The sequence below is a fragment of the Manacus candei genome, unplaced genomic scaffold (genome assembly GCF_025592945.1).
Source record: "Manacus candei isolate 608988 ecotype Guabito, Panama unplaced genomic scaffold, ASM2559294v1 h1tg000062l, whole genome shotgun sequence".
Classification (NCBI taxonomy): Eukaryota; Metazoa; Chordata; class Aves; order Passeriformes; family Pipridae; genus Manacus; species Manacus candei.
In genome coordinates, this window is record NW_026138110.1 from 827,921 (window position 1) to 972,099 (window position 144,179).

At 43.1% G+C, this 144,179-nt stretch overlaps 1 protein-coding gene across 2 annotated transcripts; it reads right to left on the reverse strand.

Moving 5' to 3' along the window:
- Positions 1–13,907: 13,907 nt before the first annotated feature.
- Positions 13,908–80,959, reverse strand: NDST4 (N-deacetylase and N-sulfotransferase 4). Of its 2 annotated transcripts, XR_007907339.1 has the most exons (15): positions 80,824–80,959; positions 66,665–67,911; positions 47,642–47,729; positions 43,020–43,174; positions 37,967–38,152; positions 36,970–37,098; positions 25,779–25,961; positions 25,184–25,280; positions 24,667–24,790; positions 23,666–23,840; positions 22,485–22,655; positions 21,083–21,192; positions 18,204–18,306; positions 17,428–17,950; positions 13,908–14,856 (listed from the first exon to the last, which is right to left on the reverse strand). XR_007907339.1 is itself a non-coding variant. In XM_051804898.1 (14 exons), the coding sequence occupies exons 2-14, from the start codon at positions 67,643–67,645 to the stop codon at positions 17,831–17,833; spliced, it is 2,622 nt and encodes an 873-aa protein (XP_051660858.1). In that variant the 5' UTR covers positions 67,646–67,911; positions 80,824–80,959; the 3' UTR covers positions 15,675–17,830. The 2 variants fall into 2 exon arrangements, 1 of the variants encoding a protein (XP_051660858.1); XM_051804898.1 differs by lacking the exon at positions 13,908–14,856 and having other exon boundaries at positions 15,675–17,950.
- Between the last annotated feature and the right edge of the window lie 63,220 nt (positions 80,960–144,179).

The window sequence follows — 144,179 nt, forward strand, 5'->3', positions numbered from 1 at the left end:
GAGCTGACACGTCTGATGTTTGGAGGGTAAACATTTACAGAACAAAGTATTATAGCTCCCGAAATAATTCAAGGATTGGCCTCGCCGCAAATGGCGCTGAGTGATGATCATCTGCGGGCCCGAGGGGAGGCAATTAGGATCCGGCCGAGTCAGCGGAGCTGGGGGAGAGCGGGAGAGGGGGCTGGGGTGGGCCTGGGCCTGCAGGGGAGGAAGGAAGAGGAGGAAAGCCAGAGGTCCGGCTGTATCCTGGGATGCATCACTTCACTCCTCCCTGTGAGGGTGGGGAGGCCCTGGCACAGGTTGCCCGGAGAAGCTGTGGCTGCCCCATCCCTGGAAGTGCCCAAGGCCAGGCTGGACGGGGCTTGGAGCAACCCGGGCTAGTGGGAGGTGTCCCTGCCCGTGTCAGGTGGTCGGACTAGGTGTTTTTTAAGGTCTTCTCCAACCCAAGCCATTCCAGGAATCTGTGATCTGGCATCAGCCCAGCTCGTGTCACCCAGAACTGGCCCTCTCCAAGGCTGAGGGAACTGGTTTTGTCCAAGGGACAACTGACCCATCTCTAACAGTGCCTGCACATCCAGCAGCATTCCTGCCTGGATGTGAGGGACCCCACTGTTACCTGCAGGAGGTGGTGGTTGGCTGCTGTCTGTCACAAGTTACCTCTGCCCCTCCTCGGGAGCTTGGCTCTTTGTTTTAGCCGTGGGTGGGCTGGATAACAACCCGCTCACGTTCGGACCTTCCTCGCTTTTCCCTGCCGAAGCCTTACCGTGGAATGTGGGTGGTGCTTTCCTCGATGGAGAATCTGGGGCCAAAAGGAGCTCTGGATAACACAAATCAGTGTTATGAAACACCCCCCCTCCTCCAAACTAAGGAAGCTTGCTTAGAAATTCAAACCCCTCTGTTTAAGGCGTGTTTTATGAGATGGCAGGATGCCGACGAACGCAGCCGATGATGCAAAGTCGTTCTCCCGAGCACTGGCAAAGGCAGATGGTGTTTGGATCAGGGTGGAAAACAGGAGCCCCAGGGCTGCACGGATGGTTCTGTTCCAGCTGTAAATCTCTCCGTGCTTGTCTTCATCCTACTGCTCTTATAATTCAGCTAAGCTGTCAGCACGTCGCTTCCTCTTAATGAGGAGTCTAAAATGGGGTTTATTGTTTCGTTTCTGAGGGCAGAAGGTCTCGGATGATGCTAAAAAACCAAGTTGTGACATTTTTTTATTATTACAAAGACATACATAAAGGAAGAGAGATAATTAATTAGAGGGAAAATAAATGTGCAAGCCCCATTTTTTTTTTTTTTTTAAATTTTTTTTCCCCTCCCCCAGAAAATCATCTTTATTTTCCAGAAGGGCTCACGATTCGGGCAGGCATTAAACCTGCCCCAGTTTTATGGTCAGGGATATTCCACTGCCAGACCAGAGTCAAGCTGCTCAGGTCGAAAACCCTCCAGGGAAAACGTTCCCGTGGAAAACTTTTCTCCCGGTGAAGTGCGGAGGGGAGGAAGATCCGATGGAATCTCGTGGCCTGAAGGCAATCAGCCCTGGGCACAGCGGGGGATGAGGGAGACGTGGCTCTCCCCAGCTCCTCGTGTTTGCTCCGTGGGCACAGGCAGGAATCAATAGTGGGAATTGTGAGGGATGTGAGACGAACAGAGGAAAGGGAAAAGAAGGAACAGTCCGAGTTCTTTGCTGGTGTGGAGTCTGTTGATCACCTATTGAATTACACCCATTGTGTGATTTGAAAGAACTCCTCCGTTTATCTCGACGGCCATCGGGATCCGAACAGTAATAAAACTCTGCTGACAGGTGCCACAAAGGTGACTTTGTTTCCAGAGCCCCTCTTAAATTTCTGCTGGATCAGAGAGCAAACAAACCCCAGGAAGTTCTCACTGGGCCAGCGTAGGAAGAGCAGGAGTGTTGCAAATGCTCGTTTTGGTTTTGGCTGACGCTGCTGGAGGACGGAAGAGGTGATTTAGTGGCACATTCTGTGGATGCTCAGCCTGCAGGAGCCAGGAGCTGAGGCGGGCAGGGGCTTGGGATGACGGCAGCTCCGTAGGGATGACTCAGAGCCTCGGTCTGTTCCACCAGCCCTGCTCAAAGCCCCTGGGATTTATGAGGATTTGGGCAAAACCTCTTGCCAGTGCGAGGCAGGAGCAGTCACGGCCCTGTCCAATCTCACCTTACTGCTGACGTCTAAGGGCAGTGCAATATCCCAATAAAAAAATGCAATTCCGTGGATATTCTTGGGTGTGAACAGGATTTCAGGGAGCTGTGTGAGGCAGAGCCTTGTTTTCCTCCCACCTTGCTGGAATACAGCAAACTTAGGCAGGCAGCATGGAGAGGGCATCTGACAATTTGGGAATCACTGAGGATGGTGTCGGATTAAAATGCTCATACTGATAAACTGCCACTCACTGCCTGTCAGGGGGTGAGTGAGCAGAGCAGAACAAGGATCACCACACCCTGACACTGGCTGAGTAAACACTCCCTCTGTACCTGTATGGAGTCTCTGGATTGTTTATCACGTGTTCTGACTCGGTACGAGACATTTTATAAGGAGAGGAGCAGGTGGCCCTACAAGAGCAGAGCCTCCTACCTGGCAGCACGTGATTAATCCATAAAAAAAAAAATAAAGCCGGGTCCTCTCTTTGGCAGCTTGTAGGTATTCCAGGCTTTGGGATGTCATAGGCTTTGTGACAGCTCTGAGCTTAAGGATTAAAAAAAGAAATATCTGTATTCAAGGGTTTAATTCTAAGCTTTCAGAGGTGATAAACTCCGAGGGGGGGGGGGATTTTCCGGGGCCATGCACCCTGTGAGGTGTCTGAAGTGAGTCTCGGGCTCTGCGTGTCCAAACCAAGGGTTTGGTACCCGTGTAGGGAAACGCCGAGCCCTAAAATGGGGCCTGATTCCGATTTCGACTCGTTCCAAGTGCAAAGCAGCTCCCGCAAGATTGATGGAGCCGGGTCAGGGAAGGAGCCGAGCGCGGCACGGTGGGATGTGCCGGCGGGAGGAGCCAGCGGGCTCCTCACTGCTCTGCTCCCAGCAATGATCTGAGCACCAGCACATTTCCCGGCTCAGTGACTTCCTGAACTGCTGCTGGAGCTCCCAGGAGAAGCCCCGCAGTGACCTTGTTCCGTCCTTTTTTTTGCCAGGGAAGAGGGTCCGTCGGTCTCCTGCTCTTCCAGCGGTGACAGGCCAGGGATCAAGGCTCCCACGTGGAGTCTGTTGTGAGTCAGCAGATCAGAACAGCTTGCATTTCACTTTTATTTATGCCCGAAGCATTCGGTGACCATTTATTCGTCTCCTCGTGTTCTCAGAGCAGAAATTTGGCAGCGACTTTTTTTTTTTTTTTTTTTGTTCTTCTAAATTTATTCTTAATTTTGCTTTTATGTCTCAGCTGATCACATCTGAGCCACGTGCCTGGATCCAGGAGCGCTCCTGTCCCTGGCTGTCCTTGGCACTGGGAGGTGTGTGGGGAGAGGAGAGGCAGTGCTGTGTATTATCACAGAATCCCACAATGGTTTGGGTTGGAAGGAACCTTAAAACCCATCTCATCCTACCCCCTGCCACGGGCAGGGACACCTTCCACTATCCCAGGTTGCTCCAACCAGGCCTTGGGCACTTTCAGGGATGGGGCACTACTCAAGATTCTTTGGATTGCAGCTCATATCCACAATAATTCTCCAGATTCCTTCCAGATTTTTCCTCCCTCAAGCTTTTCTGCTTTTATTCGTGGGCAGATAAGGAGTAAATAGAGACATTTGTAGTCCTCAGGATGTATTTTAAGATTCCTTAACTATCTTCAAGTTCACCAGTTTAATGCCATGTCACCCAGGAATAGCCTTTTGTTAAGCAAGTCTCAAGATTTTATGGCCTTCCAGCTTGTGGGATCTTTTTTTTTTTTAAAGGGCATTAAAGAGATCTGTGTCTTCTCCAGCACCACCCTGGAGAACTGACCTTCCTACTAAGAGAACAATCTTTCAGTAGGAAACGTTTGGGTGCATCTTTTGTGCCCTTCAAGTTGATTTTTTACCGGGCACATCCACACGGTCTCCGGGCAGGAACAGATTGCTGCTATTAACCTCATGATGGAACTTGCCATTAACATATGTATAAGTGGGATATCAGTGATTAACAGATGTTGTGAGTTCGTCCCCAGTGTGGGGGTTGGCTGGGAAATTTCCAGCTTGGAAATTGCGACGAGGGGAAGGTTGGAGAAAACCGATCGATTTTTATCCGGGAAGGAGCAAAGGGCAGGGAGGGAGAGAGAGAGAGGAAAGGTGGAAGGGGTGATGTTATGGAAAAGGGTGTAAGAAAACGGACAAAAATCAACTGTTTTCCCTGGACACCTGGAGAAAAGGGAGGAGTGCCTTTTTGGGGCATTGGGGTGGGGTTTGGTTGGTTGTTTTAGGTTGTTTAAATGTGTTTGCATATTATGGAGAGGGAAATGGTCCAGCTCTCCATTGCCTTTGGCTGCTGCGAAATAAATGAGCAAGGTGGCACTGTGGGGCTTCTTACCCTGGATGCCTGGCCGTGTTAGGGAGGGGAGAAGGTGTATGTGGCTTTTTAGCTCTGCTTTTCTGCTTTACTTACAGCTCATCTTACTCGAAATAGGTATAAAATACTCGGTTCGTTAAATGAAAAAAATTAAAAGAAAAAAAGGAAGGAAATTCATTTGAACCTGAATAAATTCAGTCAGGAGAGAAGAGTAAATGCTGAGAGTATTTAAGCTGTGAAAGGGGGAGACAGAAAAGTTACAGCCCTTCTGGCATCAGAAGATGAACACCTCGCTGGAGAACTGAACTGGCCCTTACTGAGAGAGAAGCCCAGGAGAGGGGAGGGGAGGAAAAGTCCTCTCCTGAGGGCATTTTTTGCCCTCTTTTTTACTGATAGTCTTGGGGGAATTCCTGCTGGTTTCTCATTTCTAAGGGAAGGGGCTCTGGCCAGCCCAGAGGAGGGAGGGGAGCTGGAAATCCCTGAATTCATGGGTAGGGCCTTCCTTGCTCACACCCCTGTGTCCGTGCAGCCATGGGGTTTTCTCCATGTTTATTTAATGGGGATGCAGTGACATTGGACTGTCACCCTGTGCCCATCCAAGTGCTCCAGCCCAATCCTGCTGGTGTGGTGTTGCAGGGAGCAGAGATCTCCTCCCATGGGAGACAGATCCTATCTCACGCTCCAAACAAAGCTGACGAAGGGAAAACCCGTTCGATGGCTCAGTCAGGCAGAATGAGCCACAGTAATCATTCCCAGGGCTCTGTCTTCCCAAAACACCAGATCTCTGGAAGTATCAAAGGTGCCTCCAGCCCAAGCAGCGTGCCTTTGACAGCAATAAAAGACAGGCACCCACGGATAACTCTTCCACAATGGTTTTATAGCCAGTTAATCAATATATCACAGCAGACATACTGCCTTTTATTTGCTGTTTATACACCACCCAGGACCCTTGTATATAGAGTTGACGCCAGCACAAGGATGCAGGGGCTCGGAGATCAATAGGAAACGCTTCTTCAGGTGTATTGATTACCCAGGAAGGGACGAGGATAAATTTTTGTGTATTATCCCTCCATCTCCGAACCCGTTAAAAGGAAAGAAATGTGCCCTCTTTTCCTTCTCTATTTCTGTCTTCCAAGAAGATAATAAAAAAAGGTGGCAGGAGCATGGGGATGTTGGGTCTTTCTTTTTTTTGTTTTGAGTGGGCAAATCTAATATATTTCTTTTTTGACCTTTTGTCCTCTTTCCCTGTCTTGGGAGGAGAGAAAACAAGGATGACAGCTAAAAGAGAGAGAATACCAGGAGAGGGGGGGAAAAAAGCAACCCCCAACCCTGAAAAGACAACTCCTGACATTCTTTTATTAATCTAATCAGTATTTGGCTTGGCACTGAATTATTGAAAAAGCGAATTGAATTACTTTTCATTGGTATGGAAAGCGGGAGCCGCATTCCGCAGGCTTCCGGAGCGCCGGGATCTAACCTCATTCCTGCAGGCACTAGAGACCTGGCTTTGGCACAACTTTTCCCACTCAAAATGCAGCGGCTCCGGGTGTGCTCAGCATTTTTGGGAATTAGGAGAGCAGGAAGGCCACCCCTCAAGGACACTCGTCCCGGGTTTGTCTCCTGAATTCCGCTGCAGGAGCTGGAATTGTTTCCATCAGCAGGCGCCTCTCGTGTTTCGGGGAGGCTCTGGGAGGAGTGAAGGACACGAATGACACAAGTGGAATATTCCAGCTCTGTATCTTAAGTGTAGTTATTATAGTTAACTTTGGGGATGGGGTTGGTGGTGCTAAAGAGTTCCCAGTTTGAGTTGCCTTGAGCGTGGCCTGGATCCTTTTCCTGCCTTTCCAGTGCACATGGTGGAGGATGAAAACCACGTGTAGGCATGGGGAGGTTTGGTTGTTTTGTTCATGTTTCTTCTGGCATTTTGTTACATTGAGCTTTTGTCTGTTCGTTTTTGTTTTAAATAACGGCTGGGGAGAAGTAAAAAAAGCTGGACTTTATTCCCTTGGCTTCCCTGTGCTGCCCTGGGTGTGCAGGCAGGCTGGTCCATGCATCCCCAAATGGAGAGGCCAGGTTCCAGGTGCTCTGTGGAAAAGAGGCCATCCCTCTTGGCTGGGACTTTGCCTGTCAAAAAGGAGTTGGGATCGTAGCTCTGCACCAACCCCAGCAGTAAATCAGGCCAGAGAGGAGATGAGGCCCAGCCACTGCACCTCCTGGACACCCCCATCCTGCAGGGATGTGAATTCCTGCTGGGAGGGTGGCGTGGGACTGGAGAGGCATCACTAAAAGAGCTGTCTGCTGGGGGATAAAAAAGGTTTCTCCCTTTCCACAGGTTGTGAACTGGGGCTCCAGTGGTGCTGTCTCTGAGTTTCCAAACCTGTCCGTCACTGCATGCTCTGCTAATTCCTGGTGAAGCGACCCCATCCTGGCTTTTCCATGCATATGCTGGAAACAGTGAAGGATTAAGAGGGATTTGGGAACCTGGGTGAATGACATGAGTTCATTTTAATCCCCCCCACCTTTTAATTTTTCATACTCTTAAGGGCAAAATAAAAAAAGGGTGGCTGCTTTTTCCCCCTGCAGATGAGGCAGGATGAGTCAGCACAGCCCCCCCCCCCTGCTCCCTGCCTGTGTCCCTGGCACTTGGCAACCATCCCCACCAGCACACCCGGGCTCCGGGAGCAGACATCCAATTCATCACAGTCTAATCACGCCAGGACAAGGCTCTGGCTGCTCCAACAACAGCGAGAGGGGTGTAAATTACGCCGCCCAATCTCGGGAAGGCGGCGGGAAGGGCAGTCCATCAAAGCGGCGTTCCGTGGCACAGCACGGCTCGCTGCTGCTGCTGCTGCTGCTGCCTGGGCAGGCAGGTCAGTGCCAGCCCTGCTGGGTGACAGATTTAGCGGCAGAGCCCTGAGGAATTACTGCTGATTACTGTCCTCACATCCCTCTCTCCCCACGGGCACAGGCGGGGCTCGGCAGCCCTGGGTTAAATCCCCCCCCCCCCGAGGGTGGTGAGACCACTCGCAGCAGCAGCTGGAAATCCTCAGGTGTGGCTTCGCAGGGAGTCCCAAAGGAGACAAATACCTAATTTAAGACCATTCTGCCCCCAGAAAAACCCCCAAACCAACAAAACCAAACCCCTGAAAATAAAAGTTGGAGCTCAGGCACAAAATGGATCTGCAAGTTGACTGTTTATGCCCCAACTTCCCTGTTTCCCAGGCAATCCCTGGAATCATCTTTGCAGGAGGCAAAGGCTTGCTGCTTTCCTTCTGGTATCTAATACTGATCCTTTGAAAGGTTATTATTGAGACACAACTGGGAGCAAAGATTTCAAAATAATGTCATCATCAGTGCTGCTGGGCTGTTCTGGGCTTTGTTTTGTTGGGTTTTTTGAGGAACACTCTTCTGCTGTCACGTTGTTTTGTGCTGGTTTAGCTTATTTCTCCTTTTTTCCAAGTGATTCCTGAACGTCTCTGTCATCCTTTCATTCCTTCTGAAAAAGCTCTGTCTGTTTGAAGAAGCTGCAGCGTGTCAGAATAAAGTGCAAATACCCACTTCAAGGCTCTGACAAGTTCTGTGCCACTAAGAGCCTTTGATTCCTGCATTTCATTGTGTCTCATTGGATTATAATAATCCTGTCTCTCCCTGTTTCTCGGGCTCAGTTTTCCATACGTGCCTTGCACTTAATTAAAAGTGCCTCCTTTGCTGCTGGGCTGGTGAAACAAAGGCTGACACGTGGGGGAACTTTTGCATCTCGAGGAATCTTATTTTTAACCTCCCAAACTCAGCAGCTATGTACATATATTTATCCCACTTCCCATTCTTCAATTGAGTAAAGAAATACTCATCACCAGCCCAAAAAAAAGTGAAAGGTTACTTTGTGAATCTGCTGTTAAACATTTGCAAGATATTTAGAGATGGAAGGAAAGGAAAGGTTGAATGCTGTGCTGGTTTCTAGCTAAATTTGGATAAACTTTAACTAATGTCTTGCCAAAGCTTTCCCCACCTCCCCTTTCTCTTTTAATAGTAGCATTTGGACTTGATCATCTTAAAGATCTTTTCCAACCTCGATGATTCCCTGATTTTGTCCTTAGTGATGAGTTTGGTTTTTTACCCACCAACACAAGATGCTGTGAGGAGACAAAGCAAAGAAAATGTACTTCTGGCACCATATCTGTGATTACATTTTGAGTTGGCAGCTGCTTTGAGGCACAGTCTCTGATTTCGAGGTCTGTGTTATTTATATTTAACTTTTCTGGGAACTTTCAGCTGCTGCAGTTGAGAAAACTCCTTCAAACGTTGCGAGTACCTGCAGTTATTTCCAGCCCTAATCGCCTTATTTCAGCTCTGCTCCATTCAGCTCCATTCAGTGGAGTGTATTTTCCTGCGTGGTCTATGACTCAAGACCCTTGAGTCATCCTGGCTTCTTGGGATCAGCCAGAGGATTTTAGGGCATTATGCTCCTTATTCCTGAAGCGGTGATTTGGGATTTTTGAGATTAGCGCGGCTTTTTCCTTTGATTCCTACTTTCTCCTTTGATCCCTATTTTCTGTTTCCCATGGTGCTAAAAGTGTAGATCTGGACATGGTCCTCCTGTGCCCTGGCTGTACCCAGCCACATGGCTGGGTTTTCCAGGGGCTCCTCCCAAGTTTTCCAGAGGTTCCTCCTAAGCATTTCCAGCCCGGTCTAACCGCTGCGGGTATCCGGTCGTTCCGCTGGCTGTCATCTCTGCTCCAGCGGATAAGGGAAAGCTTTTAAACTCTGCCACCATAATAGGATTACTCTTTTAAACCCTGAATGATTCCAGCTTCAGAGAAGCATTTTTGAAATCAGATTTGGATTCCCACAGCTTTTGATTATTTTGGGAAGCTGGAGAGCGACGGTGCGATTCCTCGAGCTAATTACGGCGAGGCACACGCAGCGTGGGCTCCGTGCTGCAAGGAGCAGGGCTTTGGCTTTCCCAGGCACTTCTGCAACCAAAGGAAGCCCTCTGCTGTCAGAGGGGGCAGGACCTCCAGGGGTGACCCTGTCCATGGAGCCCAGGGGCTCCCACAGCAATGGGAATTCCTGGTGAAGCTCTGCTGGTTCCCGGTTTGGCTTCCAGCGGTCTGGCTCGTGTCTGAAACCAGCTCCCTCCTCCAGCACTCCTAAAACATTCAGTAACACAGAGTATTTAAAGGTGGCAATTGCTCCTCTGAACCTGTCCCCGTGGAAGTGCCTCTCCAGGTAGGATATCCAATCCATCCACCACTGAATTCCCTTTGTTGAGGCCTCGCACTTCACGCTGCTGCCAATTCTCTGCTCCTCTCACTCGCTAAAATAATACATTGCAGTTGCCTCTTAAATTAGACTCAAGCTTAACCCTCTGGCAAAGTTCACGAAAGCTGTTCCCTGTGAGGGTGAACTGAACATGCTTTTTAATGTGGGAAATGCCACAGGTCTGTCAGCTGGCTTTTTCATGGCAGTTCAGAGGATCATGGACTGGCTTGGGTTGGAAAGGACCTTAAAGATCATTTAAGGGTCTTGGTTTTCCTGAGATGGTTTGCTAGGGCTCCAGACTTCCTTTACTGTAGGCAAAACCCTGTCTCCAAGAAGGGCTTTCCCCTTCAGGATGTGTTAGTCACTCCCTATTTATTGCTGTGTTTTCCTGTGCACTTTTATTACATAGAAGGATGGGAGGTATGAAGGAATAAATTCCTAAGACAATTAATCAACAGGTGGCCAGTGGAGAAGGCAGCCAAAATGTGATGGAATTATCTGTGGGCAAAAGAGTCATTTCAAGTGGGTGCTAAGCTCTGTAATTGGAGGCGCAGGAGTGCAACACTTAATGTTGGAAGGAAACCAGAAAATGGATGTACTTAAGGTTGGGCACCTAGGAAAGTAGTTTTACTGCACATTAGCAAATTTTATAATGCCTTCCTTGGGTCACTGTTAAATGTCCAGAATTATTCTTCTTTAATGTGTCAAATAAAAACCTGTTTAATGTGCCAGTATTAAACAGGTCCACAGGAAAGAAGGGTCTGCAAAGGACACTTCTGCTTTAGCACCCAAGATTTGTCAAACAATGTTCTGTGGAAGACATAGGAAAAGCATCCTTCTTTTAAGGATTTCCCTATAAATGAGCATTCTAATTTCACAAAATCACCTTCAGGTTTCTGTCCTGAGCTCGTTCATAGGCTCGCCCTGCACGATTCACCTCGTCGCCTGATTAGTGGTTGGCTCTGCTACGTGAACGTGCCGAGCCTTGAGCGAGAGCACTTGGGGTTTATGAAAATATAGAGCTATTTGGGGGGGAAAAAAAAATCTGCAGCACTACAGAAGTGGTGATTTAGGATCTGCACTAAAACCTTCAGCTGCTGAGCAGGCCGTAAAAATTCTCCCTTGTACAGATGTTTTCCACGGCAGAGCCCAAACGCTGCTGCGAGATGTCCACCAGTATAAAACACCCCCGTCAAAATTTTGTCTCTCAGCTTGTCCCACATGGGAAGGGAGAAAAAAAAAAATTGCTTGTCACGGAATGGGCTTCAGAAAGACCCTGACAACGTGGTCGGTGTGAAAGCACCGACACAAAACCTTCCTACAGCCACCCAGGGAAGCCCCGAAATGCGGCTTCTTCTGCCACGTTCTCTAACGTGGAGGGAAAGAAAAGAAGGGGCTTCCTGGGGGTGTGTGTGTCTGACCTTTGGAAAAATGGGGTTTGGTGTTGTGCCGAGCTGCCTGTCCGCTCCGATTGTCCTGGCTGCTTTGGGATTGCCTCCCTGGACATTCCTAAGCTTTTATCCTCAGGTATCGGATCATATCTTTTAAGAAGATTGAAGGGAATTAGGTCCCCGGGCTCAGCTCTCTCCTCTTCCAGGCAGCTGACAGATTGGAGTGTGTTCTGTGTGGCAGCCACTGGAAAGGGCTGAAGTCTGCAGAGGGTGAACCAGGATCCATAAAAATGTTCCTCCTGCTTGAGATGACAATTTATAATTGAACTGCAGCTCCCAACTTAATGAGGGCAGATTTACACGTGGTGCCATCCCGCTCTGCCTTGCTTTACAAATGGGTTCTGGGCACTGGGAACAGTGGGAAAAAGTGTGGGAATAATGCAGGAAAGCTGGTGACATCAAAGAGATCCTCAACACACTCCTAGAATGTGTCTTAATTAACTAGGCTATTTAAAAGTAATTAAAACCAGTATGGTCTAGGAAATGAAAGATGATGCTCACTAGGGAGATTTGCGTTCTTCCTCTCTGGAGGCTGGGAGCAGAAGTTAGTCAGGGAAGAAATTCAGTTGGGATTGAGATTTACAGGTAAATTAATAGAAGTAGCCCCAAGGAGGGCGGGTAAGTAGGAAAAAATGGAGGGGAAGCAGGCAAGGAAGATGGCCTTGTGGGAAGGGAGAAAACAAGAATATCTAAGACAGAAAACTTTCTCCTAAAATAAAAAGGTACCTGAAAGGTGATTTTTGCCTTTTTTTTTTTTTTTTTCCTTTTTAAATCAGATTGCTTTATGAAATTTTAAACGCTCCACGTTGCAGAACAATTTCTCTTTGCTTACTCGGTGTGATTACACAAAGCTCTGCAGGAGGATGTGCTGCGGCTACAATGTCATTAAATAACATTTTCTGTGGGTGGGTTCATTCTCTCCTTCCTGAGCATATTTAATTGTCACCGATGCTGATGGGAATTGTGTGCCTTTGGAGGGCGTGCAGATTAATACGGGGATGATTCCCCGGCCGAGGCAAACGCGGGGAAACACACGCAGGAAAAAAAAATTAGAGGAAAAACTCTGCAAATAAATATCTGCCTCAGAGCAAGTGCTGTGAAAACTCATCCCCTTGTATATCCAGCTCTTTCTTGGATCTGCTATGAGGGGAAGTTAAATTACCCAACAGGGAATGTGTGTTGCAGATAAGTTCTGCAAGACGGCAGAGCTAGAGAAGCAGCGAGTGCAAAATCAATTGAATGGCAGGCAATTATCTCCCAAATTATAAACCGCATTTTTCAGCCCCCGTAGCAGTTTATGGAATTGCAGCTTAGATGGAGGAATCCCACTCCACCCACTGCTGACCTTCCCCTGGCTGAAAATAACCTCTGACAAAAAGCCCGAGGTGATTCCGACTCCCAGCTCATCAGCCGCGCTGACCTCCTGCGGTGGAGGCAGATTTGTGTATGAACACGTCCCATTCCCATTCCCAAAGAAATATAGGAGCGCTGGAAAGCTGGCCTGTGTTTGGTTAGGCTTGGCTGCAGCAGGACAAACAGCTTTGTAAACCCAAAGTGGCGTTTATTTGGATGTTTGGGATGTTTTCCTCCCCACGCAGCAGCTGCAGCTGACCGAAATGCAAACACCGATCTGCTTTCCCTTGGGAAGCCTTTAATTCTTCATGAGCGGAAATGGGAGTATAAATCATATGCAGAATTCATTTCTGCAACTCTATAAATCAGTTTCTAACTGGAATTTGGATATTTACGTGCCTGACAAAGTGGTTCTCTCCTCTCCTCTTGCAAACTGCACACGGAAAAAGCCCTTTTCACAAACAGATCAGCTCAGAAGTTTATTTAGTGCTTTCAGGTTTCCAGGTTCTGGGAGGGAATAATCTGGTTCTAGGAGGGGAGAATACAAACCTTAATGAATTTTATAGAAATAGTAAATTTTTGACAGAACTCTGCTATCGTTTCACTAAATAAGACTCAGGCAGGAAACTCAGCTGAGCCTGGAAAGGTTTCTGGTTCAGGCCAAAACCTTTCAGGTTCAGCTGCAATTTCCACATGGTTTCCTTTGCCACCCAGGGAATATGAAGGGAATACAAGTGGTGGCCAAGAAAAGACAGGGATCTGTGAGTGACAGGAAAACAACCTGGCTCTCTTCTTTTTATTCTTTTATTATTTTTTTCCAGTAATCACTTCATTTAGCTCTATAAAGGCACTCGGGGTCCAAAGTAGCAGGGATGTGAATGTCTGTGAGGGCTTTTAAAAGACATGATAGAAAGCTGGTTAATTTTTAGTTGCTGAGGACCAACAAGTAGTTTTTATCTTTTTTTTTTTTTTTTTTTTTTTTTTTTTTTTTTACAAAGAGATCTAAAGTCCTGAAATACTTTGAATATTTCACTTAGCGTGTCTCCCTTGTCTGCAAGGACCAAGCAGATCTGGGGAAAAAAAAAAAAAAGCCAAAACTGGTGTTCAGATTACTGTAGTGTCACTTGTAATTTGTGTGATGATAAAAGATCTAGAGAGGCGTAATTTGCTATTCTGTAAGGTTTGTACTAAGAATCCTCGACTCTGAGATGATTTAACCTCACCCTGACATAGATCTGTAAAACAAATGAATATTTTATAATAAAAAGTAGAAGCATTCTGAGATTTTTGGAGGAGGGGCAATTCTGAGTGCAGGGTTTGGGCGATTTGCATCAGCTGAAACCAGAGCCTCTTAAAGTTCCTCGAACAGAGCAAGGGGAAATTATTATTAATTATTATTAATTAGAGCAAGAGCTTGGGTGGGGCTGCCTGTGTGTCCCCCACCTCCCACTGGGTGCAGGGAGGCAGAACTTTGGGAAGGCGGGCCCAGAAATGCACGTTGTGCAGCGTGACAAATATTGGAGTGTCAGACTTGCCTTGCATTCATGTTGCCTGCCTGGAGAAGGAGGAGGAGAAGGAAGAGGAGAAGGAAGAGGAGGAGGAGGAGGAGGAGGAGAAGGAAGAGAAGTTGAGTGGCACTCCCCGTACTGGCGTAAATCCCACGTTGCTGTGTCGCCTCGAGGAGATGCTGAGGCGGGAGAAGCTGAGACAGAGCGCTCGAAATACGTGGCAGAGGTTATTGAAGAGCAGATTTGGGCTCAGAAAACGGGAAGGGGGATTTAAGGACAGAAGAAAAGCGCTCTGTAATACACCCTCAGAAGTGTTTATTCTGCGGCAGTGAGAAGAACCGGCAATCAGGTGTGTGCACGTCAATTATTTAAAACCATTCCAACAAATACAGCCTTTGACCTCCCCCCCCCCCCACCACCCCCCCAACAAAAATACTTTGAGGGATCAAAATTTATTTTGATTCCCTTTGCTTCAACACCAAGTACTCGTTCAACTGGACTTGCTGTTGTCACGTAGGAGGGGCAAGAAAAATTTTTTAAAAAAAGAGCTTGGGCAAGGCAGTGAAGTGTTTCCTTCAGTTCTATCAACAGGATGTCTCTTGTTCTGAAATACTACAGAAATGGTCATAAGTCTTATAAAAGTTATCCAGTCACTGGAGCACTGAACACTTGGGAATCTGTGTTGCTTGCAAATCCTTATTTTTTTGGTAGCTTTTCTGGAAAGGAGAGGGATGGAGGAGTCGAATCCATAGGCAGGTCCACACCTTTGCAGTCACGCTAAAAGGATGAACTGGAAGGACAAAAAGAGACAATAAGGACAATGTGAGAGATGTTGTCTGGTGGAAATTCCTGTCCCATGAACATACACTCAGGTAAAAGAAAAAGCAAAATGGATCTTACTTAACTACAGTAGAATTGGACACTCGGCCACTGCTGAGTTCTGTACCTGTGTTGGACCCGTTTTACATGGCTGTCACACGCTCACACACCTTTCATAAACATCAATTTTAACTCATTATAAAGAAAATTAGCTACTGGTGGATACTAAGTGGCTGGTTTGGACTTGATGTCTCACCCTAGGGTGGCCCAGCTGAGGGGAAACGAGCACCCCGCATCCAATTTATTCTTGGCTGACCATTCAGGGGCTGCATGTTCCCCCATTTCACTGGCTCAAACTTTAGAAGGAATGGGAAGGGAAAGGAGGAGAGGGAAGAGGAGAAAACACTCAGCTCCTGCTTTTGTATTGAGGGCACGTCCTGCTGCCTCATTATCACATCAGAGAGCCCGGATCCATCAGCACTTGTTTCCCTCCTTCCAGAGTTTATAATTCCACCTGTCTGAGGGGACACTCAGCAGCCTGATCCCCTATCAGAGAGGAAATTTGTTTTATTAGAAACCATCCACGAGCAGTTAATCCCACAACTTTATTTTAGACCTTGAGAGGTCAGTGCATAATTTAGGAGGGTCTGGGTTCCGTTCTGATTGCTCCGCGCTCGAAGACAACCTCAGTTATGGGAGTTGGGTTTTCCCCAAGCGCTGAGGTCCTGCTTTAATCATCAAATATGCTGCCACAGGCCCTGATGTCTGTGTCTGGCCTGTAGGGTCAGATCCTCAGTGTGGCAAAGCTCCCAGAATCCCTGTTTCCAGGGGAATGGGAGCAAACTGCAGCTGCAGCCCTCCAGTGTGTAAAACTCTTACGGATTTGCAGCCTGCACCATGTGAAGGACGTGAATCCTGTGCCTTATAAACAGGAAAGAAGGACCAGCACTGTCTTTCCCAGCTACAACCCCCTTGCCATGAATAAATGTTTCATTTTTTATTGTGTTTTGTGTTGCTGGTCTTTAAGAATCCCGACAATTACGTGGTCAGGGATATGAAAGGCATGAAAGAAATGGAGATCATTTACTGGTAGTTCACAAAGGCTCCTCTATCCTAGGCCGGTCCAGAGACATTCCATGTTGATGGGTCCCATTACAAGTGGAAGGAATGAAACTTTGAACTGCTGTTGTTTCATCTTTATGACACATAATGGAATCAATTCAAATGTCGGTTTTCAACGGGACACGAGATCTCTCGGAAATGCGATGCCCATTCAAACTGGAAAAAGTACCAGTGGGGTATAAAAATATCTGGTGTGTTTTAAGGACATGATGCTGTCACAGAGCTGAGGGTTGGGAGAGACAGGCTTCCTTCCTTTCCAAATGAAAAGCTAAGAATGAGAACTAATTTTTTTAGATTTTTATGGTATTGGTCTCATGTCCTTGAAAAACTCCTGAAACCAATGTCATGTTTATTTAGCTTTTAATCAAGGAGTTGGGAAGTCCTCTTTTAATTAATGATGAGCCAATTCTAATGCATTTTAACAGCTAAAATTCTACCAAATGGTTGATTTAGATCTTCTTCACTGAGCAAGCCTTCCTTACCTGAAGCTCTCATCACACTAAGTGACCTTTGGCATTATCAGTGCTAAAGATAAGGGATTTGTGTGGTACATACAAAGTATGTAAATGACTCCTCTGCCCAAAAATCCCACATAAAGTTCCTTTTGTTTGGCATTTATTTTGCCCTGGCTCGTTTTGTAGAGTCCTCCTGGTCAAAATATAAGAACAGTTCTGTCTCCTAAGCTGGGAGGTAAGGATCAAATCCACGGGGAGAGGAACTCATAAGGCCTCTGCAGCACCTGAAATTATTTGTGCCTAAGAAAGACAGAGAAGTTTGAAAATGAAAACCCGCTGCATTTGGGGCTGCATAAAGGATGTATAGCAAAGTTTTGCCAGGTTTTTCTTTCCTGAGGAAAAGTGTTACAAGGCTAAAATGCCTAAAGGGTCTTTGCTCCCTCAGTTTAAATTTCCCAGTGAGTCTCTGCCCAGCCTCGCTGACCTTGGCCCTACATGTCTGAGTCCCAAGCACAGTTCATATAATGGTTTTGGTAAACCACCCTGTCATTTCTCTATGGGCACAAAAAGCAGATAAAGCTAAGGACGTGTCTGATCTAGATGCACAGCAGGTAGATACCGAGGCATTAAAATATATACATCATGCATGTATATGTGCTATATACTGCCTGTGTTTGTCCTTTCAACTCCACAACAGCCCACGGAGAGAATTTTGCTTCAACAGACTGTAGTTTGGGTTCAAACCCTTAAAAAGGGTCATTGGAGTTATTTTTCTGTGACAGTTTACAGACCAGGACCCTAAACGACTCACCCCATCCCTGAAGGCTTCAGAGCATAAACATTGCTCCCCAGAGAGAGGCAAAATGTCTGGTGTTGGGTTATGGGCAGGGCACTGCTTGCATGGCCTGCTCGGAGTGTAAAAGGACTGAAAAACAGATGTGGGAAAAGCCCAGGGGATGACCAACCTCAGGGTCCAGAGAGAGATGTTCCCATCCTTTTGCTCGTGTCCTGACAGACTGCAATTTGTCCTACACACAGTTTCTGGTACTTCCTGGTGGAGAGAGGAACTGGGCTATGCACGAATCCCGGCCTGGGTAAGGGGTAATGCCACGGAGCTCCGGGTTATTTCCTGGAAGCCGACGGAAGGGGTCGATGCTGCGAACTGTCAGCGCGTGCATATGAACGGCTGTCGGGTCTGGGGGGGATTATTTTTTATTTTTTTTCAATCATTCTTCGGTGACCTGTTGTTTTGTTTTTGCTGGGAAGAGCGTTGTCCATGAGGTCCGGCACTGACGATCACGAGTGAGTCGGAGAAGCGGGGGTCTGGCGGTGAAGGGAATGGTCCTGCTCTCGGGGTGCCCCTGGCTGCTACCTGACCTTCTGCAGCTCCTGTCGCAGCCAGGAGGGCAGGGGCTGCCCCAGCCTGTGCAGCAGCTTGGACAGCTCCACGTTGTGGTCTCTGTAGTAGCTGGACAGAAACGCTCGAGACTGGAGGAGGGCGGGGAAAAAAAAACAAAACACAGCAAGGGTTAGAGAAAGAAAGATTTCAGCCCCTGCTTCCTGCATCCCTGCACTGCTCCCAGAGAGGGGCTCTTACAGGAGGCAGCTCATCTCCTGCTCCTGATCTTTTAAAGTGGAAATATAACAAATTAATAAAATAAAAATAAATCAGCGCGTCTCTATTTTGGGAGCCAAACACAGGCTCTATGTTAAAAGCTGTAAATCTCTGGGAAGCCCTTACCTCTTGGTCCATTGGCGGGTATTTCCGACCTTTGCTTTTTCCCAGGCACTTTGTTTTCCCTCCTTCCAGTAACTGGCACCAGAAGCCTTTCTGAGGGTCAAACCTATAGAGGATTATATATTTTAGAAGACCTCACCACAGAAGAATCTCTCAGCTACTGAGACATCAGTGTTAGCCCACAAATATCGCTGCACACCTCTCTCTAGATGAGTGGAATTCTGAGGACAGAGTGGGAAACAGCTTTCCTCTCTTGTGAAAACTCTGGGGATCCATTTTTTTCCTGCAAATTTGCCTTGGAAGTGGCTCAAGGCAGGGAGTTTTTTCCCACTGTGATTTACCTACTCTGAGTAGATGTTTATTCTGCTTGTCAGCACACAGGGTACAAGTTTGAAGGGTTGATCTACAGGTCTCCTGAATGAATTACTGGTTGGGTGTTCAACCTCACCTGGGCAGTTGCTGTTCCCTATCACTAGATCCAAATACCATTTTCATTCCAAAGATGGCATTGAGCATAAACACTGTCTCAGTAGCCTTATCTGAAATACACCATTTGATTGTGATGTCTGAAATCCGGAGACAGAGGAATTTTAGATTAAGGCTCTAAAGCACTCACCCACTAAGGAATGAGCAGCACGTGGCGTTAAGTTTGGAATTCATGGCCGTGGGACTTGCAGCATTGCATAAAACACTGGAATGCTCTGCATTCCTGCTGTTCAGCAGATGTTTGAAGAGCATGAAGTGTAATTGGCTGGCACAGGGAGGTAATTAGTTACAGAGCACCTTCTTGCCCTGGCTCTGTCTGTGCGGCACGAGCGCACCCACAATTCGCCGCTGTGCAGAACTGAACTTATTTCAGCAGAAGGGTGAACCTTCTTCATGGGTTTTTTTCCTTTCCTAGCCTATTACTGCAGGCCTGACCTTTGTTTCCTAAATTGTCTCGGTGGCTGTATCAATTAAAAACAAATAAATCATTGATTAAATGGGTACATTGATGACGGATTCATTTCTGCTGTGGCCTTTCCCATCTGCTGGTTGCCGGTGAAGTGCTTTGCTGCCTTGCACTAATTTCCCAAGAGGAGCAGCAATACAGTGTGCTGGGTAAAAGGAAAACTGCAAAACTATGCCCCAAACCATATTTCTGCCCCAGAAGAAGCATACTGAACATTATGAAGAGGATGTGCAAATTTGGGTAGGGGAAAAGAGGGCGAGACAGCTCAGGCTGAATTCAACCCGCTGTGTTCGGGTCTCACAAAACTCTCGGGTCTTCTGTAAACATAATTGGGCACAGTGGAAGTATTTATTTAAAAATAGTGATAGCCCTGAGGCTAAGGTTACAAGGGAGCTTTTTAAGGCAGTCAGCAGAAACCTTCCCAGGCCTGGTTACCTTCTCTTCCTGCAGAGTAAACCCATGGGAGAGGCAGGATTCGGGGATGGGCGGGTGCAGGGGTGAGCGATGCTGCCACCAGGAGCTTCCTCTTAGCCTGACAAAATGTAGCAGCACTCCAAGAGAGATTTCCTTAAGCACACTCCCCTAATCCTGTATTTTCCTGCAGCCCTGCCTCTGTGTGCCCCCTGCTCTCCTTCCACGGCTCTGGTAGCACCTCCCCTCTGCCTGGGCTGGTTTCACCCTCCTCTGAGACTTTCCCCTCATTACTCAGGGTGATGGACTTGTTGCTCACTGGTGTTGCAGGACTGGGTCCTCGGGCTGCTTCCTGACAACTTTAAAGATGTGTGGTGTGCACTTGTTAGGCAGTAATGACTAGGAACAATCCTGTGCAATCTTTTTCACTTTGACAAGTCCTGCCATAAAGAGACTCCAGGGTTTAACGCATTTTTCTCCTCCATCCCAAACCCGTGCGTGCTTCCGAGGTACATTTGCATTCTTGATGCCTCGAAACAGTGAGTGCATAATTTTATAGATCTGTTTACAATCCATTTTTTCCTGTCCAAACCAGCAGGAGAGGCCAAATTTTTCCCCGCTGTGTGACTCCACTGACTTTAATTTAGTTCCAGAAAGGAAGATCTATGTCTGTGGGTGTGTATTTTAAAAACCTAGCAGAAGGCACTGCAGATGTGCAGCAGCAGTTGTTCAAACATCAGTAGCTCAGCTCTGAACTCAAACTCCTCCTCCCTTTCATCCGCTTCGGAAGCCAGTGACTTAAAAAATTACATCCTGAAATCCAAATTTTTTTCCCTCTGGAGAAAGCTTTTGGCAGAGCAACTCTCTTAAGCGCTGAACTCCCGCTCCGTGCCCGCGACATAAATAGCACTGAACGGTAATTGTGAGCGGAGAGGAGCGGTGTGGGGCACCTGCAAAGTCCAAAGGCCTGCTTTTCCCACAGTGTTCCTGCTACCTGCCTGCAGGGAAGGCGAGTGGAGGCTTCTCTGCTCCCCACCCCACGTGCAGGCTGGTGCTCTCTGCTCGCACAGTGACTCGGAGAGGCCTCCCCTGCCATGCCAGGCTTCCCAGCCCACGGATGGCCCAGGCCCACGGGCTGTGGGAAGATGCTGCTGCTCATGTGGGGAGGCTCCATGCTAAAGCTTCTTATGACTTTCTGCTGGATTAAGAGGGGAGAGGGAAATTCAGCCCACTCCCACCCCTGCAGGAGTCTCAGCCACACGTGAAAATGGGATCAGGGAGTGAGAGCTTCTAAGCCAGCCTCTGCCATTGGGGCTCCTGTCTGAACGGGGTAAAAACATGTAGTTGAACTTTCCACAGCTGCCAGCTCCTGCAGACTGACATAGGAAAACCCTGAGCTTTGCAAAATTATCGTTGTCATAATGTGTTGGTTGTTTGTAACTCATGATCCCGGGATCTGGGTGGGAGGGGATGTACCTCCTGCTCCCATGGGGCAGGTAAAAAAAGGGAGTAGACTCACGTTAGGGCTTCAGAGTAATTATAATGAGGAGAGACTCCAAGGAACTTCTGCACTTCGTCCATCACAGTGGCCGGGTCGCTCCTCAGCTGCTGTCCATCAATAATGAGCAACTGCAGGGGTAAATGGGGCAGATTTTTAGAAACAGGACTAAAGCTTCACAAAATGATGGCATTGTTTCCCTCCTGTGACAGCCTGGGTTTAAGTTAGCACGTGACTTTGGACAGTGCTAACAACATTCATGTGGGTGGACTTCTCTTTAGGTATGCTTTTTATTTTATTGGCTTGAATTTTTATAAGTGGGCGCCTTTGTAACTCTGTGTGTGCCTCTTGTTCAAATGCAAGAGTTAAACCTCCCAAGCCACACCTGAGTCTCAGAGAATTCTGAGAAAAAGAGATAAGGAAAGAATGTAAAATATTATTGAGGCTTATGATGTGTCTGTGGAAGATCTGGCACGGAATATGAAAAACAACAAAAGGTCATATATATATATTGTAGAATTAAATGCTCAGAACAAGATAATTACATGTTCAAAAGCGATATGGTGGCAATTTATTTGGAACTTCCCACCAGCCTATCAACCGTAAAGGCTTGCAAAATTGTTGGCAGTGGGCTGGGTATTTTGTTTTTTAATTAAAGATTACTGCGATGTAAAGGTGCATTGACCCCCATAAGCAAACAGTAAGACAATATGCCCGCAGACTGCTGGAATACCAAGCAGCAATGCAGATAACTATTCTGGGCAGGCTTGTTTTGTATTTATTGTGAGGGCTTATTATGAATTATTAAGTTTTTGAGTGCCCAGGCGGGGCGAATGCACGTTACTGAGCGCCCATTAGCAGGCACTGGGAGTGCACTCCGTGTGTGCCACCTGATCAGCAACGGGAGCATTTTGTCGTGTGTCTTGTAAAATTAATCACCATCACTGTGAAACACAAGTGGTTTGACAAGAAATGTGTCGCCGTGCCCCTGAATGTTTAATGAGAGGGTGCAGTAGGCAGACGTACGGACTGGCGTGTGACCATGTCCGTGGAGAAAGAGTGCCCATGTCTGCATTTTGTGGTACTAAAAGGTTTGCCTTAGGTTATTTTATTGGTGTTATTAGCTTAGGTAAATTTTTCCATGGGAAAGATTACAAAAGACAGCACAATAAAATACCCGAAGGGAGATGAGGCAAAAGAAGGAAATTTCTGCTGCAACCCCAAGAAAAGCCAATCCCATACCAGGATCAAAGATTTTTTTTTTTTTTTTTTTTTAATGAAAGGGAGCGAGTGGGAAGCAGGGTGAAATTTCTGTTTGGGAAAAAGCCCTGGTGTTTTCCAAATGAATTGACCAAAGCTTCCTGCTGTTTCTTGGGAGCCAGCAGCCTTGGCTGGTGCCGGAAGGGAACCCCGAGGGCGTTACCTGGGAGGCGGGGTAGTGGGACAGCCACCTCTCGATGTGCACAGCGTACCACCCCGGGGTCAGGCACCTCTTCTGCAGGGCCCTGATCTCCGAGGGCGCCCGGGGGCCGGACGTGATCACTTCGTAAAAGTTGAATTTCAGGGCGGCGGGGTCCTCGTGGGAGCGCTGGTGCTGCCGGGAGATATTTGGGGACGCGTCACAAGGATGCTGAAGGTTGAGCCTTAAATCTTGCAAGACCTGCCCCTCGGTGCCACTTGTGCCAGGTAGGAGCGGGGGGGGGGGGGCTTCAAGGCACCAGAACCCCCGTTCAGTCAGGGGTTCCCCTGGGAGCCCAGGAGTCAAATCCTGCCAAAGCAGGCGGGATTCCTTTACTGCTCTGCACTGGCAGTTGTGAAGGTGCAAATGAGAGAGTAACAGGGTGCAAATGAGATGTTAAAAGGGTGCAAACTGCAGCCTTAGGCCCTGTTTTGTTCCTTGCGGAACTTTCTAGCCACCAGAAATGGTGTATTTCACGCTTATTGCAACATTATTAATTTGTGTCTGTTCTGACGTTGCTTTAGTCTTTCCTATATCTGTATTTCACGTGGAGGGTTAAACATGTCTCTTAAAGGAGCTCTTTTTAAACAGTGCAGATTTTGTTAGGGAAAGGTGTGGGCTCAGTAAAAGGCAAGAGAAGGAGCATCCTAGAGATTTCACAGGAGAACAGCGGGCTTGCTTTTGTTTCCAAAGGGAAAAGAAGCCAGCCTCTCTAGACACAGCTCTTTTGAACTCCTTGGAAACTTTGGAAGGTGCCGTGTACGTGTGTACCCAGCCACGTGTTGCTGAGCTCACAGCAGGGAGGGACGAGGTGCCAGATCCTCAGCAGCAAGAGCTGTGATTTCCTGGTTGGGCCACTCTCCTCCTCCCCGTGTCCCTCCCTGGGTGTGCAGCCCAGCTTTCCCTCCGGGCGCTGTCAGCTGTGATGGAGACAAAGCTGTTTTTTCACTGCCGGTGGCAGCTCCGTGCCGGGAAGGTCGATCGTGTGTGACACCGGTGTCACAGGTGCCACCTGCCAGAGCTGGCACTCAGCACCCTCCTGCTTCCCCAGGCTGCAGAGGCTTGGCAAGAAATCCTGCTCCTTGCTCAAGGCCACGAATCCCAACCGATGCCGACCGTCATCCCCTGCCCCGTCATCCCCGTACCTGGTACCAGGAATACGCCCGGTCGGACGGGTCGATGAGGATGGTGATGATCTTGGCCTTGGGGATGAGGGAAGCAGCTCTCTTGGGAGCTTCCTCAGAGTGGAAATAGTTGGCACTTTTCTCGAAGAGGAGGTCGGTGGTCACGTTGGAAGGAGTGGGGAAGAAACCCATGTACCTGGGAGGGGAGGAGACCTGTTAGAATCAGCAGCAGCACAAAAAGGGCCGTGTCCCCGCGCTTCCCATTTCGTGGCAGGTGAAAAGGTGGGTTTTCAGACCTAATCCTGCAGAAGCAAAATTGAATTTCTCCACTCACTCCAGGCTGGAATAAGGGGAATGAATTTTGGCTCTTAGGTGGTGCTGGTAATAGCTAAAGCCACCCCGAAGTCAGGTAATTAGGTCTTTCCTTTGACGGATGGGATTTCTGCTAATAAGTCCGGTGTCAAAGGGATATCTTTCACCAGTCTGGAGTGAGTTCAGTTTTAGCTGCAGGATAAAAAAAATGGGAAAAGCTTCAAAGTGTCAACCATTTAATTTTAACATCGCTGAAGTACTTCATTTTGGAGCTGACAAATCTTTGCTTTTGGACGCTTTTGGAATGTGAGATTTGAATTTTGGCTTCGAATTCTGTTTAAAATTGATTGGATGGATTCTCATGGAGAGATGAATCAAACCTTACTTCATGAAAAGCCACTTTTGAAGGAAAAGGGTGTAACTCAGTGCAGATACAGAGATGCTCTTCAGCATGAAGACAGAAATGATGCCTGAGCTGGCTCTTGTATGGAAAATCTTGGTGTGAAAAATCGGGAAATTGTTACTGCAGTATCTAAACAAAATTAAGGACTTGATTAAATGTCCCATCATAACCAATTAGACTCTCCCTCTGTCTGATAATGCCAAGCATAACAAATTCATCAAGTAATTATGGTGGTGTCATACATGCTTCTGGAATTGTTCCATTGTCATTTTCCATGTATTAATAATGAATTTGTTCTTCTCCTTACCAGTCAATTCCCTTGTGGTAGTTGTTGCCATTGAAGAACTGAACTTCCTCAAAAGTTTTTGGGCTGGGGAGGTTACTGATAATGGAAGGATGCATCAGAAGGAATAAGTAAAGGGCTGTTGTTCCTAAGGTAACAAAAAGGGATGCCATTAGAAATAGGAGAAAAAAGCACCTTTGACTTTATTCATTCCAGAAAGTTTCTAAAAGCTCTGACTGTGGGATGATGCTCTTGGGGCTCCCAGAACTGCACTTTTGTCCTCGGTGTGTTTTTCCTGGGAGTCTGTTCTTAGGAATGAATGGCCTGTCTCAGGGCTACCCATCCTGTGTGCAATAAGCACACTTTAAAATCCCAGGAATGTTTTGGGGTTTTTTTGGTGAACGAAGCAATTTTACTGCACAAACTATAGAACTCCACAGGGATCAGAAGAGCACCATCTCCACGGCAGGGAGCTGTCTTCTGTTTACAGGACACAAACCCACGGGTACAAAACTTGGCTTACCAATTTATGGCTTCTTACCTGTCTTCTGGGGTCCTATCACCAGGAATTTGGGCAGGTGGTCGCAGGTTTTGTCTCTGGACCAAATGTCCCTGTGCCGTTTGTCGTCACACGGGTTCTGAGGGAGGAAAGGGGTTTGGGTTCATCGCACCACCCTAAATTTTTGCTTGAACAATCTTTGCAGGGTCTAAATGCACAGCATTAGTTACACCGAGGAGTAAAACCCCACAGCGTGTGTCTGATGGTTTTGCATGGCTGAGGGTTAATTTCGGTCGTTAGGAGAAAAGAGAAGGAAAAGAGGGGGGGAAAAGAAAGATTAAAACTTTGATTTAATCGAGCTTTTTTAAAACATTGATTTAATCAAGTTTCCATTCGAAGTTAAAAAGGAAACCTCCGAAGGCATTACTTTCTGGGGTGTCAAGATGCTTTTGGTTGACATGAGGATGCAAAAAGGAAGGACGAAATAGAAATATGGGATATTATTCCTCCCCTTATCTTTCTACCACCTGTGAAGGCAAAATAAAACCCGGCGAGCGAAAGACCCCTTTTTACCTGAAGAAATTCTCATTCCGAGAGGCGGATTGCGATGGGAGGAGGGAGGGGATGTGGCATTTACCTGCCAGAGAGGGTCTGTCTGCTCCGGGAAGAGCTGGAAGTACTTGTGGGCCAGCTGGAGCGGGGGCAGCGTCTGCAGGTTGAGGTTGGTGGAGCTCTTGACGAAGCTGGCCAGGTTGGCAAAGGTGTAGAGGCCCAGGCGGTCGTTGCCGTAGTTGGACAGGTGGGTCATGAAGATGCTGATCTGGGAGGCAAGAGGGGAGGGGGCTTCCAGTCATGGGACTCCTGGCAGCTTTGCCAGACCCTCTCCCCTCCCACCCGAACCCGAAAGAAGAGAGTGGAAAAGTTAAACTGGTCACGCTTCTCCTCCTCCTCTTTCCTCCCCTGTTCCTCGCCCCTGGGCAGGTGAGGTGCTGGCATATTGGGACCCCTCTGTGAGGAGTCCCCAGCACCTCTGAGGGAGCTCTGCTCCTTGCATGTGCAGCCAAAGCTTCATTTCAGGGCTGAGGTGGTTAAACTCTGGCTGCAGGGCCTGGTTTCATAGAATCATAGAGTCAGCTGGGTTGGAAGGGACCTCTGAGATCATCAAGTCCAACCCTTGATCCAACCCCGCTGTGGTTCCCAGCCCATGGCACTGATGCCACATCCAGTCTCATCTTAAAACCTCCAGGGACAGAGAATCCACCACTTCCCTGGGCAGCCCATTCCAATGTCTCATTACCCTTTCTGTAAAGAATTTCTTCCTGATATCTAACCTAAACCTCCCCTGGCACAGCCCAAGACCATGCCCTCTTGTCTTACTGATTTTTGAAAAGAGCAACTGTTCATTAGATTGCCACTATTTAGGTTTATGAAGGTGCCATAAACTGGGTGTTGTTACTTGGCTGTTTTTCTCAGCACGTCGGCCTGGGATAGGATGGAATGGCAGTGGAATCTGATTCCAGCTGCAGGCAGGGGTTGGGGGTATGAGCCAAGAGTATTTAAGGGTCTGAGGACAGCTGATTCACAGGTAAATGGTTTTTGATTTGCAGAGACATATCTGTGTGCAGGTGAGCCCTGGTTTGGATGATGAGGAATGGGAAGTGTGAGCTTACAAAGTGATGTGCAGGCAGAAGGGGAGAGGCTGCAGGGCAGCATGTGCCCCTTCCTCTTTGGAAAGCTGCAGCAGGAGACACGTCCAGGTCAGTGAGTTGTGGTTTCTTTTCCTCTCTAATGTCCTGGGGGGAGCTGGATGTAGTTTGAGGCAATCCTTGGAATATCAAGGTGTGTGCTGTTGTTGCTGAGGGTAGTTTATGGCTGGAAACCAGGCGGGCTGTCCTGGCACCCTGGTCCTTGAGTTAGAGCTCTGGAAACACGTGTCTCAGCTGGGTGGCACCCAGGCTTCCCAGCAGCTAAATTGGTGGGAAGGGCTGAGTCTCAAAATTTGGGACCTTCATGCCTAAAATGTCTGCAAAATACTCAGATGTGTCTCGTGAAGGTTGTTACCACTGATCCACCCGGAGATGAAGTTTTCCCTTTGTTGTTTTTTTGCAATCCCAAGCTTGTCCAGAGCACACTGTGCTCTCCTGACTTTCATAATCCCTGTGGGATAAAAAGCCACAAGCTTCCCACTCTCCCCATCTCGCTCTGCCAACGTGGTGCTTCTCTAAATGAGAGTCCACAAGCTTTAAAAACACGTCCATTAGTTTGTTAAATTATTAACAAGGCTTTTAGTACTTCTATAAGGTGGAGACTGATGGAGCTTAGGAGAGTGTCCCTCATGGCCCCTCTGCAGTGGGTTTGCAGTGTGCACACTTTATCCCACTGAAAGTAATTTATCCCTCACTTTTATTCTGTTCTGAGCCTCTGTTGAGCCAAGGTTGGCAACTGTGCAAGTTCTTTTTGCTGCTGGCTTGACTTGGTGGATTCCAGAGCCAGTGCATTTTATGACCAAAAGTATTTGACACAGAATGAACATGAAAAATTACCCTAAACCTGGTGCATGTTTCTATGTAGTACCTCAGAAACTTATAGGGAAGGTAATGAATCACCCTCTTCTCCCCCAGAAAACCCAGCACAAACTTATCCTTCCCAGTTTAGAGTTCAGCTCCTCAAAACGTGACAAGTGCTTCCTGCAAACTAAGTGATGAAAACACTTGTAGGAAATGTTAATGGGGGATATAATCCTGTCTCTGAAGTGGTTTTTGATGAGTGCTCACAGGTCTGCCAATGACATTTAATATGATTTGCAGCAAATGGAGTTCTGCAAGTAAATCTGTGTGCTCCTCATGCTTTGTTTACCCTTGAAAATGGAGGAGACTTTCTTTCAGTGTTAAGTTAATACCTATTTCCTACAAGTACCTTTATTTCAGGAGTTTCATTGGGCTGCCAACCCATTTAAAAGATCCAATTGATCGGTTTTTATGGAGTCAAAAGATCTTGGACCTCTCTCCTGTCTTCTTTTGCTCCGTTGATCTTTTTTGGAGTGAGAAACCCCCAGATCTGATGCATTATTCATGGCATAAAAACAGGGCTAATTCTTTGCTATCTGCCTCCAAATCACTTGAGACAAAGGAGGGGGGTTTTTACTGTATGGATGGGCACTAAAGTCTGCTTCCATGCACATGCACCAATCCATGGAAAATGCAATGGGCTGGGGCTGGGGCTGGGGAATTACATGGATCTGAATGGAGACCTGTGGCCCTCAGACCACGGAAATCTGGATTTTTACAGTTGTAATGAGCTTTTCCCTCCTGTTTTCTGCTGCCTGCTCTGTACTAACGTTTCAGAGGTGCCCTCAGTGGTCTGCAGTAGCTGTGTTCTCAAGAAAGAGGTGACAGGAGAACAGAGGTCCTAAATTTCTGAGAGCACCTGTGAAGTTAATGTGCCATTCTGGCTGCTAAACCATATTATTTCCACTAGGCTGGGTGGGTAGAGGGAAAGAAAGGTATTTTACACAGCCTTCACTTGACAGACCCCAACAGAAACCACATTCTGCCTTGGGCTGTTTGCCAGCTCCTCTGCTCCTAAACCATAATATTTGGTGAGTGACTGATTGACAAACCTGAACTGGTCACACCTATGACATGAGATTAATTTACAAACAATGGCAGCACCACCACACCATTTCACTCTCTGGTTCCTGTTTCCAGAGCTCTTTAAAATCAGTTCTATCCAGAAATTATGCATCTATAGTGTATTCTCTACCTGCAATTTTTGCATATGCGTGCTTGTGTTATATATAAAATGAAATGTAGATTAGGTAGCAGAGAAAAACAAGGGGCTTGTTTTGAAATTATTGGACTATAAACCAATATTGGAGTGCCCTGAAACTGCCTTCTGTGCTCACACTTGATGCACAGCTATTGATGCAGAGTGTAGGGGTTTGTTTCCTCCTGTAATCGCCAAACTTAGTATAGTCTTGGCCAAAAGCACATAGTTTTGGACAAAGATTATCCACCTGCCTCTGGAGGGCACTAGGATGTTAGTCTACTTTGAGACTGGAAAAACATGTTTGGATTTTTTTGGGAGGTTCACCCTGGAGAACTGCCAACTGCTGTAGGTCCTGGAGTGTGGACAGGGCTTTAAAGAGGAGTTTGTGAGAAGTGTTGAACTCAGTGGGGTTTTCAAACTGCTCCACCCCTGTTAGTGCTCCAGCTTCCAGCTGAAATGGCACCCAGTCTCAAGGATGGCAATCCCACGTGGGGAAATAAAACATTGGATGATTTCTTGATGTCGATGCTTGATTTCTTATCTGTCAATCAAGCACTTGCCATGGAGAAGTCAACAACAAAACTTATGTGTAAATGTGCTCCACCTCATTCTCTCAGCCATTCCAGAATTAAATAGGATCAGTGTTCCCTTTAAGGTCCTTTCCTCCTGCTCGTCCTTTGGCCCCGACCCATTGCTGGACAGCCCATGATCCAGGGATAGGGCCCATGTGGGAATCCTGCTCCTCTAAGAGGAACTTGTTGCTCACCGTCTTTAAGAACATTTTCCCTTGCTTTTGCACCTCCTCAGTAAGATTTGCAAGGGAGGGAGGGATTGATGCATGCCAAACAAACCGGGGGTACAGCTCAGCCTCGTGCGTGACAGAGACACGCTGGGAAATCCATGGGAGCGCTTTTCCTGCCCAGCTCCTCTCCCGCGTGCACATTTCCCAGAAAAATGAAGTTTGCTGGTCCACCTTTCCCCGTCGTGCTCAGAAAACGCCGCCTGGCTGCTCCAGGAGCGAACTCTCCTGACGGGGATCGTGCTGCCGTCCGTCTGGATGCGCGACGGGATGTCCCAGCTGAGGAATGCCCGACTGCCAAGCGCTCCCTTGCTAACCCGGAGCAGCTCCGGGCCAGGCTGGACGTGCCTCCTTCCCTTTGGAGCGTTTCAGCCATTTCCCAGCCCGAGCAGCCTCCCGTTGGGGGTCACAGACTTGGTACCTCGTGAGCCAGAGCCCCGTTCCCGGGGATGAATCCCGGGATGCTCCGGTCCTTAACACGCAGCTGTTTGGGCGGCAGCGCCCAGAGGAACCGGGGAAGGGAGAGAGTTTTGTGTTGATAAAGCACTAATTTGAATAATGACAACTCTGGAATTCGGCGCTGTTCATATTCATGACCCTTCTGCCGCCGAAGCGAAATCGTTTATACGCCTGAAAATCACCGCCTGGTTTGTTTGTTTGTTTGTTTGTTTGTTTTAACTTTTACTCTATTTCCTCTCTGCACATCTTTTTCTATTTGAACCTTCTCGACAGGATAATCAAATATTTTCCGAACATGATATCTCTAAAGAAAGCAACAAAGGCGGTGTCTGGAAAGAAACGTTTTTGCCTTTGATTGAAGGGGAAACAAAAAGCTGTTGAATGATGTTTTATTTCCCGTGCCCGTATTCATTACTGGGTCTGTTTTCCAGCCCAAGCGTTCCCAGGGATGGGAGGGGAAGCTGCTGTCCATCAGTGGTGGGACGTGGCCTTGGGACAGCTGTACAAAAGAGCATCTATGTTGTGTTAAAATTCCCTATTCAAAGAGCAAAATTGTTTCTCATTTACCCGGGAACGCTTTCTACTTTTCCATTATTTAGTTGCTATGCTTTAAATGAATTCTTTATTATTGACAGAAAAATGCTGTGCGTTGTTCCTTTCCCTGTGAGAATAAAGCTGCTAGGTTTGCTTTTTTTATTTTTATTTTCTAATATTTATCCAAGTTCTGCTTCTGAAATAAAGGCCGAGTCATGACCATATTCCAACCCAGCAGCTGTTTCCCAGGTTATACACATTTTTGACACCATGGATGTGCAGGGTCCAAGATGAAGGAAACTTGTTAGGAAGTTCCAATCCATCAGTTCCATCTATTAGTTATATATTTATTTTTTTAAAAAAAGTTTACAGTTAAATAAAATGGCTTTCTTTTTTTTTACTATGAGGGCATGTGAAATTCATGATATAGGCATTTGTTTTCTTGCCATCTATGTTTTCTCATTGAAAAGACTTCCTTAGACTGTAAACTCTCTCAGAAAAAAATAAATCTATTCAGTTCAGGCTCAAGAATAAACCCAAGTTCAAATTAAAGAAGTAGAGCAGATTAAACTGGTTTTGGGTACGATTGGCTTAGTTCACACTCAACATGAAGCAGGGCTATAGAGGCCAAAAAGAAAAAAAGGTCAAAATGATTTTTAGTTTGGATAAGACATTTCTCTTTCATGTGGTTAAACAAGGCCTGGCTCTAACTGTGCTTGGGATGATGGGATGGATTGTGCCTGTTATCCTTGACATGGCCCTTCATAGTCTACAGGCAGAGGAAGGAAAAGTCTCTTCTTATAAACTCTAAGGAAGAGTTTGCACCGGGATATTTGCTTCAGAACTGCAAGAAAGTGCCAGGCAGGTTGATATAGATTGGAGATGCAGGAAATTTATCACTTTGTTTTTATAACTCTTCTCCTGTCATGTTGCTATTCCAGCAGTTTTCTGAAGAGCTGACGGCTCTGCGTTATGGAGTGTTCATAAATGATGATTAATTAATCCATTTTGGTGGCCTACCCTGAGCAAACAAACCTCAGAGTTAATTTAATTCTCCACTCTTGGTTTCAGAGGAAAAAAAAAAAACCCAACCAAAACCCCAGCATTTTCAGTTCACTAGAGGATATAATATTCTCCAATCAGCCACTTCCCAATTAATTTTGACTGGCGAACGCAGCGAGGAGATTGTGCTCTTGTCCATTTGCCTCTATTAAGGATTCATTTTCAATAATCAGGGAATTCTGGGTCAGCTGGTTTTTTTACCTTAAAGGCTTGCTCCTGACACTTTAATAAATTCGTGGGTGGTGTGGGCTCGAAGGTAACAGATTCCCTCCCTCTCCCTTTGCCCAGTAACCCCCTTGCTGGATGCAGTTGTTTGTTGCTATTTTCTGCCATCACCCAGCTTGCTGGGGAGTAATTCTACTAAAATAAGTGTGGTGGGGAGCATCAGCCTGCACAAAGCAGGGAAATGTCAGGAAAGAAGGAAAGAGGGGATGTGTTATCCTTCAGATATTTTCTTCATGCTCCGAGTTTCGAGCTAATTAGTTTCTAAATCTGCTCCTGGAGGCTCGAGTTTCCACGGGATAATATTTTTCCTATGCCAGCTCTGTGCAGCTGGGGTAGCCATGTGGGATGAGGGGGGAAAATAAGGATTTACAAAGAGCAGAAAAGAAGAGTCAAAAGCCTGAGGAAGGTTGGAGTTGGTTCGGTGCGTTTGTGACCACTAAGATAAATTCTGATGAACTCGCTAACAAAACTCCCTTTTAATTTGGTAGATTGAACATTTCCCTCTTGTCAGGTTGGAGAGGGACACATCTGTCCCTGTAGGCAATACCTTGCTAATTGCAGCTCAAGAAATATTGACTTTTTTTAGTGGGGAGGTTGCTTCCTTTTTTTTTTTTTTTCCCTGTCTCCAAATTATGCTGAGATGCTCAATTCACAGGGCCCTTAGTAGAGCTGCATTATGAATTACTTTTGGATTGCAGCACATTTCCTCCAATGCCCAAGGTTATTTTTTATTCTTTCTGCAGCTCTGCTCAGAGAAACAAAGCAAATAATAAGAAAAATATTATTAACACTCAAGATGTTTCATAATAACACTCCCAAATCTCTTGTGGAAGGTATAAATTAACCCCTCTCTGCATTTACTTTTAATATGCCGAAGCAATAACGTGTGATTCTCATCTGTTTCTGTGATGAGGGAGAGCAGGAAACAAGAAGAAAATCTTCCAAGTATGGCCCACGTGGGACATGGAGAACCCAGCTCCAAGGGGCTGGGAACGAGCAATAACCCTTTAGTTACGGCCAGAGTTTAAAAATGTAAATGCATCTAAGTGGCCTTCGAAATTAAAAGCATCCCGTGCCACTTCCAGGGGAGTTGCAATAATAATGAACATTATTATTCTGGGCTGCCTGTAGCTTCTGCTGAGTGGAGTTCAAAGTTACCTTTCAATCACCAGCCTGGTTTCGCTCTCGCCAGCCAAATTCCAGCAAAAGGAGCTAATCTTCCTGAAATTCATCTGCCTCACTTCACCTCCAGCTAAAGCTTCTTAGGGATGTTTGATTGAAGGGGGAAGAGGAGTCTGGAGAAGTGTTTAACTTTTCCCTCTTTCTGCTGCTCTTCTGTTTTTATGAACTTTAGAAGTGGGCTGAGCTCTCGGTGTTTTGTGTGCCTGACTCTAGATCCTCTGTGGTGAGGCAGGAGTAGATCTAGAGGAGAGAGATTTATATATATATATATACACACAAAAAAAATGCAATAATGGCCTGTGCATATTGTCATAGTGGAACTATGGAAAGGAGTTAGAGGGAGATGGAATAAAAACAGACCGTGTTTGACAGAGGTGCCTTTCGTGCTATCACTTACTGGCTTAATAAAAAGCTCTCTGGATTAAAGAGGTGGGTTTTCTTTAGGAGAAATGACTCTCTGGCTGTTGTTTGCAGGGGCAATAATATTTAAGGCTGTATTTATTAGCTTATCTTGGCTGTTAAATGTTTATGGCTGTTGTTTATGGCCTGTGGAGCAGGGGAGTAAAGGAGACGAGCCAGCAGACAGATAGTGGGAGACCCTGTGGCTGCTGGAGAGGTGATAAATGGAACAATTTGTAAAAGCACCCTTTAAATATGTCAGGGCTTTCCCCAGGAGGCTGAATGAAGGGCAACAGTCAGGGAACATGGGCTGAACCCACTTAGTTTTGAGCCTGACATGTGGAGGTGGAAAATCCCCCTTAAAACTTCGACTCCAGTGGAGATTTTTTTGCTTTTTGCAGCTGGAAGTATTTCAGTTTGGAAAGTGTATGTTACCAGAGGGTTGATTTTAGTGCTGCTTAACTTGTCTTTCTCTATGGAGTGTGTCAAAATCAGAAGTGCCTGGAAAGTTGATGGGAATGTGTTTAAACAGAAAGGGGAGGCCGAGAAAAGGAACTGCTGGCACAGAACTGCTGAGCTGAGCAGAGAGGAAGGGGGCTTTGGATATATTCTGTGAGAAGAAAAAGTCATTCTAAAGGACAATTAAGCTAAGTAAATAATGAGAAGTAGAATTTAAAAAAAAAAAAAAAAAGCTGAAAATGAATGTAATGCCATAAAAAAATTAATTTTAATTATAATTAGATTAGGCACAAAACCAGTTTTTTCAGCTTTGACTGACTGAAGTTTTAGATGTCATATTTTCCCTTCCCTTTCTTTCCACTGATTGTGGTGGGTTTGCTGCTCTGCTTTCACTGCTGATGTGGAAGTGCTGATGCTACGACTTTTGGGAGGTCTGTCCTAATTAAGCTGTAGTGAATAACTGGGGTTTGATGTTTGTCAGACCACATAGTAAATAACATCAGAGATGATAAAACTTATCACTGATTAAACATCCAGCTTTTGCCTGGCAAGGGAGAGAGAGAAAAACATTTCAGCTGAACCTTTCATTGCTTGTGAAGGAAAACCCCAAGAAGGCAATAATATCTCATTTTCTACCCCAAAGTGTACCTGTATTTCTTATTTGTGCATCCAGCTGAAGCTCCTTGTTATTGTTCTGAGCCTCCAAATGAAGGAGACCCTTCGGAGGGGAGCTGGATTGATACCTTGTGGAAGAGTTTCGCTGTTTGGGTTTGTTTCAAGCCCAGTCTGGTCTCTGAGACTTTCCCACTGCCTTTAATGAGCTTTGCTTTGAAGTGTTTATGCAAAGAATAAGTCCCCCCCAAACTGCAGACTCCCTGCATTAGCTGGAGCCTGGAAAGATCTGGCTGGGATTCCTGTCACCCTCATTAAAACTCAAAGGAAAGTTGGTTTGATTTCTGTCGGTCTTGGTGGAATTTATCCCTCCTCTGCCTGCTACTAAATCATCTCTGCCAGACATGACTCATCTTCAGGATTCATAAATTAGGAAGTGAAAATATCTCTCTGAGCCACGGAGTGCTCAGTAGCAGCCATTTAAAAAAATAAAAAAATCCCTTCGGAAGATCCCCTTGACAGTCTCTCTGCAAAGTCTTTGTTCCAATGCACTGTCACTTGGGCACTTTCTAATTTAACCAGCTGCATGGAAGTGCAAACAGTTTTGGTGTTTGAGCTTAATATTTGTTTGTGATGTATTTGCTGGATTTGCTAATGATGACCCAAGTAAGGGACAAGATTCCTGTAAAACCCTCTTGGAAAAAAATGTTTCCTCTCAAACTGTAATCCACAGCCAAAGGAGGTGGTGTGCTGATTTTAGTCAAGGCACTGGGATTATTCCTAAAGTTTGAAACAGTCTGAGAAAGTCTGTCTTGAACTGTGTGTGTGGGAAATACATGTAATAATCCTATTTACTGGAGTGTAAATTGTGGCTTTTCACTTCTGGAAGCCTAGTCTGTAAATAATGTGGAGCTGAACTGAACTACAATCAGGTGTGCTCTTATTCTCCCTGACCAGTGAATATATTTGGTACTGGTTATCCAAGCTGATATCCAAACACTAAGGAAGCTTATTAGTGAGGGGAGGTGTGTGAAAAGCTTCCAGGGTGTAAGATGGGAAGTGTCCTGCTGCTGTTCCAGCGTGTGCTGCTGCCAGTTTGGAGAACACATCCCATTCAAAGCATACCTTTTTAATCCAGCTGAATTTGCACCTGGCCAGTGGAATAGGCACTGTATTGATTCTTTTCAGGCCCTGGATTTTGGGTACTAACTTGTGAGCTTTTGCAAGCTAACCACTGAAACACTACACTTTTACACTGAATAAAAGAAGTCTTCCCTTCCATAAAAGTGGGAGAGGGGATTTAAACATCAAGAGTAAAGAGAAGCTGTTCTTTTCAAATGCCACACGACAATATATATTGCACTCCCAAGTTATTGGGACATAGATTGGCTGAGGAATTTGGGCTGTTGTAAGGAGCACTCATGGAGTGGAAACATGCTTTGTGGGGAGAAAAGTCATCCTGAGAGAACTGCAAGAGATAGGATAAAGAACAGGGATGTATTTTATTCTCAAATTAGGTGTCACGTGGGTGGTACAGGCAAATTCCTGATAGAAATGTCCCATTTCTTTAAGCCCACTGAATCTGGCTCAGATGCCAGCTTAGCTCCCCAGCCAAAATTTTCACCCCCAAGCATCTAATTATATAATACAAAAAAAAAAAAATAATCTATATTTAGGTGTCTAAATAAAGGTGACCTGGATTTGAGAGTCAGCTCCACCTGAAGTTTCTTTAGCTCTGCAGAGGAGTCAATGAGTGCTGCAATTTAAACCCACTGAAAATGAGGCCACCTGGCAAGACAAGGGACATTTATCTTGTGACTAGCGCAGCTTCTTTGGGTGGAGCAGGACCAAGGGAGGACAAAATAACTGATATGTGGCTTTTTTGTTTTGTTGTCCTTGCTCCTTGCACCTTTAGGCTGCTGTCTTAAATGGCATCAGACTTTTTAGCTGCTCAGAACCTGTTTTTAAGAGCCAGTGGTGGAGGAATGATATGAGGCCTGAGCCCTGAGGTTTCCACCGGGCTGTATCAGGAGTGCCTGAGGAGCCAAGCTTGTGGAAGAAAGGAAAAGAGGGATAAGATCACAGGTTTTTCTACCCTTGCTGTCTCAAACAAGTTTCTTCCCAGTTTCACATTTTCCAGGAACTTGTTGCATACAGCTGTAGTTCAAAATAGGCAAAAGACATTGTTCTCCTTTCTTCTCAAACTGCTTGTTACCCCTGAGCAACTGGTCCTGCTTTTTATTTCCCAAACAAGGTCCAGGAAAACTGATCTCCCTCTCTCCCTCTTCCCTGTTAGTCCAAAAAAAAAATAGCAAAAGAAGGTACCTACGGGATTCAGGAGAATGGTGAGGAACAGTTCACCTCCTCGGATACTTTTGTCCAGCTCCTGAGGACCCCCAGGATATTCCTTGTAAAAAATGGTGTGAGTGAAAAGGCCACAGGTCTGTCGAGGGAGCACCTGAGAACAAAAGAACAGCACCTTATAGGGATTGCCTAATCCATGCAGAGACGTAACTGACCTGGGAAAGGACTTTTGTCTCCCTTAATTCAATATTTTGATGTTTTTACTCGGTGAAAACAAAAAACTAAACCCACATTCAGCAGAGCATTTGGATACATGTGTAAACACACTGCTGATTTTGAGTCTATTCCAGTAGGAATTGGACTCTGTGCAAGGAGCTTGGGGTTAGGACATTCCTACAGCCTTGTTTAGGGGATCCCAGTTTTGCCTTGATGTGCACGGGGAATATTCAGGTCAGCTGGGAATTGAAACCATCCCGAGACCTGCCCTTGAAATATGGGACAGGCCAAATAATTTTACACATTTTCCTGCCCTCTGTGCACTTTGAAGTGCGTGTGAGGAACCTTCTCTCTCCTCACACACGTGCAGGGCCCGGAGCAGTCAGGCAGGCGTCCCAATCCCTGGCTCGGGGAATTTCCGAAGCAAAGCCGACACCGGGGCCTCGGAGAAGTGTCCTCCTCGCAGGAGGAGATTACTTACACCTGCTCACCTTCCCAGGTGATGGATTTCTAATCCTTTCATGCATAAAGATGAAGCAGAGCTGGAAACACAGGTCTTAGGCAGTTTAATGACTTTCCCAGAGTTGATAGCTGATGGCACCACAAGCACGTTTGCAGTTGCCTGAGTTCCTACGACTATTTCTTTTTTTCCCCCTCTGCTAAACTGGCTGCACTGTTTTGGCAATCCTTACAAATCCTGGATCACTGGGAATTTTAGTGGCTGCTGGGAAAGCTGAAGGCCAGCAAGCCCAGCCCCGTTGGGAGGCCCCGCAGTACAAGTGTCTGAACATGGAAATGCAGTGTACCATGATGCCATTGTGGATGAAGCCCCGTCTGTACCGTGCGGGCTTCAGGTGTGGATACTCTTCCGTGCTGGTCACTCGGATGTGCCAGACCTTCTTCCAGGCCTCGTAGAGCTGGATGTGCACGGGATAGACCCCGGAGTGGTGCGGGGCCACCGCGTAGCCCATGCCGGTCGGGATGCCGTGCTCCTGCAAGGCAGCACAGGAGGAACGTGTTTTAGGGATGAAAAAACCCCCCCCAGGGAATGATTCAAAGCTTTGTTTTTCCTGCCCACGGTGCCATTGGAGTGTCCTTAGACTGACTTGTGCCTGTTGTACGTAACAGAAGCTGAAAATGAACTACAGGTTGGTAACTCCAGAGGAATAAATCATCCTCCTGGATTATGTTGCGTCACTGTTGCACGGAATAGATTTGCCATGTACTTGAATACCCATCCTGCCTGTTTAGCCCTGTTTAAAGGTCATCCAGTAAACCAGTGCTAAGGCATCAGACAGCATTAGAGCAGCAAACAGATGGAAAAAAAATTGTTGCAGTGACATACGTGGAATAAGAGCAAGATTCCTTCCCCGTTTAATAAGTAAATAAATATTCCTCGTAGCTTCTGAACTGCTTATTTTTTAACATGGTATTAAGGTAGAAGCAAAAAAAAAAAAAAAAAGCCAGACTCCTTTTTCATTTCATAAATATTTATATTTGGCTCAATCTCTATGTGGAAATATGTGCACTTTCGTGAATATAATCTATAGGTTATCTTGGAAATATCTTCTGAGGGCACAAATTCATTTTACTCCCAGTACTGCAGGATACATCAGCTCTTTTCCATTCCTATAAAATTGATGTGCAGAGGGAAATGGCCAAAATATGAGAAGATTATATGAGGTTTTTTGTCCTTCCTCTTGCCCACATTATCCATTGATTACTTTAATTCCAGGAACAGCAGGTTCTGCTGGGCATCTCCAAGTACTTAACAAAGAAAGGGTTTTGATTCACTGGCAAAAATTAAGTTAAATCTGTAGGGAACACTTGTTCCAACATCACATAATGCAACCACTTAAAATTATCCATTCCTTACTAGTAAAGATCTTGAGTTACTGGCTGATCTTGTAAAAGAGAAACCCAAACTCTCCCTTTCACAATTTGCTGAGAACAAAATGTAATTTCAGCCTATTAATGCTATTACCTACTCGAGAGGCACGAGTCAGTTTAGGGGGGAAATGAGGGATAGCTCTACAATGAGAAATGTTAAATCACCCTGTTCCCTATTTTTTTTTTTTTTTTGGCCACGAATGTGTATAAAGGAAAAAAAAAATCTGTACCTAAAGGTTTCATAAAGTCTGGCCATTTATTACCCTGCCCGAGTGCTCTGTGACGCTCATGCTGTTAAACTGATAACTTAAATATCCTGGGTCAACTTGGGTCTGCAAACCTGCAGCAGGCCTGTGCTGGGGAGAGCACAGAACCAGAAATGGGAGGCAGACGTGTCCCGAGGCAGATAATGAACACCCTGCCCTGAAGGGCAGATCCAAAGGGAGGGATCTGGCTGGATCTGCGTAAGATACTGTTTATCTGCTTACTACTTGATGCTGGTGTTGCCATGGCAGCGGGATGGTGACATGGTAATCTGCCATTCACAAGCAAAATGAGACAGCTTTTCGTGAGTTCTCGACATGAAAAGGAAATGAGCCTCTGAATACAAACCTGCTCGCTCCAGAGCTCATCCCACAAATACATGGCAGGCACTCGGATACCCGGCATGGCTCTAAGGAGGAGCAACTAACAGATAATCACATTTCCTTTGGTCAGTTCTATTTTCAGTTTGCTCGGGAAAATGAAATGTTGTGTGTCCTGACTGCCCAGGGCGGTGTTATCCTGTATATGCAGACCATTTACAGGCCATTTTTAGAGGCAGTCTCTTGTGGGCATCTCTCCTTCCCAACACTGAGTACAGATATTAATAGTGAGACAAATTAGACACTTTTCATCACGTGTAGATACTTTGCCTTTGATGTGTGGTCACTGGGCTTCACGTTCTGGGTATTTAATTGGTGTATTAAAAGCCCATGGTTTCCTTGTGGTTTGAGCAGCTCTGAAGTTTCGGGCCGAGGAAGTGCTAATGTGCATCTGTAGTTGGTTTATAAGAGGAGATGGAAGCCAAGGAGTGTTTCTGCAAAGGTTCTGAATTGATTTGTTTTGTATCTGTTTCTTTCTCCATATCAGATCACAGCTCCCTTGACAGTCAGTGAGAGTTTTTTTCGCCCGGTCTCTCCTGTGCTTTGGGCACGTGCACTCACAAATGAGCCCAGAAAATAATCACTGAGCAAACAAATCAAGGGATGAAATAAAGAGCTACAGGCTTTGGATTAAATATATTCTACTTGGTTTTGTCAGATAGGGATGTACGAAAAGGAGAAGGAAGAATATCTCGTTATTGATGGCCGTGCAAACTCGGTTTGGTTTATTTTTGGAATATGTACTATCAGAGACAGGAATTTGTTTACCTATTTGTGTATCCATTGCATTGCCTACAAACAAAGACAATAATACTTGAGGTATTAGCAGTTTGCACAATTTAATCCAAGGCTCAGTGTCTTTAAAGGGCTTTGGGATCCTCTGAAACAAATGTGCGTGGAAGGGAGTCCTTTGAAGGCTGTTGATTTTACTAAGCCCCAGATACACAGAGGTGGCCATATCTGCACTGGAATCAAGGCAATTAGTTACCTAATTAGCAATTAGTTCTGTGTGTACAAAACTGTTCAGGTGTCCAATTCCTACATGTGTTCTACATGTGCTTTGGCAGTCCCAAGCCTGATATTCTCTTGCACGGAGAAATGGCTGTGATGGGATTTGGGTGCAGATTTCCTGACAGCGTGATCTGGTTTAGTTTTCTTGTAAAAAGATAAAGGCAGGAGGAGCCAACAGGTCTTAACAAACAGAATTTTTGTGTCTTATTTGGGATCTTAAGCCACCTTGACTGTTGTTCTTGGATGTAAAGATGTGCACTCCCTTCCTGAAGACCCTGTTACCTTCTTAGTCATGTTTGAAACAAAATGAGCAGAGAAATACCACACTAGGAGAGGAATTAATGTGATCACACTTCCACAGAATTACTGCAGCTTTCCTTGCAGAAACTCACACAAAGTGTCATCTCTACCTGCAGCTAAAACAGGAGGTGGGGAAATATGGTGGATAAATGAGAAACGCAAGAGGAAATGGCATCAGCATCAAGCTGTGTCCCCCGAGTGTAATACTAAATGAAAATATCAGAAAACAAACAAAACATGTGTAACATCAAGCAGATTTCATAGGTATTGTTCCAGATCTCTAATTTAAATTTGGATCCACGTTGTGAAGTCAAAGGATAATGAGAAGAGGTTTGCTTTGACTTGGAGGACTTGGAGAAGTGCAGCTGTGGAACGGGGAGTTCCTTTCCCAAGTAATACATGATGCTGAGGATGTGAAATCCAGGGAGGAATCGAACCCACTCCAAAGTCGTGGCTGGGACCTCTCTGATAGCCATCAGGAAGGCTGTCATAGCGGGAAGATGAATTTCTCCCACAAGAGAGACTTTCACAGGAAGCCTTTCGAAAAGAAATGTTCTCGTAAGTAAATTGTACAGCTCATATAGATTCAAGGTCAAGGGGCTGGTACAACCCCTGCCCAAATGTTAGCAGGAAATAAAAGTGTAATAACAGCAGCCTTTCACTCACATCAGCTCCTTATTTATAGGCACCCTAAGGAGTCCCTACCCTTCAGGAGACGGGCTTTATCTTTCTGGAGTTGAAGTTAAAAACAGACTCGATTACCAGCTCTGTTTTCAGGCTGTGCTATAGATTTTACTCCTAGAGGTGGTTTGACCTAGAGGACTCTATGTTTCCTGAAAGCATGAGGAGAATTTCCCCATAGGTTTAAAGATGAAGGGACTGTGTATTTTTGAGATATGGATTATTTAAAAAATGACTCTTGCATTTAAATTCTCGACTCTGTTTGGGTCTATGGGCCAGGCTACACAAAAGGCCATGCCAGGAATGAGGCTGACAGCAACTGTAGGAAGGAAGAGAAGTCATCCAAAATGCCTCTATACTAACAGGAGACGGGAAAGGGGGAAGTCTGGCAAGAAGACTAAACAGTTAAGCCATTTTTAATTAATTTTCTTTAAAGGTTGTTAGGAAAACATTTTCATAAACAAGGCAATAAATTGCTTCCAACTGCTCGTTCAGGCATCTGCCTCTGCCTTTTTCCCCATGTGCCTTGGCTCATGTGAGGGGTGGGAGGAGGGGGCCTGGCCTCTGGGAGATGGGAAGGGCTGAGATTTCTGTTCCCAGAGCATCTGGGAAAGCCCCACTGTGTCACTCTGCTCCTCTGAGTGGCTCTGGTTGCTTGGCATTCCTTGGCCTCCTCACAGACCACACAGTGTCTCTACCAAAGCCAGCATTTGTAGATTCCAGGTTTTCTTTGTCAGCCAGTAGAATTACCCTGAAAGGGCTGTAAACAGTACAAGTGCTCTGAGCTCTGGGCCATGTGGGGAGGATGGAACAGCAGCACAAACGAGGAAAAGGGAAAGAAACAGTGTTATCTGTCGTGATTAGCAACAGGTTAGCTATGTAAAAAGCATATTTTCAAGCAGCTCATTTTAAAAAAGCACAGTGAAATCCAGCAGCTTCCCTCATTTGCTTTGTCAGGATTTCTCCCAAACCATAGACATTTAGGGTTCACTGCAGCTTTCTCCCTCCCCTAGTGAGGATGTTTGTGCCAGACTTCAGGGAACTGATAACCTGTGTACAAACCCCTTCCTAAAGCTTAAAACGTCAGCTGGTACCTGCTGAGTTCCCACTGCTTCTGTTCCCTGTGATCTCACAAGGGTGCTTGGATGAGGGGCTGCTCCCTCCCCAGAAAACCTGTGGCAGTAGAAAAAGCTAAGACAAAATTCAGCCCAAGTTTGAGTCACAGAAAAGCTCTTTTTGGGTTTCTAACCTTTCTGCCTTAGCTTATCTGTGTAGATGCACAGGTGTCATATACAAAGGTGTCCTGGTGAATCTTTTGGGAACTTTTACTCACTATTGCAAATTCTTTGTTGAGGATCATCTGCTCCACCAGCGAGGACTCGTTGTGGAAGAGGTGGGGCTGCATGTGACTCCACATGTGGGGAAACCACCAGAACTCATCCACTGATCTCAACAGCAGGTCATCACCTTCATCCTCCTCCTCAGTCCCTGCAAGAGAAAGAAAGGGAGGGGGAAAAATGGTAATAGAAAAGCAACAGCAAAAAAAAAAGGCCCGTGATTGGTTTTTAGAGACAGAAGAAGCTGCCATAAAACCTGGTGTCCTTGCCCTGTCTCACTGTGCTCGGGGTGTATCACACAAGGCTAAAAAAAAAAACAGCAGGGTTTGTTGTTTGTTTTTTTTTTAGTGTATGTGATCTTAAAAGCCCAACCTCCCCCTTTTCTCTGTTGGCCTAATTTTAATGCCACACTATCTTTACATCACCATAACCTGACGACTTGGATTTAGTGGGACAAAACAGTGTCAGGAATATTACTGCTGGTTGCCAGGTCTTTTGAAAGCTGGACAAAGGATGACGCTGGATCAGTATTAAAGCAGGACAGGTTCAGCATATGTCTGCTGTTTTCCATTTTGTCCTGATAATAATGTCACTGTTAAATACAAAATACTCTTAATAAAAGACAACATATGGGTGATAATGAAATCTTATCAATGCCACCCCTCCATCCCCCTTGTAACTGCCTCTTTATTAGCCTTGGTTAATTGAAATCTGATAATTTTTGGTGAAGTGTGAAACAAGTTTGCAATAGTTTCAGAATATAATTAGGTGGAAAGCATGCAGCAGCAATGGCAAAGGGCTCCCAAATGTTTCCTAGGGCTCAGTATTCAGTTTTTGCCAGATTTAATCTTGAAGTCAAACCAATCAAACCTCCTGTGCTAGTGAGGAGGATCTGCTTCAGGCAGAAGAGAGGATGTGTGGTTATATCCCAGGAAACCTTCCATCTGGGGAAGGGTACCATGCTTCTCCCACCCTCTGCACATGTGTGTGCTGTGCTTTTTAAACTGGAAAGGCACAGTGACATTCCAGTAACTTCACCCTCAGATAACTCCATGATGTTTGGTTTATTAGCAGCTTTCCTCTGTGTTCCTTTACCGTTTAAATGCTTTCATTTTGCTCCAGTGGAAGGAATAATTGCCAAAATCAGGGCAGTGAGGCAAACACGGAGGTCTTGTCTTCTCACAAGCCTTTTTAATGTGTTGCAAAAATCATTGGGAGAAAATGCTGCACGGATGTCAGTGTTTAGTTGGCAGGAACACGCAGAGATGCCTGTTCAGAGCATGCACTTGAGCTCTTTGCTTTTATTATTCCCTTCTGCAGTGGTTTTTGAAGAATGCCACCACACAAGGAGAGCATTCCTTTGAAACTTTCTTCCCAAGTCCCTGAATCCCTTTTCTCCCCTCGCTCTGCCAGTTCTAAGGAAGTTGCTCCCACTGACGGAAGTGTTGCTGGAAAAAAGAAAACAACCTTGTTTACCAGGTGATTCCTTACTGGAAAGAAAGGAGGGGTGGCTGCTCCCTCTGTATCCTGCATTTGTTGAGTGACTGCCAACTTGTTTTCTGGGATGTGTGGTTCACCTGCAGTCACTCAGGCACGTGCAAGGGAAGAAACTTAACACAGGCTTTCAAAATAGGACAGAGGAGAGAGAAAATGGGGCTTGTGAAGCAAGTGAAGATATTTTTGATAAGCCAAAGGCAGGGATGAAGAGGGAAAAAAAGTGGCTATTTGAAATATATAAAGAACTACAATCATCTCACAGAAGATTTAGGTCAGAGTATAATTTAGTGCCTTGCTAGCTTTTGAAGCAGAGTGTGGTTCTTGAAATAACGTCATTATTAAAACCTATGCTTTAAAATCCTATTTCTTCCCACTCATTACTTTGTAAATTTAGATATACAACTAGTCAAATTTTTACACTTTTTTACTGTAACAAAAATCAAACAAAATGAATCATAACACTTTCCAGTGTGAAGAGGAACAGCCCCATCCTGTAATGGCAGAGCTGAAGCGGAGAGGTTGGAAGTTTAACAGTTGGTGTTGGTGTTGCTTTTGAGGACAAATTTATTTGCAAACCTTGGGAAAGGGTATTGTTTGAGTTTATGAATTCTTAAGTAGTGGTATTTCAAAAATAATCTCATGTCAAGTTTTAATGGAGCATTTGGTGGGTGCTTATATTGTTTAAATATTTTTTCCCAATCCCTTACTCAGAGTACTGGAGGCAAAACCTGGGATTTTGAGGTTTAATTTCTTGTACAGTCAACACTGTTTATGTGACTTTCTTCATTTTAACCTGAAATCATACACCTGCTTTGAGATGTGGAGTGCCCTTTACACAAGTCATAATTCTGAGTTTGTTTGTGCATCGTAAGTAATCCCAATATTTTAAAACCTTTTCGTTAGTGGTGTTAAATCTGCAGTGTGGAGTTTTCCAGTGCCACAGAGGGGATGGTGGTGGGGAGATGAGCAGCGTTGCTGATGTGTCAGCTGTTGTGGTACAGATGTCAGCAACGTCTTTGGATGAAAACGTATGACTGTTAAATCTGCCAACACATCCCCACACTCATCTCCCTCCTGCAGTTTTAAAATGATCCAAGTCTTGGAAAGGAGAACAAACTCACACATTAAGGAAGTCAATAAGGCACAGCAGTTGCAGCCTGCTAATAAAACACGTTGAATATCTGATGCTAAAAGCGCCTCCGGGTAAACAAGCCACATTTCCAGTAATTAAAGAACACCTTTCCATGCTTTATTTATAACGAGTCAATAAAGTGGATATTGCATGGAGAATACTTTGAAACCTTTCCACTCAGCTGATATGACAAAACACCCTCTCCAACCTGTAAATGAAGTGTTCAGTTAAAAACCCAGCTGCACCACTGAGTCCGGGTCCCCTCACGGAGGCGACGACATCCTTCAGCTTGGAAGTGCCTCCGTGCTGTTTCTGGGAGCCTGGAGAGCCTTAGGAGGATGGCACACGTGCATATTCTTCTATTTTCTCTGTTATATTTCAGCATTGTGTCAGCTGATGGCAGCGTGGAGGGTGTTGGGATGAGGGAAGGAAAAATAACATTGGCGGGTCAGGGGGCTGACTTGCAGACAGGCTGCGTGTTTTCTGCCAGCCACTGTCCAGTATGTCATAATATTCATTACAAAAATCATCCCTTTCTCCATCTCCTCCCTTCCTTGGACCACTTTTCTCCACAGTGGACACTGACAGCCACAGCCAAGCAGCTCAGCACCCCAGGCTAGTTTTGTTTGGTTTCTTGTATGAAGTGTGTGTCCAATTAATCTCCAGAAGGAGTAACTACACAGGCAGGTCAAGATGAAGTGCAGAGAACACTGTAGTTCTGTCTCCAAAGTTGCTCTCTGATCACAGGCCTGCCACTGCCTTGTTATATGACTCTAGGCAAGTAATTCCATCTCTCTCTCCCTCTCATTTTTCTCAGGCTCTCCACCCTGTATCCCCGTTCTGTCGGGTTTCCTGGGCAGCAGTTGCTCAGCATTATGTGCTTGCACAAGGGGAAAACAGCCTGGGCTTAGGGACAGGGGGACAAATACATCATTTTGGTTGCCTTCTCCCTGCTCAGCCCTCGAAGTCTTCCTCATCTCCCTTCTCCCAGGGTGACCTGCCTTCCTCCACAGCTGCCTCATGGTCCATGGAAGCAGGGACTGCATCATTCCCAGCTTTTAAACTCACCCTCCCATCCTCTTGCTGCCTCCTCTGCTCCAGATGAGCATCCCAGCTTCCCTGAATGTGCTGAATGTCACTGAAGGTGCTGACACCTGAGGATTTTGGAGCTGGTCCTCCAAGGTGGGAAAGGTATGGGGCTAGGAAAGGAGAAGGACAGGAGGTTCTCCCTTGCAGTGAGTCTCTTTTGGCAAAAGACCCACCAGGGATCCTCACGGCTCAGCGACAGCAGAGGGAAGCCTGAGTGGAGGTGCAGCAAAGTGTTAAGGAGAAGGCAAAAGAGGAGGAAAAGAAAGAAAATGTTTAAAAAGGGCTATTGTGCTGGGGAGAAATGGAGCAAAAATGAGAAAGGGGTCGTGAGGAGGAGGAGGAGGAGGAGAAGTAAAAGTGCCTAATGTTCCACGGGAACAGTGCAAGTGTGCAGCCTGTTAGTGCCCCTGGTGTGGAGAGAGCAGGGTTTCAGGACAGATTCCTTTTCATGTTGTTTTCCTTTTATCATCCCTCCCCATTTGCAGATCCCTGAGACAGATCACCTTCACAGGCACGACAAAAGCTTGTGCATCCATTCAAATGCTTCTGCCTCTTCAGAGGTTATATTTCATCATGCCAGGAAAAACAACCCTTAGCACGTCTCCTGTGCTGTCCTGTGGAATTAAAGATAACTCAGCAGCTACTGTGCCTCCTTTATCACTGAGATTTACTACCACACATCTTTCAGGAAAATACCAAGGGCATCCTCATGTACCTGAGCAGCTCATCCATAGTGCACCTTTACCCCTTTGGACACTGGCTGCTAAACTGGGGGAACATGTATTTCCCACTGCTCCACTGGCTCACTGTGTTGTTTAAAAAGGGCATGTTTAAAGCTAGGTTTGAAATTCTGTCCCCTATTTAACTGCAGCTACCTGAGAGCATGAAGTTCCTTCTTACCTGTGTGGTAAAATTTTCCTGAAAATCCAAGGTTGAAGGTAAAATTTGCAACCTGAGTGCGCAGTAAATTTTGAGTCTCTAGTAAAGCCTGAAATAAATAAGAAATTAAGATGCATTTAGAAAAGTTGATATTGATTTTTGGAATGCCTCGTTTTAAAAGTTGTGTCCAGCTGAGGAGATACAAAAAAGAAGATACTGTTAAAATGCTTCACATTTTATTTTGGGCTCATTCTTTTTTATGAGACTGTTACATCAGGGTCTGGTGGTCTAGAAATGCTAGTGATGGTACCTAAGTACCCAAGGAGGGGATGGTTCTGTGGCTTGGACCAAGATATGATCCACTGTGGCAGTGATCTATGGCAGGACTTGCATCCAGCCATTCAGAGGCAGCAATACACTGGCTCATCAAGCCCCCCCATGCTCTGGGTTATTGCTGAAGCTTGATAAAATGTGCTTAAAACCCAAAGTAAAATAAGGAATACTACTTGCCATCCAGACAGGGAGGCACTGGGGTTTACTTACCTGCAGGAACGTTATGGGTTGTGTCTGAATAGCAAACTGAGGCCTAAGTGTGAATGAGCAAAACTCCAGTTTTGATCAACAGTACAAGTGATGTCCAGGTCAGGAAATAAATCCCTGTCTAAATATTTTTAGTCTCTCCTCCAGGTAAAAGATTGGTCCACTCTAAATGAAATGGAGGGAAAGGGTGTTGCTTATGGAAGAAATAGGTGTAGTCCTGCTCAGCAATCCATTTTTTTTTCCTTGGACATGTTTCCAGTTACTAGAGAAGGAGAAAGGATGGTTCAGTCTGTGTGAGCTATTTACATTTACTATGAGTTGTCAACCTGGCTCTGCTCCTAAAGCTGCTCCTTGTGCACTTCCAATCACCAGCCCCCAGAATGCGAGCGAGCTACGTGTGAGATGGGCAGTGCATTTATCTCCCTATTGGTCTTGCCAGTGCTGGATGGGTTATAAACTCTTATTTTCATCAATTTTCGGTGTCTCCATTATGTGGCTCTCGAGAACTTTTCCTATTATCCATTAATAACATTTCTATCGATCACGTTCTTGCCGAGTTCAGCGATGAAACGACTGCGGTGCTTCACGCGCGCTCCCAGCCCAGCCAACGTTGTCCCTCATTGGAAAAAATTACATTTTGTAATTTTTAACATTCCAGGAAAATAGTTTTTTTTGGCCTTTTTGCTGAGCCCACTGCTCTGATTTAAACTGCAGCAACCACCACCACCTCTACCTGGGACAGTAAACCAAAGTTATCTCCGGTCCGGTGTAAATGATGACACCAGGTCTAAGCAGCTGAGGTGTGTGAGTGTGACACAAAAGGTTGGCAGGCATTGTGCCTCTGCCTTCATTTTTTAAATAGAACCATTTATTAGGTGGCAAAGGAAGGTGTAAAGCAATTACCAGCTACAGCAGCCACCAAGCAAATTCCTCTCCTTGCTAAAGGAAATGGAGTAATGCAAGGACGGTAAATCTTGTGCTTTAGCATTAAATATTAAGGTAGCAGTATGGTTTGCAGCCTGTCTTGCCAGACATTTAGTAAGTTGATTGTTTCAGCCCTGTGACAATTTCACATGTGGGACTATATTTACATAATATATAACAGCTAAACGCTCACTAAAATGTAAAACCTCAGAGATCAACGCCACTGTTAGCTGAGACATTGAGGAGAACCCCCAGCTGGCAAAACCTGGCACTAAACTGACACCATTAAAGTCAGAGGCACGGCATCTGAGCCATTGCATTTTAGAGCATCATTTTCCAAGCTGTGTACAGCATTTTAGATGCGTTGAGAAAGACTGATGGGCCGAGCAAAATCGATTTAATTTCCCTTTGAGGAAAGAACATCTCGAGAAATTATCGTCATTTAACATATAGTGCAAGGAGGTGCACGAAACCATCATCATTATATCAGCCTGGCTTTTCCCTCTCCTTTCCCTCACATCTCCATAAGATGACACAAGTGCAGGATGGGCAGGAGCCTTCCAGCCCGGTGAGGTCTCACCGAAAACACAGAGCGAGGATTAAGATGTAAATCCCATAACCTGCAGCGTGTCAAGCGTTTTTCTCTGTCTAAAGGGCAAATCTGTCACTCAAACTGGATTTGGCTTGATCCTAAAGACTTTTTTTTTTCATTGCCATTTCCATATATGCATATTAATTTTTATCATGTGCAGCCAAATTTCATTTTTATGACCTCGCCTCTTTTCAGTACTAAGAAGATCTTGTCACTTAAACCAGTCCAAACTTATTTTGTCACTACTTGACTGTTTGGGGGAAGGGGAGTGATGTCTTCTACATCTTTAATATGAAAAAACAGTTAAATAGATCAGACTTAATCATTCTCCAAGGGAAGAACCATGGAACTCACCTGCACATGGAACACGTTTCCATGCCAGGCTAAGCAAACAGTGGGTGTTTTTTAAGGTAATCTAAGCTGTTCTTTCAAAGGCAAACCCTTAATTGCCTGGAATCTCTCAAAACCTCACGGTTTTCATTCCATTAATTGATTCTTTGCTTTGTCAATGAAGCTTCTCTCTGACACCCACAAGACACAGTTTCTTCTTTATGTTGCATTTACATTCAGCAGCCTTTTACATTAATCCATATAATTACCTTTTGTAGATTTGAAGTTGCCATGTCTTTATTCTTCATAATTGGTGCATCTATTAGGAAGAAGTGATATTTTCCTGCTCTGTCCTTTTTAATTATAACTCTGTCCTTCATTTACATAATAAACTTTTTGGGGCGATTTCTGCAGGAACATTTCATGCCTAATAGGAAGCAATTTGCTTTCCTTCATTAAGTACATTAAAACTTCATGCCCCAGACATCATTGACTGTAAACATTTGATTCTGCTCGAATTTAATGCACCAAGGCATTTTGCTCTGCCATATTAGATTTATTTATGTGCTCTGCTCTGGATTGTTAGCTGCTAATGAGACTTGGGCTCTTATTGCTCTAAGGCCTGAGCACTAACCTCATTTTAATGAGTTCATTATTTGCTGCCTCCTGAATGGAAGACAACAAATTTTCCTTTTAATTAAAGGTCAAAACACCTCTGGCTAAGGAAAGTGTAGAGGTTATCAAATCCTTAGAGAAGGGAGAAGAATGGCCATTCCTGATTTTGGTGCCGAGCATGGGCAGGCCAGGCTGAGGTAGGAGGTGTTTCTCTGGGGAGCAAAACTCTGAATCTAAGCTAAGTGATAACAACACTAAAATGTGGTACTAGTTAAAAAAAAACAAAACAACACAAACAAAACCAAACCTGAAAGTCAGCCAAAGTAATTAAAGAGGCTTTACTCCTCACCCAAAGGTCCGGGTGGATCAATAGTGCTGCTGAAGTGTGAGCCCTTCTTTGCATGTGCAATGATTTATAGGGTGAAGAGGGCAGAGCCAGATTAATTGAGCCAACAAAACGTAAGCTCATATTTCTTGTGGGGGAAAGTGAGGCAAAAGTGGTCAGTGCTGGGGCTGTTTGTAGTGAGACAGGTGGGAAGTGCAGCCCTGGGTCTGTGTGTGTGTGCAAGTGCTCCGGCAGGGGGTTGGAAGCACAAATGGAAACTTTAGTTAAGCCAAAAAAAGGTTAATGATGGGAAATACTACACAGATCCTTGTCCTCTGTCTAGCATTCCACACCTGGTCACCATCTTAGGGGCAGGCTGGCCAATACTGGTTCATGGGCAGGGAAAGTGTTCGAGACAGGAAGGGCAGAAAGCCCAAGATGTCATTAGAGCTCCTGGTCAAACATGTGCCCTTCCAGAGGCAACACTGGGAATGGGAACTTTGGGAAGCAGCAAAACCTCGAGGTCCTGGAGGTTCCTGTCCCTGTGGTGATGATGCCCAGAGTGCCCAGCCTGTGGGGCATTGCAGGCATTTCATTCCATGGCCAAGGAAACACGATTCTGAGTCACTACAGAGCCTGTCCATGAGGGCTGCACAGGGTGGAGGGCAGATGAGAAAGGATGTAGCTCTTCACTCCACTTGGAAGGAGATCAAGGGAAGGAGGGGAAGTCAGATATTCCTGTTTTCCATTGTATCTGTAATTTGCTGTCATCTTGAATTATTTTGCTTGCACAAACTCGTTCTAGGAAGTGCTTCTGGCGTGGGAGGATGTGCCAGTGTCTGGCATCCCAGGGGTACCTGGCCAAGGTTACGTTGTCCCATCACCTGCTGAGGGATATGACTGAGAATCTTGTCAAAAATGGGCTCACTTGCCATTACTCAAAGTCATTATTCATTTGGGAGCAGATCCTAGTGCTGGAAAGCGATTCCACTGCTGCAGGTTTTTTCTGTCTCACGTGTGTGTGTATAATATCTATATATATGCTCACTAGATACACTTTTCTATTTCTTTGTATGTGCTGGAGATAGAAAATGTGTGCAAATATTTGCACATATCTAACTTCGACATTACCTCTGCTTTGAGCAGGGGCTTAGATTAGATCACCTCCAGAAATCCCTTCCAACCAAAATTGGTTTTTGCTCCAAGACAGTTTTCTCAGGCTTCTCTGGCACATAGCTGTTATTAATGCCAAGAAGTCTTTTAATGCATTTATTCATTTTTGTCCCTAACATCTGTCCTTAGTGCTTTTGCAGTTATAGAGCCCTGAGGTTCATGCCCAAGCTGTTCCTTGCAGCAATTTGCTGGTGGTCTGTGGAAAGTTGGAGGACTACAAAGTAGTAGTTTTGCTCTTGATTTCCAACTGAAAATTTGTAGGGAAGAAAAAAAGCAGAGAATGTTTTCAGCGGTGTTTCTCTGCACTGCAAGCAGCTGCTGTCAGGATGTGATTTTTTTTTTTTTTTTTTTTGATTGCCTCTTCCTGCTCTTGCTCATTCCCTGAAATCTATGCTAGGAAAAAAAAAATAAAAAATCTGACTATGCCTGATGTGGTGTTGGCAGTTTTCAAAGCCTGTGGAACTGGAATTGATAGGAATACCACAAAATAGTTATAATCATAGTAAAGATTGGAAGGAAGGTGTACAATAATAACTAGCCACTTCTTTTTTAATTCTGATAGGAAAACTGAATTTGTAAAGAAAAAAGTGCTGTCTAGCCTGACATCACTGACAGGGTCACTGCAAGACCAGGGTTCTGGGTTTCTTATTTTCAGCTTTCAGTTTGGAGCCCAAATTTTTATCATAAGGGGGACAATCAGCTCAGCTGTATCTGCACTTGTTAAAACACAGCTTGGGGAGGAATTACAACCCCCTTGAAGCCAAGGGGGTGATTTCTGTGTGGGGAGGATTTCAACCCCTTCACGTGCTCGTAATACCACAGAGCAGGAATTATGAGGAATTCACATTATTGACATGCTGGCTGGAGTCTGAAAGGAGTTTAGAGGCTGAAGTTAGCCCAGTCTTTAGTGGGATTTTGCCATCCCTCACACTGTGTGCCTGTGCCAAGCCTGGCTGGAATAGCTGGTAACCAGGGCCCGGGGCGGCTGCCAACCCTCACGGATTCGTGTTCCCTCTGGAGACACTTTTCACCCAGTGCTTTACACACATGGTGTCATTCCCAGTGCAGAGCACACAGCACAGCAGGATTTGGCCCTTGTCCTGCCTTCCTGAGAGGTAGGATTGCACTTGTTGTGTATTTATTTCTGTGAAGTGCTATGCTAATCTATAGTGCCATATAAATAATTAATAGGCAGCTCTGGGATGGGGCTGAGCACAGCCAGCTCTGTCTGCAGATCTATTTTTTATTATAGAGCTATTACTTGAGTTCTGTTGAGCATTTCCCCCGAGTTGGCTGCCTTTGTGTGAGGTCTGAGAGGATGTGTGGGTTTATTTGAAGCAAGAAGAAAGTGATGATTTGCACTCGTGTGTAATATGTTTATTGCAAGCAGAGAAATTTATTTTTCCTTTATGAGTGGAATACCCAATTTATCAGCTCTACTCCTGCTGCTGTTTTGTAACTCTGTCCTAAAGTCGAGAAACTGCCAGGAGTCTACTTGCCTTTAATTCAGCACAGAGGAATGCATCTGTCCCAGCAAAGGTTCAGCTTGTTTCAGCTGAATGGGGTGATATTGCATCAAATCTACCACCTACTCATGACTGACTGGTTAATAACATCCCTGAGAACTGAGAAGGTGCCTTTTGGTGAAGTATTAGACGAGAGATGATGCTGGAACTGTGCCACAGATACCCCCTTGACCAACCGCTCACGTGTGGGTGCGCAGACATATAAAAATGTCCATGGAAATTGTTCAGTCCCTCGTCTTGGAAAAAGGAATTCATGGCCTTGTTAGAACACCTAGCAGCAAAAAGCTCAAATGAAGAGCAAGGGGACAGGCTAACAGGGCAAAAGGTATAAATTAAAAGTAAAGAGCCTGAATGAAAAGCAGGGTTTGTTTTAACCGGGGCCACGCAGCTGAGTTAATGCAACTGCTTCCCATTCTCCAGCCGTGTCTGGCTGGGGAAGATCAAAGGCATTGGGCAGGGCTGGGAGCATGCACAGGACCTGCTACAGGTCCCACAGGAGCAGGGAATGGCTGCAGGGGTTCCCTGCCAGCAGTGATTGCTGTCCTGTGTCGGCGCTGCCCGCTGGAAAGATTTACAGCCTCGTTGGGAAATCACCGAGGGGCTCCAATATCAATCACTGCTGATTCTGAAGGATTTTTTAGGAATACTAAGCAAATCTGCTGACAAATCCTGGAAGGGGGAAACCAGCAGGTGCCCAGGCTGAGAATGGGCAGTGGTTCCCCAGGGCTGTGGGGACCCTGCTGGCTCAAGCCCCAGGGCTGGCCAGGATCCTTCCCCTCAGGTTCCTGCAGCAGGGACAGGAGCTGGGGGCACTTCCAGCAGAGCAGGGAAGGGCTTTAGAGCTTATTTCTTATCAGTTCAAAAGCTGAAGCATTTTGAGTGAAAGAAATCTGTTGCAGAAAGGCCCTTCAAGGCTGGGGAAGCAGGAGGAGGCAGGTGGGGTTCGTCTGTCTCCGGTTCCATTGCAGAGCTGGCAAGGAAGAGGCCCAAAAAAGCAGAGGCAGAACCATTGTCTCAGCTCTGATCAATCACCAAAACAACCCCTAAAACAAGTATTGAACGAGAAAACCGTCTCGAGGCTTTAAAGGGACCAACCACATCAAGGTTTAAAATAGTGTGTTAATAAAAAATTCAGGCTCAGTGGTCATGATCCTGTTGCAGCAAAGTGTAGTGTGTCAGCCACTGTGCTGCGTGTCACCCAGGGAGGAGTTTAGGAATGTTTAGGCCACGCCAAAGAAAGATCAAAGTCTCCCCTTCTTTGGCACAACACAAATACAGAATAAAAGACAATTAGCATCAACAACTGCAGTTTGGTTTAGCTGTGTGTGCTTGCTTTCTCTTGTTTCTTGGTGGTTCAGAATTGCTTCCCTAAGCAAAAAAAAACCCCAAACCAAAAAAACCCCAAATTGTTATAGGTGGGCACTCAGTTGCTGTAAATTATTTAAGGACTGGTCTAATGGAGACTGCTTTATTTATCTTCTTTCATTTGTGGATTTGGATCTACTAAGCTTTAATCAGAGTAGTTTTCTGTTCCTCTACTGCCCTTGGAAATAATTTACTTGGAAAACTTGTCATAAAAATAAAACTTCCTTAAAGTTCTCAGCACGGACATTTATCTCAACATTCTGAACTCCTACCAGCAATCTCAAATTTCTGCTTTAATTTACTGCTTTACAAACTAACTGATGTATATGCTTTGTGCTGGGGAATTAAGCTTTTTTTTTTTTTTTTCCAGCACAGTTTCAATCATAAGGAGAGATTGGAAGAGGTGATATATTGAAAATTCAGGTCTGTCCTTCAGCTTTTGGAATGGGCGTGTTGGCACAGTGATGGATAGATCCAGTGGCTCCAAGAGAGTACCTCCATATGTTTAAATAAGAGCTTCTAAAGCTTTTAAATGGGGAGGGGGGGGAAATGAACTCACAGCAGGTACTAATTTCTCTTTTCCTGTTGTCAGTGGTAAAAAACAGGAATGTTCAAAATATCCAATGTGAGAGCAGAAACAGGCCTTTCCTTGGCAATTTTTTTCATCAGTGAAGAGATATTTTTAAGCTCACATGCTTAATATTTCCAGTTTTGTTGTCCTTCCTATCATTAATTGCTATTTTTCCTTACAACCTCTTCTAAAGTATGTAATGGGAATACCAGATCATTCACTCCAATAATTACTATTCACCTGCAGCCTGTGTGCTTTGTTAATTTTTTTTTCCCCTATGCAAGTGTGTGCACTGCCCACCCTCTCCCTGAAAATCAGAAACCAGGGAAGTCCAGAGAACTGAAAACTGGAGTTTGCAAAATCCATCCCAGAAAACCCTCCTGCCTTATTATCCTTCCCAGCTCAAAGCCAGCGCAGTGAGTTGTCCAGTGAGAAGGAAGCTGGAAGATCCAAAGCAATGTTAAGTTTCTACTCAATTCTCTTGAATGGAAACATCAGAGGCTGGGATGTTCTCCAATAAAATCAATCCAGATCACCAGCTGGGGCTGCTGATTTGAAACCAAGCACCTCAGAAATTCCAGTGGGTTACTTTTTCATAGAACTAAGGAGTTATAGAGAAAAGTGACAGTGGATCTCTCTAACAATCAAAGGAAATGGTTCAGGTTAAAAAGTATCATGACACCTCTCCAAAAGCTCCCTGAGCAGGGAAGAGGATCACCTGGCTCTCCAGGCTCTGGAACAGCCCCTGAGCAAGGACAATACCTGCTCCTGCCCCAGCAGTGGGAGGTCACCAGGGAATTTCGGCCACCAGAGAGAAAAAGAAGTTTTGATTAAATTCCCTCCTGTCTGATGGAGCTCATCCCTTTCTAGATGCTGCTAAATCATTCCTGACAGGGATGACTTTATCCCCAGGGCTTCCAAAACTGCTTCTGACAAACAACCTTGTTTGGTGTTGGAATGTATTGGGTTTCCTGGAGCGCTGTGCATCCATCCACAACATTTCCTGTGTTCTCCTCGAGCTCCTCGTCCCTGATGTCCTAAGTGACACAGGACCAGTGCTGTGCTGTGCCTGAGAATGCCAGGTGAATTATTTGGCAGGGAAAGAGAACATTTCCAACAGGCATTTTTTTACAGAGAGTGGTTACTGGTGTCTTTTGTGACGTGTTTTCTCGGCTGCTTGGAAGAGAATGGGAGCATCATTCTGAAATCTCTCATTCCTTTGCCCAACTTATCATTTGTATGAGAACACGTTCCCGTGGTGGATAGAGCCTTCCACAGGGAATAGTTCTTGGGGAAAGCTGTGGCCTGCATCCTAGAAGAAGGGTATGTCTTCTGAGAGTGTTAATGTCTGATGACAACGGTAATACAGTGAAAAATCAGTGTTTCTGATGTTCGTGGGCCCTTCATAAGTCTCAAAACAGATGAAATTTTGGGGTTTTCTGTGTTCTCACACGTATGAGAATACTGGTTGTCAAACTTTATGGTGAATAGATCTCTAGGACTTAGGAAGAGGGAAGAGAGCTGGGCTCATCAGCACATTAAATACTTGCACAGCATTGTCTCAGAAAACAAAAGAGGCACAGGAAGGTTGTTTAAAAAAGATCCCTATTTCAAACCATTCCCATGCATTTCGGTGGCAAGGCATTACTGAGTCAGTTCCCTTTTACATCTAATTGCTTTTGATCTTAATCATTAAAGGCAGAACTTTTTTTCTCTAAATATTCCCATTGAAGACTGTAGAAAAGTCTGAATCCATGTGAAGTATGAATCCATGTAACACAGGATCATCAAACAGAGAAAAATATGTTCAGCCAGCCATCCACCTTTTAATTTTAGTTGTTACACTAAATTTCCACTCATTTCTGAAGTGAGGGATTCTATTACTCTCCTAGCTGAAGGGTAATGCCATAATTTTATTTTACACGGGAGTAGCTGTTTAAAAATCATAAATCCTGGCTCGCTGGGCTAGGTTTCACTTGGCTCATGCTCTGCTAGACAAACAGGATCACTGGGCAAGGTGTACATCCAAATCCTGAAAATAACCTGCAACAAGACACAGGTGGTGCTTTTCCATGGTGGAAAATATCCCTTGTTCCTCAAGCTCTTCCATGGGCTCTGCATTCCCTCTGCTTTGCCCCCTGCTGGGGTTTAGCACCCCCCAAAGGTTACAGCACCGGGAACCAGCCCCTGAAAGGACTAAAACCAGAATATTGTTGCTGGGCTTTGACATGCACCTGCTGCCTGAAGTTCCCTCTGGTCTTTAACTTGGGGCTCCTCTGCAACACCCACCTTGGAATATTTACAGCAGGGATGGGGAGCTTTTATTTCCTGATAATGTACTGGCAGCACGTTCCCAGTTACAGGAGAAATAATAGTGAGAGCATATGGGGAAACTGTATTCCCTTTCCTAATAACAAATACAGTGGAATCACACTTTATAATACCACAGACATATTTGTTTATGATGCACATAAATCCTGGGATATGTTACCAGGAAGACACATGCAGAGCTTTTTTTTATTAAAGCATTCACATTCTGCAGATGAACCTTTTTTTTTTTTATGTAATTCATTATTATTATTATTATTATTATTATTTTATTATTATTAACCATGCAGAGGGTATCCTCAGCAGTTCACACTTGAGCCTGGATCTCCATCAAAGATTTCCTAAATTAATACGATCATGGAGTATTTAGCCTCTATTAATTATAGATTCATATAGATTAATGCTTATTTATCCGTGCATATTCAGTTAATTCCCAAACATTTGTGCTAATTTGTTTAAAAACTTACAGTAAATATTATTACAAAGGAGGTTTTCAGTCTTTGTAGCCCTTGGGGATTAAATGTTACTGGAAAATGGAGAGAGGGTGGCCCTGATCCAGCTTTGATCCCTCATCCCTTGGGCCCCTCTCCCGTGTCCTGCTTTTCCCCAGGCACAACCTGCAGCCCGTGTGATTTGCCCTGTTCAAACAATTGGAACTGCACCAAAAAAGCACTTGTGCTCTGCAGAATCACTGACAGCTTTAAGAGCCAATATTTCAGGAGGTTTGGGGAAGGCAAGCAAATCCAGTCTGCTGTCAAAAATGTGAATTCCAGCATCCTTTATCCTGCCTTTACCTGAAGGGCTGATGTTTTGGGGTGAAAAACATACAGGTGCTTGAAGCCCATGGCTTTAATTCAGTCTGAATTTAGTTCAAGTATAATATCAAGACAATTTTTAGAAATTGCCTCAGTGTTGGTATTTGGGATTTAATATGTAATGTAAAAGCTACATTAATAATTCTGGCTTTTACATGAAATGAAGAGGCAGTATAAACCTGAAATATCCATTGCCTGGGATATTCTCATATTAAAGAAGTCTCTCAGCGGAGTGTGAATTATTTTCATTTTTTAATTTCTGGAAGATCAGCAATTCCAAAGCTCCATTTAATTATGATCTTTGGAATACTTTTTTTTTTTTTTAATATTCTACAAACTGCCCACTTTTGCTTTAGTCTGCCAGAGCAGATGAGCTGGCAGAACATAATTTTGTTTGAATCATATTCTGGTGAAACATTCTGCATTTAATAAATCAACATTTTGCCACGAGAAGCTGTTTCACTGGAGCAGTCCAAGTTGATGGAGTAGCAAGAATATAAACTTCATTTTCCTCTGCATTGCCACTTTGCCATTATGGAAGGATTTTTCACCCTATTTAGTCCAAGGATAAATGGCTACACAAGCTGGAAGGAAGGAAAACTGAAATCCTAATCTCAAAACCTTTAAATTTTTCAATGCCTTGGTCAGGAAGTATTGGGAAGGTGATATTAGTGGGAATTAAAAGAAAGAACAAAAACACAGAGAAGAGTAAGGTTTACAGACATTTAGAGGCATTGTCCTGGCTTGGTAAATGATGTTTATGATTTAAAAAATTAATTATCTGTGGTTTTATTTCCTAAGCAAGACAAACTCTGGGCTCTAAGCAGGGAAAGGTGCTCATGCAGAAGCCCTCAGTGGAAGGACACCACGCTGCCCTGGTAGGCCTTCTGTGCCAGCCTTAACTGGAAATACAGGAGCTTTTTGTCAGCTGCTCCACTCAGCAGTGATAAATGCTGGAGTTTTTACACCAGGACACTCCAATGCATCCAGTGTGGGGCAGTAAATCAAACCCTAACCAACAAAAACACTGCCCAGAAAGCTCCAGAGTGCTTTAACTAATGCACTGGTTTGCAGGAAATTGGGAATAGCTTATCCTCTGATTTTTCTTGCAAATTTTGGAAATGAAATTCTACTTGGAACTGAATAAAAAAAGTTTTGTTTTCTTCCTGGAATTTCTGGAGAGAAATTCCTAACTGTTATGAAATATTATCTATAAAGTAGTGTAATTGTTGAAGTGATAAATAGCAGTATTTAGTATTTCCATTGCAAATTTAGAAGTTTTGTCAACCTATTTAAATTAATAACTAGTCTTATATCAGAATTTTATAAATGCCTAAGAGACCAAAAATATTCTTTTGTGCCTTTTTTTTTTTTTTTTGAGAAACGAATTAATAGCAATCAAAAATCATTTTTATCTAAGTAGTGTAGGACGGGCGAGTGTTTTTTACAATTCAGTAGTAAAGACAAGAATGTGAAAAATATACGATTTTAATAAAGAAAAAGACACTTAAGCTGTAAGGTCCTGTGCAGGTGAATCTCTTAAACAGTGCCTTTGGTGCTCCTGGCTCTCACCCCACCAGGAGGAGGCTGGGGATGCACAAGCTGCAATTTGGTAACTTTTCCCTAAAAGCCCTTAATGTTATTCTGCCTGTGTGGAAAGGAGACAGGTGGAGATGTAAAACATCATAAGCAAAAGCAGTAATTGGAGGGGTCTTTGGCCATAGTCATGGAGAAGACAAAGATCATAGGATTTGAGTTGTGGGAGTATATATGTATATAGGAATAAGGGTGGATGGATGGACAGGTGTATAGATATGTCTAAGGATTTGAAGCCAGACACAGTCAAATAGATTTTTTTTCATCCTATCTTATGATACAGAGATGGACAGAAAATGCCCAGTTAATTATTTAATTTAAACAACTGAACTTTCAAATTTCTCCTTTTCTCTCTGGGGTTTTCTCCGTTGCTCATCTGTTTGTCCATCCTTCTGTCTCTTCACCCTTTTCCCACTTTCCCATCATTTGAATAATGCCAACGGTGCCAAGCTGTGCTTTTGCTCTGAGTGTTCCTTCTGCTCCCATTTGGATGACAAAGGCATATTTAAAGTTCCCTTAAGTAACACTGCTCCTGAAGGCACTGCATTATACATGGCATTCAGGGTAATGTGTTTATTGCTGCATCAAGTGCTTTTAAGGCAATAATTAGGACTGCTCTTGCAGCCTGCACTGCCTGGCCTTTCTGCAAAGCTGTTTCATCATTCCACAGTGGTATTTTGTTGGGCAGGAAGCAACTGTTATTGCTCTTTTTTAACTAATATGCCTTGTTTTAAAGCTCAGGTTAATGCAGGTCTCTCAAGGGGCTGCTATAAAGCAGCCGTGGTTTTGGGCTCCTATGGATTCCCTAAATGAAACTAAATTAAGTAGAGTACCATGTGTGTCCTGGAAATATACTCCAGTATGACACAACCTATGACTTCAGAGTTATTTTGGAGAAGGGATTCAAGAAATCAGTACAAATCCAGGAAATCAGGGGGAGTGTAGCCAAAGGAGCATGTCACCAGGCAGTGGTGCTGAGTCAGGCTGTGAGCACTAGAAATCTCTGAGTGAGACCAATAACTGAAAAAACCTGCCCTTTCCATAGTTTAAAATGCATTGTGCTGGTTTCTTTTTAACATTTCAAAATGGTTAATCTTTTTCAAAATTAACTTTCTGTTAGAAAATCACAGCCGCCAGAATTTGTTTTCTGTCAAGACCTACCAAATCTTCAGCTGGAACCTGGCAGAGGAGAGAACCCCAAATCTATTATCATTCAGGGAGGGTACTTGGACATGCAGTCAATCCATCAGGCTGCCAAGGAGGAAAAATAAATGTTTTGCTGGTGGCAAAGGAATTGTGGTTTTTAACTGCGGTGGTACTGAAATTCTGAATGAAAGGACAGTCTATTGAAACAAAAGAAGTGTGGAACATTTGGTGTGATGTATCTTGACAAGGCACTTGAGCAGTATTCAACAGTCAAATTATTACAGAAAGAATTGGGTGATTCAGGAGACCCAGACAAGGAAAATATTGAATGAACTGTCATCTCTGATAAGGCAGAACGGAGCAGACACTCCCATTTTTAAAAAGATCATCTGATTATTAAGGTTTTCTTATAATGCCTCTCAGCTACTATTTAAATTCATTTTTAAATGCTTTAGGACCATCCAAAAGTGGAAACTCCAGAATTTCACTTCGTCGTGCTCTTCACTGCCGCTCTCAAGTGCTTTAAGAGGTGACATTAGTGCCACACAGCCTGTAATGACTGATGCTGGGCTGTCTCCTCTGGCCTCCTGTGCTCATTCATCTCCTACTTTTGCTTTCTCCCTGAACTGCCCGTCGGTCTGGGCCTTATTAGAAGGGTAGAGGGATGATTATTTTATCTCACATCATCAGCAGGGAAGCAACTGCTCTTTGCAGCTTGTGCTGAAGGAAGAAGCCCCCGATGAATGAACAATCAAAAGGGGTTTGTTTCCTGTGACTCTTTATAGCACAGGGAGTTTGGAGTGTTGCCCAAACACTGGGGATTTAGGGGATTACAGTGAGGACATTTGGAAGCACCTGGATGCAGATTGAGGTGTTGGGCTGCTGTAGCTTCACCATAACCTTCCCTGCAGTTCAGTGTGAGTGTAGGATGGGTACAAGGGCATCCAGAGGAACACCTCAGAAACCTGAGTTAGAAATCCAAGTATCCATTGCCATTTGCCCTGCCTCTTTGCCCACAGCAGCCCAGAGAGCTTTGCTCGCCCTGTGCCCAGCCACAGCTTTGTACCAACTGATCCCTCTGCCATGCCTGGGGATGTGGCCCAGACATGTCCAGTTATTCCACCTGAAAGCAGTTGTCCTTGCTACAAAGATCAGGAAAAGCAAGTGCTGGAGAGATTCAGTTGTTGAGCTCAGCCTCCTGCTGAGCCAGTACTCTTTAATTTGGAATTACCATAAAAGATGCAACTCCAACATGAATTCTTGCCTTTAAAATACTGAAACGAGCCAAAAATCACAGCCTTTAAGTGTTCCAGGCATTTTAATGATGGTGAAGGTCAAAGACAAAGTGCAGACTGTGGCAGTGAGGAGGTGTCAGAGCCTAATGCAATTCTTATTTTCACTGAGGTAAGTGGAGCTCAGAGTGGAAGAAGGGGGGAGAACACAAGATGGGCTGCAAGAAGAAGGAAGGACTGCAGTCAGCAGTAACACAAACAACATTCCAAAACTCTGTCCTTTTGTAGTGTCCCAGAAAGCCCAAGGATGCTCTTGCCCTTGTGGCAGCAATTAGAGGAATAGAGAAAAGGGAAGCATGGCCTTTAGAGAAGGGGCTGTGTGATATGGTGGCGCTGGGGTGAGCAATTCCTCTTTGATTATCTACCAGCTCCACCTGGGAGAGGTAGGGAGGAGAGGGAAGCAGGTGATTCCTAACAGAATCCACCTGGAAGAAGGCTATAAAAGGGGAGTTGTGGTGCAGTGTAAATTCTTGAGCTAAGAGGAGGATAGAAAGTGAGAGGCTAATGCTTTTTAGTTTGTTTGGATTTTTTCTTTTAAAAAAAACTTTATTTGTTTTATTTATTAAAGAATAAATTCCCTAGCTTGCAATGTGCTCTTGCAGGGCTTTTGAGTTAACATTAGAAAGTCTATTTGAGAAAGGTGCTGGAAAATCCCTGGTTGCTGCGTTGAGCTCTTCCTGGGTGAGTAAATATTGTTCTATCTCATACTACAGCAACAAAAAATAGAAAGGCTTGAGCAAGTTCTTACTGCCTGTTTGGGTAACGCAGCTTTGCTTGTGCTCAGTTAAAAAGAAACTTTCAAGGTGAAAGTTTTGTATTTTTTCTGTGTGGCACTTCCAGGCACAGCATAACTAGATGTTTCTAAGACTTGTTTGCTAAATCACTGATGCCCACGGTACTGGACTTTTGTGTGGTTGGGAACCAATACCACTTGCAAGTACACAAACTCAGTAATTCTGCAGATTAGCTGATGACTTCTTTTTCCTTCTAAAAACAAGCACTGAGATAATATATTGGCAGGCAGGAAAGGGAGACATTCATTTGCAGAGGCTTGCTAGGCTCAAGATAGATCTCTGCAAAGCTTGGGAAAATAGCTTTCTGTGGCTCTGCTGAGTTCCTGTTTAATTACTGAGCCAGACATGACCTTGCACAACTTGTACAACACAAGGGACCAGGAGATCTTCTGTGGTAAACACAGCCCATAATAACTCTGTTCTTTAATCTCTGTTTCTCTAGCTGATGCCACCCTTTATAAAACTACATATTATCCCTGAAGCGCCTAATTGAGGAAAGGCTTTGTGAGGGAATAAAAACATTGGAGTTGCAGGAAGTAATTACAGGGGAACAGGTTGACTTGTGTTATTATGGTTACATACTAATATTGTTATCAGAAGACTCATTTCTGGTTGTGTCCTCTGGGTTGGCAGTTATGTTTGGTCACTGAAGAGGCTGAGCAGGGTGATGTTATTTAGTGGTGTTTTTCACCCAGGTTAGGAGGTGTGTAATTGTTTACTTGCTTTTTTTTGCACGCACCTGATGTGTATTAAAGCATTTCCAGGGGACTTGGGTGTGCATGGCACCTTAGGAGAGCCTGACAGAGAGTCCCTAGAGCTCTGCAAAGGGAACCCTCTCTGAAGAGCTGGACACAGCCACTCCTTCATGGCAATGCTTTGGCATCACTTAAATATCAGCCTCCTAAATACTTGTTGTTTCTGCCTCTTGAGCAGAGCTGCTCTGCCTTACGGGGGGGAAGGCAGGTCCACTGGTTCTTAATTGCCTCCTTCCCCAAGTGACTGGGGAGATTGTTCTCTAACTGGCTGTAATTATCCTTTTCTGTAAGCTAACCAGAGTGCACTCTGATTTCGGTGTTATGTTCATTAGCAAGTGCTCTGGTTCGTGTGTTAATGCATTCTGAGAACATCCAGTCTCTAAGAATGGACCGAGGTGAGCAGCAAGTGTTTGTGAGACACCCCGAGGAACAGATCTGTGCCACGTAACTGATTTGAGATTAAGCCACAGAATATTTACAGGTGGTCAAGTTGCAGGTGGATTTATGTGTGAACATTCATCTAAAGAGGGAGATGAACTCTTTATTGTCCCCAGAAGGGCACTTGATGGGAAGGTTGGTTCTGAGCCTGTGCCTGCCAAAGATTCCTCCCCGTGGTTTGTGTTTGTGGCATGATTCTTGTCTGAGGTGAGGAGAGGGTTTATCCCGTGAGTGGCACTGTTGGTGGTTTTGTGATGAAAGTGGGCAGCTATGTTGGCACTGGAGAAATGTGGGAAGAATGAAAGCTTCCCTTCGTACCTTGACTCAAACATACCCCACAAAGGAACGCTCACCACGCATTCCTTGCAGAAGGTCTGGATCCTAGCAAATCTTCCTTGTTGCTGTCTAGATATTCAGCAATGTGGACTGGTGGGTTTTCAGATGGCTAAATGTGCGTGCAGCATATAAAAATAATGCTGGATGCTTTTAACAGCAGCCAAGCACAGGAGGAAAGGTTTGCCTGGTAATGTTGATTGCTGGGTAATAAAGGAGGTGACTTGTTATTTTTTTAAGCATAATGAGATTATTCCAGTGAGCAGTATGACCTGAATCTCCAACTGTCTCTCTGTGGACTCCCCTCTGCTGGTAATGGGGGCTCTTTAACCGGGGTGGAATAATAATAGACTTCCTTAGTGGAGCAAACCACGTCAGAGAGACGCTCTCAGAAATGTGCAGGCGGAAAGCTATTGCTGGAAAACTTGTTTCACAATTGCCTTCTCAGTTAATTTCCTCTTGTATCCAAGCCCTTTCTCAGAGCATTTTCCCCGATATTTCCAGAGAGAGGGAGCACTTGATCACCGAGCTTGTGCACAGTGCTCAGATCTCACAGGCACCAGGCACTCCAAATCAGCCCTAATGAGCATTCATACGCCTGGTTTGGCTAATAGAATTACCCAAACTGTTCTGATGTGCAAAATGGTTTTAATTGTATATGAGAATATTGCTTTTGCTGGGTGTTTTGGTACGTCAGTGGTCCGGATGAGGAGGCAGATGAATACGGAAATTGTAGACACGGAAATAAGAATTTAGAAGTTAAATAGAAATCTGCATTTCAAAACAAAAGGCTTCCTTATTGTCCTTGAAAGCATTGGGGTATTTACAGAAAAAAAACCCTCTGGAATAAAGGCTTGAGAATGTGCTATTGCATGCTTAAGGACTTCAATTAATCTCTGAATGTGATTCCCACATGTGGAAAATTACAAGGAAATAACTGTCAAGCTATAGAGTTGTGTCTGTTCCTTCCAAGTTGCACACATCTTTGAAAATTACTGTGAACAAATCTAGTGGCATCCCTGGATACTCCAGATCATCAAATAGGTGTAAAGGAGCCCCTGAAGCCCTGTTGGCTTTTCACTGTGTCTGATGGTTATGTCACTTGCTCCAGTGTATGCTGTGCTTCCATCCCATCATTGATACCTTTAAGTGCTCATCTCAAATTTGGGCTCTAACTTTTTCAGGCTTTTTTTTTTTTTTTCCTTTTGCTCCTTTTGTTCTTTTTCAATATAGTGATAGTGAGGTTTAAAAAGGCAACCATCTTGTATTGTTCTGTCTACTTTACGGGAATAGTGAAAGAAATAATACAGGAAAGGCCTATAAATTATATTTTTATGTATATATCCCCCACATACATGTGTATGCCCCTCCATACATCCACAGGTGCATCTCTGGATGTGTGTGGGCAAACAGGCTTTTGAAGTAATCTCAGGTTGTGGTTTCTGTATCTGCTGGCTGCAGTTGTGCACTTTCAGCCTTTATCAGGAAATGGAGCTTTCCAGCTTTTTCCAAGCTTTTTGTCTGGTTTTAAACATCCATTTGCACACACGTGTGTCTGGGCTGGTGTCCCCCAGTCCTTGCCTTACCTTCACGTCGTTGACGTTCATCCTCGTCCCCTCCTTGCCGACGAAGATGTCGTCTATGTCAACCAGAATGTACCTATCCAAGGACAGCGTGAGCTTCTTGCCCGACAGGAAAGAGATGGCATCGATAAAGATCAGTTTGTGCAACCAGAAGGTCAGGTTGTTTCCAAAGAGGACCCTCTGGATGCCGTCGTGGAGCCCCAGGTCCTGGATGACGGTGGGGTACAGGGCAGCCCTGGGCAGCGCCGGGGGGGTGGCTCTGGAGGGCTGCAGCTCCGTTAAAAGCACCGGTTGGTAGGTGGAATGGTTGAACTGGAACACTGTCCAGTCCTCCCCGGGCAGGGGCCCTTTCTCAGCCCTCGGTGCCTTGGTGATGCGCAGCAGGGGCGACTGGGGGTTCACCACGCAGTCCTTGAGGGCCACGTTGTTGTAGAGGTGTAAGGGCAGCCCTTTCAGTTTGGTGCTCGGGGAGCTGTTCTCGTTGGCTTTATGAAAACCAATTATGCTAACACTGTATTCCACACAGTATTTTTCCAGGAGCTCTCTGTTCCAGGAGTCCATGGACACGTACTTCAAAATATTCTCGTATATAACAATCGTGTATTTCCCCCTTCCGTTGTCTGTGAGAGGGGGAATATCCCCCTTGGCTGGCGCTATGACCATGTGGTACCGGAACCTGCTGGACTCAAGGATGGCTATGATGTCTTGCCCCAGCTGGGAGTACTGGCTCTCCACAAACAGCAGGACAGTGGGATCGGTTTTGGACGGGTCAATCGGCTTGGCTGTTCTCATCTCCACAGACCTGTAGGGCAGAAGCTGGAGGGGTTCGCACTCTGCTTCCCTGGTGGTTTCCACGAGGGTCATTTCCTGCTTGTATCCAGTGTAGAGGAAGTAGGCAGAGATGAGGATGCTGGCCAAGCAGAAGGCTGCCAGGAGAATGACCAGCGTTCGGAAACTTCTGCGGAGCTTCACGATGAGATTCATCTTTCGCGGGACTTCCAGCTGCGGTCAGACCTGCCGCTTTTCCCGTTCTCTCTCTTCCTAAAGCGCCATGGGAATGAGGAGCTGCAGAGGTGCCGATTCCCCCTCCGAGACGTTCATGTGACCATTGCAGAGCATTTATGAAGCTGTCAGGGAGGCTGTAAAGCTGTCGGAGCGGGAAGTCAGAGGATCCGGAAAGCTAAATTGAAAGAGGTTTTCTCAGAACGCGGCAGCTGCCAATAATCAATGAAGGGAACTCTCAACATTATCTGCAACGAGAAGTAAAAGAAGAGAAAGTAAAATAAAATCCATAAAGCAATTAAAAACACACGTTAATAAGGCTGGTGATTGATGCTGGTAATCTGAGTTGAGAGGGAAGTTTGTGAGCAGCTCGAGGAGCACTCAGTGTCACTTTGCTTTCTTGATGCACTAGGAGAGGCTGCATCAAACAGCTCTGCCCCCGTTCTCAGGGTATAAAAGTAAAGTCTAACCATAACTTTTTGAGGATGTGTATCTATTTATCTGTTTATTTCTTATCTGAAATGGTTCGTTGCTTTTGCAAATGGGAAGATTGTAGGGCAAAATTAGGAAAAAGTAAATGTTATTTAAACGTGGGGACGTGTTCCATGTCAAGCTGCATAAGTATTTTGAAGGGGTGATAAATTCTGTGTTGGACTGGGAAAATAATGTGACCAAGGTGAAAGACACGAGAGGACTTTGAGGAAAGACTTGTAGGACTCGTCTCTCCAGTTTCCATTCCGTACTTGGAGTGATCAGTACTTCACAGTTGTTTTAAGGAGCAATAAAGGTTGTGCAGGGATTTTCCAAGTGGATGAGCAGGCTGTTAAATCTGCAGGGTGCAGCTGTGCGTGCCTCTGCCTCCATCAGGGATCAAAGGGAGGTGCTATCTAGGGTGAAAAGTACCACAAGGGAATTTTGTGAGTGTTGGGTGGGCACAGAGATGTGTGTCCTGGTCTGTGACACCCACAGCTGAAGGACTGGGCCTTCAGTGTCCCTGCATGGAGTGAAGTACAAGGTGCTCAAAGGTGCCTGGCTGGCTCTGAAGCTCTTGTGCCATTCCTGGTAGCTCTCCCTGCAGTCATGACAAATTGCCATTGGTAACAGTAAACCATATGACTCAGAGGCAGTTTGAGCTAACTAAATAAATAGCCCGTGCTGTTCTATGGATTTATAAAGGAATTAACATCTTCCTGAATTATTTATGTTGTTTGGCTGTGGGAACAGTGCGAGATGGTAAACAATGGATAATTTTGGAACTGCAAGGAAGAAGTGCTTTTTCCAGGCAGATACTTGGCAGTTGATGTGTCCTCCTCTAACAACTCGGGTTACACGTTTTGAGTTTTATGCTGAAAACTATTCATTTATCTTAAGCTTTGCACCTAAAACTGGAAAGTGCTTGTAGGAAGCATTTAGAGAGAGGGAGTTGTTGCTGAGGCCGTTTGTGACTTTGCCAGGTTTGGGTTTGTGTCTGATTTACCTTCCTCAGTTGGAAGTGTGCTGGGAGATTCATCCCCCTGGGCTGTGGGCTGTTCCATCAGTGACCCCGCTGTGTGTGTCAAAGGTGGAGAGTTTACCCGTGCACCGAAGTGAACAGAAACGAGAAAAATGTCCTGCCTTTACTGATTCCTTACGTGTGAGGGAAGAAATATAAAAGAAATCACTGCCATCAGAAGGAAATTAAAATCATCCCGATAATCTTAGGAGCGTTTGCCCCGCTTTGGCGCTTCCCTTGTTCCGCGGGTCCTGTCTGCTTGCCGGGATTTCGCTTCTTATTAAACCTCCAATTAAGATTTCCTCGGAAGATAAAACTGGATCAAGTGAAGCGTCCTCCCCCCAAAAAGCCGATTGCAACAAGCCTTAGTGTTGTGTTGGCGTGAGACAGGCAGGCGTCTCGGAAAAAAATAATTGAACCCCCCTGTCGGGCTCTGCATCCTCCGCTTGCTTTCGGCACTAGAGGGCAATATATTCTTGCTTTTTAGAGCCAGCACCTGCTCTCCCCTCGGCTCCGGAGCGCACAGCTCCAGGAGGGGCTCCGGAATCCCCAGGGCAGGTAGAACGTCTTAATTAAGACTCCTGTGTTTAAAATGAAATAAAACCCAGGGCTTCTGCTCTGAGAAATGTGCTGCTAAATCACCCCGAGTACTCAGCAAATGTTTCAGCCCACACCTGTAGCACAGGGGAATAGCATGCAAGGAGACCTAAAATTTCACATTTTCCCCTGGGAATAGCATGCAAGGAGACCTAAAATTGCACATTTTCCCCTCAGAATAGCGTGCAAGGAGACCTAAAATGGCACTTTTTCCCCCCCCAGTCTGCGGTCCTGCTGGATCTCCTGGGTACTGCCACTGCAAGCTGTCAAAATCAACTTCACAAATACTATTGCTTGTGTTGCTAAAATGAGAGGCTTCTGACTTTATAGAAACCAAAACAAAACTATGTCTTCATCCCACTGGTAAAATCTCTTCCAGTTAAAATATTAATAGTCAGGTTTAATGTAAACTACTATCTGTTGTACACAGATATTATAACAGGTGCCAGCGTTCTCACTTACCTAGATGTCTAAATACTAGAATTGATAAGGAATTTAAACTTGCCTGTGGAAGCCTGGCATTGGAGCAGACCTTCCTTTTAGTTTGCACATTTTGTTTGAACTGCTCTGTTCAATTGATTATGCTGTTCGGTAAAAAAAAAAGAATAGTGTGAAGTAATTAAAGTTTATGAAAATAAATCAGCTATATTAGCCATTAGTGGGACATTTTCCAAGGCATAATTGGAAGTTAAGTGCCATTTGTGCCTTTGAAACTCTCCCCCTTAAAGTTCAACAGCTTTATAGTCGCTCAGAAATTCAAAGACCTTTGGAGAGTTCCTGTGCTATATTAATTTGAAAAACATGAAAATAGGCCATATTTCATAATTAGTGTTACTAATGGAGTTTTAGAAACCGGTATTTGAGGTCTTGTGTTCCTATGGTCACTGATGAGCGCTCATTGACTCCTCAGGGGGGGTCAAGCCCAAAGCTGGGCACACTTTGGTCAAGGAATCAAGGAGCTGGGCCCTCAGTAGACCTTCAGTTGTGGGGCCTTTCCCCAGCAAGAGCAGAGCTCTGCAGTGTAACTCTGTTGGGATGTCAGACATCTGCAGGGAACTGTAATTTTTCTTTAATTCAGGCGGCTGAAGAAAAACGGAGGTTTAAAAATTGCTGCCTCTTTGCTAAATAATACTTCCTGCTTTTCCCCCTGCAAATGCATTTGATTGATGACTGAAGTGTACTGATTTGGAAGATGATTGATTGGGAGATTAGGACTCGACTATTTAAAACCGATAGCACGATAGTGAAGAGAAGCAGCCTCTTATTAACACCATGTGTTAACACTGCAGCAGGAATTAAAGCTGTGATCCTCTTGTGCTCCAGTTCCTGCACACAGACCTTCTCCCAGAGCTCGGTGGTGGAACAAGCAGGGTTAAGAGCACGTTGCTGATGACAGCCCTGAGGAGAGGAGAGGGACACTTGTACCAGAGCTCTGTGGTCATTCCTAATCTCCCGTCTGCACCAGAGCGTGTCGCTGGGAGTCATTCACCTGGAGGCAGGCCAGAGGTTTCCTTTCATCTTACTCCAGCATCAGTCAGAAGTCAGAATGTCTTTATTTTCTATATATAAGACTTCCCTTTAGGCTAAAAATCCCTCTTTTCCTTCCTTTCTAAGCTCGTGTGACTCCTGCCGTTTGCCAGCAGCCCAATGAATCATGATACCTGCTTTTGCTGCTCCTTGCATGTGACTCCTCATTCATTACAGAAACAAGTGACTGAGTTGAGTGATATATGACTCCTGCTGACCATTAGCAAAAATTCAGGGTTTCTGTTCACTGCAGAGGAAAAAACCCAGCTTTTTGTTGTTTTTTTTTTCTGGAAAAGTTTCTAAGAGACATTTTTAGGGAGCTCACAGAACTTATATGCTTCTTGAAAGTAGCTTTTTTTTTTTTTTTTTTTTCTCAGGCTTAAGGTTGTAATGTGTTCTGTGCTTATAAGTGTGGCTTTGCTCATAAGGGGTGTTGCTGAGAGCTGCTCATAGCTCACCACAAGGATTTAGGAAACTCTTTTACCTAGACAAGGGCAGCTTCTCAGCTGGTAAAAGCTGTTGCAGGTCTTCTGGCTTCTGTTTTATGATTTCTGAGTGGAGAGGCTGCTCAGCACTTTGATCTCTACTGTTTGTTTTCAATGCATAATCATCTGTAAGTGAAACCACCAGTTTTTCAGTATTTTCAGCAGTTTGGTCAGTCTATAGTGCACATGTAATCTTGTGTGATTTCAGAAAGCTAAATGATGCCAGAGGGTGAAGTCAATAATCGATGAATATAAAGCAAAGTGTTTGAAATACCTCAACTTGTGCACTCAGTGAAAGTGGAGTGATCTTAGCGTGAAACAATACTTGGGAGGGAGCTGTTTGACCCTTCTGGCTTCTATCTCTCTGTGGCTTTCAGCTTTTCCAGATGATTTCAGAAATTGGAGCTTTGAAAAAGGCTCCCTGTAGCAGAGTGGCTGGAGGTGTCTTTGCAGGTGGGTTTTACACATGTACATATGATGCTTTTAGACAGGCAACTGTACCTTCTGCAGGAATTCTACAGGAATTGGTGGGAACCTTTTGCAAATGGGAACTAATGGGACTGTTCCTTCTGCAAATCCTCCCTCACAGATTCGTCGCCTCCTTTGTTTCCCCAGCTCACATGTAACACTTGGTGTTGCTTTCCTTGTGGCACAAATGTATTATATAACTTAACTAAACCACACTTGTGGTGGATGTTGCCTGATGTGCCTCAGCACTTCTTTCTTCTGACCCATTAACTTCCAACAGCCCCACAGTCATTTGGACCACCCAGAAACTCCCACAAATGTCCCATCCGTGATGTTTCGGTGACATTTTCCCCACATGTCACAATTTATGGATCTCTGATGCCTCACTACTTCTGAACATAATAAGCAGTTGTAATATTTCCTCAGAAATAGTTGACTGCTGATTTCTCTGGAGTGTCAGGCGTGGAAGCTCCTGGAAACCAGTGATTTAGGTACAGTCTTAGGAGAACCATGTGTGAAGAGAGAGCCTAGATGTGTATTTCTTGTTTACTGGCAGGGACTCTAGTCACCATCATAACAAGCAGCTGTTAGTGACCACATTCACTGAGCAGCTCCATAGGTTGTGTGGTGATATCAAAATATATTAGTTTATGAAAATTACCAAAATATATGCGTTTTGATGTCATTGGGCAAAACACCTCATCTCTGTGTCCAGATTTAAAATAATGTAAGAATGATTTAAAAGTACCTTAGTTTTCAATGTATTTGTTCATCTTGCCTGAGTGATGGTGATAAGATCTGTCATTTTAACCAGTAACTCCCCAAAAATTCAAAGAGCTGAAGAGCATTATTCGGTCCAGGCCTGGCTTTTCCAAGGTCGCTTGGCAGCCCCTTGGCAGCTGAGCTGGAAGCAACAGCCACTTGCTCAGCAGATGTTTACAACCCTCATGACATCTGTAGGAAAGTAGCTGAGCCACCAAGGATGAAAGGAAGGTGCTGAGAGATGATCTGAAGGTCAGAAGCTTATTGCTAAAGCCACGATGACAGAGCCAAAATGTCACGGCAGAAAGTTGCGATTGCAGCAGAGATGGTGAAGTGTGTGACCTACAGGACTGAGTCCTTGGAGTTGATGCTTTGCCTTCCCAGTGGGATTAATGGGAAGTGCAGATGGAATGAATGTGCTCTGACTGCCCCAGTCCTTCTGAAGGAAGCTGGTGAATAAAAGCAGGCTCCACGTGTTGTCCCGAGGCTGCTCACAAAACATTTCTCCTGACTCGGTGCAGCAAATCTTCTGCTCTCACTTGGTTAATGGCTCTTCATCACTTCTCAATTCATAGTTTAACGCTTCAGTGGAAGCCAATTTGAATTCATTTAGCTTTTCAAATGAAACTTTTGTGAGATACTGTATCAGAAGTTTTATTACAGTCCATCTATTCTGCTACTGTTTTCTGCTTTTATAAGGCTGTCAATTAGTTATCCAGTTCCAATAGAATGATTTGTGTTGTGAATTCAGCTGAGAGACAACATTTGTGCAATGTAATGGCTGCCTAACTAGAACTCCTTAAAGTCAATCAATGCAGTAGTCAAACCTTGTACATCTTGTTTGATTGTATATACGAGGTAAGGCATTAAAAAAAATAATTTCAGACCCTTTTTATAGTTCTACCAGAATCTAAATATCTGCAGATTTTCTGTATCGATTTTGGATGTTTACCAAGGATTGCAGATTTGGTGGATGACTGTTGAAACTTTACTTTTTGGAGCTTTTTTAGACAAGAAAAGTTTGAAAGCTCCCTTTTTAATGAAGAGATCCTTTACCTACAAGATACAGTCACAGGCTCTAGAGTAGTCTGTTAGAAACTAAACTATATTTGATTTTTTTTTTTTAAGTAGTTAATGGTTTCCCACACTGTCTGTTGTCCTATTTGCTTTTATAGGACCTAAAAATCTTTGCCACCATGTGAGATAATTAAAATGTGTCCACCCTGACATCAATGACAATATATTTCCCCAAATAACATGTTTTGTGGTGTCTATATCCTGTCACAGGGACTATTTGTGAGAAAGTCAGATGTGGTCACATCTGTGCTGGGAATTAAAAGGAGGCCACTAACTTATTTCAGAGGGGCCACTGCTGTCACATAGTGATGATCTATTGCTACTGCAAAGGAAGTCTATTTAAACCCAGATAACCAAGACTTTGTACCTAAATCTTCAGAGCAGCACGTTTTACCACGTGAAATTTAAACAGGGGTTTATTCTGAGTTTACTCAAGCCTGGTTCCAGCCAGCCATAAAGCGTTTTCTAGCTCTGTATACATTAATTCTCATTATAACAACATCCCTTTATTTACTCTTTAAGTAATTTCTGCTGGAGTTCCCTTGCCCGGTCTTTGTCCTCGCTGGCTGAAGGGTTTTGTGATCACTGAGAGGATCTGGTAGAAAAATGGGGAGAATACACAGGGTTTGGTCCCAGCAACCTCTGGTCAGAGAAGATGTTTAGGCTGGAGCCACCAGTGCTGGTGACAACCTGGCAGGTCTGGGCAAACAGTGGCTTTCAAGCAAAGTAAAGCAAACAGAGTGACCTGTTCTTTAAAACAGGCAAGGTGGGCTTTTTTGGGAACCAGTTATGGCTGCACATATTATTGTAGTCAGTAAAACTAATCTGCACAGAGCAACCTGATGATGTACTGAAAATACTACAGTGCCCAACAGGCTATACCTCACTTTAATGTACTTAAGTATTGCAGACAAGACAGTCTGAGGAAGTGTTATGGAAGATTATTAATACAAATTCAACTTCTGATCTGGAAATGATTGGGTGGGTATTGTTTGCCTATTAAGAGGACTAATGCCTGATGGGGAGAGGATAAGGCAGGGAGCTGAACCTCTGATTTCTTTCTGCCACCACCATCACGTTTTGCTCTCTGGAGGCCACTGGCTTTTCTGGTACTTTAGTTTTTCTGTCTGTGTCGGGGGAATATTACTCTTTTCTACCTTTACATGCCCATCAGCTGTAAAATGTTCTAAGATGATTCATGTTTGGTTCAAGTGTGTACAGTGTGGATATTGCAAAGGGTGCATTTGGGAAAGCCAGTGCAAAATCCACACTTTCATGTACAATTAGATGTGTTTGCAGAGCTTGCTTCCTTTTTCCTATTCCTTGTACCCTTTTTCTTATTCCTGGTTAAATTCCTTTGTGTTTATTTCTGACACTGTTTTCATGGGGTTTCTCTGCGAGAAGCCACTTTGTCAGTCAAATGAAAGATCTCTTTAGAGATTTCTGGTGTGTCATCTGTGACCTATAGATACTGGTTTTTCTTTTGGTTCCAAATATAAACAAATGTTTCCTTTCCAAAGATGTATTCTTTGTTTTGTCTAGATAAAGTTCAGTTGGGAAATGCCACTAGTAGGATAAGGGTCCTACTTAGGAATTCAAGGGATTTTTTTTTTGTTGAGTCACACTGAGCTCAGAGACTGGAACTAGAACTAATAGCATTAGGGCTCTGTGACAGAGTAGAGAGGCTTTGATTAACCTCTTGTTTTCATGAAAAATCTCTGTTTATTGAACTACTGAGGCATTAACTTAGATTTGAAGGGGGGAGGGTGTGGAATAAAAAAAAAATCCAAATGGTTGTCAAAGTCTTTCTGAGTGCCCCTGAATCAGCCTGGGATTAGTTATGTCTCTTTACGTCCCTATGCTCTCCTGTGGGCTGGGTGCACAACTGTAATTGTGTTTTCCAATATGCATGTCTCTGGTGTATCATGGGAGAGAAAATCCTGGCTTTCTGGTTTATGGAGGGGTCTTACAAACCAACAGAATGATGTCTCATTAGTTGACACAGTGATATGTAATCCATAAAGCTCTGTTTTAGGCAACATATACATAGATACTTAAATTTTCTGCCTGAGCATAAATATCTTTCCAGGGAGGAGAAAGCCTTTTTGGAGGCACTTCAGCTAAAAATCTGAATGTGCAGGATGATTGCTGCTGATTCATGCAGGCTCCAAGGCTGGTGGAGAGTTGGTCTTATGGAAGTCTGAGTTGTGGCAGGTGTTTTGAGCTGTGCATGGCTTGCTTTGCTTGTCATGTGGACAGTGCATGTCACAGAGTTCCCTTTAATTTTGATTGTTCAGGTACAAATTACAGCAACATACAATTCTGCAGGTGATTCATTCATCAGGGTTCTGATGCATGGTTCCACCTTGAACAGTATGGGGGTAGAATAGTGAAACAATTTAAAATTGCAAACCAAACACAGTCTACTGACTAGTCATGAATAAAAATGCTCTAGTCTGTTATACCAGCTATTTAGGTAGATAAAGTGCAGGTAGTCTGGCAAAATATCCAGGCAGATGGCCCTGCTGTAGTTTAAATTTAAAAAAAAAAAAAGAAATCTCTGAGGGCTTTAAAATCAATTGTGACTAGTAAGTCTAATTTCTGTATCTTACCCAGAGGCCTGGATGCTGAATCTTCCTCTCATTTCCAAAAATTTGCCTGTGAAGCACTGACCACCTGCCCTCTCCTCTGGTGGTTTAGGGGGTGATAAATATCCCAGTGAGAGAGAATAAATTCAAGAATACCCTGAGGCTCTGGAGCTTGAGCTCTGGTCTTCTCCTTGCAGAATATGGTCCCATGCAAAGGCAAAGATGTTGGATAAAACCTCCCCTGAAACTGGGACGTGGAGGTGGGTGCATATTTCATGACAGACTGTTTTAACTTCCCAACCAGTCGCCTCTTTTATGGCCAGCAGCTACTATTAATTATTAATCAGAACACTTATTAATACACTAAGAGCTAAGTGCAATCCTTTCAGTGGATGCCTGGCAGAGTGTGGGGCGGAATAAGCAGCTGTGGGTGGTCCTGCAGGAGGGGAGGTTTTGCACAGGTCTGCTCAGGGAAGAGCCTGTTCACATTCTTCTCTCTGCTGCGTGTCTGATAATGGTATTTATGTTTGGGGGGTGAAGACCCAGCCGTCAGTAAAAGTCTGTAGCTGTGGGTGCATCAGCCTGCTTTCCCTTGGCCCAGCTGAGGAAGCCAAGGGCAGTTCTTACCTCAGCAGCTTCCAAGGAGGAAGAGGGAATCCCTTCCTCTTGGCTTCCCTCCTCATGGAAGAAGCCCACTCTGCCCTGGCTTCTGCTTCTGTGTTTGCTCTGGCTCTAAAAACCCATGCTGACAGCAGAGGAGGGAGGGTTCATTTGCTCACCTGGGGAGAGCAGTTGTGACCCCTCCTGTAGCCAGAGGGAAGGAAATGGGTTCAAATACTTCTCTGTTCCTTTTGGAATTGAGTTTAAATCGTCTCATGGCCCTAAGTGACTTCTGGTGGCGAGGAGTTTTCCTCATCAAACACTGTCGTGGTTTCTACACTGGTGTGCTGCTGCCATGTGATTCTGGTGGCATCACTGTTTAGGTTAAATATTATTATTTTTCAATTGCAGCTGTTCATTTCAGAAGAATCTGCGAGTCCATTGTAATCATTCCTGACAGTAGTTGTAACAAATGTTTTGGCTTGATGTGAATGATTTTCATTTCTTCCAGCGCCCGATTCTTTTAATAGCTCAATTTTTCTAATTTAAATGCTGACATAGATGGAGAATTAATTCTGTATTTCTCTCTAACACTCTTCTGGGTGGCTTACCTTCCTGAGGAGCATTGCTTTAACATCTTAGTAGGACTTGTTGCTGTGATATGAGCCTTCTTCAGCCTATCTCAAAACGTGGGACAGGACACTTTGATTAGTGCCCCATGCAATTGCCAGCACAGAGACCCTCCTTCTCCCATAGTCCAGCCCCTCAACCCACTCCAATGGTCCTCAACTGCATCCCAGGCCTGAGAACAAGGGATTTGCTGGCCTGCCACCTTACACTGTGCTCCTTAACACCTGCAAATGGTTTCAAACCCAAGCTCCCCTCACCAAGCATGGAGAGCCCTTGGCTCACCTTAAGCTCAGTGCCCTGCTCCTGACATGACTCCCCAGGCTGGGGAAATGGCAGTTTCCTGCACAATTCCAAGTGAACCTTTCCTTCAGCCATCCAGGCCCCAGCTTGCATTGCTTTGCTGCCCTTAGTCCAAGGTTTGCTTTGTTCAGAAAAGCCAATTTCACAGGTATGGAAAGCAGGTCCTTGGATGCACCTTTGAAGCTGAAGAGAGGCATCCCTGTCCATGAGTTGGAACTAAATGATCTTTAGGGTCCCTCCCAACCCAAACCACTCTGTGGTTCTGTGATTATGAAAGCTTTGCAAAGCAAACACCTGATGGAAGCAAACATCAGTGCATATGTGCAGCTGAAACTCAGCCAGCCCCTATGGTCATAGGGGCAATCAAACCAAAATTGTTTGTGGACTAAATCAGAAAGATTTGGAACAGAAATTATGTGGGGTTTTTTTGGTTTTCTTTCTTTTTTTTTTTTTTTGATAAAAGATCATGGTATTCTTTCCCTTATTGCTTGTAGAAAAATGGGAAAAATCTTCTTCTGGGGGCACATGGCTAAATGCAATTTTTTGTTTATCTAACTGAAAACTCCTGGGTCACAACTAATAGTAACTCATCAGCGTTTTCTTTGCTCAGTATTGCCATGGGTTTGCAATATATGGCCACATTTTCCTCAAAGTATCTCATTATACTGCTGGGATAATTCCTGTACTGTAAACCTTAAAAAACCCCATCTTTACTATTAGCATATTTTTCTCCCACTTGTGCTGAGTGATGGTTGAACTCTAGAGGAGCTCATGATTCCTGCATGCTGCCACATCAGCTGAGCTTGCTCATTGCCATTACAAAGAGTGATATAGCAGATAACACAACCTCTAAACATCCATAAAGTTTTAATAGGACTTCCAGAACTTGATGGTGTGAGTTAACAGGGTGTTCAGACTGAAATGGAGTTAAATATTGGGATGTGTATATATATATATATATATATGTGTATGTACGTGTAAAAGTGGTCAGTCACTCAAGCATTCTGCTTTAATCTAACCCTTTGCATCTGATTTACTGCAATAAAATGAAAGTTAGAGGAGTATTTCTCCAGCCTCACAGAAGAGAGTGGTGTCAACAAGACATTAAGATAATCCTGCTTTCATTTCTGGGGCTTTCAGACATTAGGCATCTATTATGAATCAAAAAAAATTGGCCATGTTCTGAGGAAATGGCACAGAAAACTAATACACAGCCTTAAACTTCTGCACAGAGCAATGCCATTAGGAACATCTAATCTAATTGGGCAGATCATATTATCTGCAGTGATAAGGTTCAGGAGAAAACTGGAAGCCAGGAATTTTCTTAGTCAAAAGCAACTTGGCATTTCACACACCACCCCCTCCCCTTCCCTTAGAGCAGCATTTCGGAAAGCAAGTCAGACAGTGCAGCTGGGGGGACACAAAAATGTGCACGAGGGAAGTGTACAGGCGTGGGGGGGCAAGACAGGGAAGCGCCTGGAAAACGTTGCCAACTATTGAAACTTTGTGAACAAGGAGATTCTGCTACCCTTCCACAAGCTGGACACCTTGTAGCAGGAGGATGTTAATTAAAACTGCCGAAGAAACGGGGTGAAAATGACTTTATCTTTTTCTCTGGTGATATTCAGGGCTGGAAATGGCAGAGTAACCTGCTCCATGGGGTAGGCCAGACTCTGCAGCATTTATTCCCGGGGTGGGAGGGTTCAAGCAACGTGATTGAGAACTGCAGAAGTTGGTAAATGGTAAATTTGGTAGAATGGCATGGTAAATTCCCTGGGGAAAAGAGAACTCGATGAGTGTGGGGTTCTGTGTGTATGTGTGCTGACACTGGTGTAGTGCTTGTAGGAAGGGACTTATTCACCTCTCAACACTCCTCCCATGAGCGTTCATTCCCAGCAGCAATGACTTGGAGCTGCTGTGCCAGCTGGAAGGTAAAAACACAGGGCTGCTGCTGGACTCTGGCTCTGTAGTGTCTGAAGAGCACACCCTGATTTCTTCAGTTTGCCTCTCTCTGCCTGAAACAACCCTTGCTTCCACACTATGAATGGCCATGCTCTTTAAAAAGAAAAATAAATGTTGCTGACAGATGTTGTTTGGTATCAAAAGTGCTGCAAGAGAGCAGATCTGTAGGTCTTGGCTTCCTCACAGTACAATTACTCTTACTTTAAATAGTGCATGTTTAATATATATACCCAAGCTTTCACTCTGTGGTTTTAATACAGTAGTTCTGCTTAACTTTGCTAGATGGTAGCAAAGTAAAGCAAAGGATATGGAGTGGACTAAAGAACTGCAACAGCATCCTCTTTTTCCCCCCACACATAACTTCCCATGCTCTACCTTCCAGGATCTTTCATATATTTAGTCAGACAAGTTTCCCGTCAGAGATTGTGCATTTATTTACATCGAGGGCACTTGCATGCAAACGTGGCAAAGACTATCCCAAACTTTCATATAATCCTTGGAATGCCAGGCTCTAGGCAGCTTTCTGAGGTGTTCAAGGCACACTGTCTGACACACTGTGTAGGTATTTGTACCTGCTCTGCACTGCTTTCTAGCCGGAGCACAGGCACTGTCTGCGTGGTTGTATGAATATATGCCCAGAAGTATAGGTTCAGAAGCTGAGCAGTAGCTTACCTAGAGAAGAATTTCTCTTGCTAGCGTGCAGGAGAGAGACACATCTGCTATTCAAACCTCTTCACGCGGCTCCAGGTAAACTAGGGAGAGTTTTCAGCTGACAGCAGCTGCCTGAGCGGCATCCCAGGAAGGCTCCTCTTGCTCCAGCCCCAGCGCCTGAACTCTGCCGGCACGGTCACATCTCATTTACACACAGACCGTCCTTTTCAAAGCGAGCGGTCAGCTGGAACCATCCGGACCTCTGTTCGGCGCCCCGTTGGGAACGCAGCTCCCTCCCTGGACGCGGGGATCGCTCCGGGGGAGCAAGGGGGCTCCGGCGGGAAGAACTGTTCGCTCCCCCCGAGCGCAGCCGCTCCCGTCGGCGCTGCCGCCCGGCTCCTGTTCGCCGGAGTCAGGCTCCTCTCCTGTTCGCCGGAGTCAGGCTCCTCTCCTGTTCGCCGGAGTCAGGCTCCTCTCCTGTTCGCCGGAGTCAGGCTCCTCTCCTGTTCGCCGGAGTCAGGCTCCTCTCCTGTTCGCCGGAGTCAGGCTCCTCTCCTGTTCGCCGGAGTCAGGCTCCTCTCCTGTTCGCCGGAGTCAGGCTCCTCTCCTGTTCGCCGGAGTCAGGCTCCTCTCCCTCGGAGCTCCGGGAGCACCGGGGCGGCCTCGCAGGGCTGTGATTGGCAGAAGCGACCGATTCCTCCCGCTAATCAACCCGCAGACTTTGAAGGACTCGGAGCCGCTCTGATGTCATTCCAGCCGAAGGGGGGATGATGCTTCACGCGGGGACGCGGCGGTGGAGGCTAATGGGGAGATGAGCCGCATCCCTCCGCCACCGCCGTGATTGATGAGATGCTCCGCCAGGATTTGCATAATCTGTCATTGTGCGGTTGGACCACCCCCCCCTCCTGCCCGCCCAAAATGCGGGAGGGAAGTGCCACTTCCAGCTTCTGATTTTACACCTGGAGCCTGCGAGAGGAAGCCTGGGAGAAAGGAAAAGTTGAGAGGGTCATTTTCCTGACGGGAGGAAGCTTGAGCCCTCAGCTGGCCCTCACCATCTATCCCCAGATGCTAAAGGAGGCTCAACAAAATCACAGTGCTGGAAGACTTTTTGGTTCCTACTCTTTGGTAGGTCATTGATAAGATCACCTGGTACAGCAAAAGGTGGGTTTTAGTGTGTGACCGAAATCAAGCAGAGGTCACCCAGCAAGTGGGTTACAAATGATGTCCCTGATAGCAGCAAATATTTGGTGCTCAGAGTTGCAAAGTATTTTCCTACTCTACGTGACAGAAGTTCCACCTATTTGTTGCATAATTCCTTATTAAAATCCTTTATCTCCTCCAACTAGAGATGAAAACCTGCCTCCATGGCCAAGAAACATGATTGCTGTGTGACTTTTAAATTATATTACAGAGGGAAAACTAAACACTTTCTATATTAAAAGAATTAGATTTTATTCCAATCTAATTTTCAATTTTTGCCAGCTTGACACCTTTCACTCCAAAACTGTTCTTTGTACAATACACCTTGGAATTGAAATTCAGCCAATTCAGTGCAGCAAATGTGAGGAGAAAATAGTTTTGTTCAAGGAGACTGGAACAAACCCATTCTGAGATGATGAATGACGCTGTAAACTCAGATTTGAATCATAGGAGGGTCAGCTCAACCTTTCGTGTTTCCAAGACAGTGTAAATAAATGGTGCTCCATGCAGTTTCCCTTTTGCATCCTTCAGCTGGGACCTGCTACATGAAGAGCTGTTTGCTCTCTGTGAATATCCAAGTTTCAAAGATGGTAGATACTCCTAACTGGGGACTAATTGATTTCTTCCGGCTAAATTAGAAACTGAGGGAAAATTAAAATTCGGAGAATGTCTGAGTCATTTCCTGCAATTTCTAATTACAAAGCACTCGCTAGGGGTCTTTTAAAAACACCTTATGCCTACGGCTGGCTATGGATTTGGGATTTGTTTTCCAGAGGCTGTTGTGGCTGTTGGGTGCGAGGTTCCCGCTGCAACTGAGTGGTGAGCAGGGCCCTCCTTGCATCCGGTGTGAACATTAGAGCTTCAACCAGGCTGTAAACTAAAATAACCAAGTTGAGCTACAGGGTTTCTTCCCCCCAAAAAGGAAAACTTCTGGTGCAATTTGTCCCAAAGCCCTGAGGGTTCCCCAGCCCTAATCTGGTGGTGTGAACAGAACAAGTCCAGTTGCTTTGCTGCTCTTTGTACTCCCACACTTGGCTCGTGGCTGCAGCTGGAGCACTGGAGTGACCCCTGTGAGCAGAAGGGTTTGGCTGCAGGCCAGCTGTGCTGCTCCAGATGTGGTGGGAGCAGCGCTCTGCCCCTTGGAAGCTGCTGCTGCTGCAGATGCTCCCAAGGCGGGCCAGCGGCCAAGTGGTAACACACACTGCTGAGAGGGTTTTAATTCAGATGCTGAAGTCGCTCCCTGAACTGAAATCCTTGGCTTAAGCCCATGCCAGGCTGAGTGAATTCCACGTGGAGAAGCCTGGCTGTGGATTCGTGCTGCCTCAGTGTCTGTGTGCTTTGCTAGGGATTCATTTGGAGTGCAGGATCAGGGGAATGGCTGTGCCAGGGTCTGCCCTTATGAGGAATGTGTTGGAAATCAGTTGGCAGGATTGCTCCGACTGTGTGGAACAGAGAGAGCACACCAAGCCTGGGGAAAAAGTGCAATTTGAATTTTCACTTCTCTCTCCTTTGGGTAATAGAGAAAATTGAACTCTTCTTGCTCGGTCACAAATGCACTTGAGTTACCTAGAATGTCCTTCTGATCACGATAGAATTCTCATGCTCTGCTTTAGGGAAAAATATGCAAGGAAGAAAACAGAACAGCAAGAAACAGAAATTAAGTATGGATGGAGAGAAACAGGAAAGGATAAATTCTAGTAATATAAACACTGTATTAATGAGGTATCACTTTTATGCTGAAATCCTTGCCACAGGATGTGTGCTTTTCTGGCTCTTACCTGCAGCACAGATTTTGCATTAGCTGGTGGAAATTCTGTATCTGTTAGTCATTGTGTGATTTATTCCCACCCCTGTATGGGTAGGCAATCACAACAGCCTATTCCTCCTATATTGGTAGTTCAAAAGTTAGAGGTGAAACTACCAATACTTTGCCCAAACTAGTATTACTTTTCTGAAACATGACTTTCTGGTTTTACAACTGTGGGTTTGGTGAGGTTTTTTTTTTTTGTTTGGCTTTGTAGAGGGGTTTTTGGTTGGTTGGTTTTGGTTTTTTGCTCTTGTTGCTTTGTTTGGGTTGTGGAACTAAATGTTTCTATGTTCTGTCCAAATTTTGTTAGAGCTTACACACCTATCCCTACAATGTCTGCATATGTGTTTTTGATGTATTCATCTTCACAGCACATTATGAGGTGGAAAAACACAATTCCTGCAGTTCTGTCCTTAGAAACATAGAATCATAGAAACATTTAGGTTGGGAAAGACCTTTAAGGTTATAGAGTCCAACTGTTAACCCAGCACTGCCAGGGCCACCACTAAACCATGTTCCTAAATATGATCATAGCAAGCAAATCCTTTCAGAAACTAGTACATGTAATATGTGGTACCTCCCTGGTTCACTCTTCTAGACTATCTAAAAACTTTGGAATGTTTGAACTGATGTTCTGTTGGTCTCATGCTGAGCTTTTGTGATCTCTGACTGCCCCCAGTCTTCTCACCTGTTATTTCAGTGCTCTGGTGACACTGTAGTAGGTACCTCCCTACTTCTCCTCTCCAAAACCACCTCAAAGCACTTGAAAATTAAGTTCATTACAATCCACAGAACTGTCTCTTTCAGCTAAAGACACATTTTTTGTCTTCATGGAAAGAAAGATGACTTTTGACACTGAACTTCATAATGAGTTGAGAAGAACAAAAAATGACTATTCCTGAAAGGACCAACTTTTTCTTGAGCTTCTTATGAACTCGCCTGTGATTAAACAGCACTTTCTTCTATTAAACACACAGAACAGTGTCTTTTATTGAACACACAGAGCAGTGCCTCAGATGGTGTAAATTGTCAAAACATCCGTTGATTTCAGAGGAACTATGGCAACTTGTAAGAGTTTTATAGATTAGACTTAATTCTCCAGCAGCTCCTTGACATATGCAGAACTTAAATACTCTCATCAAAAGTGGAAAAAACATCAAGACATACCAGAATGTGGTTTGGGTTTTGTTGTTGGGGAGTTTTTTGGGGTTTTTTTTTGAATATTCATATAATTCTTTGAGCAAAGTCTGCTTGGTTTTCTTGGTGTCTCAATAAGTTGTTGGGGTTTTTAATCTGAGTGTTTTGACTCTGACTCAAAACTTGTTAGAGGTTTTACGTGCTCAGAAATGTAGGGATGAAATATAGATAGACTTGGAGCTGGGTTTCATGCACCACAACTCAGTAAAGGCATTTGTGTCTTCTACTGTGAGTGCCTGCCTTGTCACAGGCTATTCTTATTTCCCAGATGACAGGGGGGAATATGCTGCTGGTAGTTCACTTAAGCATGAGGCACTGATTTGCAACACCATCAACAGCAAAAATGCTGTGCACGGTCCTAAAGTGAAATAAAAAAAAAAAGGAGAAAAGAACTTAATTCCCTGACTGCTGACTTTCTCCAGCTGCACAGTCTCTAATTCAGCTTCTATTATCCTCCCTTGTTTATAGCTGGACACACTTCTGGAGATGATAAAGGCAAATCAGTGCACACCAGCTCTGTAATGACCTTTATCTTTTATTCCTTTGTAAGATAACTTTGATATCCTGTTGTGCCTTTGTTCCTGTAAGGCTTCAGATGTATTAGTTTCAGAAAGGGTGCTGATATAAACTAATGTTGAAATATCTGTTAAACCAACATACATTCATTAACATCCAGCATTAGAGCTGCTCCACATCTCTCTAATTACATTACTGTTTTATGTCTTAAGTGCTTACTCAACTATAAAAATATAAACTGTGGTCTTTCAAGGACTGTTACTGAGATACCATCAAAGCAAAAAGTGAGTTTGTGCTTGATCCACAGCCTGATCTGTGTCACCACTTCCTGAGTGACACTGAGACAAGGGTTCATGTTGTGTGAGAGAGAAGCATGTCCCTGTGTATCCATAAAGCCTTTGGGCTCTGTCCCACAATTTTCCTTCCAGGATCCTTCCCGGGTTCAACTTTGGCCTGAAGTCAGCAGAAGGCTCCTGGGAAGTAAATAGGGGTAGGACTAGAGCTTAGAATGAGAAGAGCTTTTCCCCAGGCCACCAGAGAAGGTTTGTGTTCTGCTCAGTCCCTTTGTGATTTGTGTTTGCACCTGTAACCCCTCACAGTGTGTGGGAGCTGTGTCCTGTTTGGTCTGTTCTCGTGATCGCTCTTCTTGGGACCTCTTTGCTGATAAACAAGTCAGTCTGTATTTGTAGATCCTTGCTAAAACTAAACTAAAAACCAGGTGCAGGTCCAACCACCAGAAAAGCTTGCTGGTACCCCCACTGCACTCTGTCACAATTCTAGATCTAGACACTGCAGCCATGCTCCCATTTCCCCTTTCTGTGGAAGCATAAAGAATCATTTCCTTTGTCTTTCCTGTGTGACTCACGAGGGTTATGCTTCATCAGAGATCATCAGATGGTTTCTCTCATTCCCAGTATTCCAGACAGCAGCTGTTGTCATCCTGTTGTGCACCTGCCATGGTGCTGGTCCCCAGTGCCTGCTCACAACCTGAGTTCAGGCTGGGGTAAATCAGTGCCATTTAAATGGTCACACATTCTGTATAACAGTGCTTTACAGCACCTTGAGGAACTCCTTCCAAGCCTGGGCAGTACTCTGCCATTCCCCACATGAGCTTCAGCAGATCTATCTATGAGCTCTGGACAGCCCACCATGGTTTGTGCAGATTTGTGCTTTCCATAAGCTGTGCAGAGGAAGGTGGCTTCTCACAAAGAGGAATGCAAACCAGCTGCTGCCAAAGCAGTTGGCACAAAGGATGTCATCCAAAAAATGAAGTGAGAGCATACAAATCTTAAAACTAAGCATTTCTTCTTTGATTACTGAAAATAAAGGAGCTTGAACTTTTGGTTTAATGTTTTAAGAGTTGTTGTTTTTTTTTTTTTTTAATTCTTTGAGTTAGTCAAACTGTGGAATGATTCGTAGAGTAGCTTAATTAGACCTGAGCTCCAGTGGGAGTCCCCTTTACAATGTCTACAGAGGCTCTTCAAATACTCTGATCCACTTCTGACTAAAAGGTGAAACCAGGAATGACTTTCAAAGGAGAAACTACAAAGAGCATTTATCTTTCTCTTTGTACTTTTCTGTCCTTGCGATCTTGATATCAAACTTCCATTGCATTCTAAGGATGACTTTTTTTCCCTAGGTTAGCTCTCATAAATATGTCTTTTTATATACCATAATTTAAAACTGAAAAAAGCGCCCCTCAAAGTGAAAAATCCATTTTTAAACCACTCTCAAACTGGTGTTCTAGCATTACTGGAATAAATGGATCCTTTTGCCCAGAGTGTTTTGTTTCAACTCTGAGCAATTTTTTTTTAATTTCAGATCATCCCATTATCATTTGTTTTCTGCTTTATCTGGTGCTGATACTCCAACTGGGGTGGGAAATCCTGATGTGGAACCAATCCTTTGTAAATCAGTTCCTGTTCTCTTCCCTGACCCTCTCCTTTCTCAATTGCCACTGCTCTGAGGCAGGGCCGTGGTGCTAAAAGAGGTCTTCCTCCTTTTAGGAAAATTGATGTCCCAGGCTGGTACTTTGGGAATGGTGTCTCTCTTGTGGGCCACCACACTTTCCAAAAGCCACCCCCAACCATGGAATGTGACACATGGCAGTAAAATGGGAAATGGAAGTATGCCCTCTGAGGTCTATTTTTAGACTGATGTGACTGTGCTGTGTCACAAAATAAAAAATCCCAAACCAAACACACACAGAGCTGGGTTCAACAAAAGGGAGCCCAAAAGACTTGAAGATGTTGTAGTCTGACAAGGGAAACCAAGATCATGATGTTATATTTACGTTGAACTGAATTACATTTACTTTCTTTAGACATGTGAAATCTGTCTGCAACATCTGTTAGAACAGAGTTAATAAGCTAAAGAAATGCTTTTAGTGTCTAACTGCTATTGATTCACTTTTCCTGAGGTAGGAATTGCTTACAGACTTTCAGCACTGCTCTGAAAATATCGGGATGGCAGCAGGGTGGTTGGGGGTTTTTTTGGCTATGCAATAGAGTTCAACGTGAGCAACGTCCTCTGATCGTTGTTCTTCAAACAATCACCTTTGTACTGAGATTTCTTTAAAAAATATATTTTTCTCGTGGGAAGAAAATAAAGGTAGCTTGATTAAAATGATCAAAGAAAAACAAGGATGGGGTAATCAAAAGTGAGAGCACTCCAAGTGAATTAAGCTCTTGGTGTTTGACCATTATACTCCTTTATCATGCCCATTCCTTCTTTACCCGTGACACTCATGCTCAGCAGGTTACGTTGGAAAATATCTGTTTCTATCTTTTAATGACATTTTGGAACTGGCTCTTTGCTCTCTGAAGACTTTTGGGCACTTGGAAATAATATTCAAAATGTTGTTGACCTATTTATACCGGTGATGTGTGGCTGCTGGGCCGTGTGCATTTTGGCTTGTTTTGTTTATTTGTTGTTGTTTAAGCATAGCAGAGAGGCACACACTCTTCAAGCAGGAGTCTGTGAACTGAAATTATCATATAAAAGCTAAACACCAATAATAGGTTATTTGTTACAGTGTGAAATGTAGGCTCAAAAGAAATGGATTAAATGAGGAGAGGATAGTAGCTTTATTTTTTCCTGGTGGCATAAAGCTTTTATGTTAACAAGAAAAGTGTTTTAGGCAAGTAGATAGTATACTCAAGAAAATGAATAGGACAAGAGAACAGGAGCGTGCATATTTTAAATCTGTTACATCTTGGGCTCCCATAGAGGGCAATATTGTATAAAAGATAGTTTAAAGCCATGTATCAGGGGCTGCCAATCCATCTGTGTGGATGTACTTTAAGGAGAATTGCTGTTACTATAAATTTGATGCCACATTTCCCTTCAGTCAGGCTGTGACTAATGCACACCCAGCCACAGAACAGCACCACGTTAAAGGTGAAGGAAATGAATTTTGTAGATTACCCAGTTGTAAGTTGTAGGGGGGGAAAACGTCACCTTTTGGTTGACAATGCTCTGTTCAGCCTCTGAGTCACAGCAAGGGCTCTCCTTTAAAGCTGGTTCAAAAACTGATAAGAAAAAGGACCAAGTCTGTGATGCCAGTCCTGGGAACAAGGTTTGTGGCAAGATGTGTCTGGGGTGCAGTGAAATCATCTGCATTTCTGATTCTGTCTGGTATTTCTTTCCTGTGGAATGCATGGGTGGACTTATAATGCTTTTATTTACTTCTGTGCTTCTCTGGGTTTGATGTTTTGTCAGCACAAGGCTCTAGACTTCAGTCTCTCTCAACCTCCTGGGTATTTGGAGCATGGAAAGGTCCCTGCTCCTTTAAAATAACCTCATATACTAAATTTCTCTCCCGTATTTATTCACCTGCTTCATGAGCACTGCTCTAGAGTTGCATCTGAATAAGCTGTTCATGTTATCTGTGCTGGACATGAATGAGGGTACAGAGGTCTGAGTTTATCTGGAGTGATTGGAGAGAGGCAAGTTCCCCTTTTGGAGGAGTGGGAGCCTCATAGTTACATGTCTACAATTAAAAAGTGTTAGTGTCCCCAGTGTTTCGGGCAATGGCAATCATTTACAAATATCCTTGAGTAATTCAGCTGGATGGGAGGGGAGTGATTAAGTCTTAGATCCCCAGATTTTGACTGACATTTCCCCTGTATTACCTCGCCTAAGTTGTGTGAGCACAGTGATGGTTAAATTTATTTTCTCTTAATCTCTGTTCCAGCAGTGGCACTAATGACAAGCCCCACTGCAAATGCTGTACTCAACTCCAGAGTTCAGTCAGTGAGGCACTACTTGTTTCACTGTTTACCAACAGAAGTGGTCCAGGGAGACTTACAGCAGTTTCTCATTGCTGTCATCTTGGAAATCTTCATGGAGTAGGAAAGAAAAGCAACCAAGAGGAACAGAAACAGAAGTAGTTGTTCTGCCCGTTGCATATGTTGCACTGCCCCTGTAGGGATGAGAATTCTCTTTCCATCTGTCAAAGAATCATAGCAGAACAAAGGAGGACAGCAAAGGTATTTTAGGTATCTGTGGTATGATCTCACTGGATGCCATAACTCGCTGGGGATGGACAGGAGGTGCAGGATAAATCCAGATTGTTGTGTGAGAAGTGACTGCAATGAGGTGAAGATAGTGACTCTGCAGTCCAAAAATACCTTTCTTTTGTAATGAGAGATGCCAAGGTTAATCCTGGTCCCAACAGCTGGCTTGGAAACAGCTCAGGGGTACAGTGAGGAGTGAAATAACAAAAATAAATCTTTGTCCAGAACTTCAATATGGGCTAGCAAATATTTTTGGCATATAAATGATTTGGAGTTGTTTGGTTTTTTTTAATCTGAGTTAAATTTTCCATCCAGGTCTCGTACCTGAAGCCTGGTCCCCACCTGGGGGTCCAGATGCAGCCTTAGGGGCTGTCCTGTTGCTGCTGGGGAAGTCTGTGCTGGCAGCCAGCACCTCCTCTTTGGAGCCATATGCCTCATTTTCTGCTCTCCACTGCTTCAGGAATCTGGAAAGAACAGGAAAGAGCAGGTTGTGGCTGTCGGTGCTAGTCAGGCTCCAAAAATAGGCAGATTCAATGAAAGAGAAGAATGATAGGGAAGTGCAGTTAATGGAAGGGTCTCTGCTCTGTAAATGACAATTTTCAGCTCTTAGGTAATATAATATTTGGCAGAGAGTGTTTTTCTGCACTTCTAGGGAGTTCGCATCTCATTAATTTGCAAGTTCAGTGCTTATTTAAAAGTGAGTTAATGACACTTTGTTGCACTTTGTATCCATCAATTTATATTATCCTTATTTAAAATAGCAGTGAAGTATTTATGTATAACCATTTCTTAGATTTGAATATTTATGTTCTCAATAAACAGTGTTTAACACTGGTTAAATAATTAAACATTTCCAGCTTCTGTAAACACAGGAGGGAAAATAAATATTTCTGAACAACCCTCTATATTGGTAAATAGAAGAATACATACGTTAGATCCAAAGGAACAATTAAAAGTGAACTCTGATAAATTTATTGGAGGCCTTCCAGAATGACATGTTTTCTCTGGTCACACAGACTACTCAAAGGGGGGAGGAGGAGAAAGAAGGGAGCTTAATATTTGCTTTGCAAGTATAATTTCTATTTTATTTAGGGCTAAATTGAGGCCTGACATTTCAAATGTTGTGTCACTACCAGAATTGCATCCGACTGTGCTGGATTCAGATGTGGTGTTGACAGACATACACGTGGCCACTGGGCAACTGGAACCTCCAGCATTTAGTCAAAGAACTTCCTAATGTATGAAATCTCTCCCTTTCCTTCCTCCTCGTTTATTTACTCCTTACTTGCTAAATGAGACAAGAATCAAGAAGTCCATTTTTTCCCGTCTCACGTTCTGCTTTAATGGACTGTATCAACCTTTCCCTTCCTGCTTTAGGCTGGGATGTAGTCACCATCTGATCCTCTTTCCTTTCTCCCTCTTCTGACTGCAGTCTGGAAAATGTAATGATCAATGAGAAAAGACTATAATCACACATTCCCTTTTTTTGACAGAATGCAGATTTTAGTAAATTCCAGCGAACCAAAGCATATGTATTTCCAAGACTTAATTGGAAAACTAAATTAATCTTGTAATAGGAAACTCCAGCTCTGCCTATAGAACAGCTACTACCGCTAACACACTTGTCAAAAACCACGAACATGTTTTTAATAATATATTATTCAATAATCAATACCTCTCCAACACAGCTGTTCTTGGTACTGTTGTTATTTTACTGCTAGTAAGTCATCAGTAATGACATTGCAATGCAAAATGTACAGGGAAAATGAAGATGTGTCAATAGCACGTACTGAAAAATTATGTAAGCCATAAATAAGAGCACTAATTATGGCAGTGGAGCTGCCTTCCCTCAGGTACGAAGGAGGGGTGGGGTAGGGATATCAGAGCTCTGCTCTGCAGAACTGCAGCCCATTTGCATAGCTCTGGGGTTTGGAGAATCCCTCTGTAACCTGGACCTAAGAATTGTAGGCCCATTGTAAAGCTCCATAATTTCCAAGGCTTTGCACGGGTTGGTGTGAGGAATTAATGATGCTACTTCTTGGACAACTGAAACCTGAGGTGTGGGTTAGTCATGCAAAAGATGAACTGAAGTTGCAAGTTTAGAGGTTTCATTTCTAAGTGGTCGTTGCTTCACGGTGATGGGGCAAAAACCTCTTCTAGAACTTCTCGTTTTGACTTGCTTTCCGTGGAAATCGGGTGTGGAAACAGCGGGGAGGAAGTGTAATATTTGCACTTACGGTATAAGAATAGGGAATTATTTTCATCTCGCTATTTTCACCAGTTCTGCAGCTCTACCTGTGCTGACAGAGGGGGCCATGGGGGTGTGATCACCCCAGGGTGGCCCTTAGCACCCGTGGCCCCAGCTGGGCCCTGCAGGCGGCGGGGAATTGCGGAATTGCGGGGGGTCAAGTGCGGCAGCTGTCAACTCTTCAGCTCTCCTCCACAGCGCTGGGGCTGGAAGCTCTCCAGCTCCCAGACAAGCTCAGCCATCACACCAACACCCAGGAGCTCTGCTCACTCATTTCCTGCCTTTTCATCCCCATCTTTGCCTTTCAGAGGCACCACAATGTGTCTGACAGGGATCCAGAGCCTCACGCGTCCCCACACTAACGAGGAGGGCACCAGGTTGCAAAATGGTGTATTTGGGACTGTTTTTTTCTGTTACAGCTTTAGAGGTCTTGGTGTACGTTTGGGAGGCTGACTGCTTGGAAGGGAGAATTGGTCAAGTTTATGTTCACTTCTCATTAGCTGCAGCGTGGGGATACTGAGATTGCTCTTGGGTAGAAATCATTTCACTTCGGGATAAATCAAAATTTGAGGGTGTGCGTGGTGTGACGTACTTTCTGTGACTCTAAGACCCTCTGTATCTCTTGCAATTAATATACTGACAGGACAAATTGCCCTACTTAAAAATGTAACGGAGAAGGCAAAAGGATTCAAGATAAACTTTTTTTTTTTTGAGTCTTTTAGTTAAAAAGTCTTCATTGATTATTATCCCTTGCCTTTCTTGTTACGTGGCTACACAGGCATGTGGAGATGTTACTAGAAGAGATGCTATTTAAGTCAGCATTTCACACCCACTTTTCCAGACGCCAAGACCTTTAAAAACAAAGATGCAAATCCAAGATGAGTCCTGGCCTTAAACTCAAGACAGGTAAACAGAAAAAGTCAGCAACGTGCCAGGACACTGAACTCTCAGTCCCTCAGCTGTTCTGACAAAATCCACATTATTGTGCAGACAGAGCAGAAAGCCTCAAAACTGATTTAAGAAAATCACAGTAGTGATTGTTTGGATTTATTTGATTTTCCTGTGTCAGCAGGAAAAAGTATGTTTATTCTTGTATCCATTGTGGGAACCAATTCTGTTTCATACCAAAAAAACCCACATTCCATTTCAAGGAAATGGTATTTAATTTAGTTTCTAAATTAATTCCTCACCATTCAAAATTCAGTTTTCTGTTTGTCCATGACCAAGGAATATTCACAGGAAACAGGTTTATTTTATTGTACTTCAGTAATGCCATACAGCTTCTGTTCTCTCAGCAAAGTCAGCTGAAATAGAAACAGGTGTTTCAAACCCATCAAGAAGATATGAATATGAAAGCTCTGCTATTAGAAAGCAAAAAGCTCATTTTCTCAGTGTTTAAACTTACTTTCTCGTGGTTGCTATGGTACCATCTCTGCACCTAACTTATGGAGCTTTGAACTATATTAAAAAAAAAAGGCTTTTTGAAAAAAACAGGCCTGAACTAAACTTGAAACCCATGCGAGACCATCCAGTCAAGTTTTTATAGTGGATAAAAACTTGATATTTAACAATATTTAAATTGTTCAGCCAAGGAAACAGCGAGCCATTTCCTCAGGACATACTGGACCTTTTTTGTTTTTCCAACCCTTTTTACATACAATATCTTTTACTAAGCTTATACCACCAGCATTAACATTATTTGTTTCAGGAATAAGCAAGTTGCTGCTACTGATAACAGTAGTAGCTGTTATAGTCTTTAATATACATGAAAAACAGATCAAACTCTCAGTAAAATAATATTTGCATAATAGGAAAAGCCAGCCTACATTCAGATGATGTATCACAAGAGTGCTGGGCAAGTACTCTGGTATTCAGAAAGCAGAAAGCTAATACAGGCAAGTGGTCTAAAGATATTCAAAAGCTTTAATAAGCATATTAGTGAGATAAGAAATATGGGGAAGAAAGAGACCTAAATACAGAAAACATGAAGTATTATTATGCAGTGCCTAATGGCAAAGAGGTGGACAGGATCACCTCCTCTGACTTATTTCATCTCCAGGGTGATTGTTTCTGTGAAGTGGAAATAAATAAAATTGCATACTGATAGATCCACCTCGCTGCTCTCAAAGCATCTTAGAAGAATCATTCCTCATGGAGGAATATTAGCCTTGGTGAAAACCCTTTCTCTCTTTCCTTCTGCTTTTGGACACCTGTGTGCATACACACATGCCTGCACTTGGGATGGATAATTCCTCTTTATGGCTTTGCAAGTCTCCCGTGTGATTCCTCAGTTTGGCTATTTGTCATGTAGCTGTCACTTCCATGCCTCCATACTGAAGCAATAAGGAAGGGATGCACTTGCTTATAAACATCATAGCTGGAGTGACAGTAAAGATGGGAAGGAATTATTGAGTATTTAAAAGGTGCAATGGGCCGAAACCAGAAAAAAGAAAATTCTTTTTATGCGTTAGGAGGAAAAGGCATTCCTGAGGGAAGGTCACTCTTACAGTGGAACAACTTAGTTAAAGAAAGTTCACCATAACTGTAGAGGTGGTGATGTGAATATCAGATATGGTGTGTGAGGAAATAGAAAGGTATAGAAAAAGAAAGCTGTAGTAAATATATTGTAGAAAATGTTAATGCATTGCTGAGCAGCCCGAGGGGAGAGCCCAGAATTCCTTCCCCATACTTGTGCTGTTTAACATTCTGCTCTTGTGACACCAGCAGCTGTTAATGGCAAGGGGAAGGGAGGCAGAACAAGATGATCTAGGAGGCCCCTTCCAGCTTTAACATCCCTGGGATTCATTTGGCTCCCTCTTGGCACAGGAGTGAACTCACCCTGCTCTGATTTATACATCCAAAGTTTGTATTTTAATACTCTTGCATGGAGGGGAAAGATATTACAGCCTGACAGGAACTTTAAAAAGTTCCTTGCCACGTGAAGAAGTGCATTCTTGCCTTTGTCACCAGGGATTGCTTATTTTCTGCCCGCTGGCCACAAGTGCGTTAAAGGCTCAGCGATGGTAACACCAGCAATAAATAATTATCCTAAGCTGCAATATATGCTGTGCAAAGACTTTTAGCCATCATAAAGATTACTTTCTCTACTGTCAGATTTCCGTGCTGTGGAATTACCAGGATTTATTTTACTGAAAAGAAAAAGCTGTCTGCTGATAAGATCACATATCAAAAATATGCAAAAATGCTCCCTTTACATTTGGCTAAGGCAGAGGCTGCATTCTTCTTCTGCATCCTAATTTGGAGACCCAAAAAGTGGTGCTAATGTAGTGTCTCATCAGCCTGCGTCCCCTGTGTTCCAGCCACTTACTTTTTCCACTCATAAAGTACAAGGAGGGGCTAATTTTGGTCTAGGGCCAGAGTGTGCTTTGAGCTGACATGAGTGTGCAGTTTGGGGTGCTTGCTCATCTCTGGAGCACCGAAACAGTCAGATGGGAACACAGTCTCTCCTTTACTCCTATCATGCACGGTGAGCCAAATGCAGAAGAGAGTGGGAGGTGGAAAACAAGCAGCGTGTCCCTCTGCCTTTCCTTGAACAGCTCTGTGGAGAGCACTCGCTTCCCAAGGGTGCATCCCTTCCCAGGATGTTAACAGAGACCATTTGCCTGGGAGATAAGGATACCTGTTCTAACTCAGATTCCAGCAGTATAAACATAGTGGACAATTTCCTCGCTCTTTTAATGTTTAGGATTGCCATATCTGGGAAAAGCAGAGGTTTGGTTACCAGGGGGAGGCACATCATCAGGTGTTCTGAGTGATCATAGCTTCGTTGAGCATACTTCATGAAAAAGAGGGCCAGTCTCTGAGGATTATGATCTCCCTGTGCTTTCCTGGCATTCCCCTAGGATGGTAAACAGCAATTACTTGCCCAGTGCAGACAGATGCATCCAAGATGTTCAAATTCCAGCAACTGCAAGGCAGCAGGTGGGGATAAATATGGGGGGGGGGGTTTCCTGTTTATTTCTTGATTTCAGTCCTTATTTTTCCCAGAAGAACTTAGTTTTTGTGCTTTGTTTTCCTCAGTGATACACAATATTTGGGAAGCTTTATCTGCAAAAACCAGACCAGACTCTGTTCCACTCTGCAACTTCAATATGCAAATTCTCTTCCCTTTTAAAACTTAGATAGTTAAGAATACATACAATTCAGTATTTGTGAGGTCTTTGCATAGTGACCTTTTTATCTTATCTCTTCATCCTCCCCCCTCTAGGCCTTTAAACTCTCTTCTGTTGAGTCACTTTGTTACAAATTGTTCTTAAGTTTATGCGGGTTTCTCAAATTTCTTCTCAAGCATCCCATAGAAAAGCCCAGGCAAACACACCTCAGTCTTAATTTCTTCCATCACTGACTAAACATTCATACTTTGGATTCCTTTTTAGTTTTCCCCTTCTCCCCTGTTTTTGACCCCAGGTTGTAGGGCTGCTCTATTTCAGGCCACCTGATTGCTTTCTGAACTCTCAGTCCTCATCTTTCGATGTCCTCATCGAAAAATGTCCTCATCTTCCTGCTCTTCCAAAGCCCTTAATATTGATGAATTCAGACAGGTGATCTCATGACACCCTCTGTATATAATTTACCCTGAGGTTTCTCTGGAAACAAAACTACTGCTTGTTTGATCCTCTTGATTCAAGCCCCTTCCTGCCTGGAGCAATGTACAGGTAATTAATTAGCAGTGCTCTGCTGCCACAGGGAAGGATGCTGCTGTGCTGAGGAGGCCACATACAAACTCCTTCTCCCTGGCAGCCAGGCTCCTCTCATTTGGAGATGCTGGTGTTTAAGATTTGAGAAATTTGAGGTCTAGTCAGGAGAAATGGTGAAATAATGGAATACAAATGAGGGATGAATAAAGCAGACGCCGGGTCTGCATCGCAAGAGGGAAGTGCAGAGACACTGTCAGGCTTTTCAGTGAGATACACATTCAGAGGCATGGCAGCTTCAGTGAATTGCTTTTGTAATCTGTAATTTTACAAGGTTTTAAAAGTCTTGTTTTCTGAACTAGCAAAACTTGAAATGGAATATCAACACTCCCATTTCGCTACTCTTCCTATGAATTTGTTTTGAAACCATCAGCTTTTCTCTCCGCGGGTACTTCGCTAGAGCTATCAACACAAAATCTGCGTGTGACAAAACAGCCCTGCCACCGGCTGAAGCATTGCTGGAGTCAGCTGTGTCAGACTCGGTGCTGCCACACTCCATTAAGTGGCAGCTGCCACTCCAAGCGCACGGAGAGCGGAGCCCGAGGACTGCCGCGCTCCCTCCGCAGAGCAGCACATTTCCCCCTCGGAAATGCCAGCGTGCTCAAGAGCTGCTGTTTGTGTCAGAGAAGGGGCTGAGCTTAGACGTGGACTAGATCTGGGTTTTGCAGCTGCTTCCCCTCTTAAGAGATTTAAGGTCCAAAACCAAAGGGAGGTGGGAATGCAAAGATGCGCTGGTCGTCCCCGCCGTCATCCTTCTCCCAGAAATGAGGAGCAGCCTTTCTTTGCAGAGGGACTGAGTGCTCTTGAGACCTTGGTGCTCTCCCCCCCCCATCCAGGCTGCTCTTTCCAGGCCTGAGAATCCTGGATCAGATGCCAGCCCGTCGGACAGCTGAAGGCAGCCCCCTCCTTCAGGCTGTGTGCAGGTCAGGAAACCTGCCAACGTGTCCACACCGACACGACGAGGGAGTTGAAGGGAGCAGATCTGACAGCTCATACGTCTGTGTTCCTTAACTGTAGTCACTCTAAGTAGGTGTAAATTGCCTACATTTTAAGAACAAGCTCCTTGTTTTCATGGATGTGCCAGTGAATTTCTGGCAGTGTTCTTAAACACGATAATTTTGCATAAAAGACAAAAAGGGCCTCCAAGGGAACTCGCACATCAAGTGCAGCCCAGTGTAGTCTTTAGGAATCCATTTGGCCTTTAGCATTCCTTTTGTTCTGGGCCACGGTGTGTGTGTCCTGCAATGAACTGAGCTGCATCTAATGCCTGATTTCATCATCTTCTTGTACTGTTGTCAGCCCCTTTAATTTTATACCTCTGGGCTGAAGCCCAGCATCTTGTTTGCAAGTTCAGATTCGCATCTGAAATGAACTTATGGCTCTAAAAGATTTTGCTTTCACTGCTTCTCCAACCTCTTCTTTGTCAGCCTGCAGTTGGCAGTAACATGTATGACAAGGTTTTGATTTTTTTATTCTTAGACCCCACTTCATTTATTCCACATTGCATGAAAAAATCCTAGTGCAGGCCCATAAAGTTGAGAAAATCCTTCTGAATCTCAAGGTTTTGTTCCTATATTTCTTTGTGATATCTTTCAGTCAATTAGACCAAAATTGTTGAATAAAGTAGAAATCTTGTCCTCGTTATAACGATCTCAGCAAGGAACAGCAAATAAAGAACGAAAAATCTCCAGCACTGTGGGAGCATCCTGCACAACCTGAAGTCCAAGCATCTACCCTTTCATAAATACAGACAGAATGTGAAGTGCTAATGATACCTTGGACACAGAAAACAGATGACAGCAGGAGAATTTCTTGCCTGCTTCACTCCAACAGAGCTTTTGAAAATAATTATACTTTCTTATGCGATTTCAATAGATCCTCACGCCTACTGTATTGCGACTGCACAATCCCAAGTACGAAATCACTAATTAAAATGAATTCACAGCAAGGTTATTTACTGAAATGAAATAGTTGGGGTGGACGCAGAACACTCTTGAGACTAAATTAGCCTTTCACCTATCAATAAAGCACAGTGGAGGGCGAAGAAGAAAAGAAAAGAAAAATGAAGGGTCCTGATTCCAAATTATTCTACTTTAGCTGCACGTTTGGAGAGTTGAATTGCGGTTGATTGCCGTGCAGGAAAATTATTTCACGATATTTCACTTTTCCGCTGGCAAATGGGAGTCCTGTTCATAATGGAAGGCTCAAAATGGAGGGGAAGTCGGTGTGAAAAAGGTAGAAGCAGTGTTGAAAAACTGCTAAACAGGGAAGCTGTTGCTGTCCCAGATGGGAGAAAGGGCAGTTGGCACTGAGAGCTGCCAGAGGACACATCAGCTGGGTACGTTCCCTGTCTGAGCAAAGCATGAGCTCACCAGTGGGAAACAGAGTAAACGAGGAAGTACAGGGAGTATCCAATTGGAAGTGAGATGAATCTGCCATTGGAGCTGTGGGATGTGATTTCCTGGGCCAGCCCTGGTGAATATGACCCTTGGACTCTTACTTTTATTGTAGAAACCTGTCACCAAAATGGATGGAGAGTGTTTTACGTCCTGCGCTCTCCATCGCTGAGTTCTTTTGTGTTTGAACCGACTGTGTTAGTTCATCTTGTGGGATTATGATCTAAGCTGTGAGCATTAGTTAAACCAGGCCTTTTGAAGCAACAGTTGCAGAACAGTTACAGCAATTAAATTTAGAATTTTGAATACAAGCATCAGGGCTCTGATTTTCTAAGAACTTGCATACAATCAAAAAGCAGCCTATATTGAGAGGGCCAAATGTTCCACCAAAATGTTCCTGTTGAGTGTTGGTTGCTCATGAATAATTGGAAGCCAAGAAATTAAACACTTTATGCACAAATATGACTGAATACCAAATATTTAACTGCAAGCTGAGTTCCTTGGTGTCTCCTACACACAGAGCCTGGAAATATTACAGAGCCATGCTGTGTTTTCTCAGTGTGTAACTTGTCACTGTACTTAGCACAGCTCACACATGGAGTAAATCAAGGTTGGTTGTTTTGCTAATTTATATATGTTCTACAGGCTCTCTGGAACCAGGCTTAGCTTATGATATAACTGGAGGGGGGAAAAAAAGATAGTTGAAAAGATTGGAAAAGCTTTATCTTTGGCATTCCCCACGAGAAGCCTGAAGTTTTAAGACAGTTGTGGTTTTGGCTTCTCAATTTAAAGCATTTTCAAAGTAGCTGGTTTTCAAGAAACGGACACACAGCACTTTGGAAAGGCCTCTGCAACATGAAAACTGCTGGGACAAAGTCATCCCTCGCTGCAGACAGTCTCAGTTCTTGTGAACTGAGTGTGGATGTATCAGGGCAGTGGGAAAAATGCCAAGTGTCAGTAAGGAGGGTTGTATTTTCGTTGCCAGGGTCTCTCCTGTTTGGTTTGGCATTCCTTAGGAAGTTTATTCCTGGACTGATTAGCTACAATAGTATGCTGTAAGGTCTGTTAATGTGCTCAGCCTATAGGTGTCCTTGCCCTAAAGGGAATTTGCTCATCCATTTTTTTCCAGGAGAAAGTGGGGCTACAGTAAAGCTGCTTCTGTGTGGGAGGACCTGTAGCTTTAATTCCAGCTGAGGACACAGCTGCAGCTCAATCCATGTTATTTTGGCTGCACCAGTATTTTAAAGCAACTCTAGGCACAAAGAACTGGGTGGAAGGGTTTTCTGACAGCTCTAGCAATTAGGCAAATGCTAATCCAGACTTTCAGTGCTTTTTCAGGCACTTTTTAACACCTTTTACAGCATGCTGTCCTTTGCTCCTGTGTTTTCTGCTGGCAGTGCCTTCCATAATTACTGTCTTTTGCATAGGTCCCTTAAAATGGATAAAAATTACCCTGGTCATATTCATAATCTCTCATACATAATCCACTAAGTATTTACCTTCCATTTCATCTTGTTACAGCTAATGATTTTGTGATGGTCACTGTGAAATCGTTTTGGAGGCTACTAAAGTATTTCAAGTAACAATAATGTTTTTACAGCACCTGTGACTGACTTTGTTGAGCATGAACAAGGAATCAGTCTTTCTATATTATATATGATTCTTTGCTTTTAGGTATTTTGCCAGGCACTTACATTATAACAAAATGCTGGTTTCCACCTCCAAATTTCATGTGAAACAAAGACTGAGTTGAAATCCCCTCGATTACATGGCTGTCTAAAATATGGCATGTCATACTTTTGGACAGGCTAAGAAAAGACTTGAAATCAAATAGGATCAAAAGGGGTTGTGCTTTCTTCCCTGAAAGGTGGATAACAGGTCTCTTCATCAGGTTTTTATATTTCCATTAAGCAAATATGAATAACCACATGATGCAGCACTCTCTCCCCATTAGCAAATTGTCATGCCTGAATGTAAATACCTGTGTACCTGAATGAAACTTCAGAGCAAGTGTGCTTCAAGGTAATTGAAAGACTACTTTTTTTTAATCAGAATTTCTGAACAGTTGTGTTGTTTGCCCTGATTAATTTACAATGGTTTTTTTTTTCCCCCTGGAAGTTTTGGTTCTTGACCTTACAGAGGGAAAGTTGTAGTCAGTGTCCTACATCTGTTCAGCCTCCTCAGTGCAACTGTGCTTCTGCCCAGCCACGCTGTGCTGTTGTTGAACATCACCTAAAATGGCACCTGAAAAGCTGCTCCTGGAGGATTTGTATCTGCACTTAGGGCTGCACACATCCATTTAGCAGGTAAACAGGCATTTCCAGGGATACTTTAATGCCCCATTATTCTGCAAAACCAGATAAAGCAGCACTTTTATGGGTGAAGCTCAGAGGGGTTGCTTAATTATTTTGCTAGATGCTTACATAAAATCTTCTAAACTTCAAGAAATATATCTGATGTTCCATCATGTGACAGTAACATTGGTGCAGTGCTGACAGGAAAGGCTATAGGTGTACATCTGGGAATGTAATTTTCAGTTTATTTACTGGCACATAGCAAGCTATCTTGTTTTCTCTCCTTTCCTTATTGTCTCTCCTGTTTTTGTTTCTTTTTTTATGGGTAGTAATTTGCTCTCAGGTGCTTGAACACTTTCTCTGTGTCCACCTTTCTACTATTCTTGCTGTGGATATGTTCTTAATTAGTGTTCCTAAATGCAGGTTTATAATTATGCCGTAGTAGGTGGAAAGGACTGAGGGGAAAAACAGCACTAAAAGGGCATAATTAGATTCAAAGGAAACAAAAGGAAAAAAAAGAAACTTCAAATGTTCTCACTTTCCATTAGGTTTTACCATTGATTTCTACATTAGCTCATTCACAGTGGTCCTGAGTTTAAAGTTAAATTATGTCGCCCATTATAAGTAGGGAGCTTTAGACCTCAGTTCAGCCAAACTACTTAAATGTTTAAAGCTAAGCAAGTGGCTAATTTTGCTGTTGAGCTGGAATTTTAAAAGGCTTGTAGAGTTTCACAAGAACAGAATTAACACCTTAGTTTCAATCCTGTCATGGCTTTGCCTGGCCTGAATCAGATTTTGACAGCATCTTGTCTTACAAAAAAACTAAAAGAAATGGGCAGATAAAGTATATATAGCAATATTTTCCTTTTGGGGTTGGCTTGGGAGTTTTTATATAATTGTGCTTAATAATTGTGGCTATTTCAGATAAGTGAGATGACTTTGTTCAAGTTGAAGAATAAATGGCATCTGCAGTGGAACAGTAAAAATCAGTCATGGCCTTTTGTGAAATGCATAGAATAGACCTCAGATGGCTGTATATGGTATATATTTGCTTGCTAAATCCCAACTAACAACTGAACCTAACCAGTTACCTGTAGAAAAAGATGCAATCTGATCCCATGGTGTTCTGTAATAAGGGACACAAAGCCAAAGCAAGAGCTACAGCTGAAATCTGAGCTCACAAAACTCAAATGCAAATATACTCGTAAGCCTCCACCTAATTTATTTGTTTTATTCCCTTGCAGAATGATAAAGTAACTTCCCCATTGCTTAGTGCCTCTGAATCTGATTATTTTTGCAAAGGTGCACTTCCCAGAAGCTATTTAACTCAGTGCCAAATTAACATGTCATACAGGGGTTAATACAATTTTGTTGTAATGGTGTTGCTTGTAGATCCTTACACACAGTTGTACTCTTCAAGGAAGATACAGGGTATTTTTCAAAGTGATTAGATGAGACTGTTTCAGTGTCACCCTGTTTCAGCAGAAACCATGACTGTTTGCCAGAAGGAAAGAAAGTACCCTGCCCAAAACACTGTTTGAATGGGCATCGTGAAGTTTGCGTTCTAGCTGTGATAATGAAAATTAGGAAAATACAGCCTGACAGATCTGCTGGGCAAAATTAGAAACCAGAATAATTCTGAGGCATATGATTAGCTTAGAGAGAAAAAACCACTTCATTTCTGGGAGTATGGTTGTTGGCTTGAACCTTATCTAGAAGGGAAAGAATGTGGTACCTGGCTGGAGATGAGTCCCCCCTCAGTCTCCTCCCTAGCAAGAACGAGGCAGTACTGACAGTTTAGGGATGAGGAATTTCCTTGTGAAGCTGCTGTCTAGATTTCTGCAGAAAGGAAGCCCACATATGTTCTGAATGTTGGAATACTTTTCTTCATAGGCACAGGGCTACATCTAAACTCCACTGGGTTTCTGTTTCTTAGAACTGGCTGTACCTGAGAACGCTGACAGAGGTGTGAGGGGCAGAGATAAAGTAGGAACCAGGGCCTCTTCTGTGGGGTCCTCTGCTCATAAAACCCGTTTATTTTTCCCTTGAATGAGGCAGTAAGCCAGAACAGAGACTGCATGGACATCAGGGAATTTAACCCTCAGCTGGCATACTAGTCCTAAGCTCTCCAGTCAACACAATGGGAAAATCCCAGAAGACCCTGTTGAAATCCACATATCCATTTCTAAATTTCACAGGACATGGAAAACAGTGCTAAAGGCTGCAGTGCCACTGAGGCATTTTAAACTTGTAAAACAAGGGAAAATAAACACAGCCTCAAGTAATACCAAACAAGCACAGCATGTACCAAATTCTGATTTGGATTATGGAAATCTGCTCTGACGCTACAAAGAAGCAGAAAGAGAGAAGCAAAAGGGGAAAGTGTCTGTGTTTTACTGGCTGTTCTGCCTAAATAGAAACTTCAGCTAATTTTTAATTTGATATTTGGAACAGAAATATTCAGAGCTTTTCACTAAGTAAACCCTACGTGAATCCAGGTGGTAGCTGGATTTCAATATGGTTGTGATGAAAGATATAAATTTAGATGTCCAGAGTAGGCTGGAATGTGATGTCTCTCTTAAAGAAACATATTTAATGTGGGTGCTGACAGAAACACTAATACAATTGATGCTGCCAGCTTACCATCCAACAAAAGGAGAAAAACCACAAGGAACAAGACTCCTGCTTTAACTCAGTTAAGAGAACGAATCTTATTGTTACACAAACACTAAGGCTAAGAGGAAAAAAAGCAACAGATGTGTCTTATTTTCTCTGTCTGGGTCTAAAGCTGTTATTTAAACAATATAAGCTTCCACACAGGATGTTTGAGAAGGACGTGTTTGGTTGTTTACTGTCTGGCATAGAAACAGGCACAGTGTAGAAAGTTTCCCTCTGTCTAGCTGCAAGTGTTGAGTTTCATTCACTTAAGAAGCCCAGATAAGCCTTGGCTTAAAAATCATAAACAAGGCATAATAACAGAGTTGGGCTGAGCTGGAAAGAGTTACAATCTAGTATTTTTCATGAAAATTAGTCTATAGCATTCTCTTACCTAACAGGTTCTGTAATTTATAGATCTGCAGCATTTAAAGTTGTTGACTCAACCTTTCCCACTGCCAGAAAGAAGCCCTCGACTGGCCAATGTGGACTATTTAAACTAAAAACCTCAATCCTTTTCAATTCGGAACTTTTCGGAGCAGCACTATCTTTGTTCATTAAGAGACGAGGCAACACAACACAATTCTCTGGTGATTTTCTCTTCAGTCATAGAAATGAATCACAACCACTAAAATTAGATCAGGGCATCGACTTTAGAAGTTGAAGGCAGCCACAAGTGAGAAATAATACATCAAATTCTGTAGCTCATGGGTTCTTTGTAAGAGCAAATTTAAAGACAAAAGAGAATTAGGGCAAAGGAAGATCTAGTGAAAAATCTGTGGAACTTTAACTTTTCAGAAAGATTTAGAGCTCGTCTTCCTAGTCATGTACGTGCTGACAGTGCTGTGTGCAGGTAATGGAGGGTAGACCTGATTTCAGGTGACAAAAATTGCAGTGTTTAGAGAAGGTCAGATATTTTTTCCCCCCTCATAATTTTATTTTTCACTTCTTGACTGGGAAAACAGAACACATCTTATTGCAAACACCCGAATGCTTGTAGGTCCTGAAGAGTGCTAAAACAACTCCACCTGCCCCGAAATCTTTAACTTATTTTAAATAGCATGCACCAATTTTTGAGCAAGTCTGATCTTCCCTAGCATTTAAAAGGCACATTTGAGGTTTAATTGAAGGAACACAAACAGAGAAATTAGACTGTAGGTTTACATTGCATTAGGTACTGTGTGAACACTCTTGCTCAGTGGTAAATAGGAGGTTGTGTATATTGTTCTGGAGACCCTTATTGCCTGTGGGATTAAAACAAAGGAGGGGCTGATCCAAAATTTTCTTATATGAAAGCAAAATCATAGAGTAGATACAAAACTTCTGTTAAAAACAGAACTTAAACCACCATATTTCCAAAAGTTGTAATTTCTTAATAATGGGAATTTGTGAGAAAAAGGTGAAGAACACTTGCTGTTTATCCATGTAGAGCCCCTTGGGAAGATAATAGAATCACAGACTGGTTTGGGTTGGAAGGGACCATTAAAGTCCAACCCCCCTGCAATGAGCAGGGGCATCTTCAGCTGGATCAGGTTGCTCAGAGCCCTGTCCAACCTGGCCCTGAATGTTTCCAGGGTTAGGGAATCTACCACCTCTTAGGCAACCTCTCGCTCAGGTGGGACAAGGGAAAACCAGGTCTATTTGTTTTATTAATCCATAGATCCCAAATGGATCAACATACAATCTGTAGCTGTCTTACTGGGAACTTTTGTCTGTGATTTGGCTCATTTATACATTCCAAAAAAAAAACCATTGGGCTTGTTGATATTCTGCAGACATTTATTTTCAGGAACACCTCACATGTAGTTTATGTCCCTGAATGATTATCCATGAGAAGTGCACGGACATGGGACAAGTCTGAACAAAGTCTTTGGAATCCAAGTAGGGGAGTTATTTGCTGGATAAATCTGTGAGGTCATGCAACGCTCAAAATAAACCCTCCCTACAGGATTAAATATAAATTTTAATTGTTATGTGGCTGATATAATATCCTAATCAACATCTTATCCTGGGTTTATAGAAACGTTGTTATAAACATGCAGCTTTAACCTTCATTGATTTCAAGGACTCTGTCATTATCCATTTTCCAGGGTGAGGTCTCTAATTACTGAGCATTCTGGTGCTTAATTTCTTGTGATAAGCCTGAAACTAATAGATAAATGGTCTTGCATCATTCTGAGGACAATATCATTTGTAGACAAAATATATTTGAAAGAAAGATCTACAGATCATAACTAGAAACATACCATTCACATAGCAAAATACCAGCAGGGCTTGCCTACTGTTAGGCCCCCAAGAAGTGTCTGAGTTTTTAGCACTGTGCTAAAACAGCTCCACCAAAGGAGATGACCATCTCATTTCTTAGCCAAAAATCTAAGCACACTGCACTAATGGGAAGTCTGCTGTTTATTGAGGTGTTTTCTTTGGCTATTTGCTTTCAAGAAGGCAAGTGGGTTATAATTTCAAATAGCTGTTTCTTTCTCTGTAAGAGTGCTGTAGCAGCTAATGTAAGCTGCTCACATGTCACACAATGAATACTTGTTTTTTTGCAACTGATGTCAAACTTGTTTAATACCCTTTTTATGGCAATAGTTTGCTAGGGTGTTTTAAGTACATGCTAAGCACTTTACCTACCCTGAAAAGATTAGGCAAGACGTGGGCAAGAACTTTGAAATAAGCCTTCATCTTATTGAAAACACATGCAAACTGTTATTTTTTCCATAACTGTGGAGATCTTCCAAACACTTATTTATTCCAAGTTCCATTTTGGAGCACATGCATAGCCAAGAAAGAACTCTGTCAGAACAGGGCTTGTGTAAGCCCAGTTCTGTGTAATTCCCATCCATCAGTGCCATGGCACAGGCAGCCAAGTGTCCTGGACTCAGCTCATGCACTGCTTGTTACTCCTGAGTACAGATTTCCATCAGTGAAAAGGAAAGCCAGATGAACAACAATCAAGGCTTTTTTGTGGCTGTTATAAATCTCTCTTTTTTCTTTACCCTCTGCCCATGAGCAGCTATGTTTCAAACAGCTGGTCAGCCTCGGCTTGGGGAGCCTTGGGGGTTATTTATGTCATTGCTTTTCATTTTAACCATTCAGAAGTAGGACTAAATTGCAAAACCGGGGATGCCAAATTAAAAGTAAGTTCCTGCTCTGGCTTGCTATTTCTGCAGATGTCAGCCTTTACAAAGCTGCACTTACACCTGACCCACTCCTTAAGTACCTTGTAATCAAGAGTGTGTCATTGATCTGTCCCACCTCAGCACAGACTGTGTGACATTGCAGAATGCAGAATCTCTAGTGCCAGGGCTTAGCAGGGCTCAAAAGGACATTTATTTCACATAAGAAAAGATGAAACAAATTATTTTGACCTATGTATTATGTGCTCAGTTGTGTGTGAAGTTAACGTAAAAATAGTACAGGCTTACAGGAAAATGCTCTGACAGTGCAAGAGGCTGAGTAATATCTTTGTGTAGGAGAAACACCTCCTGAAAGGGATTCTGGTGTTGTAAGTCGGGCTTTGTCTATGTATTCATCTGAGGTCTCTCTTAACTATATCTTTGTGAAGATGGTTTCACAGTACCTTGCAATGGAATTGTGTGGGGAGCTTGGAACTAGTGGAAATCTATCAAGGAGCCTCTCCTAGTATGTATAAAATAATCTCTAATTCCAGAAACAGCAGTTTGGTGTTTAGGAACTCCTAGAAGATATGCCAACATTCTACCTGCTGATAAAGTTACATCAGCTGGAAAAAGTCCGTAGATGTTGCATATTATAGATATCAGTGAACTAGATGGATCAAAACCACTTTGAATTCCTTTAGTAAGGACTATAATCCATCCTTTCTGAAAAGTCCTCTGATACCAATATTTTTATCCTTTTCCTCTTGTTACTGCGTCGCACTAAGCGGGGACAGAAAATAAAGGCCCTCTTCTTAAATGCTGCAAAGAGTTGTGGTTCTGTTCCTTCCCAGCTATCAAGTATTTCCTGGATTTTCTATTAATGGTGTAGGACACAGAGTTTTTGATCAAGATCAGATGTTTTGCTTCAGAGAGTAAGAGAGGGGGCTGTTATTTCCTGACAGCTAGCAGAGTTACTGCTGTAGCTTGAGGGGGTGAGACACAGATTCATTCTGGTGTCTGTCCCATGACATTTCAGGTGTCTATATAGGGTCCTGCTGTTTCTTACAGAAAAAAAACCCCACCGCGGAACTGGAAGTGTTGAGACTCCGAAATGCTCAAAAATAACTTGTCTAGTAAGTTATGTAATGCTAAGTGTGTTGATAATAGTCCCCCACTGATGTCTAACCTGGGCTGACAAAGAACAGGAGGGCTAGCAATGGCTGGTTGTGTGAGCTCTTCCTGTAGCTCAGATGTTGACTGAATGGGTTCACAAAGGTGATCCCTGCTGGGCCCGGTACGGGTGTTGTGTAAAGCCAGCACGTAGACAGGTTTTACACACTGTACTCTTTGCATGGGTACAACTACTGTAAGAGAAATGTAGAGCCCTTGCAGCAGCCGGAGCGAGAGCCTCCCCTACGCTGGGGCCACGCTCAGTGCGGGAGAGCGGGGCGTGTGTGTGCGTCAGCAGAATCTGGAGCATGACTTGGATTTGCTATTAATCATTCATCTTTGCATGGAATCTTAACAAGGCCTTAGGCTCCACAGTGCCTCGTGTTTGGGCAGCCAACCCCTGCATTAGCATTCAGAGCCCATGCAGGTTGTCTGGGCTTTCTAGACAGTGCAAGGTTACGGCGGAGCTGTGCCTGGGCTGTGTCTCAGCGAGATGTGAGCGTGAGCCAAGTGCTGCAGGAATGTGGTGTTTGGCTGACTTCTGGAGTGGTTCAACACAGCCAACACACCAAAGAAGTGTCCTGAAGTCAGACTGGCCAGTGCCCAGGTACTGGGAGCTATCCAAAGTCCAGGAGATGGTGAGTTCTGTCCTGTACAAGATACTCCTCAAGAGGTGTCCCCTTCCACTGGTGAGCCTGGAGGTCATCTCCAGAGGGCTGAGATGATTTCGCTCAAGTCTTTGTAAAGCACAGCTGCCAAAGGAAGAGGACACACAGAGCTCTCCCTCTCCTACTCTCCTCTTTATAGTATCTCAATAAGTAAATCACTCCGGCACAGAAAACACCCAGAATTGTTTTAATTTTCTGCTTTAGGTTTTTAAAACCTTCATTGTTCCCCCCTGCTCTAGAGGCTAGCATCAGTTTTGGAAGAATGACCAAATACCTCCCCCCCAACAAGTTTTACTTCAAAATTATTATCCAAATAACTGGGCCAGAGGGACACTACAGCAAAGAAGTGTTTAGTGTTTCTGGCAGGATTATTGATGGATCCCACAGTAGTTGGATGAGAGCTCTTTTTATTGACTCTGTGTTGTAATGAGGAGCCATAGATTCAGCAGCACATCTATCCTTCTAAATTAAAAGATGCATTACTTCTGAAAATGTGTTATTCTCTGTCTCCATACATACAGAGAGCAAATCCTGTACCTGCAATTCAGATACGGTTGAAGCGATTCCTGTGTATAATATTTCCAGGATGCACATATCAGTGCCCAAGCATGTGCAGTCAGATAGTAAAGGACTTGGGGATGTTTTGAAAGAAGAGCCACATAACTAATTGGTAGTAAACACTTTGTCTCCTAATGTCATTTGTTGGATGCTCAGATTTAAGCCATGCCTTTCATTTTCCGTTGTGATTAAAACTAGGTGGCTGTTTAACTGCAAAAAGGCACAGTGCTGATGCTCAGCACTGTTTATCAAAACATGCATATGCATTTAATTCCTGTAATGGGCAAGCCAGACTGTGATCAGAGCTCAAATCTTGACTGTGGACGCTGATTTTGATTAGTGGCACTTACACACTGAGGTACAGACACTTCATATTACATGATCTACATTTTAACTCCATTTGGCATAAAGGTAAAATCATTTTTCCTTGCATAAAAAACTGTAAATCAGATAAGAATTGATTATATTTGTTGGTTTAATGAAGTAAGATAGTGGATTTCTGACTAATGCATTGGAAAGTATTTATATAATAGAGAGTTTTGCCATCATAAATCACTTTGTGGTGAATGCAACAATTTTTTATTGGAGGTCACCAGAGTTAGCAGCAAAATCAATTCAAATCAAATCACAGAGCTGCTGTTTACATCAGAGAACTGCAAAGGAATTAATACACTTACGTATTTGCTCACTGTGCATGCCTAAATTAAATATTAACAGTTTGCATGAAGATGAAGATGTCTTGCATTACAACCAGTTAATGTGCTTTTAGGCCAGGCAGCCCAAGGTACCTGTTCAGCAGAGATTGGTGGAGTTTACATTTAAAAAAGCAAACTGCATCCTGCTGGCTAAAGAACATATTGATGGTGGTTTTCCACTATAAGGACCAGGATCCAGTTTTGAAAGTGTGATGAATTGCTCTCACGGTTAAATTGCTTCTTTGGGAAAGAAAAGCTCATCTCTGAACTTTTAAACAATTTTTTTATGTTGTCTGTGTTAATTCCCACGGAGCAAAATTGTTGCAGTGGGTGTTGTTGAAGCCATTTCTGCTTCCTCTACAGCTCAAGTTCAGAGTCTATCTCATAATTTTTGGTTAATGAGCAAATTCTAAATTACCAGGGTTTTCCTTCTTTATTTTTGATGGAACCTGGCACAAGGATAAATTGCATGGAGACATAGAATGATGGCTTTTAAACTTCCTTTTTTTCAATAAAAACAGGAGCAATTCTCTGAAACAGAAAACTCTTATGTAGTTGTGAAGCAAAACCTAAAAAATCTGTGTCTTTTAATACTTTTTTTTTTTTTTATTTGGAAAAAATAAATGGACATTTAGTACTCAATCTATCCAAGGAAAAGGATCATCATGTATATTTACCAGACTTCCAGCTTGGCATACTTCTGCTGCTGAAGATAAGCCAGGGGCTTCCAGTACATATATTGTCAGACTTTAACTGCCAGTTCATGTATCAGCAATATTTTGGACCTTCTAAACTATAGCCTTGTTCAACAGAAAGGCCTCTGAGCCAGGGATCTTTCTGGAGTGCTCTGTTCAAAGAAGAAGCTGTAAGCTAAATGACAGGAATAATTATAACGTCAAATAGATTAACAGTCAGCCAGTTCCTGGCCATAGAATTATATATAGGGTGTATTTAAAGAGTGTGATCTAAATTTAAAAGCACAAACTCCAGCCAAATGGACTAAGTTTAAGCCTTTTCCTGGGTTCTGCAATTACAGAAATGTGATTAAACAACAGAGTGGTCACTAGGGGAATTAAATAAGGCGAGAACTCAGTCCACTTTTTTCTTACTCTTATGAGTTAAGCTTTAAGTCATGCACAAGGGACACTGAGAACCGAGTCTGCTCTTTATTTACACCTGTGGAGCTTCGCTTGGCCCTAAGCCTGAAATGCCATGAACAAAACAGAACCCCTTTTCCCTGGGCTGTGGCCCCTTGAGCACAGCAACGCAGTAAAACGGGAAGAAGCTACATAAAATTAGATGAAGAAAACCTTAAACCCATTCCTGAGACCTACAGACTTGCATGAATTAAACAAAATGACTTGGAAGTGTGCTAGATCTTTCCTTATATTTCACATCCCCGGGGATACAGGCTGCCATTTAGTCAGACCATAAATAATCTGAGTCAAAATAGATCAGGCTAATCTGTAGCATTTCCAAGTTTCTGAGGTACCTGGTAAAAATGTAAATGAGCTTTTCCTTTCAGAAGCTAAAACTTGGTTATATAATTACATATCATGAATTATAAATGCATATATTTTAAATAGTTTTTATATATACATGGATTATAGAGTTATGTGTTGTAAAATGTATATTATAAGTTACATAGAGGCACACAAATAATGTTTCTACACCAATGTGTGATTAAGGTATGATTAAGAAACAAATCCACATTTAACAGTTACAATGAGTGTTTTCCTCCAACTCTTGTTAACCCCTGTTTTGCTTTGCTTGCAAATTGTGATGTTCCAAAGGCTGAGAGAAGGCTGTGCTTAGAAACATGCTGTTAAAATTCCTACAGGACAGGAATAAGCCAGGGGCCTACTGGGAGCTGACTAATGGAGTGTTCCCTTGTATGAACACCCAGTGTGGTGCAGGCTGAGATCTGAGTGTTGTACATCATACCGACAAAAAGCTGATTCTTAATGCTAGAATTAACTTGACTTCTGTGAAACATTCATGACTTGCAATCTCCTTCACTGTGTTTTGCTGGAAAAGCCATGCCTGATGTCTTCTGCTGTAATGCATTTAAGTTTAATGTGACTGAGCTGGATTCTGCAAAGTGGGTAGGCACTATTTCCTGTGCTAAATTTACTCAGGTTACTCAGACTCAACCGATATAACTCATCACATGATGCATTATTCACAGTAATGGCTTTATTCTTAATCCCATCAGCTTTATCACCAAAGAAATGGCATGGGCCTTTTGAGGAAAGCTAATCTTCAAGATGTTCATAAAAACTATGCCAGTAATTGCCATGAAAAGCATCAGTTGAAGGCTTGGTAAACGTTTCCTTCAAAACTGGGGCTAATTTTTCTCACCTTCACATGGAACTCTTCTCTCAGGTTTATATTGGCCTATTTAATCCTGTTTAGCCTTTCCATTACAGATTTTCAAGATGGAACTTTTGGAAACAGGTAATAATTTTGCTTTTCCTTAATGTGCAGAGCATTGCAAAACACAGAGTACAAAACATGCTGAGTTTAGCACTGGTGCAAAACTCTATTAAATCCCCCCAACTTTCTCTGTTAGAGCTATGAGACCTTTCGCTGCATGAAGACTTTTCTTTTTTTTTTGAGTGGATTATCAATTCTTTTGCAATCAGTTGCCACTTACCAGCCTTTAATTAGGGATTGCTGATGTTTCCAGGTTATAGGGGTAAGGTTACAGGTAGTAAGATTGAAAATATTGTTATTACTAATGACATTATGACACAACAGTCTAGGAAATAGGATTTTAAATATATAGCTGAGGTCTCATAAAGGTGAAGCCGTGAAAGCCAGGTCATTTTGGGGTTTGCCAAAATGCGTCCTGCTCTCCAGTTCTGCTCTGGTCAGTGTCTTTGCACAAGCCCACAGTGATGTTTGTGGTGTCTGAGGTGTAGATGAATGAGAAAGTTAAGTACCCACATACATGCCATACTCTGGGAGCTTCCAGACCAGAGGTTGGAATGGCCAGCAAAGGCAATAGAGAAATGCCTGGTCTTCAGAGGCTGGGTGTTGGATAAAAAAAAATTTAAAAATTCAACGAGAGATAGAAAATAATGGTTTTAAAACAAAAGTTTGGACAGAGGTGCCAGTGGAAAAGAAATCAGTTCAGAGATGTCAGTGGAAAAGTTGGATGAACTGATAGATTTTTTTTTTTTTTAATCTATTTGTCCCATTGGAGGAGGAGGTGTACTTTATGTATAATCCTGATAAAACGAGCAAATCCGAATGTTTCATAAAGGAATTAGGGAATTATGAAAATCTGGGTGAGGCGCCGGCACAGGTTTTTGCCCAGAGAAGCTGTGGCTGCCTCATCCCTGGAAATGTTCAAGGCCAGGTTGGACAGGGCTTGGAGCAACCAAGGTGAGCTTTAAGGTCCCTTCCAACCCGAACTGTCCTGTGATTCTATGACTCCAAGGACCACAGGATATATAAACTCTGCTGGGATGCCGCTTTTCAGCGTGTTTGAGAGCTGGAGGCAGCCGGCCGGGGCTGTGCAGCTCCGCACCGGGCACAGCCTGCACAGGTACGCTCTGTGCACGGGCCGCAGCCGCGTCCATCCGCTGTCACCGCTCTTGCCTCCGGTCCGTAATCGCTCTCCTTTACACTGCGTCTCTCACTGACTTGCCAACCTGTGACTTCCTTCCTGAGGGGAGCGGGAGCGGGACCCGGACCGGGATCGGGACTGAGGCGGGCGCGGCTGAGGGGAAAGGGGTGGGGGGGGCTGGACGGGGGGCGCCTGAGGGGGAGCGCGCGACGGGAGGCGCGTGTAAGTTCCCATCCCGTGTTTTTTTAGGAACCTCCAGCGCAAGAGGTGGGAAAACAGGCAATCAGCTGTTCAAATACCCCCAACTAGCTTCACCTGATTTTAGCGAACCCTTTCGGTCGGGTCGGGTGGGGTCGGGTCAGCTCAGGTGTTACTCGGGCGCGGCGCGAGCGCGGCTGAGGGGGGGAGCGCGCGCCGGGAGGCGCCTAAATTCTTATTCCGTACTTTTAGGAGCCTCCAAAGTAGGAGGAGGTGATAAACGGGCGGTTCGGAGCAATCAGCTGTTAAAATCCCCCCCCCCAATCGGTTTCCCCCGATTATAGGGAACTGTGCGCGTCCTTTCCGCCAGGTGTGCCCCGGGGTGGCGCGGCGGGAGGTGCGAAGGCGGCGGGACCGGGAGCTGAGGCGAAACCCCCTCGGTGCCGGCACCGTCGAGGGACAAAGGCGGGTCCCCTAGACCAGGGAAGGAGAACTGAGCGGTGGAGAGACGCGGACGGACGGGATCATTTGTGATGTCCAAGGTAGGTGTGTTTGATTAGCCCCGTGGGTGAGTTTGGCCAGTGTCCAGGTGAGGAGGGTCGCTGCGGGGTTGTGGTGATGGCTCAGTGGTGATGGCTGCGTCAGGAATGTGGTGTATAAGGTATGAAATCTATCAAGAAGATGACATTAATTCACATGTTTGAACAGCCTGGTTGGTTCTCCTTCCAGTTCCCAGTTAACACAGACTTCTGGTGTTAACTTCCAGTCAGGGGGCAGCCTGACATCTCTTTTGCAAAACACCTGTGGTCCCCGAAGTGCATGTGTTGTATGTCACTATAAATGTTAAATACATTTGAAGGCAGTGACTGAAAGGATTTTTTTATGTCTTGATTTATTTGAAGTCTGCAGTAGTATGTAACATTTTGGTGTACTTGCCCAAGTTTGGTTTGGCATTTTCAGCTTCCCTACTGAAATTCTTGGGCTGCTGTGAGGGCAAGAGATGAAGTGCTTTCACCTCCCAGCCAGGTGTTTCAGGTGAAGCTAAAATAAAAGCAGCCCCATATATTCACACTGGCTGTCCTTCCCTTCACAGGGCTCTGAGCTACTTCAGGAATTACCTTATCCTGACTTCTTTAGGAGTGTTATCTTGGTTTCTACCAGGTAAACTTGCACAGTTGTATTGACATCTTTTCTTAGAGAGCCTTTGGTACCTAAGTTAACAAACAAAATATTCTTGAGAAAGGATAAAGGCTTGCTATGTTAAATAAATATCAACATTTTAGCTACATTGTTTTGAAGTTCTTATCACTCTTTTCGATAATTCTGAAGCAGCTTTGGGCTCTCTAAATGATTCTGCAGCTGATTTCCAAGTTACTCTGTATAAAATGCATGTTTGTTTTTTTAGTATAAACTCACCAAATTGTATCTGTCTCAACTGAGTTACATCATATCTACTTTTTACCTGTCCCTTCCTCTTAGGTACATAACTATCTTTAATTTAGGCAAATATTTGTCAGTTATTTGCTTAAAAATACTTTTTTGTGTGTGTTGCCCCAAGTGAAAGTGGTAAGAATTAGGTCAAATGCTGAAATTATACACAATGAGGAAAAAAGGAAATGAAAGATACAAGCATAGACAAAATGAGACTTTGGTATTGGTAGCAAGGAAGACATAATATTTTGTTTGATGGTTGTGAAAATATTTATCTTTCTAATACAAGTTGTTGCTACAAAAGTTAAAGTACGAGGTAACTGCAGCAGGCTGAGTCAGTGAGGTGTGTGAGGTGTGGGAAAGGAATAGATGCAAAAATTTACAGCCAACTTTTAAAGCCTTTAGTACAAGAAACTGTCTTTTATGTCAACGAACCTCTATCATGGGGCCTTGAAATGTTTGGACCCTGGGTTTTGTAAAGCCATTTCGTATCCCATAAAGGCCTACAGTTTGCTTTGTAAATACATATCAGGGAGTTCTCAAGTCAGACTTGTGAATCAGTTCAAAAGATGTTGGGGAGGACCCTTTAGGATTTGGGCTGCTTGGGCTCACAGTCTCCCAAATCTAGCAGGTCTCACTGAAAGCAGCTTTGCTTTCCCGTGGTCAGATCCTGTTGCAAACCCCTCTCTGTGTTCAGCCTCAGATCTAGGCGCAGTGGGGGCGAGGCCTTAGGTTTGATACTGCAAAATGAATCTTTATCTAAAGGAAACAGACTTCTCCCTTTTGGATACAGTTCTGAGAGCCGGAATATAAAGTGTTGGCTGAACCAAACCAATTATGGGTGGTCATAAAATGCTCCAAATCCCTGCCTGGGAAAGCTGCTGGAAGAAAATTCTGTTTCTTCCTGACCCCCTCCCTTCTTCTGGTGAGAGGAGATGGCCCAAGTAGACTGCACCAGGCTGTTTTTCCCTGGAAGGGAAATACTCCACTGATGGGAGCTGAAAGCTCTTTGACCACATTCCCTAAACAATGCCCATAACAGAGAAAGGCATGTCCTGTAATTTTGAGTGTTTTCCATCTTAAGCAAGGCTGAACCTAAAGACTTTCCTTAATTGCCAAAATGACACTTGTTTCTGTTGTGCAGGGACATACACTTCAGGAACTCGTGCATTTGTGTTTGTCAATGGTCAAATATGAAAAATAAATGCACATAGTGTCTGTCATGAGAGTTCTCTCCTGTGACATGCAGTCTAAAAGCTACAGAGACTGAAAATTTAATGTCCATTATAGTGTAGCAGACTTGCTTTCAACTTGACTAGGTGTAGCACTTAATGAAAAGTTTAGAGGAGAACAGTTTCCTTCATGACTTTTCTGCAAATGTGTATGGGCTACTTTGCAGTTCTGTTGGTGTCCCCCACAGAGAAGCTGTGGCTGCCCCATCCCTGAAAGTGTTCAAGGCCAGGCTGGATGGAGCTTTGAGCAACCTGGTCTAGTGGAAGTTGTCCCTGCCTATGGCAGGGGAGTTGGAACTGGATGGTCTTTAAGGTGCCTGCCAACCCAAACCATTCTGTGATTCTCTCTGACGAGTGTGCGCCACAAAAGAGAAATCTAGCACTTGTTTTTTGGTTGAATATTAAATGCCAGTTGTTTTTTCCCCTTCTGTCAATATTTTAATGAGATTCTTCAGGCACTCTTCACTCAGTTGCTCTGAGAAAACTTAATGAAAATCAGAAATCTTTCTCATAATGCATGTGTGGACTGCAGAAAAGCCTTCTTTTACAAGGCCAGTGTCTGCTTCAGGCAGTAGGTATGGAAGAACCAAAAGTGTTGACTGATTTCTGACTTAAATCTCAACTTCTTTACCTTCAGGCACCCTGAAGTTCCTCTGATCTTCCAAAAAATGGGAGCAGAGACACTGAGGCTGTGTCTCAAGTCACCATATTCCTAGAGAAGAACTAACAGGTGTGGCTTTTCCTGTGCTTGGATACCGTGTGGCAGGGTGAAATGAGTGGAGACGTGAGGGCAGGGAAAGGGAAAGTCATGGGAGAGAGGAGAAGTGAGAAGCAGAGAGCTGTGAACACCCATTGCTTTGCAGCATTACACAGGCTGCACCCACAGTTGTGTTTTTTCAGGGCTGATCAACACAGATGTTGAACTGTAGGTGAACTGGACTGTTCACCTCTTTGAAACACTGACCCAGATATGTGGCTGGGAAGTATCAAATAATATGTTACCTGTGTAACTTAAATGCAGCTCTGCCTGATTCTGCTCGTCACACACAATTTGTTACTCTAAGACCTTCCTCTTTTCCCTGGGTGAAAGAATTCCAAATGGTGTTGATTAATCTTAAATTGTACGTCCAATGCACGTGAATATTTTAAAAAAGCTTGCTACTCTGGAAATTAGAGTCAGTAGGCTTAAAACTTTTAAGCAAACAAAGACAATCACTTGGCTTTTTTGAATATGGGTGAATGCTCATAGACATAAAAACTAATTTGATGTGTAGCTGGGTGACCTTTAGCACACACCATCAAACTCCAGTGCCCTGAGCACGTGTATGGAAACCTCATGAGAGCTGAATAAAAAACAGCTGTGTTTCAGTAAGGATGAAACAAAGTCTACTAGGGTGGGGAGAAAGGGAAAGAAGGTGAAGAGAAAAACATAATGTTTCTTGAAAATGACAGGCTGTTCCAGCAGGAACTTCCAGCTGAAATACTGGCCCGAGGCGCTTGTCGAGCACGGACTATTACACTCCAACCAGTTTAGCTTTTGCAAAACTATCATCAGCAGCAAGCAGTGAGAAGTGTCAGTTAGTATTAGCCACAGGGAGCAGTGAGTGCTCCAGCTGAAACACTTGCTCTTCCATCCTTGAGCACAGTGATGGCACACCAAACACTGCCCTGAGAGGTAAACAACTCCCTTCAGGGGCCGGGGCAGAGGTGGAAACAGGCAAACGACTTGGCAAGTCCCAAAGTCTGGGGTCATTAAATAAAAACATTCTTTTTTTTTATTGCCTGCTTTGCTCTCTTGCCTGCAAGGTTTGTTCTGGTTTTGCTGTTGATGGCCACAGTTACACATCAGCGTAGCATTTAGAATGAGATTAGATGAGGAACATTGGATTAACCTTATCCCTTGTGCAAGGCTGAGAAGCTACTGTTGGTTCAGTGTGTAGTGTCTGGTTGATGACATATATACAAATTTATGTGTATATCATGTTTTTCTATATAATTTCTAGAAGAACAGATAAGCTGTGATTCTGTATTTCCTCTATAGAGACTTGTTTTTCCTAACTATAAAATAAAGTTAAAGCAATGTGAATCCTATAAGGTTTTTTTTCATGGTCAGGTTCTGAAAGGTGAGTTTTGCCTGTTGAAGACTATCAATTTTCTCAATAATCTGAAAAGCATTTCAATGTTTTTGTGCTTGGCTTAGCAGAAAAAAAAAATTGAGCATCACATCAGCTTTGAGCACATTCTAACCTTCAGAATTTTTAACAAAGGATTCTTCAGGGCAAACAAAATTCTCCACAATTGTACAAAAGCTTCCCCAGGAGTCTCCCATGATTTCAGTGCTTCTATTATGGCATTTGGAAAATGTGAAGACAGTCTGGTTCCATGGATAGAAAAAATGAGGAAAACGTGAGAAAAGGGAACCTAGACAACTTGGAATAATTAAGCCAAATCTGGAATGCTAGAGGGAAAACCAAACAAAATAAATGAAGAAAAACATAACCCCCCCCATCAAATCCCAAAAATACAACACACCAACAAAAAAAAACGAACAGCAAAACACCCTAAACTCTCCCTCCAAAGCAAATTTAAATGCTTGAACAAGATTAGACATCAGCACACAAGCAGATAGTTTAGATAGATGGTATGTGAAGGGACTGAAGAATGAACAAGAATGAAAAGGAAAATGTTTTAAACTTGAAGGAGAAGCATTTTTTTTTTTTTCAGAAACCTGAGCATGTTTCTCCACTAGTGCAAAACTAGCAAATATCTGCAGGCAGAACACTTATTCTTATGGCAAATATGCATGCAGTACTCTTTGATACAGTGAAATTGGAGTATATAGAGTATTAAAACGTTTAACACCGTAATTTCCATGGATTTATATAGCATTTAGTCTTTTATAAAATGACAAAGTAATAAAACCACTTCTGACAAGAGTTCTTAATGGACAGTGGTAACTTGGTGATATGATTGGAAGGGTCCAATCCTGCTTATTCTGGGGGCAAAAAGTCTGTTTTACTTGGAGGGAATAGGATTACATTTCCATAGAGGAAAGAGTAGCTTGTATATACTAAAGGATCTTCAGTACAACATAACTATGAAAGAAAATAGTTCATAGAACATCAAATTATAAGTAAAGTTATTCTTCAATTTTTATTTGTTCCTAAGTAAAGTCAGTTTTCAGCATAAAGATATTCACTTCCCCCTGCTCTTAATAAACTGTTAACTTGTTGCAAGCCTTGCAAGCTATAAAAACCTTGTTTGCCTTGGAAATTCCTTGCAGTGAAAATTTTCATCCTGGCTTAAGGCCTAATGTTATCAGGTGAAGAACAGCCTCCAATTTTATTTAAAGGTAAGAGTGTGCCTACTATGACACAGAGTTGCCTTCAAGTTAAAGCCCATAATGCTTGCTATCTCACTGCTGTTAATGCTGAGGAAAAACTGAAGATTGAAAGGGACCTGTAAATACACTTGAAAGCACTGGACTGTTTGTGTGTGTATGTACATGTATATAAATAAGGGGTTTTGCTTGGAGTGTGCTGTGTTGTGGTACCTGACTGCAGTAGACTGTAAAGGTCACAAAGGGATGAATGACGAGTTCAAGGGTTTATGTGGGTAGGGCTTTATTCTGCAGTAGTTTGAGAGATCTTTGGAGAGAAGGTTTGTTCTTCACTGAACAGGAAGGCTTTACCTGCAGTGCTGCTCAGCCACTTCCTTACCCTCTCTCAACGTGTTCTCCCCTTCTGTAAGTTCTTTGTAACAGTTGTTCCTCTGTCGTCTCCTCCAGCCTCCTATCAGGGACACTTTCCTTCTTTCCTTACACCCCTTCTCTGTATTTTCACGCTTTTTCCCCCTATTTATTAGTTTGCCTCATTCACTGAGCTGATCAGGAAAGCAGAAGAAGGATTACTGTACCGTGCAACTTCCCAGTGCACTAGAAAATCAGCTGCCCTGAGTGCAGGGGGTGGAAAGGGGCTGTTCCAGCAGTAGCTCTGCTATGGTACACGTGCAAGAGGCAGAGCATGAAGATTTATGGAGGTGGAGTTCAGGTGAAGAAAAAAGTGGTTTAATGCTGTGCCCTGTAGGAAAGGATCTTCCCTGAGTCACTGCTCAGTTGTGCAGGCAGCAGCTTAGATGTTGTAGACTCAGGCTTCTGGTTTTTATAGGAAGGGACTGAGAAATTATTTTGGAGCCAGCCTGGTCTTTCCATGCCCAGCTCAGAAAAGGGTTCAGCAGCCAGAATAGCCATGGTTGTGATGTACAGTGTAATTGGGTTCCAGAGCACTCATAACCTTGCAGCTTTATGACAAAGCTGAAGGAGCTGCTGTAATAAAAGTGACATTCAAGGTCAATATTTTTTCCTTTGTTTCGTTTAAAAGAAGGAAGTGTGAGCTGTTTCTTCCCTCAAGTTATACTGGTGGAAAAGCATTGCTGCTTTAAAGATAAAGTTCATCACACTTGATATCCATGGATATTTTGCTACAGAATCATTTTCCTTTATAATGAGAGAAAGTTATTTAGCCATTATCAGTAAATAGTGCATCTTAGAAAACTTGATGCTTTTCCTGACATTTTAATCTCTTTTTATATCCCAGAAAGCAAATAACATCATGATTTTTCTCAAAGTATTAGTGAGATTTATTTTAAAGCCCCACAACCAAGCCATGTAAACAGGTGTTAAGTCCTTTAGCGATGGCTCAACTGTTACAGAACTCTAAAGTAATGTTAATTTTTTTTTTCTGTCAAAGTACATTTAATCTTACACTAGGATTATGTGAGTTTCTGTGCCTCACATAGGATTATATTTTTAACTGTCAAAAAGTTTTTTCAGAAATTATTTGCACTTTTTGTAGTCAGAGTCCACAGGCAACTATCTCCATAACAACTGGGTGATGCAGGACACATTTTTAACTGAAGATTCTGAAGTGTGCTCATTGCAGATGTGCAATGATGTGAAAATACTTAATGACATTGGACTATTGTCTTCATTTCATATCTCTGTTCTATAAGATTGCTATGCATCACTTAAAATATAAAACTAAGAGGAAATATAACAGCTATAGCAGTTAGTCAAGTGATAGAAAATTAGCATATGAAAATGTTACATATTTTCTATTGTATAGATGGGAAAGACTGATGCCTTTCTGCTGCCCTGTGTAATAACAGGCATCCGTGTGCTGCTGCCTCTGAGATTCAGACCCTCTGCAGTCTCTTTGCTGGCTGTATTTCATTAACTTTTATAAACCTCTTGCCTTCAATAACAGCAAATGAAACTCTGGCACAATGTCTCCCTCTAGGCCACAGACAAGTCCAACTTCCAATAACTCAGTGTTGGAGTTGAATAAAAGACAAATTATTCTGTCATCTGTCGGTAGCTACAATACATCAAGCAGCAATACAAGGTACTTACCGTGAAAGAAGCGGGGATATTTTCAATTACTGCCAACTCCTTAATTACCCGCGGCACGGGGGGGTGTGAGAGCTGCGCCGCGCAAAGCGCTGCTTCCTGTTTGGCTCCCAACCCCGCGTTTCCTGTGCTCGGGCACACGGGACCAGAGACACAACCTGTGGTTTTGGTGGGGTTTCTGTGTTAGTTTGACAAGGTGCAACACGTGACAAAGGCAGCTCTGTAAAACGAGGTTTACCTTCTGCAGGGCATGTGTTTGTGCACAGCAGAGCCGAAGCACAGCAACCACAAGCACTCTCCAACTTTTGCTTTCTCAGGACAGACTTTAAAAGATCTTGCTCAAAGCAAAACAACACGTGACCCTTAGAGGCAGCTTGACATGGGAACTCTCTGATGCCCTGCAGCATTTGTTTATTCTCAACCTAATGGTAAAACATTCTGACCTTGTACGTAGCACCTCTGTGCTGGTTGAGAAGATTCTGATTGACCCTGCTCTGAGGAGGGACAGAAAAAATGTTCTGGTGGTGCCCTGACCAGACAGATTGACCTTCTTTTACCCTCTTGTAATGCTGCAGCTTATTTTGTTCTCCAGCAAATATTTTGATTTGGTTTGGGGTTTTTTTTTTGAAATCTTCCGAAGACTCCAGCATCTCACTGCTTTTTCAGTTGTGCGAACAATGTGATGCTGAAAGGCAACCTGCTGAAAAGTCACCTGTAAATCACAAAAAGAAAGCAATGGTTTTATGGTTTTCATGGTTTTATTTGGTTTTCAGTGGTTTTATTTGTTTCCATGTTTTCTTTTTCAGACTACAAAGCATTTTTCCCCCCTTACCAAAAAGAAATCCCAAAGTCCGGCGTTATAGGCACGTGTGTGAGAGGATTGGTATAGAAGGATTCAGCCAAAATCCTTGAGAGACTGATTTTCTTGAGACTGTCTCTCTTTTTCTGGGAGGTCTTTGTTATTCAGGTTTCAGAACTGAAAACACCTTGCTGGATAGGTATTGCCATCACATATGTGTGTGGGGTTGTACTGGTTTTGGCTGGAGAGAGGGAATTTTCTATGTAGCAGCCTGTGTGGTGTTATGTTTTGCTGTGTTTAGTCCTGGCTGCCTGCCGTGTTTAAACTGCAGCAGGGGCCATGGCCAGTGGAGAAAAATTACGTGGATACTGGGGACTAAACTTACCTGATTTAGTGCTGTCAGTCCATAACTTCTAGTTTGCAGAATTATCCAGAAGGCTTCTGTGATTTATTGCACAGCTGGTTATCGGGAGAGGACAATATATTCCAGTTTTGCTAAGTAATGTATGCACACAACAAGCTGCTTTGTCAATGTCACATTAATTATCCGATAATATTGAACTTAATTCTTGCTGTAAACTTAGATGTGCATTTCCTTGCATCATAATAAATTATGGACTAAACCATACCTGTTACCGTGAAAACGCTTCTAGTAAAGCTTTTCCCCTCCAATTAGCTTAAAAATTAATAGCAAGAGATTTCCCCTGTCCTCTGTTTATTAATTCAGGTATTATAAATGATCCTCTTCAATTGGTAGGGACAGACTTTGCTGTTTAATAAGCACCATCATATGGTGGTTTTGTTGCAAAACAGCAGTCAAATTAGAAGATTCAATTTTTCTCTTTCTGGCCTAGATTTCAATGAAGAGATGAGCTGCAGTCATTGCATCCAGTTTCCCTGGTCCTTCCTTCTCAAAATACTTCAGTTCTTTATGGTCTTTGTCAGGACTCTCTTCAGATGACCTTACAATAACTGCTTCTGTTTTGAAAACCTCTTTGTTCAAATGAATCCTTCAGATTTTATTTATTGGTTAAAAAAACCAAACAAAACCCAAACAACAACTACTACAAAACCCCAAATCTTGTCTTCTAAGTATTTAAGAACTCAGAGAAAATGTCATGACTTGCTATTGCTGTGCTGGAGCAAACAGTGAAAATTATCCTAATCTAGTTTTGGTCTTTGTTTTATGCTTGGCAAATAAAAGAAATGGTGCAAAAAGAGACTAGTTATAAGAAATGCCGGCTGTTTTGGGATTTATTTTATTTTGCAGTTGAAAACTAGCAAAACTATTTACCATCTGACAGTCAAAAAACTTTAGTCTGTCAAAATACTGTACTAGAAACTAAGATGGACAAACCATTTCATCTGATGAATAGGGGCATGGAAAGGAAAATCAGGTTAGAGAAACATAAAAGAACAAAGGAGGAATATTTTTTTTTTCCTGGCAACTTTCTACCAATATACTGCAGTCCAGGGGTGGTTCTCTGTAAATTCATTCCATATGACAGTGATGTGAAATTTTATAGTTTGTTTTGCAAGCTATCCCTTTTGTCCAAACAATTGAAAGCTCTACTCATGACAGCACAGAAAAAAAACCCCAGAGGGTGATAGAGCTTCCCTTCTGATTAGCAATTTTGCACTTGCTGCTGGTGTTAGTGGTGAATAATCCAAAGGTATTATTAAAGGTGCTGGGATGGCTCCTCTGCTGCACTGAGTTAGTTTCTGCTTTACTCAGTAGGTATAGAGGGACCATCAGGGTACAATTTTTTGTTCTCAGTCTGTCTAGCTCCACCCTTGTTTAAAGCCATCCAAGTAATTTCCTAACATGAGCAGGTACATTTTGGGAGTTTGTCAAATAGCTTAAGGCAGCAAAGACTAGTGGGCAGTGCCTTCTGCCCCTGTGGCTTGAGAGGCAGTATCTCAGGATCATGGAAGCCACAGTTCAGTTTACTTTTTAAGAGGGAAGACCCACACTAAGCACAGGCTGCTTACTTTTCCTATTTTTGGCTGCTTGGTTGAGTGAGATACCCATTTATTCAGTCTTTGCTCTTCTCTTACTAAGAGTTCATACTGATAAGATAGGAAATAAATACATACCTACTGCTTTCAACTGTGCCTTACCTCAGTGTCTGAACAAATCTGGACACTTCTCAAGGAAGTGATTTGTGTTATACACAGTAAGATGTAAGTAACCCCAGGAATCCTGTTCAGATGTGAAGTCAGTGTAATTCTGCTATTATTAAAAAACAAAACAAAACAAGACCCCAAAACACCACCCCACCACCTCCAAGTTGGGCAAAGATGCTTTTAGACTAAGCTGTGTTCACTGTAGCATACCTCTTTTAAAAAGTATTTTCTCGTGACCATTAAACCTTGTCTCCCTCTACAGAAAAACCTGGCAAGAGTTACTGGCTGACCACGCTGATCCTCCATTACAGAAGAAAATGCATCCCTCAGCACAGTCCCTCTTCCAGGAAGTCCCTGCACAGTGATCCTACAATGTCCTGTCTGCAGCTGCTCTTTCTTAGGTAAGCCCACATGAAGGGACAATGATGGGTGGGGTGTGTTGTGTCCTGACAGAAACCCTGTTCACAAAGATCCTGGAGAATGGCTAATCAGATTAAGGCAGGTTTTCTATGCTTTCTCTGAGTGTACCTGTGGTGTGGTGGTTATTGCACACTGGGCCCCGGGGACCAGCTCTCTGAGGGCTGATGACATCTTAGGTACATCTCTCTTTCACCTGAGGAAGACAGCACAGCTGGAGAATCCATTCTTTGATCCTCTGTGTGTGTGTAAGTACCATGTGCTTCTCTTCACAGTGGCACTCACACAGTGTAAGGCAGGATTTGATTAATGAGGAGACAGATATTTTTTTAGGAATAGCTGAGGTACTTCATGTCCACCGGTTATAGTACGAGGAAATCATCCCAGCAGATCTGGCAGGACATGCTTCATTCATCTCTTCAGGCTTATTATCTGAACAAGTCACAGGAACATGCCAAGGAATGCCTTCAGACTATGACAGCTCATTAATCATGTAGTCCTGCAATAAAGACAGACAGAAAATGCATTAATTACTCCTCAAACAGTTACATTTGTTGGGATTTTTCCTTAGCTAATGTTGAAAGATGTCTAATTTTCTAGAAATAACACTCACTTTGCTTCATTTTTTCTAAATAATCAGTCAAGTTTTAACAGAAAAATATCTTGAGTAGCAACATGTATAAATATAGATTAATGAGCTTGACATTCTAAGTCAAATTCTGTGCTGAAACATTTATGCCTTTAAAATGGAATTAATGCAATTTTATTACATCATACCACTCTTACAACTGAAGAAAAGTCATACGGAATAAAAGATATAATTTAGAACACGAGGTGGAATATGAGGAATATATTCTGGGTCAGTGGATCTTCTTTTGAGTGATCTTTACAAAAAAAATCTTTCAGTCTTCTCCTCTGATGCTGGCTTACCTGTAGTGACTCACCTAGGAACTGTGAACAAGTTTTATGGCAGGTAGTAATGTAGGCTTGTGCCCTGAAAGCACAAGTGGTTTTTTCCTCCTCTCAATCTACAAATGTTAAAGCCAAGCACAAGTTAGCCTTTTTTTTTTGAAAATGCAGCCTCTTCAGGTAGTAACTCAGTAGACCACGCTAGTAGCCACCAGATAAAGTTTGTAAGCCCATATGTAGGGGCATGAAAGAACATGCTGTGGGCTGATTAGCCTTCAGAAATGAGCAGGTTTTCTTTTAAATGGTTGAGGGATTTTGGTGAATCACTGCGAGCAAAGCTTGGTGTTTTTTCTACATAAACTTTCTTTGCAGCTAAACTTTGAAAAATTGAAGAAAAATAAAATTTTATCTGTATAAATAAAGTATGGAATTAATATAGATGAAAGTACAATTAAGATTAAATGCAGAAGTGCTTTATGAAGGTTGGCTTGAAGACATTAGACAGTCATCACAGGGTCTGTTAGATATAAATCCTTTGGCCAGGCCTTAATTGTCATTCCTGCTCTGTGCAGACATCACCCCAGTGAAGTCTGTAATCCTTTTACCTGTGGCTTGAATAAAATACTGGATTCATTCTTTTGGCTCTTACTGTCTTTATGGGATTTCTTTCAGTAGCATATTCTATGGTTAATGGGGCTCAGAGATTGAAAATTTAAAGTAAACCCTGTTTTAATACAAAATACTAGCAAATGTTGAGGAGTACCAGAAATTTACCCTTAATATTTCTGAGAACCAGCCCAGGGCTAGAGAACAGAACAGTGATTTAGGCACAGTTTGGTTTGTTGAAACATGTAGAGGAATCTGTTGGCACCTCACTCTGAAAATGCTGGAGTCATCAGTGGAACTGGAGCTTGAAGTCTGACTTGGCAACCAAACTGGCATTGCAAACTGTATATTACCTCTAAAAATGAGGAAGAGTATGTGCACTGCCATCACAGTGAAATAAGGACTAATAAAATGCTGGCAAAATGCTGCAACTCATTTATAATGATTTTGATTCAAACTTTCCCATTTATATTTTTTCTTATGAACCTAGAGAAATGTTTCCCTTCATTTCCTGCTTTTGATGATTTATCAGTTCTGGTTTTGAATACAGGTGTTCTGATAATACTTAGAAACTCTGAAATAGGTGATCCTGGCTCCTGCCTGATAAGAGAAGCTGTTTGTTGGTCTGCAGTACAAATATGTATGAGTTTAGTGACAGAAAAACAAAGGGAAATGTGAATGCATTGATGTTTCCCTCTGGCTGTTTCTCCCATTTTCTTTGAAAATAATATCTTTCAGGGCCAGAACCGTGGAGGGGTCAAAAGGACTGGGGGAGTATCAACTATGAGAGCAAAGGATAAAGAAATAAAAATGAGCTGAAGTGATTGAAAGATTAGTGGGATTTATTTTTTCCAATCATTCAGCCTTGATGCTGTAACATGAAAGGCCCAACAGAAAAACAGAAGCAAGAGCAATGGACAGAGCATAGCACCAGGAATTAGCCAATGCATTAGGCCACAATAGTGAGGGAATGTGTGTAAATCAAGTATTCCTGCCTATGTGTTTGCCACTGATTCCTGCTGAGAATGAAGGAGAGTTGTGCCTTCTGCCTCTGAATACCTGCCATGGGCCATTTGGATGTCCCAAATTTACAGGACAACGTACTGTGTACATTAAGGTTTATTTTATGAGTTCCTTAATAAATATATCAAACAAAAGGGTTCAATTGCCCTTGCACAGGCTGTATTTCTATCATGTGAATTCACTGTTTGACTACTCAAGTCATAAGGTTTCTTAACTTGTAACCTGTAACCCTTCACTTGTGCACTGATGAGCAAAATTAGTCACCCAGCCAATGGTGAAGAGTGCTCATCATCCTTCCCTCTCTGTTGCTGTCTCAGGAAACATGAAATCCTTGGCAGTTCAGCCGCTGTTAGATCTGGTTTAAAAGCTTTTTTGGGTAAACTCCTGGTTTTATACCTTCCATCAAGGCAATGTGGTGTGTAGCATTTCCATGAGCTAGTGGGTTTGGGTGGAGCCTCCAGCCACTCACTACACAAGGGTGGTGGCTGCATCCCTCTGCAGGTGGGGATGGCTAAAGGATGGCCTTGGAGCTCTTTTAGCCACCTCTGCTGCCTCTGGAGCTCTTGCTTTGACCCCAGGGTGCTGCTCCACTAGGTCAGGCCTTGGCCTGGGCTGTGTTAGCCAAAATCTGAGCAGGAGGTGCGTGAGCAGTGCCCATACCCAGGGAGGTTAATTTAGGCACTTCAGGCAGTCACTCATCTGACACAAATCTCGCACAAGCATTTGTAGAGCCATGACTCTACAAAGAATTGTTGCTGTGATGTTCCCTGTTTCCTTTGAGCAGCAGGATATAATAAATTCAGACATGAAAAAATGACTATGTAATAATGCCACTAGGAACAAATTTAGATACTTCATGGGACTTCTGTGAAATCAGTGGAAACTGGAGATGTGTTTCCATCATACTGCCTTTATCAATTTTTTTTGTAAATAACCTCTATTTTTTTTTTAGATTCAGGTGAATGACCCAGTTTTACTACATAATTTTTACTGTTTCACAGCAGAAGGCTGGAGATTTGATAGTAACTTCCTCTACACTCTGAAATAGTGTCCTAATTTTTTATTTTTGTCCACTGTAAACTGCTACATGTTCCTCAGAAATGGCTGTCTTATCAATAGGATATGAAAGCACTGGAGACTGCAAGTAAAGAATGTGTTTGTTTTATGAGGTGGTTATGCCTATCAGCTCTGGCCTGTTGTAAGACTCTTAACTCTGTGTTGCTACTTTCAAACTGAGGTGAAAGTTTCCTGTACTTTGAAGTTGATTAATACCTAATTTTCATAGACTCTGAATTCATAGTAATTTCATTTTGAAATAGGCATCATGCAAGTTGAAGGAGACTGATTTATTTCTTGTATTATTATTTTCCTTGTGCAAAATGCAAAGAATTCTGAAAAGCAGAGATAATCACTGTACATTTGTATGTTAATGCTACCAGGTAATCATCTTGAAAGACTGAATATGATTAACACCTTGAATCATAAACTAGGGAAAATGTACAACACTTGACAGGGAATGAAACATCTAATACAATGTGAAAACATCTGGCCAGGAAATTGTTTTCCAAACACTGAAAATTATAAGCAATTATCAAGTATTTTACCTGACTATTCTCATAACTCTGTTTTAGTGACACTTTAACTGATATTATGCTTCATTTCTCAGCAGTCTGATTTTTGGATAATCACCCTAGATCTGTGATTTACACTCTTTCATCTTCCTGCTTGATGTGCATAGCAAATATTCTGTGGTGTGCTTTAAGGGGGCAATCAAGGCTGCAGATGAAATAAGGCACTCGTGACAATTGAAGGGAAGAGCTTAATTTGGCAACTCTCATCACTGAGGGATCTGACAGGGTATCCAGGTGGCCCTAAATCAGCTTGAGCTAAACTCCTAGAGAAGTGAGCCTACATGTGCCAATTTTCTTAGCATAAGCTGGGTGTTATTTCCAAGAACTTTGACTTTGGCATGTGGCAAACTGCCAGAATATGGTGGCAGTTTTATTGGCTGATAATAATTTAAGAAGACAGTTGTCTATGATGTAGATGCCCATCTGCAAACCCTACATGAAGAGAAAGGGCATTTCCATCCTTTCCATACCCATTTATGCTGGTTTTTTTTCTATTACATATTTTCCCAGAGGAGAAGGTAGAGTAATGAGGACAGAGTCAAAGGGTGCTGGGTTTCCTTTGACTCCAAGAACATTTGTAGCTCATAAATCCAGATGCTGTTTCTGTGCACTGTTCCTGATTTTTATTGTGCTAATAACCCTTTTCCTGTAGCAAGCCTTAGCCACTAAGTAGAAACTGCCTTTTCATCTCAGAAATGGAGCTTCCTGTCTCAAATCATTCCAGGACATGCCATCAAACTGACATCCCTAGTGGTCATTTGCTCATGTCTGAGATGAAAGTCGCAGCCAGAAAAAAAATGCCACTCTGTTCCTCAGAGAGCAGTTTCGGAGTAGGTCAGATCCTCACATTCTTACCCTGCTCCAGGAATAAAAAAAAAAAAAAAAAAGAAAAAAAAGAGATGTAAATCAGGTTGGTTGTAAAGGAAATAGGGTGAATTTTCACCTCAGGTGGTGACAGTGCTTCACTGCCCTATGCCCTTAAGCTATGTGAGGTCCAACCCTTGCTTTTACATAGTGGAGCTACTCAGAGTACTGAATCAAGCAACATTTTGTGTTGAACATGTGAACCTCCTAACTCAGCACTACAGGATGGGCCATTTGATATCCAAGATCACACAGCAGTGCAAAACGTTATTGGCTTTCATTCTAACCTCAGGTAACACGACCTCATGGGATGACCATACATTCCTAATCTGGTATTTTTCTCATGCCAGGAAACAATACAGGTTCTATTTGGAAATTGTTTCTTTCTACACTGTTTTCCTTTATTTTGATTTTTGCAGGTTGAGGAAATGTTCTTGCTTTTTCCCCGGTGATAATTTTCCTATTTCACGAGCTGGAAAAATAAAAGGGAAATTTTAAAGCAATTTAGGGTTTTCAGTCTGTAGTATGCTGAAAAATCAAAGTCTCAAAATATTTCAAGGAAAGGCTGAAATAATCAAATGAGCTTTGAAAAACAGTATTTTTCACTGCAATTGAATAATTCATATCAATGCATACAAGAGGATTAAAGATAAATGGAACAAGGGAATTTGATATGAGAAAAAGGAAAACTTAAAGTGAGATAGTAAAAACTATCTGAGTTCTGCATTTTGAATTTTCCTTTTTTTAAAAAAAAGAATTAGTTGCAATCAGTGTGTTCTGTATTCTAGTGCTAATATAACAATATTTTCTGGGGATGACCTGCTGGAAAATTTTTTTTGCAACTTTATGAAATACTTGGAATACACAATTTCCTGCTGGAATTCAGTCATATTGTTTGACAGCTGCTTTCAGACCTTACTTTCCTTGCATGACCCCTATTTGCTCTGAGGCTTCTTTTAAACTTGTTAACTTTATAGAGGCAGCTTTAATTGAGCTAATTCATTAACAGTTCTGCATCCAAAGGAAAAGAAAAGGCTAATCTAATTTAAAATTTGCAAATGAGAAAGGCTAGTTTTAAATTCAAGCAGTGAATGAAAATGGAATGCTCTGAGGACCCGGCCTGCTTATGCTTTAAGTGACATTTCCTGTCAGATTTGAAGGAGGGTCAAGGTAAGCGCAGGGAACTGGAAAGGTGTGTGTGCTTCTGAATATTCAAAACTAAAATTCACCTGTGATTTTTTTTAATCCATAAAGAGTTTAAAATCACTGCTTCGTATTACATGTTCAAAATGTTTTAGGTATTCCATTTAATTCATATGCTCCATTTAATCTGAAAGTTACGTGAGTCAAAGCTGTCTCCTTTAATCCCTCTAAACCCACAGAAACACTTGAGGTACATCTGGTGTATGAAAAAAGGTTGCAAGTGGAGCAGTCCACTGGACCTCTGGAGACCTGATTTTGTTTTTGTCTGCCAGTGGCTGGTTGGATCTGGAGAGGCCACATCACTCTGCTGCAATCTTGGTTTGTCTTTCAGGAGGGAAAAGATAATATCACTGACCTTTAGAAAGCATTTGAGATCTAATTATTTATAGATTAGGTAACATTACAGGATAGGGTTGGGTTTTTTCAATGTAAAATCTGGCTTATTTTTTGACTATGAACAGAGCATTTTTTCCTCTCAATTATTGATGGATGAGATCACAACTTAGTGGTCAGTCCAAAGCACGTGGTGGTTTGAAGAGGAGGTTGAAGACAAAAGATAGCTCTGGCCATTGGAAAAGTACATTTCCTTTACAATAGGGTTAAACCCCATTACATTTATTATATGTAGTGACCTAATAATCACGGAAAGATAAAAAGCTCTGTTAGCTTTTCATTGAATGACATTGTAAAAAGCAGCTCCAAAGGTTCTTCAGAGTAATTTGATCTGAGAGAATGCTTGGTACTCACATTCTACCTTCTCAAATACTGTAATATGGAGCTTTCAGGAGTTTTGCCTTATTTATAGCACTGAACACTCAGAAAAGATGAGTAGGTTATGCAGTTTCTCTTGTTTAGTAAGTTACAGTAAACAGCATCTGTATTTTTGTACCTCGCAGCCCTATTGCTCTTTTAAACTGTGCTGACAAAACAATTTCACTCTAATGAAACAACTCACCGCCACTTCTCCGGAGAAAATAAAACCAGATTTGATGGCCTGGTTGTTACTGACAAGACATTTCATCATGAACACCGTTAAAGTTCCACTTTAATCATTAGGCTAGGTTAGAAACAGCAGAATATCTAATATCCGAGTCGCTTTAGTTGTTCTTAGGGGGAACTTTGCATTGCGCCGTGAATATTGATGCAGACAACAGAAATCTGCAGAACTCTGAAGCATTGGCTTTACTGACAATCTTTGATCATAGTACCTGTAGTAATTTAGCCCTTCTAGTCACCTGCCTGCAATGTTGGTTGTAAACTGGAAAAACATTGCTACATAAGAACAGGAACCCCAAATATTTAGGTTCGGAATATATCCCGCCAAACAAAGTATTTCTCTGGGTTAGCAGTCTGCCTGGTTCAGCAATGGAAATGATGAAATGCAAATATGCAGCAAAATAGAATAATTCTGGGTATTATCCTGTATCCTTGAAGGTCCACCTCAGTTCTCCACAGTGCAGTCATTCCACATGGGTAAAGGCTAGCAGAAAAACCAACTTAGTCTGTGTGGGCTTGCTTACACAGTTAGGAAATCTTGTCTGTGTGTTCAACATTTGCATTACTGAAACATGAATTTAAGTGTTTACCTATCTAAGTAACTTAGATAAATTCTGATAATTCTCACTGAAATGTCCTAAAAATCACTACCTCAAACTCATGAATGTGAAGAAGTGCATTAAAAAAAAATAATTAAAAAAACCCCAAACCCAGCACCCCCCCAAAGAAAAAAAACCCAAACATCAACCCAACCCTGAGTATTGTAAGAATTATGCTTCAGCTGTAGACTGAATATTTATCTCTTTGATACTTTAGCAGAGATCAGTCTCCTGTAATCCTGTTGTCATTCAGTGATAAAACTGGAGGAAAATAAAACGGGGAAAGGATGCTTCCAACTGAGATGGGAACAAAATCTGCTGAGAAAGAATTTAGGGATCTTCTTAGGGAAAAACTGGCCTAAATATTGTGATTTTATTTGGATTTTTTTTTTTTTTTTAAGCTTTGACCCTGGTAAATACTAGAAGGGAATGTTATTCCTGTGGTTTATGGTAGTTTCTGCATGTGTGGTGTGCTGTGCCTGGGTACGAGGAGAGTGTGTGGTTTTCTACTCCTTCTGTGTGGCAGTGATATGCATGTCTTTTCTATATATTTTTAAATAGACGTTACCAGAATGTTTTGTCAGCTGCAAGCCTTGCCTAAATCTTCCCAGGTCTTCAAAGTTAAAACCCAAACAAGTCTGGGCTTCCAGGCCAGGTTTGTGCAATGGTTTCAGAGCACAGGAAACGAAATGAGAAAACAGAGCTCACCATAATGAACCCTGCGGTTATCAGGAGGGTTTGAGCTCTCAGAAATACATCCTTGAGAATCTTTAACTGGCTGAGTGAAGAGCAATTGTGCTGTTTTGAAGTCCCTATGAAAACACAACTGCTGAGGTCAACAGGAAGCTTTCAAAACTTGTGCAGAATGTAGTCTTTCAGGTGAAACTACTGCAGGCTGCAGAGTGTTTGGTACTTACTGAATTTGAAGAAGGAAAAGGACCTGGTGCCATGGGGCACTGGAGCTCTGGGAAGTGTGTTTTATGCAGAGGGCCTAGAAATTAGATGTCCGTGCCCTTCCTTGTTGCTGTCACAGCCAGAGAGGTACATGAGACATATGAGCTGCCTGGGAGGGAAATGCAGAACTCTGATCACTTCAGTCTCTCAAAATATGATGATTTGTAGGCAGGTGTAGCTGCCCACGAAAGCACTTGTAATCACAGCTCTGGGAAACCCTTGAAGAATTGCTATGAACATGTGCCCATGATTTCCTTCACGTGAACAGCCCTTAGATCCAGCTCTCCTTCAGCATTGTTTTCTTTCTGAACTCCCATCTCCATCTGTCTGTCCTGCTACCCATCCCTTTGCTGCTAGATCAAGCTCAGAGTGACTAAGGTTACTCTGCCTCTGCCCTTTTCTCCAAGGGACATTGTCCCTTGCTTCCTTCTCTGTGATTGAGCATATCTAACCTCAGTTAGCTGGTTTTCCTGTGCTGCTTTAACTTAGTCTTTTCAGGTGCCTCTAACCATTACAAATTCTTTCTCCAAAGCATCTTTAAGATGTTGCTCTGCTCTATTGCTCCCTGAGCAGGCTTTCAAAGCTTAATGTCCCAATTTTTGTAACAAGTTCCTGTATGATTTGAGAATACTGCCAAAAGATTGTGTACTGGTGGTGGTTCTGATCATTTTTAACTCTGCTTTTTATTCCTCTGCAGACTCCCAATTTTCTTTCGCAGCAAACATTTTCACTTGACCTTCAGAGAACCTTTCTTCCCTTTCCTCTTTTCACACTGTCATTTACCCAGAGGTTGCATTCTGCTTAGGTCCATTTTCTTTGAATACACTTCTGTGTACTTTTACCCCATCTTGACCCCACATAATATGTGACAAAATTTCTAGAAATATCTGTAAGCTTCATTCTTTCAAAGACCTTATTTAAGCTCTACAAATCCTGACAGTGACTGTCTGGCATACATGACAGGTGTCCATCATGATGATCTGTGTCCTCTTTATTTTCCAGAGCCATTCCAGTTTGTCCCAGCTGATCATCTCTGTGTGGTTTTACTTTTCAATAATGGCTGTTCTGCAGTGACTTCAGTAGTTTGAGAACAGAATTTCACCTGGATAGTTGAACTGCACTTAAAATGCCTGGCTGATGTTTCAGTGTTTATGTAGAACGTTGGATTTGTTTGTGCTTCACCCTGATTTTACCCCATAAGATCTCAGATGAGGATATAATGCTTCCTTGGCACTTCTAGCACTGATTTAAAGAACAATTGTTCCATGACGTCAGACAAATTGAACACAACCTACACACTCTCAAGAGGGGTCAAACTACTGTGTTGCATAGATGTTTTTCTGTCTTGGCCAAATATATAGGAGGAGAAAATCTCCTCAAAATTTAAATGTTCAAAAAATAATTTTTTGCTCTGCTCTCTTTACGTGCATTGATAGCAAAATACCTCACTGGGTCACTAAAAATTAAATGTGTAATCCAGAGAAGTTGTTTGGCAGTGATTCGCTTCCAGTGCTTTGGGACCGGGTCGAGAGTAAATTGCTTCACTGTCATCTCTCATTTTTACTGTTTATTTTTCTGCTTTTTTTTTAAATGCTCTTCCATAGTTAGATTTTGTGTCCTTTAACAAATGCTATAGACTCTAAACAATGACAGTGCTCTCTCCAATTTTTATCCCTGTTCTTCAATTCTAGCCCTAATTAATTTAGCTATTGTGAACTGTATTTCAGTGGATTAAGTGATTCTTACACATGAAGTCAGTCAAACGTTTAAAGTTCTTCTGGGATAAAAATTATGGGTAATTACTGTAGATCCCTTCCAACTGAAATATTCTGTTCTCTGAAATATTCTATGTCATTGCCGAGTCCTGTGGAAACATTCTACCTGTCCTGTAATCACTTCAGATTATCAGTTTACATTTGGTCAGTGCCACTGATATATTTTTTTAATGAATAATTACCTGTTTGGATGTATATATTATTTTCTCTGCAGTACAGACTTTAATAACCTTTAACCTGACCAAGATATTTTTTTTTTTCAATTCCGTGTTTAACAATAGGCTCCTAAATGTCTTCTGATATTTTATGGTAGCAGGGATAAATTGAACTTTTTCTTATAACTGGAGAAAAGACAAGCCAAAAAAGAGTTACCATAAACTTATAAAATGTATCAAGAATGTTAATTCAAATAACTAACTTATTTTTCTGCCACAGAAAAGTTGAAGGCAAGCTAAAACTAAAGCTTTACAAAATGTTTTAATGACCCTTATCATATGCTGGTGGGGTACAAGAAATGCTACTTTTTAATTTAAAATAAATCCAACTTCTGCCTAATGTGTGTGGTGGGCAATTTGCAATTATGATCTTCATGATGAGATTCCTCCATGAAATGAGAGGTGTATTATAATTTAAATGGAGCTGTAGATCTGGTTGGTTTTAATTTGTGACCCAGGGGTCAGTAGTTACTGGGTGCAATAACCCTGCGGTAATGTGACTCCTCAAGGCACATTTGTATAATGAGAAATCATAACTAGTTATAGGAGGCATGATGATTTTTTTGCCTTTCCAATTCAAAAATGCTGCTCTATCAGTCTCCATTTTATGTGCTTACAGCTCCAGTTAACATGTTTTCTGCTATAAAACCTCTGTAGCTGTTGGCAGCATCTGATTTACAGAGGTTTACATTCTTCTATTGTTTCAGCATGCAGCCATAGCCCATTGTTAGCTCCTCCCTGAAAACTCAGCCTCTCTTGTCAGTGGTAGTTGTGATTTTGGTGCCACTTCAGCTTTTTGCCACTGTTCCCCATTCCTGTGGCTTGGGTGACTTGTTGATGGCGGTTTGATTGACTGAAATGAAAGGACAAAATTTATGTATGTGTTTTTAACCTCCAGGAGACAGTCCAGACCAGTAAGAGATAAAGAGCTAGTTGGCCTCTCGTCCTGAGCATTTAAATATGTCATGTGCTAAGACATAGTAAGTGACTTGATTTTTTCTGTTGGATACTCATGCATCTGTCAGGGGGAAGACGAATAACAGCGCTACCTCCATGTCCTTGCATGTATCAGAGGAAGTGCTGTCACCTTCAGTTCCAGCAGTAACATCACTCTGCAAGACTTAATTCTTCCTTTCCCTTTGGTTTTCCTCCTGCTGGTTCCCCCATGCTGTTCCTGCAGGATCAGTGGCAGGATTCCAGCTGAAGGGAAACACACCCAGCAGAAGACGGCGTCTTCTGTGTCCCAGCTCTCATGCTTGACATGCAGCCAGGGATCAATGTGCCCCCGGTGCTGCACGAGTAGATCTTGCAATTCTTGTTGGAAATGAGTATTGATTACCTCTGCAAATAGACAGGGGATGAGCAACATGAAAACATTGCAGATGCTCCAATTAAGAAACACATCAGGGATTGTTAATCACTGTCCCAGCCAGCTTTTCAGAAACGCTGTTGGCAAAGAAGATGCTGTAATAGTACACACAGAAAGTGTCAGGGGGAAAAGTGGCAGCAACAACTTCTACAAAAGAAAGGAGAAGGTACTCTTTCTTTACCACATGATATCCTCATGGCAGCAGGTGATCCAGGGAAATCTCACTGAGATGGATTTATCTGTATAACGGGGCTCTCGGAGCTGTGCACTGCACCCATGACTGTTATATGTTATATAGGGCTAAATGATATTTCAAAGTAATTTCTGTGCAGTATCTATTGTTTTATTCATAATAGATCTGAGGTACAAAATTTAATAATGTTCTCAGAGTCTGGACTGAACCTGGTGTGTACACATTGCCTTTCAGAGCGAATTTCTTCCAACCTGGAGAAGGAATACCCTCACATTGCTATCCTTTAACATATTGGCTTGATAAAATAAGTAGTACCTTTTGCAAAATTAACAAGCCTACTTCATTAGAGCTAATAGTGGAGAAAGGAATGATTATCAAATTGAATTTCAGAATTACAAGATGCTTCACAGCTGACATGCAGCTGATGCCTCAAGACTGTTAAGTTGAAAACAGGCAAAGTATGCATTTAGCCAGGCTTTCTGCAATACGTTTTATGAAGAAGTATTCGTGGAATAAGCTTTGATAGTAGTGTTACTTCTCATTTTACCTCAATTTATCATTTAGACACTTCCCTCAGGCACACCAGGAACTCGCCTCTACTTCCTTCCCACTGAGCATCCTGCCTTCTCATTTGGGCCATCTTGAATGCCTTACTCCATTATCTGACAGCCAGTGTCAAAAGGGTTCCAGTTTAAAAGGGTAGCACGGGTGCAAAAGCAAGCCCAGCCTGCCTTTCATACTGTGTCTGCAGAGAGGGAGAGGGAGCTGAAATTCCCTCAAAGAGGAGCAATACAAATGTACACTTTGATATGATGGATGGTTTTGTCTGGGTGCAGAGAGAAATGGGGGCTGACGGCAGAGGGAAAAGAAAACCTCCTTCACTTTTGATTTATAATGGATTACTACGACATGTCTGGAGGCCATGGACCGGCAGAGAAGGACTATGAAAGCAAAATAATCCTGGATTTAGAGCATGACTGCAGAAATCAGAGAGGTCTTGGTAAGCCTTGGGAACTTACTGAAAAACCTCTCATGTGCTGAAGAACTTCAAGAAAGTGGCTGGGGAGAGACTAGCTTTGAAGGTGTAATTTTTGAACTTGGGCACCTATGGTAAGAGCTCAGTGGCAGTAAAATACTTCTGCTTATGCCTCTTTTTCTCTCATTGTGATTCTGGAGAGTTCGCTGCGCTGACACAAGAGCGTTGGTGTTCTTTGAAGTGGAATGTAGTGTTGCAAGTGTCCATTCTCAGAATGTGCAGACCAGAAATGTAATAGCTGAGCTCACAAGGCCAGTTTTTTCATCTGGCTTCTTTGTCCTTCCCAATAACAGGCCTCTTGTTTCACAGTTTAAGAGAAGGACTTTTAAATGAGTTCTTGGATCATCCCTAAGTAATGTGTCTGCCTAAGGACTGTACAGAGCTCAGGGAGTCTGAATCTCACAGAGGACTTCTAAACCTGGGCAAATAGAGGGTGGTGAAAGAAGCACCAAAGGTTTGCCTTGATTAATTTGGAATTAAAACACCAGCTACCTAATTGAAGAGAGAGCTAAACAAATGCAGTGGCAAACCAAGGCTACTTTTGGAGCAGTGTTGTAATTTATAGTCTGCTACTGGCTGGAGAGGATACCGTTGCATTTCAATGCAAGTCAGTCTTAGAGTTAGAAAGAAATATGTATTTATACATTTATATACCTAGAAAACCAGCAGTAAAAGCAGTATGCTTTTTTGGGGGGATTACTAGAAGTTAGAAATATATAGAAATACTTGTTTATATTTGAAAGAGTTTGCCAACTTCCTCTGTTTCTGGATTAGTTTACTTCTTACTATGTTAGAAGTTACTCATGTGCATTTTGTATTTATGAAGTTATTAGCTAAATCTCTTGATTTAATATAACGCTGAGGTGGAGCCTTTTCAGACCCTTCAGACCCAAGGCAGTAGTGGAATGGGTGTGGGAATTCCTCAGGAGAACAATTGACAACACAGAAATGCAGACTTCTCAGCTCAGAGTAGGAAAGGGAGTCATTCGAAGGGGCTGCTTTAATAATACCTATTTCAAATGTATATTGCATCGCATACCTGGAAAAGACACCTTGGTGAAGAGTCTTTAGGAATCTCTCCAGGAACAGGTCCCTGAGAGAGATCTGCTTCATTCAGTGTTTGTTCCGACTGTCTCTGTGTCGTACAGTGTTAGCCTCAAACGTACAGCTTTCCAGTCAAACTCTGCCATAACAGCAAGGAACAAGTGATACCATGTAACACCATTTGGAATATTTATAACCATTACCTGAACTCGCTGCCGGCATTCAGTCCCCGGCACAGTTCGCACTCCCTCTCCGCGTCAGTGGTTGCTGGGAGGTATTGCAGCTTTCTCTGCTCGCAGGGGTGTGCTCTGGCATTCCTCTGTTTTGTCCAGCTGCGACTCTGCAGTGCTTGTGAGGGAACCTTCCTTAGCGCGGCTTTGAGCCTCCCACCTGGAATCAGGACGAGCTTGTCCTGCTCCTCTAAGTGCTTCGAGCTCACTGGAGTGTGAACCATCCCCTCCGGGTGCCACAGGTATTTGTGATAAGGAACCTGCACTAGAGACCCACAGTATTGTCATTCTGAGGAACGGACAGTGTCCTAAAAAACATTGTATCTGTCTTCCCCTTTACAAATTTTATACCTTCCCTATTGTGAGCATGTTTGCTCTGATTTTTCTGGTAAATGCAGAATCAACAGCTTTAAAAAGCTGTTCTTTGCCCATGTTGCTCTCTGATTTCAGTGCTAAAAGCAAATCATATTCCATTATTTGCTTAGTATTTTGTAATCTCACCACCAACCGTTTAGCCTGTTTGTTACTGGTTACTCTCTCTTTTAATATAAATATATTTTCAGCTAAATGTAGCTGAGTTCAGTATTTCTTCCTTCATGATCCATTTCTTTTCAAAGTCCTACTCCTACAAGAGCCTCAACAGTTTTTCTTTGTTGCTTACGCAGATTCATTCTTGACGCACTGTTTTCCAGCAATCAATAGAAAATATTTGTCCTTGAAAACATGAGTTCTAAATGATAGTAGAGTGTTCAGTATCCTGGTGCATTTTGGGTCTGAGAGCTCTCCTCTGCATTGATTCAGGGTTGAAATGCCACAAAATCTGTTCACGGTTATCTTCCTCGAGAAAAAAAAACCACACCAACATGTTTCCTTGAACAAGGAAAACAATAAAATTATTCAAATTACTTTTTTTCCCCTCTCAATTTAATTGTAAGTATGCAAACTCTGTTAGTGTAGTGCATTCTGCACTCTCTAAAGAGCCCTTCTGGGAGAGCAAGGCTCCAAACAGGGACACATTTCTGCAGCTGAACTGGTCAGGAGAGTCTCCTTTACCAAGTGAGCATCGGAATGTGTCCTAAGATAAATGGACCTTTTGCTTCCTTGGAATTAAAGCTGAGGAAGTTACTTAGAACTTTCTTAAAACACAATGATGGGGAAATTATGCCTCCAAAAAAAGTAATTTTTTAAAAAATGATGTATTATTCCTTGATTAAGAGAAGAAAGCCTGAGCAAAGAATCTTAAATTAGATATCTATTATGCCCCAGGCAAGGAGGCTTTCTAAGCAGAAGAAACTATTGATCCAATGTCTGGCTTTCTAGCACAGGAACACAGAGTGCAATCCATTACAAAGTGAAAGCAAAGCCATTAGCCTCCTCGAGCATTCCATTAGGCTATTACTTTATCTGCCTTAATTGATGCTGCTAATAGTATCATATTTAATTGTTTCATATAGGTGGAAAACAGGCTTGTTGGTGAGTCTCAGCTGATTCACACGCTGACATCCCAGCAATAGCAGCAGGGCTGGAGGTGGGTTCCTGATCAGTGTGTGACACATCACCTTGGGCTTTCCCTGGGATGGTCTGCAATGGTCGGTGTTCATTCCAAATGAATTCAGTGCAGGACACTTGATGTGCAGGGCACTCAGAGTTTGCTTTCAGAGAAATGGTGCTTTGTCAAAGAATGTCTCTTGAATTGTGGTAATTATTCAGTAAGTGCTTGCTAATGCTGTTCTCTCATGTCCCACTTTCTCTTCTCGAACCTTTAGACAATAATTTGTTTTAGCTATGGATCAAATGAGATTTTTCTCCTTGGAACCTCATAATATATATAAATGTGTGTATGTGTAATAACATATTGTAAATATATATTTGTATGTATATATACAAATATATGGAAGCATTTATGCATAGGCACTATACAAACATACACACATGTCTATATATCTGTATTATGGATAGGAGGAGATTTGTGTCTTGGGTCCTCAAATACTACATTTGCAATAAAATATCTTCTTTCAGGACTCCAAATCACCTTGCACGTCTGCAGTGATGTGTGTAACAAATTGAAACTGAATCCAAGTATGGTAACAAAAACTTACTGGAATTTGATCAACCTAAGAGAAGATGACATTGAAGGCACATGACAAAAAAAAAGTGACATGGCAGTAAATGCAAACTGTGTAAATATTTGGTTCCTCTCTACTAGCACCCTGTTCTTCTTCTCCATAGCTATTTACAGATTTTTTTTTTTCCTGAATCCTGTATTCTGAGACTTTGCTTAGGGACTTTACATTTTCCTTTCAGCTGAAGAAAAGAAGCTGTACTATAATTTCTAGATTGCTTATTATGCTATACAATACATGCCTCATCTTCCTCGTACTTAAAACCCGTCTTTTCTTAATATTTTCTTCTATTTTCTTAATTTTTTTTCTACCTGGAAACTCCTCTAAGAACTGGTAAAGACTTTGTCAGGTTCATGGCTCCAGCTATCTTACTTGAGGAGCTATTTCATGGGAGCTTCACACCACACCTCAGGTCTGGGTTACTTAATTGGCCTTTACTATTTCTCAAACTTCTTACTGATGTTTGAAATAGGGTTTTACTTGTCTGACATGAAAGACTGACTTATCCTGTGCTTTGGTTGTGGGTAGGTGGGCTTTGCCTTTTTTTGGTTGCAGTAATGGGAATCCTGTGAAGAGTATCTGCCAGCTGCTCCCTCTGGGTGCAGAGAAATGCAGCATCCCACTGATCACATCCATCTCCCTGGGTTGGGAATAGGCTTGAGAACTGACATAAAAATGTATTGCACCAACTTAATATACAATTTACATTTCAGCTGGAAATGGCTGAAAAATTGAGTTGGTAGTGAAAGGACTAGAATTCTTCAAACAGTGTCTTTCTGGTGCCCGGGTGCCACGGGTGTCTTGAATTCTCATGTTCTAACAACCTTCATTTGAGTCTCTGGGAAACTTTTGTGATTAGGTTAACCTCTTAATGACAATTGATCCTAATGAGAACATTAGCCAAAATTTTAAATTTTACTTACCTGTTTATGACTTTTTAATGACCTAGGTAGCCAATGAAAGATGTTTCTTGTGGTAATAGGACTACGTGTCTACAATTTAAAGGACAGTAATTATTTAAAATGAGCTTGATAAAATAACAGTATAGAATTTTACAGCTGGTTTTATTAAAACAAACAGACAAAAAAAATAAAACCAGAAAAACTCTCCCCCAAACCCAAATAACATCGTCCTACTATGTGATAGTTTGGGGTTTTTTTTGAAAGTTAGAAGTACAGAATATGACAAGATCCTTGCTAAAATTACTTGCTGCCGATGTTTAGAGAACACCAGCCATCTTTCACAGGCATTCTGCGTGAGAATGAAACAAAAGAATTTATATATTTTTGTGAAATGGAACTGCTGAAATGTCTATTACTAGTCTGAAAGGTCAAGTTTTCAATTTGAGTCTCTCTAGTCTGGAGTAACCAGGGAATGTTCACCTTGGACCTGAGACATCTTCCTGTTCGAAGTTTTATCAGAAGCCATGCATTTCTGAAACGTTCTGCTTTTGAAACAAAACATTTCGGCAGAGATAGATCTTGCACTGCTTGGAGATGTTGCATTTTTCTATGTCAGTTTATCAATATTGTATACTGAGGACGAATAACATTTAAAACTACTTACAATATACAAATCACTTTGCCTTATGATGCTGACTACACGTGAGTGATGCACAGTGTAGGTTTTACGCTTATTTACAATTAAGTAAATGAAAATTAATA

Coding starts and splice junctions, on each gene's coding strand:
- NDST4 (XM_051804898.1), bottom strand. CDS start 67,645: ATGAATCTCATCGTGAAGCTCCGCAGAAGTTTCCGAACGCTGGTCATT. Junction 25,281..25,778: donor AGACAGACCCTCTCTGGCAG/GTAAATGCCACA, acceptor TTCCTCCCTCAG/AACCCGTGTGACGACAAACG. Junction 23,841..24,666: donor TACCACAAGGGAATTGACTG/GTAAGGAGAAGA, acceptor CTCCCCTCCCAG/GTACATGGGTTTCTTCCCCA.